Source organism: Lissotriton helveticus, chromosome 2_1 (genome assembly GCF_964261635.1).
Source record: "Lissotriton helveticus chromosome 2_1, aLisHel1.1, whole genome shotgun sequence".
Classification (NCBI taxonomy): domain Eukaryota; kingdom Metazoa; phylum Chordata; class Amphibia; order Caudata; family Salamandridae; genus Lissotriton; species Lissotriton helveticus.
The window spans coordinates 1,839,072,970-1,839,217,148 of NC_136059.1; positions in this window are offsets into that span (position 1 = coordinate 1,839,072,970).

Below are 144,179 nucleotides of genomic sequence, written 5' to 3' on the forward strand. Positions count from 1 at the left end.
TAGGCTAGTAACTGCTGTCATTTGCCCCATCAAGATTACCATGGGACATCTAATGATGCCCTTATGAGGCATTTCCTTCTGGAATTTCTTTTTTTTCCCAGGCAGCATAGAAACTGACGCACTACCACAAGGAGCCAAGAGGGATATGGAAAGGTATATCAGGGATCGCCCTCCACTCTGAACAGTCAAAACAACAACAAGATCCCGATACCTGGGGCGATTGTTACATTACCGAGACATGAGTACATATCACTCAGGTTGTATTCTTTGTTTACATACCGAGGTGGACTCCTGCTATCTATCGCAGTGAGGTATCACTCCTCTAATGTCTAATTGTCCCCATCCACTTTATGGTTCCAAACAGTTAATTAAATACTACTGTCTCAATTCACATTCGGGATCTTGTTGTTGTTTTGAGCATAGAAACTGAAACAGACCATGTTGCTGGCTTACAGCTGTGAAATGCACTGTTCATGCTGGCAGGTTATTGGCCCCACCTCAGATTGGCTCTTCAACTTTCATGTTAGGAAAAATGGAGCAGCATGGGGGTCTATCCATCAGCCCTTGCCTCTTTCAATAGGGTAGCCTAAAAGAGCTGGAGTCCTACTTACACCTGTGCTGGGCAATTGGCTACGCTTTAGAGTGCTGCTTCTTTTGAAAGTGTCCTTTGCAATAATATCAGACCCACTAAATAGTGAAACCCAGGCCATTAGGAGTAGCTTTAGTGATGTTTCCTACACATATGCATGATAGCCACACTTTCTTCCATTAGTTTGCGCATTTCACTTCAACATGTCTACTTTTTGCAGAATAAACAATGTTAGAGCTATGTTGTTGTCTAATAACTTAAAATGTTCTGTTACAGGTTGAACAGCAGAAAGAAAACATGGCTCATTCAACCCCTAATTTCTTCCAGCTCCTGGTGTTCATGTTGTATCTTAAGAGTCATAAGGACAGTGTCAAGGGTCGCAAACAGGCAAACAAGGGGCAGACGCTGGTACCACTGGTAACACCTTATGACATCATGGAAAGTCTTACTGACAAAATAAGTCCTACTCAGAAGCGTCTCATTGGGGGCGTAGCTTGACACGAAAAAATATGGATGCAGACTGACAGAGCTCAGTGTCAGAGTGTCGGCCTTGGTGTATGTCCAGAGCCAAACAGCAACATACGATTGAAGCCCTTCGTGATGTGAAGGACCCCAGAGGTCTTTTCTTTGTTTTTTTCGGCACCTGTGTGCATGTACTACCATTGGTTGTGGTGGGTGCGTTTTTCCCCTCACGGGACTCGCGCCCGAGGTTTTGTTTTATGTTCATTTCCCTACGCACATTTAAAAACGCTGCAATGCTCCACATTTCGGCTCGCGGCTGCATTTTAATTTGCATTGTTAATCCAATATCTACACTTTTATGAAGGGCTGCATCTGTTTATGAAAAGACTTAGGCAGCTATAATAGCTATTCATGTTATAATACTATACAGCAGCATCAGTGGTAAATGATATATTTTTATCCGTGTGAAGGTGCCGCTAACTTGAGGAACTGGGCCTATTGAACTAAAGGTGAAGATTTGGAGCCTTGATTTCTCAAGTGAAAACATACGGCCACTGCAACCAAGGATGGAAGACTGTGCAAATGTGCTGTTTTTGATCGTTCGACCTATTTTTCTGTGTTAATCATATTCCGAATGGAGGTGGATAATAAAGACACACGTTCTGGCTTCTGATTTACACACAATATGCGTAAGCTCTGTCTCCCTTTTTTTTCAGGGAGCTTTTCCATTAAGCTGAGAGAAGGCTGAATTATGTTTTCTTGGAGAAGCTCTACATCTTTTAATAATCTCTTGCTGGTTCCCTTTTCAACATACAATATTTCTGCTTATATGTCATTTTTTACGATGGCTGCACTTTCATCATCAGAAAGTTCTTGTCTGAAAGTTTAATGGGAGAATTAAATATGCATGTCGAGTCTCCAGTAATTCTTCAGTGTCCTCATCTTTTGTGGATCATTATCCTTTCACTATCCTTCAAATAGTCATGGGAGACTGAATGCAACACAATGTCTCATTTTGTAGGTGCAACAGCAACATCATCCAATATTCCTCACTCCACCAATAAACATACTTCTGTGACCCTCATTGTACTGTTAAGCCTTTCACACTGTGTAATATTAGGTGCTCCAGGTGGATTTTAGGTCGTAACGTAATGCTAAAAGCTTGTACCCCCTGCTGAGATGTCTTTGTAATGTCAGCATTGCTGCAGTTTAGTTTCTAATAAAAATTGTTTAAAAAAAAACGTACTTCTAAACTAACCACTCCCTCTGTGCTTTCCTCTAGTAAACGTGTCAAAAAGGATCTGCCTTCACTTGTTACATCTCCTCCGCCAGGTACCATGGTGTTGATTCTCGAAGACGTTTGTGCTCTTCGACCATATATTGAAGAAACTACCAAACATCTTCAAGCCTTAGTGGACAAATGATCTACTATGGATCATAAAGTTACGGAAATTGGAAACTGGACAATGGGTGGACTCTGTTCAGGATATGATGAATCAGGTCCTCTCTATGAAACTGGAAATTGCACAACTTAAAAGGCAATTGGAGAACCATGAAAATCGCAGAAGGCACAACAACTTACTCATATATGGTTTAGCAGAAGGTTCGGGACGCTCCGATTCCATCTTATTTTTTACATCATTCCTTCTCAAATTCTTGGGATTTCTGACTCTCCTGTTTTGAATATTCAAGGAGCACATCGTCAGAGCCATGGTCCAACTTTGCCAACCTCCTTTATTAAACCCAGAGGTGTCATTTTTTAGTTTTTGCAATCTACTGACTTACTGAAAGTTTTGCAAGCATCCTATCTTAAGGGATGAATTTCTTGGCAAGGATCCTCTCTTTTCTTTGCTCAAGTAACTCTAAAGAAACAGCAGATAGAAGAAATACCTTTTTGCATATGAGACCAGCACTTCGAAATCCCAACACCATATTTGGTCTCTTTCATCCATGTCTCTTTAAAGTTGCAGTACCATAAAAATAACATAAAGGGCTATACCTGCCAATAGCCTCAATCCTATTACCAAATAATCAGTCAGTTGGCAGTGAAGAAAGTTCAATCATTTATTAAGCAACAAATACTCTATAGAGGTGCCTCTCCAACCCTCACCCATCAGGTGCGCGGAGAAGACTGTTGGCTTGCATTCAAACATGAGGTTATATACTTTTCAGTTCAACACATATTATTACTGTAATAGGAAAAACACAAGTTGACCCTTGAGCTCCTGGAAAGGACCATATATGGCACGCATGATTAGTTCAAAGCTTAACTAAATATTACTGGGAAGGTCAGGAGGGGTGACTCACTTTCGTCTTGGTGCCTGGGAGTGTAGGCACGGAGCCTCCAGGAATGCGCTTATCGCACCCAAAGCCAGATGCGACCTTGAGTCTCAGGACAGTGGAGCAGATAGCCTACGTTCAGCTGCTCCCAGTAATTCAGATGAACTGGGGCTTGACAACTGCCGGAGACTAACACGTGATCACAGCCCGTGTTCGAGCATAGGCTCGAAAAATGACGTCTGTATGGTTCTCGGCCTATTCTGCTAGCAATATATACGCAAGGAGCGATTAAATGTTTTTCCCCCTCGCAAGCGCATATAGCTATATATATATATATATTTGTAAAGAAAAGAGGGCACGTATAGATGCATCATGCTAACATAATATAGGTCAGATACTCCTAATGCATCGGAAATCTACTTTTTTATCCCTCAGAACGGCCCTTTTAGCAAGATGTAGCTAACTAAAACAGCTCAATCTTCAAATATTCCTTCATCAATCATCATTAAATCTTTGAGCTCCTGCTGAACTAACTGAGCCTTTACTGCTGCTGGGGATGGACTGTCCAGGGAGGAGGTGAGTTTAGTTGCGCAATAAGAGCAACATGCAGGTCCACATTGTAAACAAAGGCAACACATGAATATGATACCGGCTATACATGCCAGCACTATCAGAATTTTCCATCCCCAAGAAGACAAAAGACCCCAGAAGCAACCAGAGAGGGACCATGTACCTGTCTCTACATGTATTTCGGTAGCCAAACGATGTAGCTTCTGGATAGCCAAATGAATGGAGGGGGCGGAGTCAGGGATATTTTGAGTGTTCACAGTATAATGCATATACATCATTGAAAGTAATTTAAATCAAGCCTCACAACTCCCCAGATGAGACAAGGGTAGGGATATGAATAAGTCGTGCTTGTGCATAACAGATGGTAAAAGACCACAAACCTAACAATTTGTAGCATTGGTGGCGCTGTGTGTTTGATTAAGCATTTCAACAAATGCATTTTTCACATAAATCTGACAATGCCTTTCCTTATGTGGGGCTAAAGTATGAAACATATGTTCCGGAGGTGGGGCAGTTGTTCCTAAAATAGTATGCATAGGGTGGCGAAATTCTAAATTGATGAATCCTCCCATCAATGTGATTAATAATATTGCTATAATAACTATAAATGCAATTTTAACTCGTTGGGTCCAACTAGAAAAGACAGTATATATGCAGGGAAATAATGAGGTACAAAAGGACGTTCCTCTTCAGGAACGAAACAAGCAAAGGGATACATGCTAACTAAAAGTCCAAAAATAAACTTGGTCGATGCAGTGCAACCTGCCAGATGGTGCTTCTTTCCTGTGTCCGTTTAGAGCCTCACAGGCAGGCTCCTATCGTTTGTCACAAATAATATTAAAGAATGCTTCTCACGTTGGAGTTATGTTCTTACACAACCATTCAAGATAACACAACCAGGGCCTCTTTAAACAAGAAATTCAGTCTTTCTTTCTGAACAGAGCAAGCAAATGTTCAAGGCTCTCAGCGCGTTCAGTCCAGTGTCTTGCTCAGTACCCCAGAAGCTTATCTAACAGACATTCGTAGAACAGGTCTGTACCCTATCACTCAAGTCTCTCCCTACCTCCTACCATATTCACCTGGGGTACCGTGTTGTTTTCAGGGCCACGTGTTGTATCGAGCATGGCCAGGCACTTCTTGATCAGAGAACAAAACAGAGGATGATGAATCTAGTGCAATGGGTTACTGCAAACCTCTCGTTCGACTGTAGGGGCGACAAAATCTGGGGCAATCACTTGTGCTGATGACAGAGCCCCGTCCGAGCCCGAAACTCCTTCTCCTTGCCCTTCTCCAATTACCTGGGCGTCAGAAAAAGGGAAAAAATGAGGAACTCTCTCCCTTTCCTGGGTCAGAACCCCTTCCTGGATTCGCTGATCATATGGAAGCGGGAGGGGTAGTTTTTTCAGATGTGACACATGGATCCAGTGTCGCTTGCCGTTCACCTTTACCGCCGTCCACGTGGCCAACAAGATTTGAAACGGTTCAGACCAACGGGGATCTAAGCTGGATTTTTGCTGGTAATTACGGACAAGAACCCACTGTCCTGGCACCAAGCAATTTCCGGGACCCTCCGGCAGGGGCTGCAAAACTGCTGAGACCTGTTGATGAATGGAACGAAGATCTTTAGTGAAAGCATACAGATAATCTGTCAACATAGGATACTCTATATCACGAAACGTTCTGGGTCTCGGGACACCCCAAACATTACCAGGGCGCCCAAAAATGACCTCATATGGAGATAAGCCAAAACGAGAATGTGGGTTAACCCGTATTGACATTAATGCCAGTGGCAGAGCATCTGGCCACTTCACTCCTGTACTTTCTTGAATTTTTGCTAATTTGAGCTTCAGTATTCCATTATACTTCTCAACCAACCCAGCGGACTGGGGGTGTCGAGCCACATGCAATTTCTGTTTAATCTGTAGTCCATTACAAATATGACTGATAAGATCTGCATTAAAGTGCCCCCCGTTATCACTCCAGATCACCCGAGGCAATCTATAGTGTGGGGAGTATTTCTTTACCAACACTTTTGCCGTGGCTAAAGCAGTATTTTCTTTGGTCGGGTAGGCCCCCACCCATTTACTAAAAGTGCACACCATGATCAGGACATACTTCAAATTATTTATGTGCTCCAGCTGGATATAATCCATTTGGAGCACCACAAAAGGCAAAGATGATGGTGCAAAGTTTCCACTCGGAACAGGCTCCCTGCCCCCTGGATTATGTCATAAGCAAACCATGCCATATTGCACCAAATGAGCAGAGGTCCTTGGAATATTGGGATTGTACCATACAGGATCTAATAATGCACAAATACCTTTCGCTCCAATATGAGCTGAACCATGTGCCATTGTTACCACCCCATTCACTAATGCATTGGGCAACAACCACCGTTGTTTTTCTGTCAAATCAATCCAACAGTCATCTGCATCTAATTTCCCCACTTTCTCATTCCAGTGAGCCAGCTCAATAGGGGTAGCTTCTTTCAGTATTTCTCGGACACTCTCCATGGTGTTATTAAACATCTCTGTTTCAGCCACCCACCTAGCAGAGGTAGTTACAAACATTGAGGTCATTTTGGATTTCGCAGTTTCCTTAGCTACTTGATCAGCAAAGGCATTACCTTCACCCACTGCATCAACCCCTGCCTATTGTGCACTGCATTTACCTACAGCCACCATCTCTGGTAATGGCAATGCTGTCAGCAATCGCAAAATCAAGGGGCATGCTGTATTCACTGACCATGGGAAGTGAGAAAACCTCTTTCGGCCCAAAGTCGGCCAAAACTTTGAGCCACGCTGATGGCGTATTGGCTGTCGGTGTAAATATTTACCCTCAATCCTTCACTTAGCTCACAGGCCCGAAGCAATGCCACTAAGTCAGCCGACTGTGCTGATTGATAGGGTACTCGAGAAGCTTCAACTACAGTGTGAAGAGTAGTTATCGGCTTATCGCATATGCAGCAGTTGTAATGCCATCTGGTAATTTGAAACAAGAGCCATCGACATACAACTCCCCTTGAGGGTCAGATAGAGGATTGTCTGTCAGGTCTACCCGTCCCTTCGTCTCTTCCTCCGTCCGAAATATACAATCATGAACATCATTGTTCTTTTCGTTCGAAGGGAGGGGTAGTAGCGTGGCAGGGTTCAGAGTGGCACATCGTTTAATCGTAATGTGGGGAGCAAACAAAGCCAATTCGTAACCCGTAAGACGCGCACTCATAAGGTGCTGGGTCTTCGTTTTGTTCATTAATGTATACACAGTGTGCGGTCCCATCACTGTGAGATCAGTGTTCAGAACGAGCCCTTCCGACTGTCGGATAGCCACTGCGACTGCAGCAGTAGCTCTTAAAAAGCTAGGGAGTGCTCTGGCGACGTTATCCAACACTGCCGAGAAATAGGCACAAGGTCTCTGCTTACCACCAAATTCTTGTGTTAACACAGAAAGAGAGCAACCGTCCACATCGTGTACATAAAGCACAAAAGGTTTTCGGTAGTCAGGGGTACCAAGAACGGGTGCAGAGCAAAGCGCAGATTTCAAAGAGTCAAAAGCATTTTGGCAATCATCAGTCCAGGGTAAAGGTTCATTCACATCTCTAGTGGTTAAATACAGGAGAGGTTTAGTGAGAGGGGAAAAATTAGGGATCCATTGGCGACAGTAAAAAGTTATGCCGAGAAATGCACGAACCTCAAGCTGAGTATGAGGTATAAACATATTATAAATGGTAGTCACGCTCTCAGGGGTTAGTCTACTCCCCTCTTTTGACAGTAGATGACCTAGATAGGTCACCTCCTGTTGACCATATTGGAATTTAGAAAGAGATACTTTATTTCCATTAGCCGCCAAATGAGACAATAATTGTACAGTGGCTTCCTTACAACCTTCCTCAGTATCAGAGGCCACTAACAGATCATCAACATATTGCAAAAGCACATTACCAGGGGGTAGGACCAAATCATCGAACAATGTCTTCAAAGCTTGACTATAAATACTAGGACTCCCTGGGGAGTGCGACAAAACTGGAAGCTGCGACCAGACAATGAGAAGCCAAAAATATGATGCTATCAGGATATATAGGTATGCTAAAGAAAGCATTCTTTAAATCAATCACAGAGAAATATTTTGCAGTGGGAGGAATCATAGTAAGAATAGTACTGATGTCAGAAGCCACAGGGTATTGGGGCACCACTATTTTATTAATTTCATGCAAACAATCACAAAACGATAAGTATCAACCTAGTCAGGATCACTTACAACAGGGGCCGGTAAAATGAGGCAGTTGCATACATTAGCAGCCGTCTCCTCCACCACACCCCTTTTGATCAGATCTTGTATGATGGAGAGCAAAGCTTTCTCGCCCGCCGGAGAAATTTTGAACTGAGGTATACGTGGAAGCCAAGCATTTCGTTTCAGAGTAATAGAAACGGGTGGAATCCTTAATAATCCTACATCTGTGTCTCCAGTGGCCAGCAGCAAACTCGGGAGGGAGGGGTGGGGTTCATTTTTGGTGAAACACTGCAAAGTATGCCTGCCCAGGAGATTTATAGTCAAATAAACACCATCAGGTGAACAATGAATTTTTGCAAGTAATTTCTTCAACAAATCCAAGCCAAATATTTCACCACAATAGGAAGTCAAAAGAAACAGGGAGTCTACTGTAACTGGACCAATTGTGAACAGAATAGGTTTGGAAATGGGGCTTACCACTGGAATTCCCGAGAACACCACCGAAACATTATTGTGCCCGGACAGAGCAGCCCCTGGGGCCATAGAACGCGAAATAGAACTATTCATCGCACCCGTATCAACTAAAAACGTTTCAGATGTCCCCATCAAATGCGCCTTTACATAAGGACCTTGCCGATCAACGGGTACTGACACCTGGACCCCACTCTGTCCTTGGCTGTTCTATGTATAGGCATACCCATCGGTTGCATCCATTGCACAGTCCTGATTATAATACTGCCTACCTCTCGGATTATCGAAATAATTATTTTCTGATCCGTCGTGCGTCGCCTCCTCACTGCGATCCACACCACCTCGACTTCTTCCTCCTCCGGGCAGCTAAATTCAATCAAAACTCAGTAAAAGTTCTTTCCTGGAACATCGCTGGTGCAAAAGAAATTCTAAATGACAACAGAAAAACGGGCACTTGGGACACCTATGACATTATAGCTCCACAGGAAACATGGCTAATAGAACCAATTGATGTTCCAGGCAGATTATGCTTTCATGTCAGTGCAACCCGCACTCAGCGTCATGGGCGTGCAAAGGGGGGGTCTGTCGGTCTACATAACCACTGCATTAAACATCACGACCTCCCAATTGGTCTCACCCACGGCAGATATGCAAATCATCAAACTTGAAAGGGTAGCACAGGCAAAAACTGGAACTATTGTCTTAATCAATATATATGCTCACCCGAAAAACAAAGTAAAAAAAGACCTATTCAAATGCATTAATAATGTCGTATCTGGCTTCCGCCTTGAACAACCAGCATAGGAGATAATCCTTACAGGCGACTTCAACGCCAATCTCTTACATTGTCCCGAAGATGAGGACAATATCATCACTGCTAACGAATTCTGGGGCGTTGAAACCCAGGAGATCCCGCCCATAAAGAAGAAAGACAAAGTGGGCAAGCAGTTGATGTGGGACCTCGAGCACCTAGGGTTGCGAGTGCTAAATGGAATAACCAGTAGGTACAAAAGGGGGTGGTGATGGATGGAGCATCTGAACCAATCAAACACTCACACCCAGTCAAAAGATCTGGGTTAATCCATCACTGTTCTTTAGCCCACTCTGCCACCCCAGTTCAGACATGGCTATATGCGAATCAGTCTGACCCTGTGCCTCATGGGAACAGTCCAGCCCAAACTGCCAAGCCATGCCTTCCCTGGACCGGAAACAAGCTTCCGAGGACCGGTTTCTGGCATTACAGCCTTCTTCAGCCCGGCTTGCTTGAATCCAGTGGCAAAGTGAGCAAGGGACTTACGTCTGAGCATACCCTGCCACACTTATGGCGGCCAAAGCGGTACAAAAGGGGGTGGTGATGGACGGAGCATCTGAACCAATCAAACACTCACACCCAGTCAAAAGATCTGGGTTTGATCCATCACCGTTCTTTAGCCCACTCTGCCACCCAAGTTCAGACATGGCTATATGCAAATCAGTCTGACCCTGTGCCTCATGGGAACAGTCCAGCCTGAACTGCCAAGCCATGCCTTCCCTGGACCGGAAACAAGCTTCCGAGGACCGGTTTCTGGTATTACAGCCTTCTTCAGCCTGGCTTGCTTGAATCCAGTGGCAAAGTGAGAAAGGGACTCACGTCTGAGCATACCCTGCCACACTTATGGCGGCCAAAGCGGTACAAAAGGGGGTGTGATGGACGGAGCATCTGAACCAATCAAACACTCATACCCAGTCAAAAGATCTGGGTTTAATCCATCACCGTTCTTTAGCCCACTCTGCCACCCCGGTTCAGACATGGCTATATGCAAATCAGTCTGACCCTGTGCCTCATGGGAACAGTCCAGCCCGAACTGCCAAGCCATGCCTTCCCTGGATCGGAAACAAGCTTCCGAGGACCGGTTTCTGGCATTACAGGCTTCTTCAGCCCGGCTTGCTTGAATCCAGTGGCAAAGTGAGCAAGGGACTCACGTCTGAGCATACCCTGCCACACTTATGGTGGCCAAAGCGGTACAAAAGGGGGTGGTGATGGACGGAGCATCTGAACCAATCAAACACTCACACCCAGTCAAAAGATCTGGGTTTAATCCATCACCGTTCTTTAGCCCACTCTGCCACCCCAGTTCGGACATGGCTATATGCAAATCAGTCTGACCCTGGAAGAACCAAGCAGGACAAGCCCCCCTCTACCACTTACATAGGATACAGCACAAGCACAATCCTAGATTACACAATAGTCTCGCTTTCTCTATTAGGATTAATCACAAAGTTCCAAATAATATGCTATCTAGATAGCGATCACTCAATGCAGCACATCGAAATAAAATTGGCACCGTTCAAATACCCACAAGCCCCAACAACAGCAGAGGAAACCTCAACAATTAATCTGAGGCGCCTACGGTGGACGAGTAATTCACTACCACAAATAGCACAGGACGCTAAGAAGCTAATTCAAACGCTAACTCAGGAAAACAAACTGTGCGCAGAAACTTGTTCTGCCTTCTTGAACAACCTACCCAAGATTGGTGTTAACAATAAAAAAGCCCAGCCCAAAGAACAACATCTATTTCTCCAAGTCCACACTTTCCCTAAGAAGACGTTTGCAGAAGTTCACGAGGCGAGCCCAGGGTCACAGCGTAAATTCAAATGTCTGGCAAGTAGTGCGATCGATAAGGAAACAATACAAGAAATTAATCTGTACCGAAAATAAAAACGAGTCACTGACTTTTGGACCAAAATATTACACAATGTAAAAAAATCAGATTCCAGAGCATTCTGGTTGCAAGTAAATTCATTGAACAGACCAGCACAAACAATAAGCATGACCTGTATCACGGAAAAAGCATGGGTCCAACATCTAGATGATACCTTTTCAATAAAATCATTGACGCCTCCGACAACAACAGAACCTATAGCACATAAATCATCAAATATAGTGACCTGGAAGAGCACTGTCTGTGTTCAGCCAAACACCCCAGGTAACAAACAGCAAGGTCCAGACCAAACACCGCGGACATACGAGGAATTTGAAATATTACAAATAATAAAGAGAAGTAGGCAAGACAGTGCACCTGGACCGAATGGTGTCCCCCAGGCAATCTACAAGGAGGACCCCCACTACTGGGCCCGTAACTTCAACTTCTTGTTTAGGTCAATAAACAACACAAGTCGGCTCCCAGAAAGCTGGAGAGGGGCGATCATTAATCCCATCTATAAAGGCGGAGATCGTTAAAACCCAGCTAATTACCGCCTGATAGCACTTATTGATGCTGAAGCCAAGTTTTATGCATCTCTGGTGTTAACTGACCTTGCACAATGGTCCGAAGCCAACAATAAAATCCCGATAAACCAGACAGCGTTTCGCCGTGGCACAGGCACTATGGCCAATGCCATGGCGATAAGCTTAATAGCCGAAAAAAGTATGCAAAATCACCAAGCCCTGTACGCCTGCTTTATAGACTTTAAGGCGGCGTTCGACCGTGTCAGCAGGCAATTACTCTGGTCTAAACTAAAGAGGCAGGGCCTGCCGGACTCAATCTTAAACCCAATAATGGACCTGTACACCAACACCTGGATGCAGGTAAAGATTGAAAACAGGCAGCGGCTAACGCGGAAGATCAGTACTCATGACGGACTAAAACAAGGCTGCGTTTTGGCCCCCCATCTTTTCAATTTATTCATGGCTGACCTGACATCAAGGCTAGACAGGATCAATGCTCATCCACCGCGGCTAGGAGCACTACATCTAACACATCTCTCCTATGCGGACGATGTGGTTCTCCTGAGCCAGGCGAAAATAGGCTTGCAGCGTCTCTTGCAAGAATTGGCCGGATATACAAAACAGAACCTTCTTGAAATAAATAGCAAGAAAACAAAGATTATGATAATAACTCGATGCTGCAATGCTTCACCAACCTTTGTAATAGACAACATTAAATTGGAAGTAGTGGAAAGCTACAAGTACTTGGGGATACAACTGGACAAGCGCCTAATTTTTCCTTGCACTTCGACGCCATCGAAAAGAAGGGAACAGCCTTGTTACACGCATTTTGCAGTTTATCAAACCAACTAAAAGGCCCGCTGTTCAACCCTCTCCTAACCTTCATCAAAGTCAAGCTACTCCCAACAATAGCCTATGGTAGCGTGCTACACCACGGAAGGAGTGCATAGCTTATAGACAAAATTCAAATGAGAATCTACAACCATGTATTCGGCTTACCGCACAACGATTCACCTACGCAGTCCGACTCAAGTTCGGCCTTCAGTCTCAAGTTCTGCAAAAAAAATATGAGACGGTTAAATTCTGGTATGACGTCCGGATTAATCGGGAAATTGAGGTTAATCTTACCATGTGGGAAGCAATGCAAAATAGTCCCAATTCCCAGTACGCCAAGTTTTTAAAACTCGCCCATGAAACCACTGAACTAGTAGCACTGTGGGAAACCAAGCTACCTGTGTCAACGTTCAAGTTGGCAGTAAAGAAGGCGGCCAATAGGCACTCACCGATCAATGATAAGACAGCTCTGAGCCATCGCTCACATGCCTGGATGACAATACAATCATACAAAAAGTCCATACCGGCAGCCTATTTAGGACTTGCCTTTTCATCATCTGTCAAATTCAAATACCTCAGCTTAAGGATGGGCAACCTGCCAACAAATGCCGATCAACCTAATTGGAGGTCCCAAATCTCCAAGGAGTGTGACTTACGTGGTGCCGCAAAACAGGATTCTATCCATCTGATTTGCATTTGTCCCGTACCGGACCAGGAACGCCAGTACAGGCTAAAAGCGAAATTCAATGAACACGGAATTCGCACCTGCCGTTCTGCGATCATACAAGTCCTGTGCTCAGCGGACCCGCAACTCATCTGTAGATCAGTTAAATTAATCACCATGTTTGAGAAAAAAGAGGAACTCTTGCAAAGATCAAACACAAACCCTGATCTTGCATCTTCGTGACTGCTTCCTCTATAACTGACTTGGCTTTTCAAAGTTCAAAGGATATCATACCTTACCTTTGGTTTTAATCTTTAATTATGTATGTATCGTTCGATCAGTTTTAAATATGAATGCATTTTATTTTTTTGTAATGGTTTTTATTAAGTATACAATAAAATAATGTACTTACTTACTCTTCCTCCTCCTCTCATAGTCCCATTCTGAGCCGGCAACAATTGACACTGAAATTGCCAACGCCCTTCCTCCTTACAGTAAGCACACTGGTTTATTCCCAGAGCAACAGCTGGCAGTCCAGGTACTTTCATCGGCTTGTGGCCGCGCAGAAACTTCCGGTAAAAAATTGGTCACAAAACAATTAACAAATAATCATATACCACCTTCCAATTATAAATCCTGTCCACTAAAATTGATGAATACGCCTTCAAATCTAGTGAAGAAATCAGAAACACTTTCGTCTTTCTTCTGCTTACATGCTGTCAATTTATCCCAATCCACCTTACGAGGCGAAATTAAGGAATGCATGTAAGTAATAATAAGGCCAGGTAATGCCAATAGTTTGGGTTTTGGTTTATCACCAGGCTTACGTTCCTTATCCCAATCTTTTATCTGTTCCCATGTTCCGCCCAATTCCTGAACATGGTCCTCATCATACAGGGTCCATACATCAACAGGGACTAACAATGCAAAAAATAGCTCTATGTCAGCTAGGGTCATCATAACGGCTGAGGAAGCCGCTTCTGTGAGTTCTTTATAATAAGCCGTGGGATTCTTACGGGAGTCAGGTAGTTGTGATTTTAGCAAGAGGACTTCACTCCTCTTCCAAGGGGTGTAAATCTATTGTTCCTGCAATAGTGCCCCTACACGAGGTCTAGTCACTACATCCTGATCATTTTTTAATTCGGTATTTCAGGGTGAAAGATAGGATGGACTTCTCGCATAGGGTGCTGAGAGTCCCATGAGGAACATTTTTGGTGCATCTGCCCTCGATAACTTAATAAAACCTCAACATTTTTGTACACTTCCTCTGGTCTAAGTTCAGACTTATGAGCCCTGTTTCTAATATCATACATCACTTGGGGGGCCATCCCTCCTGCAAAACACTGTTCCCATAAAGTAATAAGACATGTGGCCATGTGTTTCAAGGCATGTTGCTGCATAGCAGTCTCAAAGTCTCGGAGTGTGCTCCATATATCAGTTATAGTATAAATAGAATGTCGCATCCACTGGGATGACTGATTTTCAACCATCTGTTTCTCATTTAGTCCTACAGTCGAGCGAGTAAACAACATTTGTGTGTCCAAATCCCCCGGAGCACGAGCTGGAGTTGAAACAGCTAGGGATGGGGTTGTGTTTGCGGACTGGGAAGCCCACGCAAGGGTAGAAGGAGACAAAACAGCTGTGGACATAACCGAAGATGGCAATGTAACAGACCATAAGGTAGCCGTCTCAGACACAGAGGGAGACAAAACAGAGGACGTTCCCGGAGAGACAGGGGAAGAGGAAACAACAGGGGCAGAGGCTGAAGGGACCTCTACTGGAGTTGGGGGAGCAACAGGATATATAAGTTGTGGGGCATAAGGTGGAGGGGGACGAGTATCCAATAAATCCTCCATCTCATCCTCCGCTTCAGTCCTTGCCACAATCTGAATTGCCTATCTGCACAATCAATTCCCTGTTCAGTTTTAGCTTTATCATAAGCAATGGCTTTCTGCGTAATCGTCGGACCTCCCTTCATTCGGCATACTTTCTCATCCCGTATACGTCTACGCTTTGCTTCTGTCTGCCATAGGTTTAGAGAATCAAACATTGACTGTCGACTACGTTTAGAAAACATTCAATCCTGCAGGAAAATTATCTTTTTCTCATCAAAAGACCCAGTTAAAGGCCATTGCAACTCTACATTATCCTTAGTATATTCATGCCATAGTGTGTTAAACAAGATAGGTGTAATACCATGCTTTACATACATATCATAACTCGGGCTGCCCTCAGACGGGGCAGGTTGACTTTCAGCCAATCGGTATCATTAGGGCGGCAACAACATCCAAAACAAATCAATTTGCTAACACGCGGCATAATGATTGTTGTCACGTATTCCTCATTCAATCATAAAAACGTACTTTCAAACATGGCCATGTTCAAACATTCACAACATATTCAATCTCACTCTTATTTGAACAACACAAAACAATAATATATGTACATACAAAGATATTCAAAACAACATGTCTCTTTCTGTCTTTCCAAACAAAGAACAGAGCCCGTCGACTCCTGTTCATGGAGAACCAATCAATTCAGATTCCAGACCAACAGATACCAAAATCAAGCAGTCCAAAGACTACCAAGAGACCGCCGGACAGTTATACCCACAGACTGTCCTAAAGACCATGCTGCAGACTTCCTGGTTCACCCTTTAGGGCTATTCTGACTAAGCCCACTTCCGATACGTCCCCAAGGCTACCCTGGTTCAACCACAGGCCTTTCCGAGACCAGTCCGGCCGGGTGTGCACCACACGAGCCACTCCAGGGCGTCCGATTGGCGTCTCTATTGTCCACAAAACAAGTCCGTGGAGCATCTACCCCGGCAGCCACAATGCTGCCCTGTCAGACTCCCAAGATTCTCCGTGGTACACCGACCACCAAATCCTACACAGTTAACTGCTTTAAAAAACACTGCTTAACAGTGCGTTCCAATAGACATCAAAAACAATCCACCCACCTGGTGCACGCAGGTAGAATGGCATACTCCACTGCCAAATCCTGAAGACCAACACGGTCAGCTCCTGGGTTACACCCGTAGGACTCCAGCGAAGGGTCACTAGCAGCTGGGGCACTCTGATCGCGAGAGTGGAGTAAGTAAAAAATGTTCGGTCCGTCCACCCACTTGACCAGAGCTCCCCTTTCTTTGTCCTTTCTACCTGGTTACGGGGAGGATGACCCTATCACGGAGTCCCACCAGAGTCGCCAACTGAAGTACCATAAAAATAACATAAAGGGCTATACCTACCAATAGCCTCAATCCCATTACCAAATAATCAGTCAGTTGGCAGTGAAGAAAGTTCAATATTTATTAAGCAACAAATACTCTATAGAGGAGCCTCTCCAACCCTCATCCATCAGGTGCGCGGAGAAGACTGTTGGCTTGCATTCAAACATGAGGTTATATACTTTTCAGTTCAACACATATAATCACTTAAAAGGAAAAACACCAGTTGGCCCTCGAGCTCCAGGAAATGACCATATATGGCACACATGATTAGTTCAAAGCTTAACTATTTATTACTGGGAAGGTCAGGAGGGGTGACTCCCTTTCGTCTTGGTGCCTGGGAGTGTAGGCACGGAGCCTCCAGGAATGCGCTTATCGCACCCAAAGCCAGATGCAACTTTGAGGTACAGGACAGTCTACGTTCAGCTGCTCCCAGTAATTGAGATGAACTGGGGCTTGACAACTGCCGGTGACTAACACGTGATCACGGCCCGTGTTCGAGCATAGGCTCAGAAAATGGCGTCTGTATGGTTCTCGGCCTACTCTGCTAGCAATATATACACAAGGAGCGATTAAACATTTTCCCCCTTGCAAGCGCATATATATATATATATATATTACCTACTGGCGATAGCCAGTAGGTATATATAGTTAGGACCTATTTTCCATAGGAAATCCACAACATTCTATTGGGAATAATTTTGGCGTCGATTGAGGAAATTGCGTGAAATTTTCCAAAATTGTGGCTAGCTCAGTACTGCTCTGAAAGTTTTGGGGCGATTCGTCAAGCGGGGGCCGAGGAAAAAGGGGGGTCCCAAAACGTGTTTTCCCCATGTTAATTTCCATAGAACGAATAGACAAGGCTACAGCCCGAACCGCTGAATGGAATTACACCAAACTTTGCAAAATTGTATGGACTGGTACGCAGAAGTGCCTTTTCTATATTTGGTGAAAATTGCTCCAGTGGTTTTTATGAAAATTTACTTCAAAAACACATATATATCTGGGCGGAGCCTAACCACACATCTCATCGTGAGATCTGATTGGCTGTCAGCACTTCATCCAAGAAGTGTTGGTAGCCATCTTGGGACCAATATACATGATAGCACCTCATTAAAAAGCATTGTAGTTAATAGAGGGTTTTAGGACTTTAGTTACATTATAAATCATTTGTTGATGGTACCATACTCATTTCTGATATTGTGCTGTGTTCTAAGGTGATTTTACAATGTGAAAAAGCCTTCTGCTGGGATATCATGAATCATGTTTGAAAGAAAACTATTATCTCATGCTTTTCCCACAGTGGTTTGGGAAATAAAGTGATGTCACTGACCATGTCATGAATTATGTAATATGTGACATCATCAGCAGTGGATTGCGGGTGCACGAAATATAGTTAGTACAACTAACTATATAGGAGCAATTTCAATGTTTTTGTATGAGTGAAATGTCCAGCTAACTATAACACCCCTAAAACTTATAGTTTTTTGAGTGAATTTTAAAGGTTTTTTAAATGCTAATTCCTAACTATATAAAGCCTGAAACCTATGGTTTTTTCAGTGAATATATATATATATATTTCCCCAGCTCCCAAACACCAGCCAGATGCACACTTGAGCGGGTGCACACAGAACGGGGGTGTGCCCGTTGTAATGTCCAAGCTCCTAAGTATCCATGGGATTTACCCCATAAAGATAGTAGCACTCGCAGGGGTTAGTTCCAACAATGATTTTATTTCGGGAACTGCACAACAACGACGCGTTTCGCCATAGGGCTTCCTCAAATTGTGCAAAGAGCCGCGGCGCCCGTCTGCCTATAAAGACGTCATACATATCATCAAAAGCAAGAGAGGACTATCATACACATCTACAAAGGGCCGCCATCTTAACGTATAATGACGAATATCGCAGTAATACGGGTGTTCAATACCCAGATGGTTGGCCCATCCATATACAATATATACATATATACATAGGTGATTTAAATAAATCCAAGGTGCATAAAGCCCACGATGGGCTAAGATAGTCCTTAACTTCGCATGTAATACAAATACGCCCATTATGGGTTAGTCTTAGGCAGAGTCGTTATATCAAAAACATTTCATCTCGCCCTGTATGGGCTAAATCAAAACACATATTTAAAAAACATTGTCTTAAAAAGATTCAAAATTTTCATCTGTTCATATCTTAATCTGTTATGACATTTATAATATCATGCGGGATGGATGTATCTAAAAGGCAGTTAGATGATTACAGGTACACTAAATAAGATACTAATCTCAGAATTATCATGTCACTGTGCATGTCAGCCTAAATGTACTGCTAGCTCTTCATGCATATTGAGACCTTTGGGATTTTTGCTCTGCATATCTATGATATACCTAGATTCAAGACGTCTAAGTCTTAAGAGTCTATCACCCCCTCTGATGTTAGCCGGTACACTGTCAAGGCAAACATAGGACAACAGGTCCCTGTTGCTCCTATGCATCCTTTCAAAATGCCTTGCTACAGGGTAAGATTCATCCTTCTTGGCGATCGCACGCATATGCTCCAAAATACGCAGCTTAACTGCATTGGTCGTGCTGCCGATATAATTCAAGCCGCATGGACAAGTAAGACAGTAGATTGCATAAGACGTGGAGCATGTTAAAAATTTCATAATCCGTTTAGGATTCGCCAATCCAGGTATTTTATAGGTGAGTGTCCGCTTGCTAAATTTGCAAGCCTTGCAACGGCCACATGGGTAAAAACCATTAAGAGCAGGCAGTTTAGAGGTTTCTCCTGTTTGAAGAAAATGACTGGAGACCAAATGGTCCCTCAGAGATCTCGCCTTCCTGAAGGTAACTAAGGGGTTGGTGGGTAGATCAGCCTTGATGATATTATCGGACAAAAGGATATTCCAGTTTTTCTTTAAGATTTTCTTAATTTGCCCCGCATTTTGAGAGAAAGTGGTGATTAAACGAAACGTCCCATTATTCGATTACGCAATCACTTTAGGTTTCAACAACTCAGATCTTCTCATTTTCTTAACGCTCTCATAGGCTCGTGTTAATACAACATCATTGTACCCCCTTATTTTGAATCGTGTCAGGCTAGCATCCGCCGCCCTCACAAAGTCTTCATCATTAGAGTTATTCCTTCTTAGCCTTAATAGTTCCCCATAAGGGATACTGTCAATTAATTGACGGGGATGACCACTTGCAGCACAGAGCGTAGAATTCCCCGCAGTTTCTTTTCTGTACAATTTTGTCTGCATTTTCCCATCATTGTCAATGAAAACTGTCAGATCTAAATAGTTGACAGAGGTACTACTGATCTGGCCAGAAAACCTTAAATTTACATTATTGTTGTTTAGAACATCAACATATGTACCGGCTAATTCTATGGTGGAATCTAGGATGATAAAAAGATCGTCTATGTAACGATGCCACCCTACGATCCGATTATTCCATTCTTGGTTGACACTGCTCCAGGCCACCTGCTCTTCCCACCAACCCACGTAGAGATTCGCGAAGCTGGGAGCAGAGCAGGCGCCCATCACCACTCCAGACACTTGCTTATACATCTGTTTACCGAATAAAAATATATTGTTATTAAGGCTAAATGTCATGAACTCCAGTAACATCTTGTTGTGTTCATAAAAACGTGCAGGTCGTTTGTCTAAAAAACTGGCCATAGCTTTCAAACCGTCACCATGTGCAATGCACGTGTACAAACTGGTGATGTCAAGTACCATCATACAATAGGTGTGTTTCCAATTAACTTCATTAATACAATTCAAAAAATGCTTAGTGTCTCTTAAATAAGACTTTAAGGACATGACCAAAGGAGAAAGAAAAGAGTCCACATAAATAGAAAGATTCTCTGTTAGGCTCCCATTGGATGCTACAATGGGACGACCAGGTGGATTGAACATATCTTTGTGAACCTTAGGGAGGTAATAAAATGTAGGGATAACAGGACTGAGGCAACGTAAAAATAAATGTTCATCAGTACTGAGCATATTCGAATGATACCATTTTAATATCATGTCATGGTATTCACTAACACTCCGATTATACACTTTTTCGTTCACAGTCATATAAGTGTTAGTATCTCCCAATAGACGTAAAGCCTCCGTTTCATATTGGGTGGTCGTGAGCAGAACAATATTTCCCCCTTTATCAGAAGGCTTACATACTATGCCTGCATCCTCGCCCAGAGTCTTTAAAGCCACCTGTTGTTGTTTGGTAAAGTTCCCCTTGGATGGCACACATTTTTTCGTGTTCCTTAGCCTCGCAAGGTCCCTCAACACAGCTTCGGGGAAGGTGTCTATGGCATCAGTTGCCATCATAGGCATAAAGGTGGAAGCTGGTTTAAAGGCACTGGCTCCACCTTTTTGTTGTACATCACATATTTCCAACATCTGGGTATTGATTAAATCACCATCACCTCCTGTGTTGATTTCCTGATGTAGACCCTCCATAGTTCTCAAGCCTCCCAAGTCACTACATCTCAATTCTGTAGTCTTGATGTCTATGGTCGACATAGTTTGTTCACAATGTGGTTTTAACTTGAAAAATTTATGTAGTTTAAGTTTTCGTGTGAACTTAAAAACATCAATCCTGGTCTGTGCGAATTCAAAGTTTCTGCGTGGACAGTAGGATAACCCCAATTTTAATACGGATTCTTCTTCTTTATTCAACACTTTATTCGTCAAGTTGATAATAGTTAGATTATCCGAATCCACTCTCAATTCTTCTTCTTGTAAAAGGTTTTCCTGCTGCGTGTGACGGGTGGGGATCCTAATGGGTTTCTTCCCGCCGCCCCCCCCGCCGCGTTTTCCTCTTGCCGCTTGATTGTCCGGAGGCTTTCCCCTGCCTCCCTCCAATTGTTGTTTGCGCATAACTTTGTACTCTACATGAAAAGGAGAAACGTCATCAATGCCATCCTCGCTAACCGCTTCTTCAGCGGTGGCGTCTGATTCCGATGTAGCGGATTCAGCAATTGCTGGTCCAGTAACCTTTGTTCTTAATTGTTTCCTGGTATTTTCATACTTTTTAGCGAAGGTCAGGACTCTTCCCGTCTGATAATCATTTTCGTCCCTCTCGAATTTTTCTTCTTTACGCTGTTTAATTTTTTGTTCATATTTTTTTAGACGTTTTTTCATCTGTTCATGTTTTTCTTCCAAATTAACTTGGTCTTCCTCCTTCGTTAATTCATTCTCGAGATCCTTGATTTGTACCAATGCCTTTTCTCTATCGCTCCAAGCAAAGCGTACTAATATTATTAAGCTCCCTTTACATGATGCAGCCGTGTGTTCAGCCCATGCATCAAGCAACTGCGGATCAGGGTTCTCGTACGCTGGAATAGTGTATATTCTAAGGCCTCTGGGGACACGATCAACATCAATATAGTTCTGTAAAGATGTTGCTTCCCACCATTTCCTGATCTCACGTTCGTATAAACGCTCCAGTGAGATCAGTTTGGTGTTCAAAGTTGTATTCGCCCCACTTGCTTGACCTGTGCCTGTTTTTTGTGCCCCCATCCACTTTTTTCTTGTTTTTAAACATGCAACGTTCGGCTTCACGCCTCTCAGCCTCGTCAAACATAATAACGGTAGCGCAGCTGCAACTACCAAAATGTAAATGCTGTTTCTCCCCCTTCGCTCTGAGTAAATGCCAAAGTTCAAAGTCTATAATATACAGTCTTTGATGCGCTCACCGCGCCTTACCCGAATATGAAAGGATGCCGATCAAAATCTGAATCCAATCCGGGTTACGGCAAAGCGGGATTTCCTCAGAAGGCAACTCGGTGCAACTGGTAAATATTTCCTCAGCTCCCAAACACCAGCCAGATGCACACGTGAGCGGGTGCACACAGAACGGGGGTGTGCCCATTGTAATGTCCAAGCTCCTAAGTATCCATGGGATTTACCCCATAAAGATAGTAGCACTCGCAGGGGTTAGTTCCAACAATGATTTTATTTCGGGAACTGCACAACAACGACGCGTTTCGCCATAGGGCTTCCTCAAATTGTGCAAAGAGCCGCGGCGCCCGTCTGCCTATAAAGACGTCATACATATCATCAAAAGCAAGAGAGGACTATCATACACATCTACAAAGGGCCGCCATCTTAACGTATAATGACGAATATCGCAGTAATACGGGTGTTCAATACCCAGATGGTTGGCCCATCCATATACAATATATACATATATACATAGGTGATTTAAATAAATCCAAGGTGCATAAAGCCCACGATGGGCTAAGATAGTCCTTAACTTCGCATGTAATACAAATACGCCCATTATGGGTTAGTCTTAGGCAGAGTCGTTATATCAAAAACATTTCATCTCGCCCTGTATGGGCTAAATCAAAACACATATTTAAAAAACATTGTCTTAAAAAGATTCAAAATTTTCATCTGTTCATATCTTAATCTGTTATGACATTTATAATATCATGCGGGATGGATGTATCTAAAAGGCAGTTAGATGATTACAGGTACACTAAATAAGATACTAATCTCAGAATTATCATGTCACTGTGCATGTCAGCCTAAATGTACTGCTAGCTCTTCATGCATATTGAGACCTTTGGGATTTTTGCTCTGCATATCTATGATATACCTAGATTCAAGACGTCTAAGTCTTAAGAGTCTATCACCCCCTCTGATGTTAGCCGGTACACTGTCAAGGCAAACATAGGACAACAGGTCCCTGTTGCTCCTATGCATCCTTTCAAAATGCCTTGCTACAGGGTAAGATTCGTCCTTCTTGGCGATCGCACGCATATGCTCCAAAATACGCAGCTTAACTGCATTGGTCGTGCTGCCGATATAATTCAAGCCGCATGGACAAGTAAGACAGTAGATTGCATAAGGCGTGGAGCATGTTAAAAATTTCATAATCCGTTTAGGATTCGCCAATCCAGGTATTTTATAGGTGAGTGTCCACTTGCTAAATTTGCAAGCCTTGCAACGGCCACATGGGTAAAAACCATTAAGAGCAGGCAGTTTAGAGGTTTCTCCTGTTTGAAGAAAATGACTGGAGACCAAATGGTCCCTCAGAGATCTCGCCTTCCTGAAGGTAACTAAGGGGTTGGTGGGTAGATCAGCCTTGATGATATTATCGGACAAAAGGATATTCCAGTTTTTCTTTAAGATTTCCTTAATTTGCCCCGCATTTTGAGAGAAAGTGGTGATTAAACGAAACGTCCCATTATTCGATTACGCAATCACTTTAGGTTTCAACAACTCAGATCTTCTCATTTTCTTAACGCTCTCATAGGCTCGTGTTAATACAACATCATTGTACCCCCTTATTTTGAATCGTGTCAGGCTAGCATCCGCCGCCCTCACAAAGTCTTCATCATTAGAGTTATTCCTTCTTAGCCTTAATAGTTCCCCATAAGGGATACTGTCAATTAATTGACGGGGATGACCACTTGCAGCACAGAGCGTAGAATTCCCCGCAGTTTCTTTTCTGTACAATTTTGTCTGCATTTTCCCATCATTGTCAATGAAAACTGTCAGATCTAAATAGTTGACAGAGGTACTACTGATCTGGCCAGAAAACCTTAAATTTACATTATTGTTGTTTAGAACATCAACATATGTACCGGCTAATTCTATGGTGGAATCTAGGATGATAAAAAGATCGTCTATGTAACGATGCCACCCTACGATCCGATTATTCCATTCTTGGTTGACACTGCTCCAGGCCACCTGCTCTTCCCACCAACCCACGAAGAGATTCGCGAAGCTGGGAGCAGAGCAGGCGCCCATCGCCACTCCAGACACTTGCTTATACATCTGTTTACCGAATAAAAATATATTGTTATTAAGGCTAAATGTCATGAACTCCAGTAACATCTTGTTGTGTTCATAAAAACGTGCAGGTCGTTTGTCTAAAAAACTGGCCATAGCTTTCAAACCGTCACCATGTGCAATGCACGTGTACAAACTGGTGATGTCAAGTACCATCATACAATAGGTGTGTTTCCAATTAACTTCATTATTACAATTCAAAAAATGCTTAGTGTCTCTTAAATAAGACTTTAAGGACATGACCAAAGGAGAAAGAAAAGAGTCCACATAAATAGAAAGATTCTCTGTTAGGCTCCCATTGGATGCTACAATGGGACGACCAGGTGGATTGAACATATCTTTGTGAACCTTAGGGAGGTAATAAAATGTAGGGATAACAGGACTGAGGCAACGTAAAAATAAATGTTCATCAGTACTGAGCATATTCGAATGATACCATTTTAATATCATGTCATGGTATTCACTAACACTCCGATTATACACTTTTTCGTTCACAGTCATATAAGTGTTAGTATCTCCCAATAGACGTAAAGCCTCCGTTTCATATTGGGTGGTCGTGAGCAGAACAATATTTCCCCCTTTATCAGAAGGCTTACATACTATGCCTGCATCCTCGCCCAGAGTCTTTAAAGCCACCTGTTGTTGTTTGGTAAAGTTCCCCTTGGATGGCACACATTTTTTCGTGTTCCTTAGCCTCGCAAGGTCCCTCAACACAGCTTCGGAGAAGGTGTCTATGGCATCAGTTGCCATCATAGGCATAAAGGTGGAAGCTGGTTTAAAGGCACTGGCTCCACCTTTTTGTTGTACATCACATATTTCCAACATCTGGGTATTGGTTACATCACCATCACCTCCTGTGTTGATTTCCTGATGTAGACCCTCCATAGTTCTCAAGCCTCCCAAGTCACTACATCTCAATTCTGTAGTCTTGATGTCTATGGTCGACATAGTTTGTTCACAATGTGGTTTTAACTTGAAAAAGTTATGTAGTTTAAGTTTTCGTGTGAACTTAAAAACATCAATCCTGGTCTGTGCGAATTCAAAGTTATGTTATGTTATGTTATGTTATAGTGGCTTTTGTAGAGCGCACGGCTACTCAAAAAGAGTGTCCCGGCGCTTTTAATTAACGAGGCTGCAGTAAAACTAACATAACACATTAAAAGAAGAGAGTTTCAGATACAAAATAACAAAACAAGACACAGGGGGCCTACTGGGAGAATAACCACGTTTTAAGGTCCTTTCTGAAGGCTAATAAACTAGAAGCTCCCCGAAGTGACAGGGGCAAAGAGTTCCACAGTTGGGGCGCCAGCAAACCAAAGGAGCGGCCTCCCAGGCGTGCTCGCTTCACTCGTGGAACGGTCGCCAGAAGTAAAGATTCTGACCTCAGGGAGCGCGCCGGTTGGTAAAAGGTGAGTCTCCTCTGGAGATACTTAGCCCCCGTCACATGAAGCGCCTTATAAGTCAGAGTCAAGGTCTTAAAGGCGATCCGCTTACGGATTGGCAACCAGTGCAAGGTCTGAAGCAGAGCCGAGGCACTGGCACGTCTATTCAATCCGTAGATTGCTCGCGCCGCAGCGTTCTGCACAACTTGCAGCCGCTGTAACAGGTACTCTGGCAGGCCCAGGTATAGAACGTTAGAATAATCCAACCTGGAGCCTATCAGGGCCTGCACAGTCAGCCTCCTGTGCTCCTCCGATAGTAGGGGAAGAAACCTCCGTAGCATCTTCAGGAGGCCGAAACACATACCCGACACTCCGAGGATCTGGGCCTTCATTGTTAACCCCGTGTCCATCTTCACACCCAAGTTCTTGGCCAGTTGGGATGAACACAAAGGGGGGGACATGTTAATGGGCCACCAGGCCTGCCACCCTGGTTCCACATCGCACCCGAAGAAGAGTACCTCAGACTTATCGGGATTGCACTTGAGGCTGTGTAGATGGAACCATTGAAACACAGCCCCAAGGCAATCCCGGATACTCTCCCCCTCAAAGTCCTCTCCTCTCTTACAGGAGAAGAGGAGCTGGGTATCGTCGGCGTACGATACGATCCGGGCCCCAAACGACTCCGCTAATGCCGCCAGAGGGGTCATAAAGATATTAAAGAGGGTCGGGCTCAAAATAGAGCCCTGAGGGACCCCGACTCCCAAAGGCGGCATCACGGCGGAATCTGGAGCGGCCCAGACCGTTTGCCGGCGGCCAGCTAGAAAAGAAGAAAACCAGCTGAACACCGTTCCCCGTAGTCCTATCTCATAGAGTCTTGCGAGAAGACCATCATGGGGAACGGTGTCAAAAGCCGCCGACAAGTCCAACATCACCAGCATGGCTTTGCCCCCTGAATCCAAGGTCCCCTTGATTGTTTCGGAGACCTCGAGGAGCGCAGTCTCCGTACTAAGACCCGGGCGAAAACCTGACTGGGTGGCATGCAGAATCTCATTCGACTCTAGAAAGTTGGAGAGCACCGTCTGCACGTGCTTCTCAACAACCTTCGTCAGAGCCGGCAGCAGAGAGATAGGCCGATAGTTAACAGGGGCCTTAGGGTCCAGGCCAGGCTTCTTAAGCAGCGGGATGACCATCGCCTGCTTCCAAGCCTGCGGAACCACTCCCTGGCTCAACGAGAGATTCAGCAGCGGATTAACCAGAGGATTAATAACCTCAGCTAGTTTCGCCAGAAGTTTCTGCGTGGACAGTAGGATAACCCCAATTTTAATACGGATTCTTCTTCTTTATTCAACACTTTATTCATCAAGTTGATAATAGTTAGATTATCCGAATCCACTCTCAATTCTTCTTCTTGTAAAAGGTTTTCCTGCTGCGTGTGACGGGTGGGGATCCTAGTGGGTTTCTTCCCGCCGCCCCCCCGCCGCGTTTTCCTCTTGCCGCTTGATTGTCCGGAGGCTTTCCCCTGCCTCCCTCCAATTGTTGTTTGCGCATAACTTTGTACTCTACATGAAAAGGAGAAACGTCATCAATGCCATCCTCGCTAACCGCTTCTTCAGCGGTGGCGTCTGATTCCGATGTAGCGGATTCAGCAATTGCTGGTCCAGTAACCTTTGTTCTTAATTGTTTCCTGGTATTTTCATACTTTTTAGCGAAGGTCAGGACTCTTCCCGTCTGATAATCATTTTCGTCCCTCTCGAATTTTTCTTCTTTACGCTGTTTAATTTTTTGTTCATATTTTTTTAGACTTTTTTCATCTGTTCATGTTTTTCTTCCAAATTAACTTGGTCTTCCTCCTTCGTTAATTCATTCTCGAGATCCTTGATTTGTACCAATGCCTTTTCTCTATCGCTCCAAGCAAAGCGTACTAATATTATTAAGCTCCCTTTACATGATGCAGCCGTGTGTTCAGCCCATGCATCAAGCAACTGCGGATCAGGGTTCTCGTACGCTGGAATAGTGTATATTCTCAGGCCTCTGGGGACACGATCAACATCAATATAGTTCTGTAAAGATGTTGCTTCCCACCATTTCCTGATCTCACGTTCGTATAAACGCTCCAGTGAGATCAGTTTGGTGTTCAAAGTTGTATTCGCCCCACTTGCTTGACCTGTGCCTGTTTTTTGTGCCCCCATCCACTTTTTTCTTGTTTTTAAACATGCAACGTTCGGCTTCACGCCTCTCAGCCTCGTCAAACATAATAACGGTAGCGCAGCTGCAACTACCAAAATGTAAATGCTGTTTCTCCCCCTTCGCTCTGAGTAAATGCCAAAGTTCAAAGTCTATAATATACAGTCTTTGATGCGCTCACCGCGCCTTACCCGAATATGAAAGGATGCCGATCAAAATCTGTATCCAATCCGGGTTACGGCAAAGCGGGATTTCCTCAGAAGGCAACTCGGTGCAACTGGTAAATAATTCCTCAGCTCCCAAACACCAGCCAGATGCACACGTGAGCGGGTGCACACAGAACGGGGGTGTGCCCGTTGTAATGTCCAAGCTCCTAAGTATCCATGGGATTTACCCCATAAAGATAGTAGCACTCGCAGGGGTTAGTTCCAACAATGATTTTATTTCGGGAACTGCACAACAACGACGCGTTTCGCCATAGGGCTTCCTCAAATTGTGCAAAGAGCTGCGGCGCCCGTCTGCCTATAAAGACGTCATACATATCATCAAAAGCAAGAGAGGACTATCATACACATCTACAAAGGGCCGCCATCTTAACGTATAATGACGAATATCGCAGTAATACGGGTGTTCAATACCCAGATGGTTGGCCCATCCATATACAATATATACATATATACATAGGTGATTTAAATAAATCCAAGGTGCATAAAGCCCACGATGGGCTAAGATAGTCCTTAACTTCGCATGTAATACAAATACGCCCATTATGGGTTAGTCTTAGGCAGAGTCGTTATATCAAAAACATTTCATCTCGCCAAGAAGGACGAATCTTACCCTGTAGCAAGGCATTTTGAAAGGGTGCATAGGAGCAACAGGGACCTGTTGTCCTATGTTTGCCTTGACAGTGTACCGGCTAACATCAGAGGGGGTGATAGACTCTTAAGACTTAGACGTCTTGAATCTAGGTATATCATAGATATGCAGAGCAAAAATCCCAAAGGTCTCAATATGCATGAAGAGCTAGCAGTACATTTAGGCTGACATGTACAGTGACATGATAATTCTGAGATTAGTATCTTATTTAGTGTACCTGTAATCATCTAACTGCCTTTTAGATACATCCATCCCGCATGATATTATAAATGTCATAACAGATTAAGATATGAACAGATGAAAATGTTGAATCTTTTTAAGACAATGTTTTTTAAATATGTGTTTTGATTTAGCCCATACAGGGCGAGATGAAATGTTTTTGATATAACGACTCTGCCTAAGACTAACCCATAATGGGCGTATTTGTATTACATGCGAAGTTAAGGACTATCTTAGCCCATCGTGGGCTTTATGCACCTTGGATTTATTTAAATCACCTATGTATATATGTATATATTGTATATGGATGGGCCAACCATCTGGGTATTGAACACCCGTATTACTGCGATAGTCGTCATTATACGTTAAGATGGCGGCCCTTTGTAGATGTGTATGATAGTCCTCTCTTGCTTTTGATGATATGTATGACGTCTTTATAGGCAGACGGGCGCCGCGGCTCTTTGCACAATTTGAGGAAGCCCTATGGCGAAACGCGTCGTTGTTGTGCAGTTCCCGAAATAAAATCATTGTTGGAACTAACCCCTGCGAGTGCTACTATCTTTATGGGGTAAATCCCATGGATACTTAGGAGCTTGGATATATATATATATATATATATATATATATATATTTGTAAGCAAAAGGGGGTACGTATAGATGCATCATGCTTACATAATATAGGTCAGATGCTCCTAATGCATGGGAAATCTATTTTTTATCCCTCAAGTTACTTATAAGAATACAACCACGGCTCTTAAAAAGATCCAGTTTCAGTACAATGTTTTTGGACCATTGCAGAAAAGAAGATATGGGCATCTCCAGGCTCCCCCAACCCCCACCCCATACCTAACTTCCCCATCTCCCTATGTGAACAGTTGGCTAATTTAGCCATGAACTTCACTTATATTTTATTCATAGGCGACCTGAACTATTGGTTCAACGACATTTTAGGTGGACCCCATGCCACAGAACTTCTTGATTTGCTTTGAAACTTAAATTTTGTTCAACATATTCATTCTGCTACTCATATTAAAGGTCACGCATTGGACCAAATTTGGTCTACTAATCTCTCATTGACAGAACTGACCATTTCTCCCTGCATATGGTCGGTTCATTACTTAATACAATTCAACATTGTTTAGCCTTCTATGTCAAAGAACACCTCCTTAGGAGGCGGAGTCACTAGAAAGTGGAGGGCCTTAGATACTCAAGCCTTTTCGGACACACTGGATAGTTCAGTACCCTCTTCATCTCAGATGTGAATGCTATGGAAGCTAACATCTCTTCCTGGTTGCAGTCAGCCTGTAACATCCATGCCCCACTCACCAAGTTCACTCGTACTCGTCATTCAGACTCTCAAAAATGGTTCTCGTCTGAACTAAAAAAACAGAAACTTGAGCTCCGCCAAAAGGAAAGAAAATGGAGGTCACGCTACTCCTTGGAAGATAAACTCCAGTACTCCTCAGCTTGTAAAGAATATAAAACTGCTATTCTGGGAGCCAAAGCAACCTACTTCTCACGAAGAATATTAGACTCCCAGAATAAGTCGAAGGAAATTTTCTTGATAGTTAACGACCTTTGTAACGCTGAAAGGATCCTTCCAAAACAAAACTCCCATTCAAGATCTATGTGATTCCCTAAACAAGTTCTTCCTGGAGAAGATTTCAGTCATCAAAGCTAGTATTCCAACTACACTGCTCAGAGAATCGATGGACATTCTGGTAGTCAATGCCTCCACCCTTGACAATGTTCCTCTCCTTAGCCCTTTGACGCTCTCAGACTTATTGACTCGTGTCAAATCCCCTCCCCTAACGACTGCTGTCCCCCTCATATTATGAGAGATGTTCTTTCCCATTTATCCCTCAGCGTGTTACCTTTGCTTAACGAGTCACTGATGCCGGGCAGGGTCCCTTCTGCCCTTAAGAATGCCATAATTGTCCCCTACTTAAAAAACCTGGGGCTGACCCTACGAACCTTTCTAACTATCGGCCCATCTCTCTTCTCCACTTTTTGTCCAAGATCTTAGAGGCCCATCTGACTAAGTGCCTATCCAATTTTGCCCTTACCATTCCGGATGAGCAATAATCTCCTGGCGTTTAGAAGAATGCTTAAAACTTGGTTATACAAACAAGCTCTCGGGTGACTTCCCTTGGTGTGACTCCTGCCTGATCAGTGCCATGAAAGCTCTGGGTGAACGTGCGCTTTATGAATTCCTATTAAGATAATATAAGATAAGGATCTCTTATGTTTAATCTTAATTGTATTGATTGTTTTAACAAGCCTTGTATTCCTAGTGGTTTGCTGTTATAATATTTTGACGCCCCTATGTGTTATTTCTCCTTCATGTTTTTCTCTTATTGATTAGGTGCGGATTTTCGTACGTTATATTTTTGAACTTTTATACATGTACTTTATGGTTCGAAGTAAATGTTGAATGGTTTCCTTCCTCTCTGATCAACCTTGGTTGCCTGATTAGTTGTGTCATCTTCTTTATGTCGCATCACCACCCTCGTCTTGCCCATGTTAGTCGTAGTTCGTTCATCTGTTCTCATAAACTATGGGTTGTATTTCTCCTTTTTGTTCATATCTCTCCTTTCCTGTCTTTACTTTTTTGTCTTTTTCGGGTTTCCTTTTTCTATTTTTTCATTTCCTACTCCTTTTGTTTTCTATTTCTAACCTTATGTTCATTTGCTATATTTTCCTTGTCCATAACTACCTATTTCTTTCTCTATGCTATTCAGATGTCGCTGGTATACTTTTGCAAGCTCTTTATTAACTATTATTGCATATACACAAATATTGACTCTCAATTGTTATGTTTGATACTATTCTCTATTTATAATATTTTGATCTTCAAATTGCTTCAAAAGGTATTTCTTGGACTGTTAAAGGTTTGGTTCCACCTATACAGCGTCAAAGGGTACAAACTCATTTATCTAATTTGAATTGTGATATAGCTTTATTACAAGAAACATGTTTTAGATAAGGAAATTTATAAACTCAAAAGACAATGGTTTGGTCACGTTTTTGCCTCTCCGGGTACGAGGAAACGTAATGGAGTAGTCATTTTATGTCATATTAGAGGTCAAGTGGGAGGCTTTTTTTATGTGTACTTATTTTCATTTGTAGTATCCAAAAAAGGTTTTAAAAGAAATACATATTATTGAACTTTTTTCCATATTTTTCCTTTTTGTACATTTCATAAATAGACAAAGAAATCCTGTACCTATTTACACATGAGATATAATTCTCTTCATAGGACCCCTATTGTAGTGATTCACCACACAATCATACTAACCAATCATATCCACATTCATACTCTACCAAGCCATTCATAAAAACAACCAGCCCAAGAGCAAATATACCTCCTGGTCAGGGGGGGACTAAGATGTTTTAGGTCTCCATGACCGTGTTGTGGGTATGGCGTACATGCAATTGGGCCGACGCACTTTTCGGTGGTATTAGCCTTGTGTTGAGCACCTTCTTCGGGACCTTCCAAAATTGTGATTTTTTAACGATTGTTAGGGGTACCTTTAATATTTAAATAACATTACTCAGAAGACCCATACAATAATAATTTGCCTTGAATTGATTGAACCAAACTATGATTCAAAAAGAGGAGGTGAAAAATCAGAAGAGAGAAATAGGGTGCAAGAAACGTTTTAATTTTATTTATTTATTTATTTGTGTTTTATAGAGCACGAACTTACACCCGTTAGGGTATCAGAGCGCTTTATAGGAAAACAAAGCATTGCATAGACAGGCTTAGCATCACCAGCTAAAGGATCAGGTAAAAGGGAGGGCAGGATACTTCCAAGAGAGAGGGCACGTATTTACAGATTACATTCACGGTTATTAAAAGCGAGACAATAGATTTACAGGTTACATTTACAAATACTCTAGATAAGTTCCCAGAGTTCTTAGTGGGGAGATTAGGTAATCCGGAGAGAGGCAGTAGGCAGCCAAAGATCAGGGCCATAGTGGTAGATCAGGCTGAGGTTAAGCGAGAAATTTACCCATTAGGAAGGTTTTGGTATCCTTTTTGAAGTGAGTGAGAGGGTATTCTTCTGATGTCAGGTGGGAGAGAGTTCCATATTCTTGGAGCAGCCCCAGAGAAGGCTCGGTTGTAAGTTTGTTTCATCCAAAAGCATGCAGGTTGGAGCCAGAGGTCTCTGGCCAACCGGGAGTTTCCGATTCCTCTGGACATCATGAGTTTCTGTGCAAGGTATGCAAGGTATGCAGGGGAGTGAGAGTATAAAGCCTTCTGAGTCCTGCATGCTAGTATGAGCTGTATTCTTGCTTCAAGGGAAAGCCAGTTCAGATCTTTTAGGTGTGGAGAAATATGGTCGAAATTTCTTGTGCCGGTGCAAGGGAGATCTTGGGTAGACCCGAGAGTGTAGAACAGCCATATTCCAGGCTACAGATGACAAGTGCTGGGACTGCCGTTTTTAGGTAGGGAGCATTGAGGAAGGGTTTCAATTTCCTAAGGTAGCTCAAGTGGAATCTGGCTGATTTGACCATCAAATTGTTGTGGTCCTGCATGTTCAGGTTGCTGTCGAGGGTAATTCCCAGGAATTTAGCCGAATCTAAGATTGTCAGTGGGCAATTTAAGGCTGTGATAGCTTCAATCCATGATTGGATCTCAAAGTTGGTGTTGGGAGGGAAGATAATGAGAAATTCTGTCTTCTTTGCATTGAGTTTGAGTTGTCTGGATGGGAGCCATTGGACAGTGAGTTTTAGAGCTTCATTTAGGGAGAGAATCTCTTGAAGAGTTGAGGTTTTGATTTATTTTTGAGTGTCGTCAGCGTACATATGGCAGTAGATGTTAGCTGTGCGTAGTACTTCGGTGAGCTGTTCTAGGTAAAGGTTGAAGAGGGTGTGGGAAAAGGTTGAACCTTGAGGGACTCCAACCGTGACCGGGAATGGTGCCGATAGGTTGCCATTGATTAGGAATCTCTGTGATCGGTTTTGGAGGAAGGACCTGAACCATTCAAGTACTGTTCCCTCCAATCCCATCCTGAGTTTGAGGCGTTCAAGTAGTTTTTCATGGTTGACCGTGTCGAAGGTAGAGGAAAGGTCTAGGAGGATTAGGAGGCAGGGTTTGCCTTGGTCAAGGGCTTGGAGGGCATCATCAACAATGTGGAGCATGGTGGTTTTAGTGCTGTGCCCAGGTTGAAATCCGGATTGGAAGTCATCGAGTAGGTGGAAGTTGTTGATCTGTTGAATTAGCTGCTGCTGCAAACACTTCTCCAAGACTTTGGCTAGGAGGGGGATGTTGGATATGGGTTGGAAGTTGTTAGGGGAGGCTGGATCCAGTGACAGCTTTTTCAGAATGGGAAGGACTTGGCCGGCTTTTAGCGAGTCAGGTATCATTCCCAGCCAGAGAGAGGCATTGATTATTGCAGTCCAGCTCAGAATAAGGATTGGGCGTCTGCAGCAAGGCAGTTGGATGGGAGCGGGTAATTAAAATGATTATTCGGGTTTAGGGTAGAAAGGATTTTGGAGACTGAGTCTTCATTACAGACTTCAAAGTCAGTCCAGTGAGCATGATTTTTGGGTGAAGCATGTGAGAGTGTTGCGGTAGAAGGAGGCAGGTCTGGAAGGGGTTGCAGGTATGTGATGGAGCTGAGTTCATTTCCAAGGGCTGAGATTTTGTCAGCGAAGAAAGAGAAGAATTCCTCTGAGGATATTAGAGGGATGGGGGTTTCTTTAGATGATTTGGCCAGTTTATTGGATTGGTGTTTGACCAGTTCAAAGAGCTTGTGGGGTCTTTTCTTGGCATTCTCTAGTTCAGTTATGAAGAATTCCTTTTTTAGAATTGAGTATGTTCCTGTTGTAGACATTTCTGACCTGGCATAGGAGTTTTAGATGAACGGTAGAGGGGTGCTGCCTCCAGGTTCTTTCAGCTTGCCGAAGTCTCTCCTCTCATTGTTGAGGGTTCCTGTGAACCAGGGGTTTCTGTCTTTGTTTTTGGGTTTTTTCAGTTTTAGTGGGGCTAGATCATCTAGGATGTTCAGTATAGTCACAGAGTAGTAATCGTTTAGGCCATTGACTGTTGTGATATGTGGGATGAGGTCAGATTTCTAATGAGTCTCGAGCTCCCTGCGGTCCAGGTTCTTGATGTCTCTGACCCCACATTTGGGAATCACTGGTTGCGGTGCCCTTGTCTTTTGGGTGCCAGGTAGAAGGAAGGTGATGGCGTGGTGGTCAGACCAGTCACATGGGTCTATGGAGGGGAGTTTGACCTATGATTTTTTGGAGATGATCCAGTCAAGAATGGCCCTTTTGAATGAGTCGGGAGAGCGCAGGCTTGGGTCAGGGCTTGATCAGTCAAGAAGTCTTTGATGGGGTTGACATGTGTATCCTTGGGATCGTTCCAGTGCAGATTAAAATCGCCAAGGAAAATATCATTAGCGTTGATGGAAGTCTTAGCTGTGATGATCTCCATAAGGTGGACGGTGAAGGAGTTGATCATGCCCGGGGGGTGATATAAGATGTGCAGGTTGCACAGTTGGGTGGAGTTGCTGCAGATAGCGAGGGCGGGGTATTCGCAAGGATTCGCAGGTGTCCGCCAGGAGTTCCGTGACAAGAAGGCTAGAAGAGTAGATGCAGGCAATGCCTCCTTCTTTCTTGTTGGATTGCCTGTCCAGCCTTGCGATGTTGTATTTGGGAGGGACTAGGAGGTCCAGACATGGAGATGAGGATTCATTGAGCCAAGATTCTGTTATGATTACTACGTTGAGATTTTTGTAAAGGATGAGATCAGCAATGTCAGCGGCATGCTTAGCTGCCGATCGGCAGTTTATTAAGAGGCCAGACAGAGTAGAGATGGAGGGTGTTTCGGGAGTCTGGGCGGACATGTGAACAGACGCTAAGTTACTTTTTACCACTATTCTATTGCGGGAGGTGGCTGGTCTGTTGGGGTTGATACTGACCATTCAGAAGGCCTGTTCGGCATTCACATCAGGAGGAAAAGGGGTAGCTGGGGAAGAGTTGTAGTCCCGGAGGATGGCCAGTATTTCTGTTTCAGTGAGGTCTAGTGGACTTGGAGCGGTAAGGGTAGAGTGGTAGGAGAGGACAAGAGCAAGGGTTTCTTCCTCTGAGAAGAGAAGTGGTTGCTTGTGGGCGGAGATGTCTTAAGGACAGTGGAAGAGGCTGTTTAGGGAACTCTTTGATAATTGGGAGGGTGGAGTTTGACAGGGGCATGAGGTTGGCAAATGAGAGTTCAGCGAGGTGAAGGAGGTTCATAAGATCCAGGATGGAAATATGAATGCTCTGGGTTACTTTGGCAGCTCTGGAGTGCAGAGATTCAATGTCCATGTGAGATGGAGGCGCTATAGGGCAGGGGGCGGTGGTTCAGGAGCAATTCTATCGGCATGTATAGATGGGAGGACTAGATCGACCTGTGTAGTGGGTCATTGGAGACATATCAGTCTCACCATAGAGGTGGGGAGCTAGTGGGGGGAGCTAAGGGTCTCGAGGTGTTGCTGCTGGCAAGGTAGGGAGAAGTGGTAGAGGGGTTAGGGTGAACTATGAGGGAACCCCTTTGTAGGTTCACAAAAGGCAGGGCGGGCAAGCGCTACCTGTATCGTAGGTCTTTGGGGGCGTACCGGTGCCAAGGTCGACCTAGGGGGCTAGTAGGGAGGCGAACAAAGGTTTAGGGGTGATCCTGGTGGCGAGGCCAGGCGATATGCTGGAGTGGTTGGGATGTTCTGTTTTGGAGCATCTTAGAGGGGTTAGTGAGTGGTTGGACACGCTGGATGGGCTAGGCAAAGGCTCATCAGGGCGGGAGTTAGTTATGCTGCCATTGTTGTGCACGTGGTTGTTCCAGCATTTATCAAAAGTATATATCAGCCTTAAGCAGTGCAAGACCACCAAGATGTGAGAAAATGTCAAGAGGGCATAACTATGCCCAAAGATATCCCAACCATCATCGCGTGCCATAATTCGAAATACAACGTGAAAACATGCCAATAATAGTGCTCTAAGTGACCTGCTGACATGTTACATTATGTGTGTCCCAAAAGGAGGCACAATATGTGCTTAAGAGAACACTCTTTTAACTTACAAGTGAGTACAATAAGTGGAAATTCCTAGAGGCACCGCTACTAGCTGGTACGTAGATGTTGCATACCCTCCGGGTCAGATACGAATCTCTCGTTTCATGCAAAGTGCTAATGCATCCATATTGTAGTATAAATGGGAAAAAACACGAGGTGAGTGACATCTCTCTCCTAAAAACAGTGTGTTGTTGTCAAGTAAATGTGTTGTCCTTGATGAATTCACCTTCTATTGGTTAAACCCCACTGATCCTTTTCACAATGAGGTATTAATCAAAATATGATCAAGGACCTTCAGCACCGGTCAGGGATGGCATCAATACCTGTGGAGATGCAATTATACGTAGGTTCAATTTATGGGGTGAGTGGTCACTAACTCCAAATACTCATAAACCTCACTAGTAAGAATGTGTTAAGGCACCTTCAAACATGTATGAACATGCATACATACCTTTTTTTATGTCTTTCTCCACGGAACACTGAATGTGGGATGACACATTCTATCAATGTGTTACTGCACATGGGGGCTCTCACAAGAGTATCTTAAGGCTCCAGTCTTCACTAATTAGTTCATAGCTGGTCCAAAAAGAGGAGAAAAGAAGAATATGCGATGACAGGGGCATATAGCCGTCATATGACATGTGTTCTGCTAATTTCCAAGACCATGTTGGCTAGAGCACTCCAAAGTTTAGTGCACTCATTAATTCTAAACTTCCAAAATTCTAAGCCTATATAGATTTACTAAGGTAAGCATATACTGTACGGACCAGCATCACTCGGTTGTTTGCCTATAGTCCAAAAAAACTACAAAACCCTCAGCATAGCTGTGAGTAATTATAATTACAGGCAGTGCTTGAATTATAAAATAGATGTTAGGTAGACAGTGTCACCCAAGGCTGCAAAAATATGATGTACAAAGGTCATATTATGACATAGTATGTCAACAAGAACTCTCTTCTAACATAGCGTATTGTTTCCATTGCACCTTCATATACAACCAGGCTGTCTGAGTACATGTGCACTGATGACTAGAATGCATAGTGACAGTGGCCTCCAACTGAAGAACACAAACATGGGACCTCCAAGAACATGTGTCTACTTTTTTGCAGGAGAAACAAGGACCACAAAATAGCAATGTCCATAAGCTAATGCGTCCTCGCATGAACCACCAAAACACACACTGGTGCTTAATTTACTCACCGGCAGTTTCCTCAATCAGACCCACGAAGTTCAATGCGGCCAGAACGCCGTGCATCAACTGCTACCTAAATCGTACTGCGTTTTATATCCTAGAGTTGGGACGCGACCTGCGGTGTGTCAATGATGTTACATAGAAGAGGTATTTACTCAATCCTCAATATAACTGAAAGCGCCATATTGAAGTGTGTGTTTTCCCAGTGGTGTTCTGTAAAGGACTATTAATAGCCATTATTCACGCATATCTCATTTCGCCCATACTGCTATTTGGGGGAGTTCCATTAAGTACCCGATGTATATCTTCATTTCACCATGCAAGAAAACCTGCTATTAATATGCTGAGGGTAATAATATAAACTACAGCATTTGGGCACATTATATTGTAATAATAATTGTTCATATAAGATGGTAATTTGGTCAGCTGGCATGCGGTATACACAAACAGTTCAGATTGTACTATATCAATAGGTACAATATAATGGCATGGAGCATATGGGTCATGCAATACGAGTGCCATCTTGGAGTGGATATTGTGTGCTTAAGATTATATAACTGATACCCAATGCATAGGTTACTTGCGTCCAACATGTATTATTAGGCAAGAATATTGAGTATAATTTCCTGTTTATCAATAGGAACTCTGTTAGTTATTACAACAATGTTCTATACAGCAAGATATGCCTAATAAGGGAAAGCAGAGTAGTAAATACAACATAATTTATAGTCCAGCAAGTAGACAATCCTGAGTTTGTGCTGTGTTTGACATACTTATTAGACGTGCCTACATAGAGGTGGTTGTATACATTACCCAATCAGATGCCAACAAACCAGTTTTTAACAGCGGGTCTTGCTCATTAAAATAAGAACCCGAGTATGATGCCTGATCGCACATACTAGCAGTAGTTCTGGGTAATATTCCAGACAATTTCTTCATTGAGTCCTTCCTTAACTGTGTTTAAAGTGAAAATCCAAAAGGTTTCCCTTCAGGAAGATATTTGCCATTATTTATCTTTTATTGCTCCACCTACTTCTTCTAATTTAGATATTTCAGTATTAGATGATGATATTAGGGACCTTGCTATTCTTCTGCCATTCATAATTTGAAATGTGGTCTTACAATTGGATTTTATTCTCATTTCTCTAAATTTCTTGTTCCTATATTACTTCAACTCTTTCACTTTTTATTTCTTCCCAAAAATCCAGTGGCTATTTTCAAGATGCCTTGATATGCCTTCTCCCTAAAGAGGGCAAAGATCATATACCGTGTAAGAATTACAGACCCATTTGCAAAAATGTTGGCTCTTCGTTTAGAATCTTTTCTCCCTCATTTGATCGATACACAATGAATGAAAATGTTTTTATTATTATGAATGAAAATGTTTTTATTATGCGCATACTTTGCCCAATGGGCGTCAAGGCGCCTAACATCAGAATCACAGGAAGGAACATTCAATCAAAGGTAGGACTTCCTAAAGAACCAAGTTTTTAGTTCCTTTTTGAACAGATCAATTGATGGCAACCTCTTAAGCTCAATTGGAATAGAATTCCAAAGCTGAGGGGCCACAACTGAGAAGGCCCTAGCTCCCCATCTGGCCAGCCTAACACGTGGCACGACAAGTTGGAGTAGTTCAGCGGATCGAAGGCCTCTAACTGGAACATAGCGGGCGAGTAAGGAACTAATCCCACTCGTTGGTCCCTCCGCCAATGCTCTGTAGGTCATACAAAGAATTTTGAAAGAAATTCTATGCTGCACTGGAAGCCAATGAAGGTCTTTCCTGGCTTTAGTCTCAGATGACACCTTAGGAAGGGCCAATACAAAACGTGCAGCCGCATTCTGCACAATTTGCAGTCGGTGCACGTGGCTCTTGTTGGACTCCATATACAGGGAATTACAATAATCCAACCTGGAGCCAACAAGAGCGACTGCAATTTGTTTACGAGCTTGGGGAGAAAGATATTCGCGGATTCTATTAGGAGTCCTAATCACACCCCAGCAAGTGGCCACGGTCCTATTAACTTGAAGGGACATAGAGAGTGAGGTGTCAAATATCACACCTAGATTTCTGGCTGATTGGGAGGGAGTGGGGCAGATGCCAAGAGAAGAAGGCCACCACTCACTCGACCAAACGTCCTGGTTCTTTCCAAAGACCAGTACCTCTGTTTTTTCGCCATTGAGCCTCAGGGAATTAACAGTCATCCAGTCTGCCACCAACTGCATGCATACCCTGAAGCTCAAGGCGGATGTTGCCACAGAGGAATGAGCCAGAGACACCATGATTTGAGTGTCATCGGCGTAGGATACTACCTCCATCCCCTGCGATCTTATTAGTCTAGCAAGGGGGGCCACATAGATGTTAAACAGGGTCGGACTCAAGGCCGACCCTTGTGGCACCCCACATTGCAAAGACTTGGCAGGGGAGAGGTAGTTCCCAAGCATCACTCTCTGCTCTCTTTCTAAAAGAAAAGAGTTCAAAAGACTCAGGGCCGATCCCTCAACCCCTGACTCCCTAAGCCGAGATGTTAAAATGGCGGGAGACAGGGTATCGAATGCGGCCGAGAGATCAAGTAGGACCAAGACAGTAGTTTGGCCAGAGTCCACTTTCCGCCGGATCTTGTCGGTCACAAGGGTCAGAGCGGACTCTGTACTGTGATGTTTCCGGAAACCATGTTGTGTGTTATCTAGATATCCAGAATGATCAAGAAAGGAGGACAAATGAAAGTTTAGGTGTGCTTCCAACATTTTTGCAGGAGCAGGGAGAAGGGAGATCGGCCTAAAGTTTTTTAAAAGGCCAGGGTCAAGGGATGGTTTTTTAAGGAGAGGCTTTACAATAGCCTTCTTCCATACCGTTGGAAAAGAGCCCTGGGAAATAGATTCATTCATAACCATGAGCATGGGAGGAAGAAGACTGCTTCTACACTCTTTAAGTTTTTTAAGAGGTAGAGGATCCATAGGGGAAGAGGATTTGGTTCTATCCAGCAAGAGATTCAGTCCCTCCAGCGACAGGGGGGGAAATTCCGATAAAGATGGATTAGAAGAATCTTTACTGAAAGAATCAAGACTGGATAGCCCGGTGGAAATACTATGATCCAATGAAAGGCGTTCGACATCCAGAGAAGCATGGATATCAAAGATCTTCTTATGGAAAAAGTCAGAGATCTTGTTGCACAATTCCTGTGAATTGACTACAGGATCAGGGAGTTGATGGGAGCATAATGAGTCAGCGATTTTAAACAGCTCCCCAGGAGATGAAAGAGAACTGGTAAGATTGGAGAAGTATTCCTGCTTCTCTTTTACCACTCTCTGTTTATACTCCCGTAATGCAGACTTATGGGCCTCTCGATCCCTAGAATCCCATGATTTCCTCCACCTTCTCTCAGTGCACCTACATCCCTGCCTCAAGAGTCTCAGCTGGCTAGAGAACCAAGGTGCAGTAGGCTTCCGCCTTGCTACATATCGCAGAGAAGCAGGGGCAAGTTTATCAACTGCACTGACTATGGAATTCGTCAGATCAGAAGCTGCCTCGCCTGCATCCTTATGAGCGAGAGAATCAGTGGAAGAGACAAAGGAGACAAGAGCCTTGTCGGTAACATTCCTTAAGTTTCTCCTGAGAGTGTGTGCGGAAATAGTCTGATTAACAGAACAGGGGGCAGGAAGAATAAATTCCAGCGGAACTGCAAAGTGGTCTGTCCAAACCAGTGGAAGAGGGTGGCCAGTCGACAATCTGGGATCGTTAGAAAAAACCCCATCAAGTATATGACCAGCCGTGTGAGTAGGACTGCTCACAAGTTGATGAAGGTCACAAGCTCCAAGTGACTCAACCAGAGATGTAGTATCATTTGAATTGATGTCCTCAAGATGAAAATTCAAATCGCCCAAGATGGTAAGACAAGGCTTACCAAAATAGGGTTCAAGAATTCTCAATAGGTCCGCGGGGAAGCCAGATCTAAGGCCCGGAGGCCTATATATTAAGATCCCTGTAAAAGATGCCGACGGGGCACAAGTGATACAGAAATAAAAAGCTTCGAAGCGATCTTGAGGCGTGGATAGAAGCTTGATGTTACATGGGAGGGAGGATCTAGAAAGAATAGCAATCCCTCCACCTCTGCGGAGCAATCTATCCTGCCTGTGCAAAGAATAGCCATCAGGAATGGCCATCAGCAAATCATGGCCAGAAGTGTCAGATGCCCAGGTCTCAGTAATAAACACCCAGTCAGGTTGTCGCGCATCAACAAAGTCGTGGAAAGCCACATTGTGCTTGACAAGTGAGCGCGCGTTAATAAGGAAACCAGTTCTTGAAGACGGGACAACGAATTAATGGAGTCATTAGATACAAAATTAAAAGAAGAGAAGCATGTGCTACAACACCGGGAATGCAAAATCCCTTCAGGCGAAAAGCAATGTGAGCAAGACAACAAGCGTGGTTTAAGTGAAAGAAAGTTGACCCTAGAATATTGTCTACTTGCCTCAGGAGGAGAAAGAGGAGTAACAGCCGAGTCCGGCCCGACCTGCAGCCCGTCCTCAGCGCGGACGGGCGCAGACGGGCTGAACTCAGGCGTAACTCCGGCGGAGGTCCGGCGATCCCGCTGCGCGATTACGCTGCGCGTACGCATGGCTCCAATTTATATTGGTCGCGCCTCCTAAGTGAGGACTAGACCGCGCTGTGACTCACCCCTCATGCAATATGGCCGCCGTCGAGACACTGGCGAGGGACCCGCTAAATGCGGTGCTTTAGCGATTATAGTGCAAGTGAAAGTGGCAGCGTGCAGGTAAGCGTGGCCAACTAATTTAAAAGCAGGGGAAATGGTTTGCGCTAACACAGATAACACAAATACAAAAACGGGATTTTTAAAATTTCAGAAGAAATGCCTGTAACAGAGCGCTGCCAGGGAGTGCACTAAGCAAAATTGAGACCGCGCCTAAGATTTGCCTCCAATTTATAGTGTTCGCGCCTCCTAAGTGAGGACTAGACCGCGCTGTGACTCACCCCTCATGCAATATGGCCGCCGTCGAGACACTGGCGAGGGACCCGCTAAATGCGGTGCTTCAGCGATTATAGTGCAAGTGGAAGTGGCAGTGTGCAGGTAAGCGTGGCCAACTAATTTAAAAGCAGGGGAAATGGTTTGCGCTAACACAGATAACACAAATACAAAAACGGGATTTTTAAAATTTCAGAAGAAATGCCTGTAACAGAGCGCTGCCAGGGAGTGCACTAAGCAAAATTGTGGGTTCATTAATGGCAGACATATTTCAGAGAACCCTAGATAATTAGTCAATGTTCTTAGCAAGACTAAACCCTATAAAGAATCTTCAGCAGCCATCTCATTAGATGCTGAGAAAGCTTTTGATTAGGTTAGATGGCCTTTTATCTATGCTACCTTATCCTGTTCAGTTTTGGTAATACATTTATAGATTATGTCTCTCTTTTATCCTCATGGCATATTACAGGAATCCATTGGGTTCATCAACTTTTTAAAGGTGATTCATGTATATCTTTTATGGTTGCGCAAACACTTTTATTCACCTGTTTCTTATGCATCCAAATATGCATCTTTAAATTCATTGAGTCAATCAACTTATAATCATTTTGCCCATGTTCCTACCTCTTTTTTTTCATCTTCTACCACTCTTGCATTTTTATCTCTTTCCCCCTATGCATCTCAATTGTATAAATATTTGACTTCCTCTCCAGCTATTCGACATAAATCTTTCTTGAGAAGAGAATCTTCAAATTTCCTTCTCTACTTGTGTATGGAACAGAATCTGGAAAAATAAGGAGATTCTCTACAGCAACTAACACCACCAAAACATTATTTTTTAATTGCAATAGACTCCTGTTTACTCCTGCCTCATTACACAAACTAAATGTTAATTATTTTCCCTCTTGTTGGACTAGTCAGACAATTACGGCAGACTTAAAACACATGCTATTTGACTGTCCTTATATTTATGCCTTTAGGGTACAAGTCTGGTGGCAAATTAATGATATTTTTCATACACACATCCCTTTTAAATTCCTCAACATGGTTCTGGGTAGCATATCTGAAGACTGAGTCTCTCACTCTACTAATGTTCATATAATAGATTTGCTTCTTGCAGTTGCTTTCCAACAGATTACCAGGACATGGAAGGATGCTACTACTGTCTTCTAGCAGGTTTGGTGGAATGGAGTTTGTTACAACCACAGATTAGATAAAACATATGTTCACCCTCTGTCCCTTACTATTAAAATAGATTAACTATGGCCAACCATCACTCATTTCCTAGCTGTGTCTGCAAATTCATTATACTCACGTAATCCCTGAATTAAGGAGGTACCAAAACCGCCATGAACATGCTTATTGTTGTATTTTCATATAAATATATTTCAAGCTCTTTTGGACCTTTTTCCATATTTTTTTATATGAATGATAATTGCATGGGTGGTTATATTACAATTAGATACACAAGATGGTTATGTGTTCCTTCCATTTTTCCTCCCCTTCATCTTTTCCTTTTATTTTATCATACTCATGTTATATCTAATTCAATTTTATCTTGTACTTTATTATATTGTATCATATTATGATGTACTATATTTCCAAATAAAACATTTTTCTTTTCAACTTTAAAATAGAACCATCTCATTGGTTACTCCTGGATACCGCAAATTGTGCTTTTTAGGCAGAGATTTCCAGCTGCAGAGAAACAGTCACATCTTTTAATGTCATCATCACTTGGGCACATGCTTTACACTAGATAGATATGTTACTAACTCACACAGAAGCAATTGGCAGCTGAGGATTGCTGGCTGCCTCGGAGTCCACAAGAATGTCTCCAGCAGTTGTAGAGGTTCTATATTTCTTCCTTGTTTCATTTGTTAAAAAACGCATATCAGATTTTCAATTTATGATGCTGCCAAATTTTTAAAACCAATTTCATGAGGCTGTGGGATTCTCATCCTCTCAACTTCTCATACCTAAAAGTAATTGTGTCACTCCAAGATCCTGCTTATGAGCAGAGTGGAGCGTAATTCCTTTGTGCAATTTGCTCCACTCAATAATTAGAAAGCTGTTATTCCTGCACCCAGATTTACCACGTGCTAAAGCGATTGCCCAGACCCATATCCTGACACCAGTCTAACCTTCAGGCAAGGCATGGAGGAGAGCATGTAAGTCTCCTTGGCAGTCAATATCTACCTTTTCTCTTTCCATCCTCACCACTAGCTCACACCTCACTGTCCCGACACAGAAGCCCCTGCAGACATTTACTAGCTACTGAGAGTAGGTGTTAAATATGTGTCTGATACCCCTTTGAATAGGAAAAACTGTGCAGAATTGTATTTAGTAATTTGGGGTACACACAGATTAGATATATATACAATTAAGCAACCAAAACACTTTGCAGCTACATTGTGCTACTGGCGGAACATAAGCAGACATTGACATTGGTTTAGTTGAAAAAGTAAAATGAAAACACTTACTAGGATGGCAATGTTGTGGTGACTCTCCAGTTGCAAAAACGCTTCATCCTGGAACAGTGCAGGTCACTTACTCTCAGGGGCGGCTCTAGGGCCGTGCGATCGGGCGTTGACTTAGGGTGGGGCTGTCATTTTCACAAGTACTTTATCTTTGTAAAAGTACCTGCTACCGCGTTCCTGGCCTCGAGCAATTTTCAGGCATCAATTAAAATGTCATGATAACTCTGGTGATTAATCGTCTTCCTTGAAAGAGACCCGAGGTTTGACCCAGCCTAAGATAGCTTAGAGGGTCAAAATGCCTGCTGACCAGACCTTTTACGATGCAGAATACAAAGTGCAGATAATGTAAACAGGTCAGTAGGTTACTGCTTCTGTAAGAGAGCTCTTTTTGTAACTTGTCCTTTATAAGTCAAAATCCTAATATAGAGAGAACATTGAGGTACTAACTGTCATCAAAAAGCTGCATGCAAACTGCAAGGTCTATGCCAGAGCTATATATTTTTTGCCCAGTCTTTCATCATCCTAATCTTGCCAAAAGGGTTCATTTGGGTAGAAAACAATTCTTATTATTAAAGAGAACCACTAACAATGAAGTTATGTTTTAATTTCTGAATGTGTGATTTTCCAGAACAAGGACTCTTAAACTTTATTGCCTACCAGTTTCGATGACATGTAACTCCTACACCTTGTAGTCCTTTCTGTTGTAACACTTCCTACAAACTGATTACACAAATATGTGTGTGTGTGATGTAAAGTGCTCTGGCACCCTACACTGGTATGAGCGGAGATATAAAACAAAGTAATCTGAGAGACAGTGGTTATGGAGAGACTTCAGGGGCACTGTCAAAGGGTGGTAGTGAGGGAATCCGAGGCAGAGGTGGACATTGGGGGGGGCCAACAGACATTGTTGCACTGGGCGCCACCAGTGTTAAAGCTGCTTACTCTAAGAAAGAATGGGGGTCGAGCAGCACCGGGAATCAGGGTAGTCCAGACTAGAAACTGGCATAAATCCAGAGCCTGCATTCCAAGCATACTCGTGCTTAGTGAAAACTGGAGACTATGGGACTAGAAGGGTTTAGCTAGGCAACAGCTGTTCAAAGAAATTGAATCAGTTAAAAAAGTTGTAGTTGTGCTCTGTGTTCAATAGTGTACACTAGCTAATATTATAAAGAGTGAGAAATAAAAAATGCCCAGTTCCTCTATTCATGTTCCTTCCTTTGCAACCTTGTTGGCAAAACAGTGCCAGGAGCTAAATTGAAGGTGCTAGCCATGTGTCGCAAAATCCACCACTGTTGACCCTTAAATGATATCTATGACCCCCCCGGCCCACCCTCCGTAATCTGAGATTATGGATATCATAATGAGTTTTGCTGGGGCCATACAGGGCAGAAAGTCTGTTTTATGTGGAAACAGTGTATAAAGTGAATTCATTTAAAGCAATATTTCAGAGTTACTGCTTTATTTTGAGACAGCATAACCTAGAAACAGAAAAAGGCAAAACTTGCTCATTCCAAGCTGCACAGCCTGATCATAAAGCACTAAGTCATACACATCGAATTGAGTGAATTCCATCTACACACTGCGGGCGGACACAAAAGGCCACTCTGAACAGTCCCAGATTAGTGCAAAATATCTTGTATGGAAACAAAGGGGCATATTAGCAAGGGCGTTATCGCTGCTTTAGCTGCACTTTTTGCCGCTAAAGTGGCGATTTTTGTATCGCCCAATTACCAAGCTGTCGCTAACAGCAGTTAGCGACAGCTTCCAGGCTATAGTGACCGGTTTGGTACCGCTTTGCAAGTCAGCGATATTTATTGGTAATGACATGCAAAGGGGGAGTACCCAAACTGGTAGCGACTGAAAGGAGTCGCTAACACAGCTATTGCCTATTAGCAATACCCACGACACGACAAAAAAAGCACGCTAACCGCGATTAGTGCCAGGATTTTACACCTGGTAAAAACCTGACTTAGCCATAACAGACAATGGGAAATGGATTCTATGGCTAAGTCCCCACCTGCCTATTAGCGAGATTTTCCTTAGCGATAGGATTTTTATCGCTGGAAATCTCAAGTTCTAGATGGGATTCGCCGTTATCGTTGAATTTTATATCGCTGTGGAGATAAACATTTGTAATACTGCGTTATCTCCGTGATAAAATCCGGCGATAAAAAAACGCGCTAAGCTTGGTTTGCGATAATTATCGCAAGTTGTTGCTAATATGCCTGTTAGTATTTGCATGTATAACGCAAAATTCTCTTTAAGTAAAAGTGATTTTAGACTGCTGGGAAGCAAAGCTACTTCGCAATGCGTCCATGGACTAAAGTAAGTATTCAGCTGCTGTAGCTTGTATAAAAAGGAAAAATCTGCAGAATTAAGTTATGATGTTTTTAGCTGTTCAAGCCACCAAAAATCAAGAGTGGGATGCATTTTTTCGCACTAAAAACGTGAACCAACCTCATGTCTCTGGCAGTACCATAATGAAATTTAAATTTTTTGTGAACCAAAATATGTTTCTACAGCATAGTCACAGAAATGATCCCGAGTTCAAAACTCTTACGTTTAAACAATAATAATTGAGTTAGCACACCGAGAGACAGATATTGGAGGTTTGCAACTTTCCCTGTTTTGATAATATGGTCACGTTGGCAAAGTATCGTGAAAATATTAAACCCAGTGCTAATATTTTTTAACACATTTTATTTTGGAAAAGTAATTGTATATCTTCATGCCACACCGACATTTAAGTTGAATATAAGAGAAATAAAAAGTTATTCGATCAGAGAAGCGGTTAGCTTTTTCCTTCTTCTGAAATAGAATTGTTAAATTTAATTTGTTGCTCTTCAGATGGGCGGAGATTTGTGGAAATTTCGAATGGTATTCTTATGTAGACTGTTTTTATTAATTTAGCACAGTTACTTAAAACCATTGCTATAAAAAGGCAACATTAGCACTTTTATAAAATCAGCATTAACACTTTTGTCATGTTAAAAGACAGAGCTGAGAAAAGGCTCTCAAGGCTTAGTGTCCATTATGCTTATAAAAACACAGTCTTATAGTTGCCGATGTGAACATTTTTCTGCGTTAGACCAAAGATAAGAGATGAATAAAACAAAGGATACTAAACCACGGAGAGAAAAAATCTGTAATGAGTTTTTGAGAGGGAAGGGGTAGGAGAGCAGGGACCGAAGAAGGTGACAGAAGATTGTCCAAGAGTCTCACACATTTTCCAGACCTTGCAAGCACTTGAGTGTCAGTAGACGCAAAACAGAGGGTCGAAGCCTCCCAGCATGACCTAATGCCCCATCTTAAATACAAGGGTTTCAAGAGAGACTTTCTAGGGCCAGCTAAGGCCGGACAACAACATAGAAGATGCAGCCATGATTCAGAGTGGTAATTGCACAATCTGCAGGCCCCCCTCTCGCTTATCTATTGAAAGCCGTCGAACGCAGGCCAAGAAGACGCATGAACATTATATTCTTCCGTGCCACTGCATTTAAATTTTCCTGGAAATAAGCTTGCGGTTTCCCGGGAAGATACGAAGAGTTCAAGGGGAGCAAAATGGTAGATGTTTTTACAGAGTGCAGATCCATACGATGGGAGATTAATTTGGCCTGCCTGTTGATGGCATTTTTCCAGGCTGAGTATGGAATAGTGTCCGAAAAAAGAGATGCGTTGTCCATCTCTAGCACTCTTATGGCCTTTGCAATCTGAGTGTTCCAAGGGTTGCCAGGACTGGAAAAAATTCCTATTAGCTGGTATTTTAAAGTGTTGTCGCCTGCTTTTAGGGTCCTTATAAAATATTTCAAGGTATCGGCCTCGCAATAAATTGATTGTATTTGTAGGCCAAGCTCCAAGCGTAGTCTTGCCCGCTGAATAAAACTTGGAAGATGGAAGATTTTTTTATAGGTGGAAATTTGGGCGAGATCAAGGCTAGTAGAGCATGCGCCGGGAAAGGCCTGATGCCCATAGGTTAAGGCAGGAAGAAGAGTGGCTTTGATCACCTTCAGGATGGCTTCTGAAGAGGGACTGCTCATGTACAGATTCAACCGGGTCAGGGAGTATGTGATTGCTCCTGCTCTCTTTTGCAAGGCAGCTAGGTTAGCTGCAGGTCTAGACATCTCGTTGAACCAAACTCCCAAATAATTATATTTTGCGGTTGTATTGATCCTGGCAGGCCCAATGTTCCACCTTAAACTTTTCTTGTTCTTACATCTGCCGAATATCAGTACCTTGGTCTTTGCCTGGTTGATTTTCAGGGCGTTAGCGATGTTATATATATAAAGCGTACTTAAAAGCACGTTGGAGGCCTGATTTTGCTTGGTCCATAATTACAATATCATCCGCGTATTGTAATATATGCAAAGACCTTTTGGCAGGGCCCAGTTTTGGCGGGAGATGTAGACTGGATTGCATTTGTAATTCTACGCACTTAAAATAGTAATATCACGGAAAATTGGTTGTTCTGATGTTAGTTACATAAGCTGCTTTCTATGATTTATGAGCTACAGCATATAACAAACTTCTCATCAGGAAATATATGAAAAGCAAAGTGGTCTGAATTATGCCATCATAAACTGAGCTTAAGTGACACACATACTGCATTTCCACCCACACATTCCTTATAACTTTGAAGTTGAACCTGCCATATGTGAAATTATCCTTATATTGTTTCCTTTCATTTATCAAGAAAGTTTTGAAATATTTTTGTCACATGTCGTTTGTGATGCTGGTGTCTTTGGGATGCAATTATGTTTGAGATGAAAATGAAATCTGGACGTATACTAATATGGAAATCAAGCTGTAAGTACTGTATGTTCAAATTGGCAAAGAGTGATTTATAGTGAGTGTATTTTGAAAAGTAGTGTTTGTCGCATCACAAGTTTTAAGTGTAGGATTACAAGTTTACATGGTGGGGTTATTACATGGGTGTACTTTAGCTTTTTCAGTCCGTGCTGATGGTATGGTTACCATTTTCAATTTATATGTTTGTCTTGTTATCTTCCTTTAAGCAATTCTTGCCACCTGTAGTTCCATGACATTAGAATACACGCAATGTCACTTTCAGTGAATAAATACAACAAGCTAATCTTTTTGATACCAAGAAACAGTGATGCAAGCTACGCTAAAAAAGACAAAAAGGGACAGTAACCATTTTAAAAAACATAAAAACAAGGTAATATAGGGGAAAAAGACAATGCCTTGCTCCTAGTTGTAAATATCGAAGCATAACGCAATTTTACCCTACCCAATACGTTTAGCAGGAAAAAGCGCAAGACTCTTTCATGTGAAATAATCAGTGTTTGGTTAAGACTAGAGTGAGTTCTGAAGATAATGACACTGATTCAGAATTAGTTATAAATCTTGATTTTGTGGAACAGGAGTTTCGGTCTGAATCTGGAATTTTGACTAATGTGCTTGAGGCATTACAGTATGGCGATTTAAATCGTGTGGTTCTGGCAACAATAGGCCCTTATTTAGTGGGATTGTGGCATAGGGCAGTGCAGCAACTCACCTTGCTTCGCTGGTCTACGCCAAAGTGAAAGGGCAGCAATGAACTGTATTGATGCAATGTGATGGTGCATTCCTGTACTTTCTCCCTAGGCTGGCGCGGAATCAGTAGCCTAGTTTGTTTCCAGTATCAAAATTCACCTGCACAGCTGAATTAGCTGATGAGATATTCATAAGGCACACTGGGCCTTATTTATGGCCACGTCATGCAATGTAGTTCAGCTTGCTGCACCCCAGTGCGTGGCAGGGAAAGGGCAGGAATGCTCCGTATTTAACTCAATGTGGCACATTCTTGCCTTTTCCCCTATTCTGGTGCCCTTTGGCTGCCAAGCACCAATGCAGGCACCCAACCATGGTGAAAGGGTGCCTGTGTTACCAGCAGGATTGTTTTTGTGCATGAAGGGACACCAAGAGCACAAAAACAATCCTAATTCTATGCAAAATGTCTCCTTGGTATGCCTCACCTCAGGAAGTGTTAGAATTTGGGGGCATATTCATGAGAGCCCTGCACCACTTTAGCACCACATACATTTGTGACGCAGGGCTCAGTATCATATCTATAAAGCCACTTAAAGCAACCCTGCACAGCATTGAGTAGCCTTATAAATCTTGAGTAAGACAATGCAGTGATAGTTTATGTTACGCCTTACTCGGCGCCTGCCCCATTGCAGTGGGTTTTCCCACACAACACCCATGGATTTTGACACTGCCCCAGTTTTACAAAATCATGTAGACATGGGGAAGAGCCAAATCCTTACGCCTCCCCAGTTGAGGCATCACAAGGAGAATTATCTTTTTTTGTCTTGGTTTATTTTTTCCTCTTTCTATGTGTGCTGCATTTTAAAGTACACATAGAAAGAGGAAATTGCCTCGTGCCCTGCACTATGACAAAATCCTGCAAATGAAGGCCATGGCTCTGTCCCAGGTTTGCATGATCTTGCAAATCTGGGGCAGCATCAAAATACATGGGTGTTGCAGGGAAAAACCCACTGTAACACCCATGGAATACCTCCTGAGCTCAGTGTAAGGCATGGCAGCGCTTTGCCACCATCATCTAGGGATATAATTGTTCAATCCCTAGTCCTCCCTATTTTTAGATTGTCCTTGAGACCATCCGATAAAGAGTTAGTGAACCTCAAGAGGCATTTTTAAATCACTACCTCCCTTGCACTCAGCCACTCATTCGCCTCTCATCTATATGCTCATCTTGAGAGGAAAAACAACTGAGCTACACCCCTTAGTGAGATGTAGCCCACACCTCAGTGTTAGGAGGCAACCCATATGACGAAGCATGTCACCTAACGGTGAGTGAGGGTTCTTGTGTTGAAAGGATTTTTTCTCCCTCTCGCTCGTCTTCTTTCTTCTCCCACTCTCCCACTGACACTACACTCTTCCCTCTCGTGTACACTGATAATTAGCAAGGCGACTGCCCACCTCAATGAATAATCACAACACTTAATCCTTAAAGCCACTAAAATAGCATAATCTGAACCTCCTGGTAGCTTTGGCACAGAGTTGACAGGCTTACCTTAGGGCAATGTGTAAAGTTTTCATGCAGAGCCTAAACAGTAATAAAGTCAAGACACCAAAATAAAAATCCTAAATAGAATAAAAAAATTGAAAAATAATACATCACAAAATTAAATCCAAAACATCAAAAGTCCAAAAAGGGTAATCAAAGATATACATTTTTAAAGATTTAAGCAAAAATTGTGCCAAAAAGCCCAAAGTGTCACTGGACACTGTAGGCCAGCACCTAGGCACTATTTAAGGCTAACCGCAATTGGGCTCTGGTCGGATGCTTCAGGTGAATTGGTCCTGGTGAAACTGTGGAATTCAAAAAGTGTGAAAAAGTTCTGAAGTCCTCATTTAAAAAGGGACTTAGTATCTTTAAAAAAGAAAAAGCTATCTCCCCATGCATCAGATCTGAAATTGAAGTTGACGCTCAGGAACTGCCAGGTGGATACCTGCTGCAAGTTGGTCCCACTAAGGCTGTGGGGCTTGTAAGGTTTTGCTTGAAAAAGTTTCTAAGTCCAAAAACAGAAAGAAACTTTAGATATGCTGGATCCTATTAGGGAAGTAAATCTGAAATATAATCCTACACCATCAAACTACCAGTCATCGATTTTTAGTGGTGGGTCCTTTTCGCTCTTGATTAAAAAACCTTTTCCTGGAGCCAAAGCAACCACAGGAGTACATTTCTCAGCCGCCCTGGGACCTAGGGTGGAGGGGCTACCTAGAGACTCTCAGTGTGAAAGGCAGAGGCTAAAACCAAAGTCCAGCTCATGTTCAAGTTGCCACTACTCAGCTGAGAATTCAAGGGAAAAGGCCTCTTGCAGATTGCTATGTCCCTGCTGGCACATAAGAGGTCAGCCAATTGACCATTGGAGCCCCCTTCCTTGTTTTGGGTAGGAAGGGAAGGCAGTCCTGTCCTTCAAAGCTCCTCATAGGTCACACACAGCAGATGAAGACCTTTTCTTTTCCTCTGCAGTTTCAGAAAGTGTTCTTTCATGGTTTCCTGGGGTGGCACATTTATGCCTGCCACTAGTTAGTGGGTGAAGGTGACTCCTGGGTAGTCCCTAACCAATGGGGTAAAAATGTACAGAGGCAGTGCTATCCACTATCCACTTCTTTGTATTACATTGGCTGCTATACTGCAAATAGGCCCAAAATGCCATGTGCTAGGGGACTTCCAAGATGGCGAAACTTCAGATTAAATTTGGGCTCTGAGAGCTGGACATGTTTTTGAGAGTATCATATGGAAATCGCTAGTGTCACCCCAGGCCTAACACTATCCATTTTGAAGCAGGTACTGTGACCACAAAAAACTCAGAGACAGAAGGCTTGTGTAAAGCCACCAGATGGGAGATACACTAAAATTGTCCGTTCATTTGGTTCTGCAGACCAAGCCCTATGGCCAACTCCACACCTTGCACTGCCAAAGTGCATGATGATGGGAATTGGCTCCCCTACCAGTGCCAGCTTCTCCACTAAGGCAGAGCAGTGCTGCCCCCTGCTTCTAAGCAGTGTAACAAAAGTGAAAATAAAATTATAATAACTATAAGTTATTATCTTTTTTTCCTTGATGCAGCAGCTTTGTGGGAGAGGTGAGGTTGCTCTGCTGACAGAGCAGGGGAGGGGAGGAGTGGTTTGTACTCACTAAAGTGTGTATAAATGTTTGGCCAGCCCTCTCTGGCCGGCCAAACATTCATGCACACTTTGCATGTTCTCCACCAGGCTGCATTACAGCCTGTGTGGAGAACATGCCCAGGCCCCCAGTACCCATCTGAGCACTGAACCACGGCCCTCAGATGAATCACAACTCTGTTTGCCGCATTGTGATTGGCTCAGGGGATCCTGTGTGCTTCCTGGTGGCTCGGGTCCTGTTCTGGAGACGATGGTGGAGAGTGCCGAGACACTGCGAGACGTGGCAAGGAGGTACCCTCTATCCCGGACCCCATACTCCGCCCTCCCCCGATCTGTGCCAATTGCCATTGTCCCCTATTGTACAACATGCCAGACTGGGGATCCCCGGGCTACTCCAATCTCTGGTTATTATTAGTTGAGGCACTATTGCAGGCCAAAATGCTAGCCAGTGCCTACATAATGATCATTGACAATCGTATGGTTCAAGGCTGGGGACCATGGCATACGTTTCCTGTACACCAATTTTTTTTCACATCACGGCATGCACTTAGTCAATCATCTATTTGTGACAATTTATTGATTGTTTCCAAGGTATGTAAAAGTTAAAAAAATCTTGATTCGACATTTATGCAATACATGCTTTAATGAATGTACTTAGTAACTCAGGATCCGTGATACTCAATATATTGTTGACAGTTCTCTATATAATTTCCTTTATGATGGATGGATTTAATGAATTCCAGGCCTGAAAAATAAATTTCAGTTCTTTCAATATTAAAAAAATTCCTGTTGTGGATTATCAAATGTTCCTGAACCTTCAAAGACAATTTGAATAAACATTGTTGAACCGCTCATATACGAACTGTATGTGGCTTTTCCACAACAATCTGTTCCTTATAACCTCAAATATTGGCGGCAGCACTTCCAGTGACTGTGCTAGCACTTGTCAGATTGTGACAGACATGTATATAGTCTTATGCAAAAATGGCAGTAGTGCCATCTGTAGTTTCACAGTAGCAGGAAAGATATTGTGTTATGGGGAGAGAAAAATCATACATGCAAGTCTTGGTTATGTGTCTGCACCTATTTATACATGCCAGTCTTCGTCCCAAGGATGCCTGGGAGTAGCATTGGTAATTGGTTAAAGAGGGCAAAGATCATATACCGTGTAAGAATTACAGACCCATTTGCAAAAATGTTGGCTCTTCGTTTAGAATCTTTTCTCCCTCATTTGATCGATACACAATGAATGAAAATGTTTTTATTATTATGAATGAAAATGTTTTTATTATGCGCATACTTTGCCCAATGGGCGTCAAGGCGCCTAACATCAGAATCACAGGAAGGAACATTCAATCAAAGGTAGGACTTCCTAAAGAACCAAGTTTTTAGTTCCTTTTTGAACAGATCAATTGATGGCAACCTCTTAAACTCAATTGGAATAGAATTCCAAAGCTGAGGGGCCACAACTGAGAAGGCCCTAGCTCCCCATCTGGCCAGCCTAACACGTGGCACGACAAGTTGGAGTAGTTCAGCGGATCGAAGGCCTCTAACTGGAACATAGCGGGCGAGTAAGGAACTAATCCCACTCGTTGGTCCCTCCGCCAATGCTCTGTAGGTCATACAAAGAATTTTGAAAGAAATTCTATGCTGCACTGGAAGCCAATGAAGGTCTTTCCTGGCTTTAGTCTCAGATGACACCTTAGGAAGGGCCAATACAAAACGTGCAGCCGCATTCTGCACAATTTGCAGTCGGTGCACGTGGCTCTTGTTGGACTCCATATACAGGGAATTACAATAATCCAACCTGGAGCCAACAAGAGCGACTGCAATTTGTTTACGAGCTTGGGGAGAAAGATATTTGCGGATTCTATTAAGAGTCCTAATCACACCCCAGCAAGTGGCCACGGTCCTATTAACTTGAAGGGACATAGAGAGTGAGGTGTCAAATATCACACCTAGATTTCTGGCTGATTGGGAGGGAGTGGGGCAGATGCCAAGAGAAGAAGGCCACCACTCACTCGACCAAACGTCCTGGTTCTTTCCAAAGACCAGTACCTCTGTTTTTTCGCCATTGAGCCTCAGGGAATTAACAGTCATCCAGTCTGCCACCAACTGCATGCATACCCTGAAGCTCAAGGCGGATGTTGCCACAGAGGAATGAGCCAGAGACACCATGATTTGAGTGTCATCGGCGTAGGATACTACCTCCATCCCCTGCGATCTTATTAGTCTAGCAAGGGGGGCCACATAGATGTTAAACAGGGTCGGACTCAAGGCCGACCCTTGTGGCACCCCACATTGCAAAGACTTGGCAGGGGAGAGGTAGTTCCCAAGCATCACTCTCTGCTCTCTTTCTAAAAGAAAAGAGTTCAAAAGACTCAGGGCCGATCCCTCAACCCCTGCCTCCCTAAGCCGAGATGTTAAAATGGCGGGAGACAGGGTATCGAATGCGGCCGAGAGATCAAGTAGGACCAAGACAGTAGTTTGGCCAGAGTCCACTTTCCGCCGGATCTTGTCGGTCACAAGGGTCAGAGCGGACTCTGTACTGTGATGTTTCCGGAAACCATGTTGTGTGTTATCTAGATATCCAGAATGATCAAGAAAGGAGGACAAATGAAAGTTTAGGTGTGCTTCCAACATTTTTGCAGGAGCAGGGAGAAGGGAGATCGGCCTAAAGTTTTTTAAAAGGCCAGGGTCAAGGGATGGTTTTTTAAGGAGAGGCTTTACAATAGCCTTCTTCCATACCGTTGGAAAAGAGCCCTGGGAAATAGATTTATTCATAACCATGAGCATGGGAGGAAGAAGACTGCTTCTACACTCTTTAAGTTTTTTAAGAGGTAGACGATCCATAGGGGAAGAGGATTTGGTTCTATCCAGCAAGAGATTCAGTCCCTCCAGCGACAGGGGGGGAAATTCCGATAAAGATGGATTAGAAGAATCTTTACTGAAAGAATCAAGACTGGATAGCCCGGTGGAAATACTATGATCCAATGAAAGGCGTTCGACATCCAGAGAAGCATGGATATCAAAGATCTTCTTATGGAAAAAGTCAGAGATCTTGTTGCACAATTCCTGTGAATTGACTACAGGATCAGGGAGTTGATGGGAGCATAATGAGTCAGCGATTTTAAACAGCTCCCCAGGAGATGAAAGAGAACTGGTAAGATTGGAGAAGTATTCCTGCTTCTCTTTTACCACTCTCTGTTTATACTCCCGTAATGCAGACTTATGGGCCTCTCGATCCCTAGAATCCCATGATTTCCTCCACCTTCTCTCAGTGCACCTACATCCCTGCCTCAAGAGTCTCAGCTGGCTAGAGAACCAAGGTGCAGTAGGCTTCCGCCTTGCTACATATCGCAGAGAAGCAGGGGCAAGTTTATCAACAGCACTGACTATGGAATTCGTCAGATCAGAAGCTGCCTCGCCTGCATCCTTATGAGCGAGAGAATCAGTGGAAGAGACAAAGGAGACAAGAGCATTGTCCATAACATTCCTTAAGTTTCTCCTGAGAGTGTGTGCGGAAATAGTCTGATTAACAGAACAGGGGGCAGGAAGAATAAATTCCAGCGGAACTGCAAAGTGGTCTGTCCAAACCAGTGGAAGAGGGTGGCCAGTCGACAATCTGGGATCGTTAGAAAAAACCCCATCAAGTATATGACCAGCCGTGTGAGTAGGACTGCTCACAAGTTGATGAAGGTCACAAGCTCCAAGTGACTCAACCAGAGATGTAGTATCATTTGAATTGATGTCCTCAAGATGAAAATTCCAATCGCCCAAAATGGTAAGACAAGGCTTACCAAAATAGGGTTCAAGAATTCTCAATAGGTCCGCGGGGAAGCCAGATCTAAGGCCCGGAGGCCTATATATTAAGATCCCTGTAAAAGATGCCGACGGGGCACAAGTGATACAGAAATAAAAAGCTTCGAAGCGATCTTGAGGCGTGGATAGAAGCTTGATGTTACATGGGAGGGAGGATCTAGAAAGAATAGCAATCCCTCCACCTCTGCGGAGCAATCTATCCTGCCTGTGCAAAGAATAGCCATCAGGAATGGCCATCAGCAAATCATGGCCAGAAGTGTCAGATGCCCAGGTCTAAGTAATAAACACCCAGTCAGGTTGTCGCGCATCAACAAAGTCGTGGAAAGCCACATTGTGCTTGACAAGTGAGCGCGCGTTAATAAGGAAACCAGTTCTTGAAGAGGTGGATGGTCGAGTTAGACGGGACAACGAATTAATGGAGTCATTAGATACAAAATTAAAAGAAGAGAAGCATGTGCTACAACACCGGGAATGCAAAATCCCTTCAGGCGAAAAGCAATGTGAGCAAGACAACAAGCGTGGTTTAAGTGAAAGAAAGTTGACCCTAGAATATTGTCTACTTGCCTCAGGAGGAGAAAGAGGAGTAACAGCCGAGTCCGGCCCGACCTGCAGCCCGTCCTCAGCGCGGACGGGCGCAGACGGGCTGAACTCAGGCGTAACTCCGGCGGAGGTCCGGCGATCCCGCTGCGCGATTACGCTGCGCGTACGCATGGCTCCAATTTATATTGGTCGCGCCTCCTAAGTGAGGACAAGACCGCGCTGTGACTCACCCCTCATGCAATATGGCCGCCGTCGAGACACTGGCGAGGGACCCGCTAAATGCGGTGCTTCAGCGATTATAGTGCAAGTGGAAGTGGCAGCGTGCAGGTAAGCGTGGCCAACTAATTTAAAAGCAGGGGAAATGGTTTGCGCTAACACAGATAACACAAATACAAAAACGGGATTTTTTAAATTTCAGAAGAAATGCCTGTAACAGAGCGCTGCCAGGGAGTGCACTAAGCAAAATTGAGACCGCGCCTAGGATTTGCCTCCAATTTATAGTGGTCGCGCCTCCTAAGTGAGGACTAGACCGCGCTGTGACTCACCCCTCATGCAATATGGCCGCCGTCGAGACACTGGCGAGGGACCCGCTAAATGCGGTGCTTCAGCGATTATAGTGCAAGTGGAAGTGGCAGCGTGCAGGTAAGCGTGGCCAACTAATTTAAAAGCAGGGGAAATGGTTTGCGCTAACACAGATAACACAAATACAAAAACGGAATTTTTAAAATTTCAGAAGAAATGCCTGTAACAGAGCGCTGCCAGGGAGTGCACTAAGCAAAATTGAGACCGCGCCTAAGATTTGCCTCCAATTTATAGTGGTCGCGCCTCCTAAGTGAGGACTAGACCGCGCTGTGACTCACCCCTCATGCAATATGGCCGCCGTCGAGACACTGGCGAGGGACCCGCTAAATGCGGTGCTTCAGCGATTATAGTGCAAGTGAAAGTGGCAGCGTGCAGGTAAGCGTGGCCAACTAATTTAAAAGCAGGGGAAATGGTTTGCGCTAACACAGATAACACAAATACAAAAACGGGATTTTTTAAATTTCAGAAGAAATGCCTGTAACAGAGCGCTGCCAGGGAGTGCACTAAGCAAAATTGAGACCGCGCCTAAGATTTGCCTCCAATTTATAGTGGTCGCGCCTCCTAAGTGAGGACTAGACCGCGCTGTGACTCACCCCTCATGCAATATGGCCGCCGTCGAGACACTGGCGAGGGACCCGCTAAATGCGGTGCTTCAGCAATTATAGTGCAAGTGGAAGTGGCAGCGTGCAGGTAAGCGTGGCCAACTAATTTAAAAGCAGGGGAAATGGTTTGCGCTAACACAGATAACACAAATACAAAAACGGGATTTTTAAAATTTCAGAAGAAATGCCTGTAACAGAGCGCTGCCAGGGAGTGCACTAAGCAAAATTGTGGGTTCATTAATGGCAGACATATTTCAGAGAACCCTAGATAATTAGTCAATGTTCTTAGCAAGACTAAACCCTATAAAGAATCTTCAGCAGCCATCTCATTAGATGCTGAGAAAGCTTTTGATTAGGTTAGATGGCCTTTTATCTATGCTACCTTATCCTGTTCAGTTTTGGTAATACATTTATAGATTATGTCTCTCTTTTATCCTCATGGCATATTACAGGAATCCATTGGGTTCATCAACTTTTTAAAGGTGATTCATGTATATCTTTTATGGTTGCGCAAACACTTTTATTCACCTGTTTCTTATGCATCCAAATATGCATCTTTAAATTCATTGAGTCAATCAACTTATAATCATTTTGCCCATGTTCCTACCTCTTTTTCTTCATCTTCTACCACTCTTGCATTTTTATCTCTTTCCCCCTATGCATCTCAATTGTATAAATATTTGACTTCCTCTCCAGCTATTCGACATAAAACTTTCTTGGGAAGAGAATCTTCAAATTTCCTTCTCTACTTGTGTATGGAACAGAATCTGGAAAAATAAGGAGATTCTCTACAGCAACTAACACCACCAAAACATTATTTTTTAATTGCAATAGACTCCTGTTTACTCCTGCCTCATTACACAAACTAAATGTTAATTCTTTTCCCTCTTGTTGGACTAGTCAGACAATTACGGCAGACTTAAAACACATGCTATTTGACTGTCCTTATATTTATGCCTTTAGGGTACAAGTCTGGTGGCAAATTAATGATATTTTTCATACACACATCCCTTTTAAATTCCTCAACATGGTTCTGGGTAGCATATCTGAAGGCTGAGTCTCTCACTCTACTAATGTTCATATAATAGATTTGCTTCTTGCAGTTGCTTTCCAACAGATTACCAGGACATGGAAGGATGCTACTACTGTCTTCTAGCAGGTTTGGTGGAATGGAGTTTGTTACAACCACAGATTAGATAAAACATATGTTCACCCTCTGTCCCTTACTATTAAAATAAATTAACTATGGCCAACCATCACTCATTTCCTAGCTGTGTCTGCAAATTCATTATACTCACGTAATCCCTGAATTAAGGAGGTACCAAAACCGCCATGAACATGCTTATTGTTGTATTTTCATATAAATATATTTCAAGCTCTTTTGGACCTTTTTCCATATTTTTTTATATGAATGATAATTGCATGGGTGGTTATATTACAATTAGATACACAAGATGGTTATGTGTTCCTTCCATTTTTCCTCCCCTTCATCTTTTCCTTTTATTTTATCATACTCATGTTATATCTAATTCAATTTTATCTTGTACTTTATTATATTGTATCATATTATGATGTACTATATTTCCAAATAAAACATTTTTCTTTTCAACTTTAAAATAGAACCATCTCATTGGTTACTCCTGGATACCGCAAATTGTGCTTTTTAGGCAGAGATTTCCAGCTGCAGAGAAACAGTCACATCTTTTAATGTCATCATCACTTGGGCACATGCTTTACACTAGATAGATATGTTACTGACTCACACAGAAGCAATTGGCAGCTGAGGATTGCTGGCTGCCTCGGAGTCCACAAGAATGTCTCCAGCAGTTGTAGAGGTTCTATATTTCTTCCTTGTTTCATTTGTTAAAAAACGCATATCAGATTTTCAATTTATGATGCTGCCAAATTTTTAAAACCAATTTCATGAGGCTGTGGGATTCTCATCCTCTCAACTTCTCATACCTAAAAGTAATTGTGTCACTCCAAGATCCTGCTTATGAGCAGAGTGGAGCGTAATTCCTTTGTGCAATTTGCTCCACTCAATAATTAGAAAGCTGTTATTCCTGCACCCAGATTTACCACGTGCTAAAGCGATTGCCCAGACCCATATCCTGACACCAGTCTAACCTTCAGGCAAGGCATGGAGGAGAGCATGTAAGTCTCCTTGGCAGTCAATATCTACCTTTTCTCTTTCCATCCTCACCACTAGCTCACACCTCACTGTCCCGACACAGAAGCCCCTGCAGACATTTACTAGCTACTGAGAGTAGGTGTTAAATATGTGTCTGATACCCCTTTGAATAGGAAAAACTGTGCAGAATTGTACTTAGTAATTTGGGGTACACACAGATTAGATATATATACAATTAAGCAACCAAAACACTTTGCAGCTATATTGTGCTACTGGCGGAACATAAGCAGACATTGACATTGGTTTAGTTGAAAAAGTAAAATGAAAACACTTACTAGGATGGCAATGTTGTGGTGACTCTCCAGTTGCAAAAACGCTTCATCCTGGAACAGTGCAGGTCACTTACTCTCAGGGGCGGCTCTAGGGCCGTGCGATCGGGCGTTGACTTAGGGTGGGGCTGTCATTTTCACAAGTACTTTATCTTTGTAAAATCACCTGCTACCGCGTTCCTGGCCTCGAGCAATTTTCAGGCATCAATTAAAATGTCATGATAACTCTGGTGATTAATCGTCTTCCTTGAAAGAGACCCGAGGTTAGACCCGGCCTAAAATAGCTTAGAGGGTCAAAATGCCTGCCGACCAGACCTTTTACGATGCAGAATACAAAGTGCAGATAATGTAAACAGGTCAGTAGGTTACTGCTTCTGTAAGAGAGCTCTTTTTGTAACTTGTCCTTTATAAGTCAAAATCCTAATATAGATAGAACATTGAGGTACTAACTGTCATCAAAAAGCTGCATGCAAACTGCAAGGTCTATGCCAGAGCTATATATTTTTTGCCCAGTCTTTCATCATCCTAATCTTGCCAAAAGGGTTTATTTGGGTAGAAAACAATTCTTATTATTAAAGAGAACCACTAACAATGAAGTTATGTTTTAATTTCTGAATGTGTGATTTTCCAGAACAAGGACTCTTAAACTTTATTGCCTACCAGTTTCGATGACATGTAACTCCTACACCTTGTAGTCCTTTCTGATGTAGCACTTCCTACAAACTATATGTGTGTGTGTGATGTAAAGTGCTCTTACACCCTACACTGGTATGAGCGGTGATATAAAACAAAAGTAATCTGAGAGACAGTGGTTATGGAGAGACTTCAGGGGCACTGTCAAAGGGTGGTAGTGAGGGAATCCGAGGCAGAGGTGGACATTGGGGGGGGCCAACAGACATTGTTGCACTGGGCGCCACCAGTGTTAAAGCCGGCCTGGAGACTATGGGACTAGAAGGGTTTAGCTAGGCAACAGCTGTTCAAAGAAATTGAATCAGTTAAAAAAAGTTGTAGTTGTGCTCTATGTTCAATAGTGTCCACTAGCTAATATTATGAAGAGTGAGAAATAAAAAATGCCCAGTTCCTCTATTCAAGTTGCTTCCTTTGCAACCTTGCTGGCAAAACTAGCCATGTGTCGCAAAATCCACCACTGTTGACCCTTAAATGATATCTATGACCCCCCTAGCCCACCCTCCGTAATCTGAGATTATGGATATCATAATGAGTTTTGCCGGGGCCATGCAGAGCAGAAAGTCTGTTTTATGTGGAAACAGTGCATACATTGAATTCATTTAAAGCAATATTTCAGAGTTACTGCTTTATTTTGAGACAGCATAACCTAGAAACAGAAAAAGGCAACATTTGCTCATTCCAAGCTGCACAGCCTGATAATAAAGCACTAAGTCATACACATCAAATTGAGTGAATTCCGTCTACAAACTGCGGGCGGACACAAAAGGTCACTCTGTGAGCGGTCCCAGATTAGTGCAAAATATCTTATATGAAAACAAAGGGGCATATTAGCAAGGGCGTTATCGCTGCTTTAGCTGCACTTTTTGCCGCTAAAGCGGCGATTTTTGTATCGCCCAATTACCAAGCTGTCGCTAACAGCAGTTAGCGACAGCTTCCAGGCTATAGTGACCGGTTTGGGACCCGCTTTTCATGTCAGCGATATTTATTGCTAATGACATGCAAAGGGGGAGTACCCAAACTGGTAGCGACTGAAAGGAGTCGCTAGCACAGCTATCGCCTATTAGCAATACCCGCGACACGATAAAAAAAGCACGCTAACCGCGATTAGCGCCAGGATTTTACACCTAGTAAAAACCTGACTTAGCCATAACACACAATAGGAGGGGGATTCTATGGCTAACAGCTTGATTCATCAAAGACCCGTTTTGCGAGTCTTTAATAGCGATTCATAAGGAATCGCTATTACAGACTCGCAAAACGGGATTCATGTAGGAATCGCAATATTTATTGCAATTCCTACAGCTTCCTTATTTGCAATTAGCTAATTGCTAATCGCAAATAAGGATGCGAATTCAAGGGTGCCAGGGGTGTCCAAAGAACACCCTGTAGCACCCCTGAAATGCAAATTTACACAGGTGTTGCGCACACACATATCCGAAGGACATGTGTGTATGTAACATGCAATTGTGAAAAATGCACTAAAGTGCTTTTTTCTATTTTTTCGCTATTTACCACGAAGTCAGACTTCGTGGTAAATAGTGGCCAAAAATTGCGAATTCGCAATTTAAAATTGGTTAATGAATTGCATTTAAGGAATCTCAAATAGAGATTCCTTAAATGCAATTCCTCGCAAATATGCGATTTCGCAAATAACGATTTTTGCATTTGGGATGATGAATCCCAAATGCAAAAATTGCGCTCGCAAAGGGCCAGATTCACAGAATCTGGCCCTTTGCGAGCCGAATTTTCTTTCATGAATCTACCTGTAAGTACCCACCTGCCTATTAGCAAGATTTTTCTGAGCGATAGGATTTTTATCACTGGAAATCTCACGTTCTAGATGGGATTCGCCGCTATCGTTGGATTTTATATCGCTGTGGAGATAAACATTGGTAATACTGCGTTATCTCCGTGATAAAATCCGGCGATAAAAAAAATTGCGCTATGCACGGTTTGCGATAATTATCGCAAGTTGTTGCTAATATGACTGTTAGTATTTGCATGTATAACGCAAAATTCTCTTTAAGTAAAAGTGATTTTAGACTGCTGGGAAGCAAAGCTACTTCGCAATGCGTCCATGGACTAAAGTAAGTATTCAGCTGCTGTAGCTTGTATAAAAATGAAACATCTGCAGAATGAAGTTATGATGTTTTTAGCTGTTCAAGCCACCAAAAACCATGAGTGGGATGCATTTTTTCGCACTAAAAACGTGAAACAACCTCATGTCCCTGGCAGTACCATGATGAAATTCTAATTTTTAGTGAACCAAAATATGTTTCTACAGCAAAGTCACAGAAATGATCCTGATTTCAAAACTCTTACGTTTAAACAATAATAATTGAGTTAGCACACCGAGAGACAGATATTAGAGGTTTGCAACTTTCCCTTTTTTTGATAATACGGTCACGTTGGCAAAGTACCGTGAAAATATTAAACCTAGTGCTAATATTTTTTAACACGTTTTATTTTGGAAATGTAATTGTATATCTTCATGTCACACCGACATTTAATTTGAATATAAGAGAAATAAAAAGTTATTCGATCAGAGAAGCGGTTAGCTTTTTCCTACTTCTGAAATAGAATTGTTAAATTTAATTTGTTGCTCTTTAGATGGGCGGAGATTTGTGGAAATTTCGAAGGGTATTCTTATGTAGACTGGATTGCATTTGTTATTCTACGCACTTAAAATAGCAATATCACGGAAAATGGTTTGTTCTAATGTTAGTTACATAAGCTGCTTTCTATGATTTATGAGCTACAGCATATAACAAACTTCTCATCTCATCAGGAAATAATATGAAAAGCAAAGTGGTCTGAATTATGCCATCATAAAGTGAGCTTAAGTGACACAAATACTGCATTCCCACCCACACATTCCTTATAACTTTGAAGTTGAACCTGCCATAAGTGAAATTATCCTTATATTGTTTCCTTTCATTTATCAAGAAAGTTTTGAAATATTTTTGTCACATGTCGTTTGTGATGCTGGTGTCTTTGGGATGCAATTATCTTAGAGATGAAAATGAAATCTGGACGTATACTAATATGGAAATCAAGCTGTAAGTACTGTATGTTCAAATTGGAAAGAGCGATTTATAGTGTATTTTAAAAGTAGTGTTTGTCGCATCACAAGTTTTAAGAGTAGGATTACAAGTTTACATGGTGGGGTTATTACATCGGTGTATTTTAGCTTTTTCAGTCCGTGCTGATGGTAAGGTTACCATTTTCAATTTATATGTACGTCTTGTTAGCTTCCTTTAAGCAATTCTTGCCACCTGTATTTCCATGACATTAGAATACACGGAATGTCACTTCCAGTGAATAAATACAAGCAGCTAATCTTTTTGATACCAAGAAACAGTGATGCAAGCTACGCTAAAAAAAGACAAAAAGGGACAGTAACCATTTAAAAAAAACATAAAAACAAGGTAATATAAGGGAAAAAGACAATGCCTTGCGCCTAGTTGTAAATATCGAAGCATAACGCAATTTTACCCTACCCAATACGTTTAGCAGGAAAAAGCGCAAGACTCTTTCATATGAAATAATCACTGTTTGGTTAAGACTAGAGTGAGTTCTGAAGATAATGACACTCATTCAGAATTAGTTATAAATCTTGATTTGGGGAACAGGAGTTTCTGTCTGAATCTGGAATTTTTGACTAATGTGCTTGAGGCATTACAGTATGGAGAATTAAATCGTGTGGTTCTGGCAACAATAGGCCCTTATTTAGTGGGTTTGTGGCATTGGGCAGTGCAGCAACTCACCTTGCTTCGTTGGTCTACGCCAAAGTGAAAGGGCAGCAATGAACTGTATTGATGCATTGTGACGGTGCATTCCTGTACTTTCTCCCTAGGCTAGCCCCGAATTGGTAGCCTAGTTTATTTCCAGTATCAAAAAGCACCTGCACAGCTGAATTAGCTGATGAGCTATTCATAAGGCACATTGGGCCATATTTATGGCCAAGTCATGCAGTGTAGTTTAGCTTGCTGCACCCCAGTGCGTGGCAGGGAAAGGGCAGGAATGCTCCGTATTTAACTCAATGTGGCACATTCCTGCCTTTTCCCCTATTCTGCTGCCCTTTGGCTGCCAAGCACCAATGCAGGCACCCTTCCACCATGGTGCAAGGGTGCCTGTGTTGCCAGCAGGATTGTTTTTGTGCATGAAGGGACACCAAGAGCACAAAAACAATCCTAATTCTATGCAAAATGTCTCCTTGGTATGCCTCACCTCAGGAAGTGTTAGAATTTGGGGGCATATTCATGAGAGCCCTGCACCACTTTAGCACCACATACATTTGTGACGCAGGGCTCAGAATCATATCTATAAAGCCACTTAAAGCAACCCTGCACAGCTTTGAGTAGCCTTATAAATCTTGAGTAAGACAATGCAGTGATAGTTTATGTTTTGCCTTACTCGGCGCCTGCCCCATTGCTGTGGGTTTTTCCACACAACACCCATGGATTTTGACACTGCCCCAGTTTTACAAAATCAAGTAGACCTGGGAAAGAGCCAAATCCTTACGCCTCCCCAGTTGAGGCATGGCGAGGAGAATTATCTTTTTTGGTCTTGGTTTATTTTTTCCTCTTTCTATGTGTGCTGCATTTTAAAGCACACATAGAAAGAGGAAATTGCCTCTTGCCCTGCACTATGACAAAATCCTGCAAATGAAGGCCATGGCTCTGCCCCAGGTTTGCATGATCTTGCAAATCTGGGGCAGCATCAAAATACATGGGTGTTGCATGGAAAAACCCACTGTAACACCTATGGAATACCTCCTGAGCTCAGTGTAAGGCAAGGCAGCGTTTTGCCACCATCATCTAGGGATATATTTGTTCAATCCCTAGTCCTCTCTATTTTTAGATTGTCCTCGAGACCACCCGATAAGGAGTTAGTGAACCTCAAGAGGCATTTTTAAATCACTACCTCCCTTGCACTCAGCCCCTCATTCGCCTCTCATCTATATGCTCATCTTGAGAGGAAAAACAACTGAGCTCCACCCCTTAGTGAGATGTAGCCCACACCTCAGTGTTAGGAGGCAACCCATATGATGAAGCATGTCACCTAACGGTGAGTGAGGGTTCTTGTGTTGAAAGGATTTTTTCTCCCTCTCGCTCTTCTTCTTTCTTCTCCCACTCTCCCACTGACACTACACTCTTCCCTCTCGTGTACACTGATAATTAGCCAGGCGACTGCCCACCTCAATCAATAATCACAACACTTAATCCTTAAAGCCACTAAAATAGCATATTCTGAACCTCCTGGTAGCTTTGGCACAGAGTTGACAGGCTTACCTTAGGGCAATGTGTAAAGTTTTCATGCAGAGCCTAAACAGTAATAAAGTTAAGACACCAAAATAAAAATCCTAAATAGAATAAAAAAATTGAAAAATAATACATCACAAAATTAAACCCAAAACATCAAAAGTCCAAAAAGGGTAATCAAAGATATACATTTTTAAAGATTTAAGCAAAAATTGTGCTAAAAAGCACAAAGTGCCACTGGACACTGTAGGCCAGAACCTAGGCACTATTTAAGGATAACCGCAATTGGGCTCTGGTCGGATGCTTCAGGTGAATTGGTCCTGGTGAAACTATGGAATTCAAAAAGTGTGAAAAAGTTCTGAAGTCCTCATTTAAAAAGGGACTTAGTATCTTTCAAAAAAAAGAAAAAGCTATCTCCCCATGCATCAGATCTGAAATTGAAGTTGACACTCTGGAACTGCCAGGTGGATACCTGCTGCAAGTTGGTCCCACTAAGGCTGTGGGGTTTGTAAGGTTTTGCTTGAAAAAGTTTCTAAGTCCAAAAACAGAAAGAAACTTTAGATATGCTGGATCCTTTTAGGGAAGTGAATCTGAAAAGTAATCCTACACCATCAAACTACCAGTTATCGATTTTTAGTGGTGGGTCCCTTTCGCTCTGGAGTAAAAAACCTTTTCCTGGAGCCAAAGCAACCACAGGAGTACATTTCTAAGCCACCCTGGGACCTAGGGTGGAGGCGCTACCTAGAGACTCTCAGTGTGCCAGGCAGAGGCTAAAACCAAAGTCCAGCTCATGTTCAAGTTGCCACTACTCAGCTGAGAATTCAAGGGAAAATGCCTCTTGCAGATTTCTATGTCCCTGCTGGCACATAAGAGGTCAGAAATTGACCATTGGAGCCCACTTCCTTTTTTTGGGTAGAAAGGGAAGGCAGTCCTGTCCTTCAAAGCTCCTCATAGGTCACACACAGCAGATGAAGACCTTTTCTTTTCCTCTGCAGGTTCAGAAAGTGTTCTTTCATGGTTTCCTGGGGTGGCACATTTATGCCTGCCACTAGTTAGTGGGTGAAGGTGACTCCTGGGTAGTCCCTAACCAATGGGGTAAAAATGTCCAGAGACAGTGCTATCCACTATCCACTTCTTTGGTTTACATTGGCTGCTTTACTGCAAATAGGCCCAAAATGCCATGTGCCAGGGGATTTCCAAGATGGCGAAACTTCAGATTAAATTTGGGCTCTGAGAGCTGGACATGTTTTTGAGAGTATCATATGGAAATCACTAGTGTCACCCCAGACCTAACACTAACATCCATTTTGAAGCAGGTACTGTGACCACAACAAACTCAGAGACAGAAGGCGGTGTAAAGCCACCAGATGGGAGATATACTAAATTGTCCGGTCATTTGGATCTGCAGACCAAGTCCTATGGCCAACCCCACACCTTGCACTGCCAAAGTGCATGATGATGGGAATTGGCTCCCCTACCAGTGCCAGCTCCTCCACTAAGCGCAAAAAAGGAGATAGGTCCTTAACGGGGCTGAGGGAGGGCTGGACCCTATATAAATCTAACACACAAAAAATTGCCCCCTTCTCAGTTTACTTGTAATTGGGAACCAAATAAACAATTTCATTAAATCTGGTCCGGTATATTTATTTATACCTTTTAGTCATGTTATTTCATACAAAAAATTATTTCAAATGGCAGAAAGAGAATACACAATACAAAAGATTACTGACAGTCTTACTCAATCGACAATTAACACAAAACACATTACGAAAATATCCAAACGAATAACATCAATATTACATCCAACAAACAATACAAATTGAAATGCAACAATTTTGCAATATATCAAACTATTTCAATGATCAAAATTATTTTCCTGAAAAGAGCTAATTCATTACAAGAGCTAATTCATTACAAGAGCAAAAAAAGGAATGTATCACTTTTATCCTAAACACCCTAAATGTCACAAGTAGCTCTTGCTGGATTTGCCGACGCGTTTCAAGTTCGGGCCATAAATGTCCAAACCATCATCAGGGCTCTGTTATTTTTCTATTAGGATGCAAAAAAACAAAGTTTTAATACAACCAGTTTGCCTCTTTTCTAAAATACCACCGTTTGGATGAGGGATAAATGTACCTGTATGTTCCTATGTGATTGACCTGGAGTGACTTCTATTCATGGACACATTCCTTTCTTCAGGTCTCAAATGGGACAACTTTTTTCACAAAAACAATCTAGGAAATGAACAACAAGTTGGCCATATTTACAGGACGTAATCATGGGGCATTACGGCAGCTTATTGTTATATTTAAGGAATTCATACCTTAGTCTGAGCAATCTTGCGATGCAAGGAGGGGCGGAGGATATCTTTTTCTTTTTCTTTTAGTCCTATTTCAACGACACATAACTTGCTTTTAACAACCCAATTATTTAGTGAAACTTGAGGTGCTTGTATACATAATGTACTTCTCATACCTGTCATGCAAACCACCGTGATGATCACAGTCAAATGCTTTGTTTTTTCATTAATCGCAGCCGCGTTTACCTGTTTGGGCAATACGCTTATGAGTGCACAGTTCTTTACGGGTTTACCACAAAGCAGTTCATCCACCTTTAAAAACAAGTTTCCAAGCCTCTCGTACCTGTATTTTTGTAAAACGAGGAACCGCCTCTCGCCCCCGTCTACCGCCCCGTCCGGGGCTGTAAGTGTAACGGAATCGCCTTCCTTTTAGTGCTTGCGGGTTCCGATTATAATGTTGACCTGCTGGTTCGTTTTGCCTATATAGATCCTCAGGCATGGGCAAATGATTACGTAAATTACGTTTTTGGTTTTACAGTTCGAGAAACCAAGGTGTTTCCACTTCACTCCTTGGTGTTGGAACTCGGTGCCTTCAATAGTGCACTCATAAGCGTATTGCCCAAACAGGTAAACGCGGCTGCGATTAATGAAAAAACGAAGCATTTGACTGTGATCATCACGGTGGTTTGCATGACAGGTATTAGAAGTACATTATGTATACAAGCACCTTAAGTTTCACTAAAGAATTGGGTTGTTAAAAGCAGGTTATGTGTCATTGAAATAGGACTAAAAGAAAAAGAAAAAGATATCCTCCGCCCCTCCTTGCATCGCAAGATTGTGCAGACTAAGGTATGAATTCCTTAAATATAACAATAAGCTGCCGTAATGCCCCATGATTACGTCCTGTAAATATGGCCAACTTGTTGTTCATTTCCTAGATTGTTTTTGTGAAAAAAGTTGTCCCATTTGAGACCTGAAGAAAGGATTGGGTCCATGAATAGAAGTCACTCCAGGTCAATCACATAGGAACATACAGGTACATTTATCCCTCATCCAAACGGTGGTATTTCAGAAAAGAGGCAAACTGGTTGTATTAAAACTTTGTTTTTTTGCATCCTAATAGAAAGATAACAGAGCCCTGATGATGGTTTGGACATTTATGGCCCGAACTTGAAACGCATCGGCAAATCCAGCAAGAGCTACTTGTGACATTTAGTGTGTTTAGGATAAAAGTGATACATTCCTTTTTTTGCTCTTGTAATGAATTAGCTCTTGTAATGAATTAGCTCTTTTCAGGAAAATAATTTTGATCATTGAAATAGTTTGATATATTGCAAAATTGTTGCATTGCACTTTGTATTGTTTGTTGGATGTATATTGATGTTATTCGTTTGGATATTTTCGTAATGTGTTGTGTTAATTGTCGATTGAGTAAGACTGTCAGTAATTTTTTGTATTGTGTATTCTCTTTCTGCCATTTGAAATAATTTTTTTTATGAAATAACATGACTAAAAGGTATAAATAAAAATACCGGACCAGATTTAATGAAATTGTTTATTTGGTTCCCAATTACAAGTAAACTGCGAAGGGGGTAATTTTTTGTGTGTTAGATTTATATAGGGTCCAGCCCTCCCTCAGCCCCGTTAAGGACCTATCTCCTTTTTTGCGCAATTTAGAGCGGATACCACATCCGCAAGAAGTGTAGGGGCACAACGTAGACTTAAAGAGTGGAAGGATCTTAGATCCTTCGAATAATATGGCAGAGAAAGATACACTCTCTTTTAGTGAGAGTCATATCCAGTCTCTCATAGCCTCTTCACCGTTTGGTTCTATCTCCTTAAGTATCACTGCAAAGCAACAGAACGAGTCCGAAAAACTAACAAGACTTTGTAAAAAACACGTGAGAACTGAACTTCACGGATACTTCTTATTAAAACATCTGCAGGGTGGGACTATCCCCTGGGGTCTTCAGGTAAAGAATATACCTGTGATCTTCGTGGACGACGCTGAATACAAAAAGGGATTCAGCTACATCAATACTAAATGTAGCCGAGACTTGATGGTTCACACCATTGAGACGGCGCAAAGGTTATGCACAAAGGAATTGGAGGAAATAGAGGAGTTGACAAAAGCTATAGCTGACAACCCGGCAGTCACTGACGCTAAGACTCTTCTTGACAAAATTCAAAAAGACATACAGGTTTTCAAGGATATCACTATCAACATCAAAAGTTTGAAATACGAGAAGGATATTAAATCCTTTAAAATAGAACAAGTGTATCCTTTTCTAAAAGAGGATTACTATACCCAGGCCGAGTCACGCAGGGCACTGTACGACTATCAAGGTAGATCTCGAAATCGCTTTACCACCTTCTCTGAGACTTCGTCTTCAGATTCATCAGATCCAGATTCACGAGGCAATAATTCACGCAAACAGGCCTCTTTTTTAGAGAGGGGCCAACAAGGAAGAACCAAGTCCAAAGCCCCTTGGCAAATGCGAACCCGCAAGCGGTTTTACCAATCATAAGTAAACCCAATGTGGTGGTGAATTTATCCTATCGGGCATTAACACGACAGGAAGAATCCTTATTGAATTTAGGCTTAAAATTTGTTCCCTGCAAACGCACAGACTTTACTAAATTGAAGATAGAAACCTTGGAATTTTGCAGGAAATTGAGGCTTAAAGCCTTCTTTTTCAATCAACCAGCATCCCATAATATAGAGACAACAGGATTGAGAAACAAATCTAAATTTGTTCCGTATCAAAATATTCCGAAGCAGATACAAGCGTTTGAGCAAATCATGCTCTCTTCTATTAATAAAATGGAAAGAACCAAGAAATACGTGCCTCCAAACATCAGTAAGGGAGAGCTACATGCAATACAAAGCCTTAAGGAAGACCCCTCCCTTGTCATAAAACAGGCTGACAAGGGTGGAACGGTCGTTATCTGGCCCCGCGACAAATATGTCGCTGAGGGACTTAAACAGGTCAACAATACCACATGGTATCGAGCTTTAAACGAGGATCCCACAAAGCAGATCCAAGGACTGATCACTGAAGTGTTAATAAAAGGAAAAGAGGAAGGCTTTTTGGGCAGTAAAGAATTTGAATTTTTGAATAAAAAATTTCCGCGAATACCAGTATTATATCTACTCCCAAAAATACATAAAAACCTAGCCGAACCACCAGGGCGCCCGATTGTGTCGGGCTGTGACTCCTGTTTGGAGCCAATATCCAAATACGTGGATTTCTTCTTAAAGCCCTTTCTGACGGAGGTAAAATCGTATCTCAGAGATACTACAGATTTCCTAACAAAGGTGGAAGGAACCAGTTTTGACCCATCCAAACACATAATGGCGACCATGGACGTCACTTCCCTTTACACACAAATTCCTCAAGAGGAAGCACTAGAGGTAATTGAGTTGTGTTTAGATAAAAGGGAGAACCCACACAGGGTGCCTACTGCATTTATTCTAAAACTTGCAGCGATAGCATTAAAAAAAGAACTATTTTACATTTAACGATCGGTTCTACATGCAAATCAAGGGCACTGCCATGGGGTGTCCTTATGCCCCAGAAATGGCAGTGCTCTATATGGCACAGTATGAGTCCTTGTTTGTAGAGAATAACAACCCATACAAGGACAATATCATACAATGGTGGCGATACATAGACGACGTCTGGCTCCTGTGGCAGGGGAGCCAGACCGAGCTCTTGGCGTTCCACGACTGGATTAACAATAGACATAGTGACATCAAATTCTCTATTGAGACAAGCACTATGAGAATGACGTTTTTGGACGTTGAGGTCACCTGCGAGGATGGTAAATTGAAAACATCCCTATATAAGAAACCAACTGATAAGAACACCATCCTACATCACAGAAGCTACCACCCCAGAAGCCTGAAGGCCAATTTGCCGTATGGGCAAATGTTAAGGATCCGGAAAAATTGCTCCGAGATAGGGGATTATGACCATCATGCCCAGGTATTGTGTAATGAGATGATCCATAGAGGGTACCCACGGAAGCTTTTGAAGAATTCTTGCAAAAGGGCTAGGTTTATCCCTCGGGAATCCTTACTACAAATCAAGGAGAAGAAGGAATTAGATCGACTAGTATGCGTTACCACTTTTGGGCCCGACACGCACAAGCTGAGACAAGCGGTCCTTAAAAACTGGCACCTGTTGGAAGACCTGGAATGTCCTTTCCCGCGCCCATTTTCGCATACAGAAAGAATCAGAGTTTAGGACAACAAATTGTGAGAGCGGATCTTCCGAAGTCCCAACCGAAACATGATCTTCTTGCGTTATGGGACATGAAACCAATAGAAGGGCACCATAGGTGTGGTAATTGTGTTTCATGTGGCAGCACTATTGAAGGCACCGAGTTCCAACACCAAGGAGTGAAGTGGAAACACCTTGGTTTCTCGAACTGTAAAACCAAAAACGTAATTTACGTAATCATTTGCCCATGCCTGAGGATCTATATAGGCAAAACGAACCAGCAGGTCAACCTCCGAATAGGACAACACAGGTCAAGGATAAAAAAGAAAATACTTACAGCCCCTATGGTTGAACATTTTGTTGAAATGTCCCATAATGAGAATGAATTCAGGTGGTCGGTTCTCCACACAATGAGTAACGTACAGCGCCCTGCTGATATTGATAGGATGCTACTTGAGAAGGAAGCATACCTTATTTTGAAATTTAACTGCATAATGACTGGCTTAAACAATATGTCAGAATTGTCAAGAATATGAGACTTTGCATCATACTGCCGGTTTGTAATTGCTAAGATGGCAGTAAGCCGTAAGCAACTACGTAACATTAACTTTTAGACCTAAGAATGCGCGAATCATTACCTAATTGCTCTAATACTTTTCCCAAAGACACATCCCTGCACTCCCCACTTTGAAATACTGGGGAAGATTGGATAACCCCTATTTGCCACCCACGTATACATCATTAAGGCACTTCTAAATTCAAATACACTTCAATTCCCATAATGCATTAAGCTCAATAGCGGTCGCTTTATACTTTTGCAAAATGGCCGCAGGGTTCACAAACGAGCAGTGAGCAGTGAGCGAGTGAGAAGCACCGTGTGGATGCGGCAAAAGCAGATCGGAGAAATAGGTAATGTGACACACACGGCCGCGTAGGCCGTACTTGTGTTCATCACCATCCCGAAAACCGCGAGGTATCTGACAATGCGTTTCTCTTTCTTAGAGAACGACTGATTTTTTGTTATAATCGGAACCCGCAAGCACTAAAAGGAAGGCGATTCCGTTACACTTACAGCCCCGGACGGGGCGGTAGACGGGGGCGAGAGGCGGTTCCTCGTTTTACAAAATAACAAGTACGAGAGGCTTGGAAACTTGTTTTTAAAGGTGGATGAACTGCTTTGTGGTAAACCCGTAAAGAACTGTGCACTCATAAGCGTATTGCCCAAACAGGTAAACGCGGCTGCGATTAATGAAAAAACAAAGCATTTGACTGTGATCATCACGGTGGTTTGCATGACAGGTATGAGAAGTACATTATGTATACAAGCACCTCAAATTTCACTAAAGAATTGGGTTGTTAAAAGCAGGTTATGTGTCGTTGAAATAGGACTAAAAGAAAAAGAAAAAGATATCCTCCGCCCCTCCTTGCATCGCAAGATTGCTCAGACTAAGGTATGAATTCCTTAAATATAACAATAAGCTGCCGTAATGCCCCATGATTACGTCCTGTTAATATATTAATTCTGAATCGTTTTTGGCCACTATAGGTGTGGCAGGGTATACTCAGACATGAGTCCCTTGCTCACTGCTCCATCAGGATTCAAGCAAGCCGGGCCGACGAGGCTGAAATGCCAGAAACCGGTCCCCGGTAGCTTGTCTCCTTTCTGGTGAAGAATTGGCTTGGTAGTTTGGTCTGCCCTGTTCCCATGATGCACTGGGCCAGGGACAGACTAATTTGCATATAGCCATGTTCTGAGCTGGGATGGGGCAGTGAGCTAAATAACAGTGATGGATCAAGCCCTGATCTTTGGACTGGGTAAGAGTGGTCTGCTTAATTCAGACACTCTGTTCATCACCACCCCCTTTTCTGAATCGTTTTTGGCCACTATAGGTGTGGCAGGGTATACTGAGACATGAGTCCCTTGCTCACTGCTCCATCAGGATTCAAGCAAGCCGGGCCGACGAGGCTGAAATGCCAGAAACCGGTCCCCGGTAGCTTGTCTCCTTTCTGGTGAAGAATTGGCTTGGTAGTTTGGTCTGCCCTGTTCCCATGATGCACTGGGCCAGGGACAGACTAATTTGCATATAGCCATGTTCTGAGCTGGGATGGGGCAGTGAGCTAAATAACGGTGATGGATCAAGCCCTGATCTTTGGACTGGGTAAGAGTGGTCTGCTTAATTCAGACACTCTGTTCATCACCACCCCCTTTTCTGAATCGTTTTTGGCCACTATAGGTGTGGCAGGGTATACTCAGACATGAGTCCCTTGCTCACTGCTCCATCAGGATTCAAGCAAGCCGGGCCGACGAGGCTGAAATGCCAGAAACCGGTCCCCGGTAGCTTGTCTCCTTTCTGGTGAAGAATTGGCTTGGTAGTTTGATCTGCCCTGTTCCCATGATGCACTGGGCCAGGGACAGACTAATTTGCATATAGCCATGTTCTGAGCTGGGATGGGGCAGTGAGCTAAATAACGGTGATGGATCAAGCCCTGATCTTTGGACTGGGTAAGAGTGGTCTGCTTAATTCAGACACTCTGTTCATCACCACCCCCTTTTCTGAATCGTTTTTGGCCACTATAGGTGTGGCAGGGTATACTCAGACATGAGTCCCTTGCTCACTGCTCCATCAGGATTCAAGCAAGCCGGGCCGACGAGGCTGAAATGCCAGAAACCGGTCCCCGGTAGCTTGTCTCCTTTCTGGTGAAGAATTGGCTTGGTAGTTTGGTCTGCCCTGTTCCCATGATGCACTGGGCCAGGGACAGACTAATTTGCATATAGCCATGTTCTGAGCTGGGATGGGGCAGTGAGCTAAATAACGGTGATGGATCAAGCCCTGATCTTTGGACTGGGTAAGAGTGGTCTGCTTAATTCAGGCACTGTTCATCACCACCCCCTTTTCTGAATCGTCTGTTAATATGGCCAACTTGTTGTTCATTTCCTAGATTGTTTTTGTGAAAAAAGTTGTCCCATTTGAGACCTGAAGAAAGGATTGTGTCCATGAATAGAAGTCACTCCAGGTCAATCACATAGGAACACACAGGTACATTTATCCCTCATCCAAACGGTGGTATTTCAGAAAAGAGGCAAACTGGTTGTATTAAAACATTGTTTTTTTGCATCCTAATAGAAAAATAACAGAGCCCTGATGATGGTTTGGACATTTATGGCCCGAACTTGAAACGCGTCGGCAAATCCAGCAAGAGCTACTTGTGACATTTAGTGTGTTTAGGATAAAAGTGATACATTCCTTTTTTTGCTCTTGTAATGAATTAGCTCTTGTAATGAATTAGCTCTTTTCAGGAAAATAATTTTGATCATTGTGACCCGCACTGATCCCCTCAGAAGCGGTCGCTCCTCACGCTACTCCCTGACCTGCCTGCCGCCTGTGGTATCGTAGCGCTAGAGTCCCTGATTGCTCTCTGCTCCCTCGCATTGCTCCCACAAGCATCAGTGCCTGAGTGCAGTTTATATTTATATCGTAGCGCTTCTAATCGTACCTGATTGCATATTACTTTGGTATTGTAGCGCTATTGCGAAAGTGAGCTTTGAAAAGATTTAAATTGTGCTGCGCTGCCTTTTGACTGTATATTTGAGCTGTGCTTGCCTGTGCCGGTGCATTTGCCATTATCATCGCGTTCATTTTGATTGTGCCCCAATCCTGTTTGGCTTTTGGCTTGCTGCCATTTTGTTGATTGTTGTTTTGCATCCCTGGCCGGCCCTCCACCCCGCTCCCTCCTCCCAGCTGACCTCCCTCGCCCCCGCCCCCTCCACTATCTACATATGACAGATGCTTTTGCGCGCAGAGGTCACGCGCAGCGGACGCGCCCCATGCGCGCCGAAGGTGTGCCAAAGGTAAGCCCGTCTGCGCCTGGACCGCGCCCAGCGCCAGACCCCCTGGATCCCGCAAAATGTACACCACCCGCACAACTTACGACGCCGCATCCCTCTCAGCACTGAACCCCGGCCGACTCCCAACCTGCTACCAAGCCGCCCCTGGACACACCCATGGACCCTTCACCTGCCACTCTTGCAAGTTCGACAGCTTTAGGACCCACACCAAATCCACAAACTCCAAACAGAGCACCAACTACAACCACCTAAAGTGCATCCTGCTCAACACACGCTCGGTCCACAGACACTCCATCGAACTCTGGAACCTACTCAACACCACATCACCGGACATCGCCTTCCTTACAGAAACCTGGATGAACGCCTCATCAGCGCCCGACATCGCCATAGCTATCCCGGACAGCTACAAGATCATTCGAAAGGACCGCATCAACCAAACCGCAGGAGGCATAACCATCGTCCACAAGAACACCATTCGCATCACGACCAGCTCCGACGATAACCTCGCTACCGCCGAACACCTTCACTTCCAGATCCACACCGACCCCAAGACCACACTCAGAGGCACCCTCATCTACAGACCTCCAGGACCCCGCACACAATTCAGCGAAGACATCACTGACTTCATCAGCCCACATGCCCTCCCCTCCGAGAACTACCTCCTACTGGGAGACCTCAACTTCCACCTGGAAAAGATAAATGACAACAACACCACCACCCTTCTGGACAACCTGGCCAATCTCGGACTCAAACAACTTGTTGACACCCCCACCCACCTTGCCGGGCACACGCTCGACCCAATCTTCACCTCCAGCAAACATCTCCTTCGACTACACCACAGCTCTCCATTGGACGGACCACAGCTGCGTTCACTTCAACTACAAAAAGACCACGACCCACGACCCACCACAACCTATTCCCCGAAGAAATTGGAACAAAATCACCACCGCCCAACTCTTCACTTCGCTCCACCAAAACCCCCCTGCCATATCATCGGACCCAAACCAAGCAGCCACCAACCTCATACAATGGATCACCCTCAGCGCCAACGAACTAGTACCCTTGAAACACCATCAAATCAAGCGGAGCACCAAAAAAGCCCCCTGGTATAACGATGACCTTAAGAAATCCAAGAAGTTATGCCGCACCCTCGAGAAAACCTGGAGAAAAAACCCAACCACTGACAACCTGGCCACCCTCAAGAACGCCACCCGCAAACACCACCAACTGATCCGATCCACCAAGAAATCAGCATTCAAAGATCGACTAGACAACAATGCCCAAAACAGCAAGGAACTTTTCAACATCGTAAAAGAATTTACCAACCCCACTGCCGGCACCAACGACATCACCCCCTCCCAAGACCTCTGCGACTCCGTATCCTCAGTCTTCCACAAAAAAATCGCCGACATACATAACAGCTTTGAAAACCATTCCGAAGACCAGTCCACTCCACCCACCTCCGAACAAAAAAAGCACTCTAACAACCTTTGCGCCTGGAACCCAATCACTACCGAGGACACCATCCGCCTGATGAACTCCATCCACTCTGGATCGCCAACCGACCCATGCCCCCACCAAATTTTCAACAAAGCAGACTCCATCATCGCACCCCATCTCCGTGATGTCATCAACTGTTCCTTCAACTCCGCTACCTTCCCGGAAAACTGGAAACATGCCGAACTCAGCGCCCTTCTGAAGTAAACCCACAGCAGACCCCTCTGAACTAAAGAACTACCGCCCCATCTCGCTCCTCCCATTCCCTGCCAAAGTCATTGAGAAAGCCGTCAACAATCAGCTCGCCGCCTTCCTCGACTCCAACAAATCCCTCGACCCCTCACAGTCCGGCTTCCGAGCCAAACACAGCACCGAAACCACCCTTATCGCAGCTACAGACGACATCCGAACGCTACTGGACAATGGTGAAACAACTGCCCTCATCTTACTTGACCTCTCCGCCGCCTTCGACACAGTCTGTCATAGCACCCTCATACAACGCCTCAGCAATGTCAGAATACATGGAAAAGCTCTGGACTGGATCATCTCGTTCCTCACCGGAAGAACACAGAGAGTCCGCCTCCCCCCATTCAAATCAGAGGCCACCGAAGTCATCTGTGGCGCACCACAAGGATCATCACTCAGTCCCACCCTCTTCAACGTTTACATGAGTCCCCTCGCATCCATCGCTCGACAACACAACCTCAACATCATCTCCTACGCAGACGACACCCAGCTGATCCTCTCCCTCACCAAAGACCCAAACACCGCCAAAACCAACCTACACGAAGGAATAAAGAAGTAGCTGAATGGATGAAGAACAGCCGTTTAAAAATAAACTCAGACAAAACGGAAGTCCTCATCTTAGGATCATCCCCCTCTGCCTGGGAAGACTCATGGTAGCCACCAGCCCTGGGTACAGCACCCATACCTACAGATCACGCACGTAACCTGGGCTTCATCCTAGACTCTACTCTCTCGATGACCAGACAAGCCAACACCGTCTCATCATCATGCTTCAACATCCTACGCATGCTCAAAAAAATATTCCGCTGGATCCCCACCGAAACAAGAAAGACAGTCACCCACGCACTGGTCACAAGCCGACTAGACTACGGAAACACTCTATACGCCGGAACCACAGCCAAACTACAGAAAAAACTCCAACGCATCTAAAACGCCTCAGCCAGACTCATACTGGACATCCCCCGTCAAGCCCATATTTCCGGTCACCTGAAAGACTTCCACTGGCTCTCCATCAACAAGAGAATAACGTTCCGTCTCCTCACCCACGCCCACAAGGCCCTCCACGACCTAGGACCCGAATGCCTTAACACACGACTGTCCTTCTACACACCCACCCGCCAACTACGATCGTCCAATCAAGCGCTTGCCGCAATTCCGCGCATCCACAGATCCACCATGGGGGGAAGATCCTTCTCCTACTTAGCGGCCAAAACCTGGAATTCTCTCCCCACCCACCTCCGCCTCACACAGAACCACCTCTCCTTCAGAAAGCAGCTAAAAACCTGTCTATTCGATAAGTAAATCACCCATCCACCCTCAAGCGCCTTGAGACCATCTGGGTGAGTAGTGCGCTATACAAATTTCTGAACTTGAACTTGAACTATCATTGAAATAGTTTGATATATTGCAAAATTGTTGCATTGCAATTTGTATTGTTTGTTGGATGTAATATTGATGTTATTCGTTTCGATATTTTCGTAATGTGTTTTGTGTTAATTGTCGATTGAGTAAGACTGTCAGTAATCTTTTGTATTGCGTATTCTCTTTCTGCCATTTAAAATAATTTTCTGTATGAAATAACATGACTAAAAGGTATAAATAAATATACCGGACCAGATTTAATGAAATTGTTTATTTGGTTCCCAATTACAAGTAAACTGAGAAGGGGGCAATTTTTTGTGTGTTAGCTCCTCCACTAAGGCAGAGCAGTGCTGCCCCCTGCTTCTAAGCAGTGTAACAAAAGTGAAAATAAAATTATAATAACTATAAGTTATTATCTTTTTTCCTTGATGCAGCAGCTTTGTGGGAGGGGTGAGGTTGCTCTGCTGACAGAGCAGGGGAGGGGAGGAGTGGTTTGTACTCACTAAAGTGTGTATAAATGTTTGGCCAGCCCTCTCTGGCCGGCTAAACATTCATGCACACTTTGCATGTTCTCCACCAGGCTGCATTACAGCCTCTGTGGAGAACATGCCCAGGCCCCCAGTCCCCATCTGAGCACTGAACCATGGCCCTCAGATGAATCACAACTCTGTTTGCCGCATTGTGATTAGCTCAGGGGATCCTGTGTGCTTCCTGGTGTCTCGGGTCCTGTTCTGGAGACGACGGTGGAGAGTGGCGAGACACTGCGAGATGTGACAAGGAGGTACCCCGTACAACATGCCAGACTGGGGATCCCCGGGCTACTCCAATCTCTGGTTATTATTAGTTGAGGCACTATTGCAGGCCAAAATGCAAGCCAGTGCCTACATAATGATCATAGACAATCGTATGGTACAAGGCTGGGGACCATGGCATACGTTTCCTGTACACCAATTTTTTTTCACATCACGGCATGCACTTAGTCAATCATCTATTTGTGACAATTTATTGATTGTTTCCAAGGTATGTTAAATTTAAAAAAAATCTTGATTCGACATTTATGCAATACATGCTTTAATAAATGTACTTAGTAACTCAGGATCCGTGATACTCAATATATTTTTGACAGTTCTCTATATAATTTCCTTTATGATGGATGGATTTAATGAATTCCAGGCCTGAAAAATACATTTCAGTTCTTTCAATATTAAAAAAAAGTTCCTGCTGTTACTTGGATTAAGTAAGATTGCAGAGTGGATGTGTAAAAACGTTCTTAAACTCAACGGTGAGAAGACCGAGTTAATTGTTCTGGGGAAGAACAAAGAGCATTGGGGTTCCCAACATTGGCCAGCTGAAATGGGTACTCCCCCGGTTCCAGTCAAATTTGCTCGTAATCTGGGTGTCATCATTGATGATTCGCTCAATCTTAACCAGCAAGCTGTGAAGACTTCGGCCACATGCTTTGCAATATTAAAGTGGTTAAAAAAAATCTGCTGGATGCTGCCCAAACATACTCAGAAAACAGTTATCAATGCCTTAATAACCTCTAGGATTGATTATGGTAACGTGTTATACTTAGGGGCTAACAAGTCTACAATCCGAAGACTGCAGACAGTGCAAAATGCAGCAGCAAAACTACTGTGGAAAATTCCCATCTCCACATCTACCTCCAAGTACATCCGGGAGCTGCACTGGCTGAAAATTGAGAACCGGATCAAGTTTAAATCTCTATGCTTTATGCATAAGATCTCCACTAAAAATGCCCCAAAGTATCTACAAAAGCTTGTATGTCCCTATCGTCCATCTCGAACCCTTCGATCAGCCACGGCGAACCATTTTGTGATTCCTAAAATTAGGCTGTCACGCATGGGCGGCAAATCCTTTTCGTTTCTTGGACCTTCACTTTGGAACACTCTACCACAGACACTACGGTATGAGACAAGTTACACAAAATTCAGAAAAGCCTTAAAAACCTGGCTGTTTAACATCTAAAAGGCCTGACTTAAATCAAACTACTGGATCCTTAGCGCCGGGAAACCCTTTGCTGGGTAGCTGTTGCGCTATATAAATGAACTAAATAAATAAATAAATAAATAAATAAAATAAATATCAAATGTTCCTGAACCTTCAGAAACAATTTGAATAAACATTGTTGAACCGCTCATATACGAACTGTATGTGGCTTTTCCACAACAATCTGTTCCTTATAACCTCAAATATTGGCGGCAGCACTTCCTGTGACTGTGCTAGCACTTGTCAGATTGTGACAGACATGTATATAGTCCTATGCCAAAACGGCAGTAGTGCCATCTGAAGTTTCACAGTAGCAGGAAAGATATTGTGTTATGGGGAGAGAAAAATCATACATGCAAGTCTTGGTTATGTGTCTGCACCTATTTATACATGCCAGTCTTCGTCCCCAGGATGCCTGGGAGTAGCATTGGTAATGTGGTAAACTCCACAACTTTTGCTTAACTGGCAATTGGAGGAATCATAGGGCCTGTTTAGGCCTTTCAGGAATCCAGAAACTTGCTGTGATATCAGAGTTATCTACCAGAGAGATATATAGGTCAGTTGCGGCTCCTCGAGGGAGTGCTGCAGGGCGGTGAGGTGGGGCGGGGGAGGGGCAGGGTGGGTGTTAGTAAACACTGACATACGCCTGAACAGAGTTAAGTACATAAATGAATAAATAAAACAAATTACATTGTGCGCTGCAACGCCAAATAGGCGATGCAACACACGCTATGTAATTAATTTTATTTATTTATATACTTAAATCCGTTCAGCTGAATGCTGGAGTTTTCTACCCCCTACCCAGCCCCCTTAGTCGACCAACACATCCACACTTTATTGATTTTGGTTTGTCAATACCCCTCCGAATTATTTTGCATGGCAAGTAAGCCTGTAAACTTTATAGCCCAGTTAATTTATGGTGATAATGTAGCTTTTATCTGCCATAAGCTTATATCCTGATACTGTGCTAAATTACATAGCAGCTTCTCTTACTGTTGCAATTGAATGTATGGGACTGTTTGCACAGACCAATGGTGTGCCCCTTGAATATCAACACAATAATATTGAGGGTAGAATATCAAAAATAAAATATCCACAGGTAAGTAAGTTTAGATTTTCTATACCTAACCCCACATATATGTACCTATGCCATACATATATCTTCAAGATATGTAGATGTGCCTTTAGTAACAGTAAATCCATACTTCCATACATACACTTACCTTTTGATATTCTGTCCCTTGATATTCTGTCCTTGATATTCTTGCACCACAAGATTGTTGGTGTTGATACATTTTTAGTAGTACAACCCAGACCAATACATCATCTGTGTAGCCATTAGACATCTTGTGTCACCATTTGTAATGACAGGTGAAATAAATCATTGTCTGTCGCAGATATTTCAAGAATGGTCACCTATATTGTTGCTAATGTCTATCTGCAAAAATATTGTTTCAATATGGAAATTCAATAAAAGAATTGTCACTCCTCGGTGCACCTTTGTTTAGGCATTTTACTGTACTCAAGCCCATCAGGCGATAAATTCTAAGGAGATGCTTGTGTACAACATATATCTGAATGTATTATCTTTTTTTTTTTTTTTTTTTTTTTTGAAAACCTTTATTTTGAAACAAGGCAGATACAATCACCAGCCTGCAAGAACACAGCCGGCTATTATCAAAAGACGGGCAGTGCAAATCAATAATTCAAACCACATACATCCCGCCTCGAAAAGTCCGGATCAACAATCAGGATACTGTCGCACCATAACGGCACTAGGATAAGAGAGGTTTCATTTTTTCTTTGAAAGGAATCAAAAATAAAACAGGATCCGATGACATACAATATAATAACACCAGGGGTAGGGGACGTCACAAATCAGGATATGCACATTCGGGACCACTGCAGGCGGGGCGCATGCAAGAACGCGCATTAAAACAGGATAAACAATAGACAGTACAGCACGTTCCCCCATGCAGCACCCGCCCGCCGGGTCTAAAAAGAAAGTTATTAGAACATCCCCCACACTGGTTGAAGACATAAGAGTAAACCACACGCCATGCGGAAACCCATAGAGAAAAAAGGAAGAAAGAAGAGAAGAAGGCAAGCAAAACAAGAAGAAATAGAGGCCCTAGAAACTGAAAAAGAGAAAGAAAAACGAAGAATACCCCCCACCCTGCATCCCTGCCTCCAGCTACGGCCCCCCCCTCAGCAGAGTGCCTGTCGCCCCTGTCATGAAACCCGAAATTTAGAAAAAGAGAAGAGAAACTACCACCCACCTAGACTAAAGAAGGAACCCAAGCGAGGGAAGAAAAGAAGGAAATGGAAAAGGAAAATGGAGGGGAGCCCCCTAACAGTCCCCCGGCCTCTCCCTCAGCAAGGAACGGATGTAGACAGGACATAAAACACCCCCTCGCAACAGAATAGAACAATGCACGGGGCACAGGAGCAGCCCCGCATGGTCACAAGAGTAAAGCAATACGGCACATACTCCCCCTAAAACCGGCAAGCAGGAAATATAGAAACGGAAGAAACATCATTTGTCCTTGACCCATCCTGCGCATATCACAATGGCCCAACAAATTGTCACACCCCAAATCAGCAATCAGAAGGATTAGAGATAGCAGAGGAAATCGAAACAGCAGCAAGTCTGTCGTGCCACAATGCGAGCAGACCACGTTCGCGCCCGCTTCCCTCCAGCGTGATAAACCCATGTCGCAATCGGAAAGTCAGAGCAGGGAAAAGAGCGTCACAGTGGAAAGCGAGGGTGGAGCAGAACCGACGATATCAACAGCATGGCGTGGAAACAAAGTCCCTGGTTCGGTTTCAGGCAGGTGCCCACGGATAGTCCTAGATCACAAACATCACCAACTGGAGATAGCTCGAGAGCCCGTGGCCCGGGTTACAGGATATCAGTACCGGCGCCATCCTATCGCGCCTGGGCAAGTCACGCACCATCCGGGCTAAGTAGTTCCGCCACAAAGACAATACCCTCCAGCATATTACCCAGTGAACGGGCACCCTGCGACAAAATACAGCGGAGATTAGCTAGGGCAGCAGGGCGATCGCCAAGACGTAGGTCTGCTCCATGTCCCCTATGTTGTCAAGCGCCCTTCCTCCATAGGACAGGAATCAGGCCGGGAAGCAGTCTCACGGACGTGGCACTATGCCCCCTCCACCACGTTACGAGGAAGCACCATCCGAGATCAGGGCCAAGGAATGCGCAGCAGGGCATCAGGCGTCCTGGGTTAACGATCAGGGCAGTAAAACAGCGGAGACTCGGCCAAAAACACATCCGCCGGGGGAGTCCGCGCTGTGAAATGCGACTGGGCTCAAATTCAGGATGCTCCCGCAAGTAGCGGGACAGGTCCAATCACGGACCCCGGCGGTAAGCGAACAAAGTTCCCAAAATAAGAAGGGGGGGGACAAACGACCCAGTGAAATCAGGAAGGATCGATCTCGTAGGCATGTCCCCTTTCAGATGGGCGAGCGACCCGAAAATCGGCCAACTCGAATCAATCCGGAGCCGACCGGCCCCTCACTGCAACTGGCGGCCGTTGTTGTTCGATTGGCGGCCGGTCCAGCAGCTAGGCGAGTCCCCGGGCTTCACGCTGCCCCAGGCCGCAAACGCCACCTTCCGTTTCTCCCTTTGCGGAGGTAGTACAGACCTCGGGGGCACGCCACCGAGAACCGGAGCTGCTCCCACGCCCGCTCGCGTCCACCGTTATGCAGGACAGCAGGCAGAAGGCGTCTTCAGGAGGAGATGACACACGGAGCCGGGGGACTGGGCGGCCATCTTCGATGTCGACTTGGCTCCTCCCCCCTGAATGTATTATCTTAATTTCCTAGTAACCAGATGAAAATGTTTAGCATAAAGTGCACTAATAGACATCTGGACACTTAGACTTTGTTTTCCCTACCTAGATAAGCGAGAGCTCCATTCAACATGTGCAGTGCTTATCAGATAATATAAACAGTAGAGAGGCGGAATGGTTTCTTACGATGTGGTGTTCCCCACATGCTTTTCACCTTGTGGTCACTGCCAACTGCCCACCCGCCAACCATCACAAAGAGGACAAGCTAAGAAGGCTCACCCTGGAGCACCCCTGCAGTCATGCTGGAGAAGGTACTGAGGGTCAAACTGCTCCAATCAGAGACAACAGAGGTAAAGTAAGTAACAGTGAAGAAATGAGCATAGTTTCCATATCAGCCTTGAAGGTTCAGTAAATAACACATATCGGCGTGGTTACAGCCAGGGATCAGCAGAAAGCAGCTAGTGGATCTCTAGGAGACATTAAGAAGTAGCTTAGCTATCAGAAAAAGGATCAAATGGAGCAGTCATCTACATGAAAAAAAATCAAAAGCCCTCCACAGAGGGAAATGATCAGGGACATTTGTCACATGCCGAACAACTAGAGTGGTGGGAGAAATAATGATGTATATGGATCTCTCAGACAGCACCCCAAAAATTAAGCAAAAGATACAGCAATAATAAGAATAATAGCAATCTGATGAAATCCCCTCCAGCTATATTAAATATTCACAGGATATACAGAGGGGCATTAGATGTCAGAAACTCACACCAAGAAGCCCTCAATGATCTTGGCAACTCCTGCAACTCTACCAATTCTAACATTCCTTGATTAAACTTAAGTCTAGCTTAAGAACAGCACTGCCAGCAAAGCACGGAGAAGAAAAGCTTCAGTGACTCACCCAGAAATAAGAAGTACAAAGGATGAGAAAGGGGGAAGTTGCCCGAGACCCCTCGCTGGAGTAAGCAGATGAAATAACAGAAGCACTTCTTGATGGGAAGAATCTAGGTAACCAACTGGGTCGGTCCTCCTCACACCCCGCATTTCACATGGGCACTGACAATAATAAAAATGAAAATGGAGATGGAGGACGCGGAAAGAGGGCCCAGTTGCAATTGCTATTACAGGGAGGCATCACTGTGCAAACAAAGATGCAATAAATGGATGAATCTCATGAAATCCCCATAGCACCAGGGAAGAATTTGAGATGGCAACCCCTAGGCAATACAAAGCACTCAATGACAGTGCCGCCAGTGCTTGAACACGTACTCCCTTCAGTAACAAGATGCAAAGAAAGGTAACAACCTATTTCTCAGTGAGGGTCAAACACTTAAAGGCAAACATACAGCCTGATTCATGTACGGGCCGTTTTGCGTGTCCCTAATAGCGATTAATAGCGACTCGCTATTGAGGAAACGCAAAACGGCATTCATGTACTTTTCGGAAAAAAAATAGCGACTCGCACGCGGGCGCTAAAGCCGTTAGCAACCTACAAAAAACGCAGAAAAATCGCTATTTCCGGCCACCTGCGATCGGGATTGCGACTCGCAATCCCGATCGCACGTGATTGCGACTCGCAATCCCGATCGCACGTGATTGCGACTCGCAATCCCGTGCGATCGGGATTGCGAGTCGCATTCTCGCGGGATCTGGAAAACGGGAAGACGCATTCCGAGCACCGTGATGACATCACAACCAGGAAGCAGCCAAATCCCACCCCCAAACACCACAGTGACGCTATCATTGGAGTGTTGACGACGGAAAGCTGCCGCTAAACCTCCGTTAGCGACTCCCGATTCTGCCGAATTTGCGACCGCCATGTCCGACGAACCTCTCCCTGGCCCCAGCACCAGCGCTGGCCGCAAGCGCAAACTAAAGTTCTCCGAGCAGGAGCTGGAGAACCTTATAGAAGGGGTGGTGGCCAACCACGACCAGCTGTTTGGTGCCAACTCAAGGAGGGTCCCAGAGCAGGAGAAGCGGAGGATCTGGGTGGGGATTGCCTCCAGCGTCAACTCTGTGGGCGTTGCGGACAGGTCGTTGGAGGAGCTGAAAAAGCGGTGGTACGACCTCCGGGGGCGTGCCAAGGAGAGGGTGGCGGAGCGCCTTGGTGAGGCATCAGGCACCGGAGGTGGTGGACCGACTGTCCCACCCAACACCCCCCTGGAGGACCAGGTAGAGGACACCTTGGAGAGGGAGGCGTGTGTTGGCGTGACCCCTCTGGACTCCTCCCGCCCCACCCAAGACACCCAAGGTAAGTGGCATGCGACTGCGACCCTGTCCCCTATGACCGCCCCTGACCAAATAGGCTCACTCATTGGCCCTTAGTCATGCCTATGTTGTGCATCAGGAAATGCCCTGAAGCATTGTGGGAGACGTAGTATGTCCACAATGTAGTAGTACCACAATGCGGCCAGAAAGGTTCCAAAGTGCGCAAATCCACAGCCATCAAGGGAATGACACCCAGCATGCATGTAACATCTGCACGTCTGACAGTCACATGCACCTAATGAGTATCCACTTACCCTCACAGGTGCGGATGATAGCAGTGACAGCGAGAGGCTGCTGATCGATGAGGAGGCCCAGGAGGAGGAATCCCTACCCGATACCCAGCCACCAGCCCCTGCCGCTGCGCAAACACCAGCAGCCAGGCCCCCCACCTTACCTGCTGCAACATCTGCAGGCCCACCGGCTGCCAAGACCAGGCCCCCCACCTTACCTACTGCAACATCTGCAGGCCCACCGGCTGCCAAGACCAGAGCCCCCACCTTACCTGCTGCAACATCTGCAGGCCCACCGGCTGCCAAGACCAGAGCCCCCACCTTACCTGCTGCAACATCTGCAGGCCCACCGGCTGCCAAGACCAGGCCCCCCACCTTACCTGCTGCAACATCTGCAGGCCCACCGGCTGCCAAGACCAGAGCCCCCACCTTACCTGCTGCAACATCTGCAGGCCCACCGGCTGCCAACACCAGAGCCCCCACCAATGTGCCTCCAGTGCCTGCCGCACCTGCAACACCAGCTGCTACAACACCTGCAGCACGTCCAACAAGATCTGGGCCAGCCACATCCGCTACACAGCGGCCCAACAGCAGGAGGGGCAATGGGCATCTCCAGGCCTGCATGAGCGTGGAGCGGCTCATGCTCCGAATACACCAGCGCCAGTCGCAGCAGCAAGGAGCCATCCAGCTCCAGCTGCATAAGATTGGCCGCAATGTGGCGGGAGTCGGCGAGCGGATGGACCGCATGACGGCGGCCATGGACCGCATGACGGCGGCTATGGAGGACAATACTGCAGCGCTGGTGAAGCACCGCAGTGTTGCAAGCAGGCGCCACCACCAGCTGCTGAGCCGCCTGTCCACCTATAGTCGCTCCAACTATGTGTCAGCAAATGCCACCACCCAGCTGGCGCGGCGCTCGTTGACCCAGCAGCACCAACTGGTCCAGTGCTGCGAGGACATTACCCGGGTGCTGGAGCACTTGACCACCGCCGTCACCGCACTGCATGCACCTGTGCTACCGGCCATTGTGGGGGGAGACGATGCGAGTGAGGGTGCCTCGAGTGTCAGCAGCCACTCTGCCACGCAGGCCCCCCCACCTAGGCGCAGCACCAGGGCTACGCCTGGTACAGCTGCCCAGGATGAGGAAGAGCCTCACAGACGCCTGGGAATTGTGCGCCGGAGGCGCCAATGACATTGTGTCAGGGACACAGGCGCAGGCTGAAGCTAAGCCTGCCATGAACCGTCTCATGCAGTATGCAGGAATACTGCATTTTGTAAATAGTTGTTACCATGACCCTTTTTTCTTGTGAATCTAACAAATACATTTATTTTGCTGCACACATTCGCCTTGTGTAATCATTACATTTTGCATGCAATTGTGATATGTGGGGTGGGGGAAGTGGGTGGGCTAGAAATTGTTAGCTGTGATGTGGTTGCGACGTCTGTGGCCTTCAGCTGGGTTCTCCCCGCGTGCATGGTGCGCATGAGCTGGTGGCCGGTCGTCCCCCTCAGATTCACTGCCTGATATGTCAACTGGTATCCGGCGCTTGGTTGCAATGTTATGAAGCATTGCACAGACAGCCACAATGCGGCAGCACGCTGCAGGACTGTAATACATGGCCCCACCTGTCTTGTGCAGTATACGGAACCTGCTCTTGAGCAGGCCAAATGTCCTTTCAATACAGTTCCTTGTCCGGATGTGCGCAACATTGTAGCGGCGTTGCTGAGGTGTGGCAGGGTTGAGGTAAGGGGTCAGGAGGTATTCCCGTAGGGCGTAGCCACTGTCACCTGAATGAGAGGAGCAGATGTTGATTGCCTGTGCAGCGCAGTTACTTCATAGCAATGTGACATTGTCGACAAAGTGTACTTACCAAGTAGGTGTCCTTCCCCAAACTCTCCCCTGATCAGTCGTGTGTGGAGTCCGCTGTGCCTGAAGATGAAGGAGTCATGGGTACTCCCTGGGTACTGGGCCACAATGTCAGTGATGATGGTCTTGGCATTGCAGACCATCTGTATGTTGAGGGAGTGGTAGGACTTCCTGTTGCGGTACATATACTCCGTGCCAGCTGGTGGGCAGATGGCGACGTGGGTACAGTCTATGCAGCCGAGGACATGGGGAAAATGGGCAACATTATAAAATTGTAGTTTTGTCAGGTCCAATTCCTGTTGGCTCGTGGGAAATGTGATGTGCCGGTGGAGCTGGCTGAGCATGGCGTCAACAAAAGTGTGGAGGCAGCGTGACATGGTGGGCTGGGATATCCCCCCAGCAGCGGCTACTATGCCCTGGAAACTGCCGGAGGCCAGGAGGTGCAGGCTGCACAATACCTGCACATGTGTGGGCACAGAATTGTTTCGCCTTGTTGGGTGCTGCATGATGGGGTCGAGTTCTTGTATCAGCCAGGTGATCATTTCCCCATTCAGCCTGTATTTTGCATAAATCTGTTCTCTGGTTTGGCCCAGCAAGGTGACCCGCTGCCGGTAAATCCTTGCCTGCCTCATGCGTCTCCTCCGTGCTGCTCGCTGTAGCCTTCGCCGCCTCACCACCATGTACATCCCAGGTATTGTGGAACGCCTAATGCTGCTACTGAATGTCCTTATGTGTGATTGGTCAGGCCTGGACCTGTTGGTGATTGGCTAACAGTTTTTCAAATTTTGGTTAATCATGGCTTTTATGGTTACCACCTGCTTTGAGTTGTCCTTAAATTGCGCCGCGCAAACGTGCGATTTAGCGCTTTTTCGCTAATGTATTTCTTTCATGAATGCCGATTGAGACAATATTGCGTTTCGCTATTGATTTCGCAGATTCCGTGGTTGGTCTCTATTTCCGTATCGCTATTGCTCGACTTCCCGGAGTCTGCGACTATTACAGCGTAATCGCTATTCCGATCGCTATTATTTTTTAGCGATTTCGCTATTTCGTACTTGAATGCCGATTCCGTGTTTTGCACCCGCAATTGCGTTTTCGCAGCCATTGCGGGCGCTATTTCGCTTCATGAATCAGGCTGATAGTTCTTAATCAGTGTCAGAATAGTTAAGCAGGATCAGAAATAAGCTTGAGTAATAAATGACAGTCCAATTCGGATTCTGGGGACCTTGTTGTTGTACAGTAAGCATTCAATATTGTATATTCTTTAGCATCCCAGAAGGAATCTTACAAATCCATGGATGAATCTATAGAATTAGAACAAGTAATGAACTGCAAGACAGTCATATGTCTTCTGCATTGCCGTACCAAAAAAAGAGACGGCAACAGGAAGAACCACAGAAAAAAATAGTACTAGCAAAGTTAACTTTGTTTTTTTTTAGTATTTTGTTTTCCTTTCATTTTCATTTTCAACATATGATACATTATAAAACATTGTTAGACCTGTCATGCTTCGGGTGGTCTTATCCCCAACTTTTTGACTTTTGCCTCCCGATATTTGCTGTATCTTTTTGTTGGTGTTAAGACTACGCACTTTACCACTGCTAGCCAGAGCTAAAGTACATTTGCTTCTCCCCTAAACTTGGTAACATTGATATGTACACAATTTGCATATTGAGCTGACTTGCAAGTCCCTTGTAAAGTGGTATACCATGTACCCAGGGCCTGTAAGTTGAATGCTACAAGTGGGCCTGCTGCACTTATTGTGCCACTCACACATGTGATCTTTTCAAAACTGTCTTATGCCTGCCATTGCAGGGTCTGTGCGTGCAGTTTACTGCCACTGCGATATGACATTTACAACCACTTGCCAAGCCTCAAACTCGCCTTTTTAGTAAGAATCAGTCACCCCTAAGGTAGGCCCTAAGTGACCTTAATGGCAGGTGGCTGTGTAACTAAATGGCCGGACATGCACTTTTATGCTTCGCATGTTCTGGCAGTGACAACCAGCTAAATACATTTTTCATTGTTGAGAGACCTACTCCTCTCACAGGCTAGCATTTGGACTTCCCTTATGGCTCTTTAAGTGGTAATTCCTTATAAGAGAAGAGTAGTTTTATTATGTTCAATATGGTTAGAATAGTAAAGATATATCCTCTTTAATGGTAAAGTTCGATTTAACACTACTATTTCAGAAATGCCACTTTTAGAAATTGGCGAATTCTCTGCTCTTAACTTTGGTCTGTGTGCCTGCAGCCTGCCTCCAATCAACGTCTGGCTTGGTGGCAGCTACACTTTGTGCATACTCTCTGGCCAGCCACATAACAGTAAAGGCAAGGTGTGACAGGGATACATCTGCATACCAATAGTCTTCCTCGGAAGGGAGATGGAGAGGGTGTTCACACTTGCATCTGAATAGGTTGTGTCCTGTCCTCACACAAAAGGCTGATTTACCCCCTACAGGCAGTCTGAAGCAACGGCTGGGCTGAAAGGGATCCCATGCACTTCAGAAGGTTAGCCGTCACAGCCCTGCACTCACTGACCACTTACTGATCACATCTCTACAGAAGGGAGACGTGATGATCAGAATGTAGAGGAATCTGTTGCGATTACCACTTTCCAGTTTGCGACTTCGCCACCGCACTATGAGGAACCCACCCAGCATGGCCCCTCCAGTGAGGAGAGACGCGACGAGCAGTGCTGAGAGGATTCTGTGCCAATTGGAGGATCCACTTTCCCATTTGGGACTTTGCAGCTGCCCCATAAAAAAAACCTGGGCACAGTACTATAACAGCGCTGCAGCCAGTGCCTGGTATACTTTGGCATACGTCGGAACAGCGTGTTTGGGTGCAGCCTCTATACTCAGCCGGAAGTTGGAGATCTTAGGCTACTTGCCATAACCCCATAGGCCCGTGCAAGAAGGTACGGTGTGAGAGTTACTGTGGATGACCCTGTAGGCTGTACAGCATTCCTAGTAGACCGCTGAAGCCTCCCTCAGTGCACCCATCAAGGCATAAAAACTCCTGTGCTCGTGAATTAGACCCCACATACAGGTATTCCTTTCTTGGGGAATTAAAGCCTTAAGTGAACCCCGGTAGGGCTCTGGCTTAGTCCAAACGTGATTAGCAAATCCTGAATTCTAGTGTCTGTTCAACACTTAATACTGTAAGACCCATCTATAGTTCTGAAAAGCACTGATCACACATATATTCATTAAAAAGTGATATCTTTGCACCTGTTGATTGGATTTTTGTCATTTTTGTCTTATTTCTATTAGGTAAATACTTACTCTTATTATAAATCCTGTGTGAAGTCTTTGTGGTGTTTTCATTGGGTTATTGGGTGTTTGCGCTGCACAAATACTTTACACATTGTCTGTGATGATAAGCCTGACTGCTCTGTGCCAAACTACCAGAGGGTGAGCACAGGTTATCTTTGGTGTAACTTACTTGCCATGATTAGTGTGGTGGGTTCTGCTTGGCTTAGGTGCATACCCTAGCCAACCAGAGACCCCATTTCCGGCAAGCATACATACTAAATAAGCAAGAAATGTTAACTTTAGTAGAGCAGGGGTAGAGCAGATAAGTAACATCATATACAGAGAATGCAGACACTGTGACAATATTTGAATATTTGAAATTGGTCACAAAGTTCAAATTGGAGATTTGTCAGAATGCTGGAAGTTATAGAGGACTATTAACCTAAAGATCTATGTGTACAATTTAATAAAACATGTAATAATCAAGGACTATACTGAAAATGAAGACAAGTATCTGACATTAGGTAGAATAAACCAAATACCTTTTGAGAAAACTAAACTCTGAAGACTCTTTATACAATAAAAGAATATTTCAAAATTGCCGAATCAAAGTAGAGGATTTGACGAAAGGCACGGATATCCAAAATCTTTACTGCAAAAGAGGGTTTCAACTTTCGGGTATTTCCAATTGTGGCATACAAGACTGCGCAGTGAAATAAATGGGAAACCTTATCAAGGTTGTCCAAGTAGTGAGGTACAAGTCCACACTATGTCAATCAAGACTGAAGGTGTTGAGGAAAGGGAATTTTCTAGAAGAAAAAGAAAATACTTTTGAAAGATGGTCAAAGAAGAAAAATAATGTATAATTAGCAAAAGAACTGAGGGTAAACTTTAGTTATCAATATCACCATTGTTTGAATTTGGGATAATATAAAATATGGGAATGATTCCCAAAAGCATAACTTCTGTAAACGCAATATTATGCATTTAGCAGTTTATCTGTTTCATGGATGTAAGGAAGGGGGAGTGAAACATTAGCCAAAGCGAGTTAAGACACAATAAATATTGGAACATTTGAGAAGAAGCGTACAAGACAAGGGTTGAAGATTACAGTGAAAATATAAAATGTAGAATGTAGGAAACAGTTAAATATACATAGAGGATTATCCAGGAAATCAGACAAGGGAAAAATCACTAAATGCATTCCAGTGGTAAACCAGTACAATCTATGTTCCATCTCAGACTTAGATTAGCAGGATAAAAAGGCACTTGATAATAGGTGGAGAAGTACAATAAAACTACGGTGAGCCTCTGGAACGGAAACCCTGAATACCCGAGGTTACATCAGTCTGAAGGGGGCATGGATCATTCTGATCCGCAGAAGGATAGAATTTTCACTGGGTGGGGGGGGAGCATGAAAGGGTGGTTTTGGAGTAAGTGCGACTGATGGTGTTAAGTTCGGCTGGATGGTTAGAGGGACAATGGGGTAAAAGGCTGCAAACAAGCAAGATTGTCCAAACCACAGGACGAAAAAGTGATTGGCAGGATTAGAGTAGTGACTTTGAATGCAATGAAGTAACTTCATTAGAGACTAACACACCAATCAATGTACATCAGCAGGGGCACATAAAGCACTTGCATCTCCTCATACATTCTCCAGTTACCTCACATACTTTACTGTTGGTTCCATCACTCCTTTCCTCTCTCAGAGTCATGTTCTCTGAATATTTGCACGCATCTTTTCACTATATTCTTGTATTTTTACACAGCCCTTTACACCAGTTAGTGCTTTGGTAGTGTGCACCACGTAAATGTTTTGCTTCTTACAAGTCCTCACTGCCCATTTGCCACAGATTCGATTTAAAGCTTTTATTCGGGTAAATGAATCAACCATATAAGCAAAAACAGCATACATCATAAATCACAACAATATGCAATAATGGTAAAGGAATTACCCATACATAGAATGCTAAAATATTGATCAAGTAAAATCTTAAACATGACGGGAACAATGCAATAGACCCCGATACATTCCTATGCTCCCCCTAGATTGGTACAAACATGAGTAGACCATATGCATAAAGTGCAAATGCAAGAATTACTTAAAAGACCATATAAATCATACAATCAAATATCAAAGGAGCATTAATATCCTAATATGAATCTCTTACGAGAGGAATAATACAGGCTGGGTACATGATTCATGTGCTCCCCCTGAATTGGTATGGACTTAAATACTCCATATCCAGAAAGTGCAAGTGCAGAAATTATGTAAAAGCCCTATGGATCATACAATCAAAAGTCAAAGATCATTGATTTCCTAATGTGAATCACTTTCAAGAGAAATGTTGCTGTGTAAAAGCACAATCCTGAGTGCTCTAATCTTAAAAGCAAATTCATTGCGTCTTTGGTAGATCTAATATTAAGGCGTAGGAAAAACGGTTTTAAATAGATTTTTCTAAAATTAGAATACAAGTTACACAGTAATAACATATGACAACAACTTTGGCGGTAAACTCCATCACATGGACAGGGTTGGGTGGAACCTTGTTTCATAACAGGGAAATTGACAAGGTGATGTATGGTACCCAACCTTAAACGTGTTAGCACATAACGGTGTGATCCTCTTGTTACAACAGGCAAATAACTTTGGAACCCTTGTTTAAGATCCAGTTGCATATAAAAAATATAAGTTGATTGGGTCAAAAGGGAGCGGGAACGATCCGCTATTTGTGGGCTAACAGGGATGTTTTGATCTCACCTCCAGCAGTGAAATCCATACATTCAGGGTCATGTTGAATGTCACAATTAAACAGAACTTTAAACCAGTGGGAGATATAATTAAGCCAGGGGATTCTTAAACAATTCTCCATCATAAGACAGTCCCGTATTACAGATTGTGTAAACATTGTCTCTTCCTTTGAACATATAGATTTCCATAATAAAAGAGGGCATAGTGAAACCAGATCCAAGATGTATTTGATGCCCACTTCACGGTGGATAATTTCCGTGGAGGCCGATCGTGGGGCACATAATAAGTGTTTTAAAAAAGAATTTTCAGTTTGTAATAATAAGTTACCATGACAATTACCCCAGACCCCGGCACCATAAAGCGCAGCTGTAACACAATGGGTCTCATAAGTTGTCCTCATATCTTTGATACGACGACTGCCCAGTTTAATAGCAAATCTGGATATGCATTTATATTCCTCAGCATCTTTGCACGGGCGTTGTCCTGTTCCTGTACCCAAGACCCACTCCCTGCTAAAGTAATACCTAGAAGGTTTTAACCGTTTCCACCTTAGAATCTTCTATAAAGTAGTATTTAGATATAATCGGGTTTCTACCACGGACCATTACAAAAGTTATGGATTTGTTGAATAAAAGCTTCCTTTTTGCAATAAAAACTGTAAAATTATCAATAAGACACTGTAACCCAACGGGGGTGCGAGAAAGTAAAACCGCATCATCAGCATATAAAAGAATAGGGATAGGGTTACCATCCACCCTCGGGGCATTTGCCACTATTGGTTTTAGAGCTCCGTCCACCTCCTTAATAAAAAGTAGTGGGGCTAGGACGCAGCCCTGGCGGATGCTTCTTTTAACTTTAATGGGAGGGGTATATTCGCCTGATGATTTTTACCTCACCTTGCTGGATAGTTCCTCATATAATCTTGCCAGGAAATATATAATCTCTTTTGGTGCGCCCATTTCCAGCGATAGAGGCCATAGGATCGAGCGGTCTACCAGGTCGAATGCACTACTAAGGTCTGCAAAACATAGATAAAAAATTGCCCTCCTTAGCTATGGTGTATTTACCAATCAATAGATCCAGGTTGACACACTGCTCTAATGTGCCAACTTCTTTTCTAAAGCCATATTGTACATTCGTAAGGATCGACTTCTTGGTTACCCAGGCTTCCAGTCGTAAGAGCATAACCAGGCTCATAATCTTTATAGAGGAATTCAGGAGGGAAATTGGGCGATAATTACGAGCATCGGTTTCATTCCCCTTCTTAAAAATAGGTATTATGATTGACTGACACCATGATAAAGGAAGTTGGGTCTCAGCAGGAATATTAAAAACTCTGGTTAAAAGCGGGGGCAATAGGGCCATTTAATTTTTATAAAGGTCCCGGTGCCTTCCCCCCCTTACTGCTAGTTACGGCCTAAATAACCTCGTCAATCTTAATTGACAACGGCATAGTTGGCCATTCCATTAGAGGTTTGGCGACAAAAGAGTCCTCTCTGGCAATGGGATTAAAAAAGTTTGAATAATGCTCCACCCAACTGTTACAATTAACGGGGGAGTTAAGTTCTGGTATGTGTACATCTTTTAGGAAAGGGCTATTAACTGTATCCCAGAATAGTTTACTGTTTTTTGTTTCAGCAGCTTGACTTAGGTCTTCCCATGCTATTTCTTGGAGCTCCGCTTTCCTAATTTTAGTAGCTAAAACATAGGCTGCACGTAGAACCTTAATGGTGTAGGGATTACGAGGTTCCCCCCTTGGAGCTTTTTTCAAGTGGTCTAGGGCCATAGTACAATTACTATCAAACCAGCTAACCTTGTATTTTTTATACCCTCTGGCTGGTTTAGTCAATAAGCCCTCAATTGCATTGTTGATCTTAATAAAATTAGCAAGAATCAATCAGGGGTTAACCTCTTCCCTTAGACATACTTGTATTTCACTTTGACAGTATGTGATGACATGATGCTGAATTTCTATGGGATCTAGACCAGCCCATTTTATTCGAACACCATTCGGTCTAGTAGGGACTATAGGCGGGCTGATAGAAACCTTAGTTACTGGTTTAGGACCCCAACAAGATAGATAGAGAGAAACACTATTGTGATCACTAGATGGTTGGGTCATTATCCAGGATAGGGAGAACCAGGGTGAACTATTACATGAAATAATAATGTGGTCGATATTGGACGTAGCATTCTTTCCTGTAAGGGTGGGGCATTTCGCCTGTTGTTTATCCGTGACGCATGGCATCCATTCCAAGTCCCACTTCTCCATTGTTTTATTTAAAGCTACACCATATTCACAGTGAGGGAAATGCATATAACTATCATCATCAAAGTCCCGTCTCCTAGTCCGACAGACTTTAGTTAAAAAAAATGGGCATGCACGAATATTAAAATCTCCTACCCAGAGGAAAATAATCGGGTCTTTAATGGTGTTAGTCAACGTATCGAGTTCCTTTTCCAGGGCATGAACAACTTACCCTCTTGGAGTCTTAATAACAGTATTATAAAAATTAATCAGTATAACGTCCTTGCCCACACTAGATGTCAACCAGGTGATCTGAGAATGGCTACCAACATTAATGCATCTCTTAATCCTATATTTTGTCAGAGAGGTAGAAACTAGGATCAGTAGACCCCCTTTAGCTCTACCTGAGGAGGATGCCTAAGCTGGGAGCCAGTGGGAGGTGAAACCTTCGACATAGATTGAATCGATACTCCATGTTTCTTGTAGGCATATGATATCATGTTGTGCCGCTAAAAAATCAGACCAGGAAGGTGTTTTACTTTTAAGACCGGAAACATTCCAGGTAGTTACTTGATAACCATTACACATATTAATTTTGTTAACATCCAGGGGGGACACTACACGGCCCTCCCCATCACTAATAATGGGTTATTTTACTATACCGGAGGCTAGATCATTTTAAATATTGAGGGGCTGTGAGTCATTTCTTGGTAGCAAACCCCCTGCTCAATCAGACAGTATTTGGTCATATCAAATGAATTACCGTTAGGCCTTTTACCCCTTTTGAAGTTACCTAGAGCATTTCTATCCTGGGCTAACTGCCTGGACTCGGTGGACCCCTTACGTCAATCATTACGGTCAAAATTACTCAGGGCTTGATACCTATTGGCAACTGGGATAGCAAAATTGGGTAAGACAAGGGTCGGGCAGGAGCTGTCTAAGGTTCATTTCTAAACCAGTTGCCCTTTCCGTGCATCGCCATCACATGTCTATAGAAATACCCTAAAGGAAGAAGAGTAGTATTAAATTCCAGTGATGATGGTAATGGGGCATATATGAGTGAGTTGTATGCCGAAATTGGGTCCCGAAAATAGATAATAATATAATCCCCTTCAAAACATTTCTTGAAGGGCCCAATCCAACCCACTCTAGGTGTGGTCAGAATCTGGTTTACCCCTTCAATAGGAAAGCCACAATTATTTGTTAACCAATACAGTACTTTATTCAGGAGTGAATCATGGTCCTCTACCTTACCCGGTTGGAGTCTAGGTACATTGGCCAATATTGCAACATAAGCACTACATGCAGGGGGTAGATTTATGAAAGTGACAGGGTTCCCATCCTCTCAGACTATGGCTCTGAGGTTATCAGACTTAGTATGGTCAGGTCTGGTAGGGCTGGCTGGCTTAATCTCATCACTAGCCTGTTGTCTTGGGGTCGATCTGCAACTACTGTTGGAATGTTTACCTGAATTAGCATCCTTGCCCAGATTTCCACCCTCCACCATATTGTTCCCTTCCTTGGTGTTATTGGTATAATTACCATCATGTGTAATAGTCTGATTTAAAGGGCCGACAACAGCAGGTTTCTCTAGTGTTCTATTCACCTCAATTTGAAATCTGTCTTTAATGCTATCCAGGGATCCACTAATCTTATGTATTTCTCTAGCCAAATCATCGAGCTTAGCGTAAAGTGGTCTCAATAGTTCTATCACCTTTTCTAAAATATCCCCTAAGGATGGGCCACATTGGTGGGGATCTAAGGTAACACAAGGACCTACTTTCTCAATAGTAGACTTATTATTGACTTTTTTTGTCCTATGATTGGTCTTCTCGGGTTCTATGTGATTTTTCCTATGGCCCCTAGTCATTTTCTTGGGTACAGGGCTAGCCGTGATAATCAAAGTCAGGGTCAAAGATAATCGGGTATAATCCTCAGCAGTACCTTCATCTCTGTGGTCATCAGGAACTGTTTCCTTCACTAACAAGGTGTGGTTAGTTGAATTGTCGAGCAGTTTCTGGCTGGGAATAGTCCTGACCTCGGGCCCCTGATCTACCCCCAAATGACTAGACCCAATGGACAGGCGTCTTTTAGTGTGATCTATCTCTTCTGAAAGGGCGCTTACGGCTTTCACCAAGTATGTGTCAATTGTTGTGAAAGATCTATCAATGTTCAGCTTAGCGGGCTTCCTTCTTGCCATGGTGGTATATGTAGAGGGAATACAGGCCTCACTACTATCACTATATTGTCATCTAAGTTGGCTAGAATTAAAGTGACATGTGCTACACTGAAAGTGCAATATATAGTGGCCAAGGATAATGTGACACGTGCTACACTGAAAGTGCAATATATAGTAGCCAAGGTTAAAGTGACACGTGCTTTGCTGCTAGCGATAAAGTGCAATATAGGACGACCTGTAGTAAAATGACATGTGCCAAACAATTATCAAACTAGCTGGGGTGCGAAATGAAATATACGATTCACTAAAAACAGGAAGCAATACAATTAAAAGCACATGAAATATGTAAATAAAATGGTTAGGCTGTTAAAAACGACAAAAGAAATATAAACACTGCGTGATCCAAGGGTATTTTCATGACGTTAGTGTCTTTAGGGTGCAACTTCAGGGGGGAATAGTGTCACCAGTGTCTAAGATAAGTCAGAGAGAGGTTGAGGACCGCTGATTACTCACAAAGCAGGGTGGGCACCGTAATTAGTACGCTCAAAACTTACTTCTAGTCCCAGGGTTCGTTCCGGTTCTAGATGTTAGTGGGGGCCCTGCCCTGCCTCTTCCTGGCAATGACGGGCTATGACGGGCGCGCCCTTGGCCCGGGCTTTGCCCGGGTGCCGCCCGCGCACGTCCCGCGCCTCCCCCTCTCTAAACGGCAGCAGCTGGGCAACCAGGGCTTCTGGAGCTTGTGGTCCCCCTTGGACGGAGAAGCAGCCTGATGGCAGATTGCTTGAATGGAGACCTCGGGACCCCTGTCCCACCGAGGTAAGTTAGGTTGCCGTGAGTGGGGGCAAACAATCAAAGAAGGCAGAAGGCGAGACCCGCGCTGCGGGGGGAGAGGCAGCGCTAAATAGCACGGTGGTGGCGCCTCCACCTCTCAAACAGCAGCAGCTGGGCAACCGGGGCTTCTGGGGCTTGTAGTCCCCCCTGGACGGAGCAGCAGCCTGGTGGCAAAGTGCTTGAATGGAGACCTTGGGACCCCTGTTCCACCGAGGTATGTTAGGCTGCCGTGAGTGGGGGCAAACAAACAAAGAAGGCAGAAGGCGAGACCATTTGCCACAGAATAGTGCTATATAAATACAACAAAAAATAAGTTAAAAAAATATATATGATGTATTGTTGGGTCCTGGTTCGCAAAGAGGGCAGCAAACAAATTTGCTCTGCAGCGTTGCTTAAACTGGAGTGAGCAGAACTGCTCCATTTCTACAAGGAAATGACAGAGCTCTGCATTCTACCTGCCCTGACTCACTTTCAGCAGTCATGCGTCAACACAGACATCCGTGCACCAAAGTGTCAGACTACCTGCATTGTGGTCAACATAGTTCTTGTCCAGGAAGGGGTCCCTTGTTGCACAAGACTATGCTTTAAGGCAAGTTTCTCTTCGTATGTGTGATGCAGAATAACATAGAAAATCATTATGCCACCTGAGGGAGACACAGGATTTTGTTGCAAATGCATTTCTACAATTCTTTGCAGATATAGATTTGCTTCAAAATTCATGGATGGCTGCATGGGGATGCCCATGGAATGCCTCCTTGATACAAAGTAACACAAGACAATGCATTGCAGTGCATTCTGTTACGGTAGGTTACAAACCAACGTAAATCGCCATTTGGGGTGGTTTGTAAATGCCAGGCTACATTTTTCTTCAGGTCTGCATTAAAAAAAAGTACTGGAAACCTGATGCAGAATCTTGGGCCATAGTGTTTTTCTCCATTTAATTATTGGGTGTGTAAGGAAGCATGCTGCTTGACCGTGATGTGCCAGCCTTAAACACAATTTCTTTTCACGATGTGGCAACTGATGTTTCTGAGCTAGCTGATTTGAACGGTTTTAATATAATTTCCCCAAAACAAGAGGCTTTATTTTTTCCACAGCCTATATAAACTTACTATTTTCCAGGGCACATATATGTGCCCTATGATCCTCAGTCCAAAGAAAATGATCTCTTCTGGAAGAATGAAAATATATTAACAACATTGGTTTATATAGACATTATTTTGAGCAACCTATCAAAACATTAAGAAATTCTCTGAAATAAAGTCTGTTGTGTATGTCCTAATCAGGGCTGCACAGAAGACTTTATGGAGCTGAAGCTTTGCCAAGGAAAGTGATTTGACAGCTTGCAGCGCAAAATGAAAAACAAACTGTGAATGTATATAAAAGAAAATGTCAGAAAATCAATCACTGTATGCAAAGTAGAACATTTGCATGTAGAAGCATGGTTTAATTTGTCACCCACAGTCAGTCTTCATAAATGCATATTATTTTATTCCATGATTTTGCAAACGAAGCCTCGGTTTTGGTGCTGAGAAAACTGTACAGATATCTCAATATTGTTCGCCTTAACTTTGTCTTATCACATTTATCCGCCGTCTTTTGTATTTCACAGAAAAATGCGCTCTTCTAGTTATAATATTTAGAGAATTAATTACTGGGATAGTCAGAAGCGTAGTTTGGTCAGAAAGATGGGGGGGGTTGAGCTTCATATTTTCCAACAATTATAATGTTAAAATACATTTTATACCACAAGAAGAGAAGAGCGCAGGGGAGGGCCATCATGGGAAGTAAGAAAGGAGAGGAATGCTGATTGGTAGGGGTACTAAGGGACAGAAATCACATTTTGTTTGTAAAATAACTAACATTTGTGAAGACTTTCAATTCCGAGATGGCGATGTAAAAAATCCTGGTGAAATCTAGCAGATATCTAACTACAATAAACTATGGTCCTAAAACCAATGATTCCTTCATGTACTTAGCATCATGCATGATGAGTGGTCAAGCTTGTGCTTGTCACTTGGTTTGCAATTAAAGTAGTGGAGAGTCTCTTACCCAGAACAGAAAGACAGGCTACAAATGTATTTACTTTATTTGTAGAGTTTTATATAGCGCAAACCTGACCCAAAGGCATCAGTGCGCTTCACCTTGTTACAGAGCAGTAATTATGTGGTCTACATAACCCATTTTGAGGGAGACATACAGCAAAACAGTAGGAACATCAGCGAAACATATGACGGTTATTAGGATCAGTAGCTGTAACATTTTTGAGGTGACATAACTTAACAGAAATAGTTTTAGCAATGCCTAGTGCAGCACCTATTGGGGTAGGCATGAAGACATAATGGCAGTATGTAAGTGAAATTGCTAAGGCATTTTTGAGGTAGCGACAGAGTATAGACATAGATATTGGTTTAACAGCGCATAGCATTTGTACCTATTTAGGTAGGAATAAAGACATAATGGCAGTACACAAGCAAAATAAATGAAGGCATTAGGCTCGGGAGCTGACATATTATTGAAGTGGAAACATATTGAAGGCATATATCAAGTTTTTAGTAATGCATAGATACATTTGTGTAGGATTATACAAGGAGTAAGTAAAAACACAATAGGACCAAAGATTGACAGTGGTCTGCAGCGGGCATAAGCAAAATACATGAAGGCATTAGGATCAGTAGCTGATACTTTATTTATGTAGATGTACACAGTGTTTTTTACAATGCATATAAACAATTTGACAGGGTAACCTGGGGGATAAGTAAACATACTTTAGACAGCCACGGCCGGTGGTAGGTGTAACTGCAGGGCGGTGACGTAGGGAGGGGGAGGGGCAGGGTGGGGGGTTGTAATGTATGGATTACGGACTTTAACAGGTAAGTAAACATATACATTAATAAAATGAATTTCGTTGTGTGCACTGCATCACCAAATGCGATGCAGTGCGCGCAAAGAAATTCGTTTTGTTTATTTATATGTTTACTTACCTGTTAAAGTCCGTAATCCATACATTACAACCCCCAAACCTGCCCCTCCCCCTCCCTATGTCACCGCCCTGCAGTTACACCTACCACCCGCCGTGGCTGACTTTAGACAAGGGAATGACAGTGTGCTGCGGCGTGAAGTAGAATGGATGGGTCAGATAGTTCATGGGTTGCTAGGGACGGGCAGTTTGCTGGTCTGGTGGGAGTGGAAGCATAAGTGTTTTTCCTCAGATAGAGGTGCGTAGGCTTAGACTTGACTTTGTCGGGGCAGCACAGGTCTGTCAGGAGCTTTAGGAGGGTGGGTTCAGAAATTTGTTGTGGAGGAATTTTAATTTTATCTTGAAGTGGTGGAAAGATTGTTTTTCGCATAAGTCTTGACGTAGCGCATTCCAGATTCTAGGGGCATTCCTATAGAATGGAGAAGACGCAAGATTTCTCTTTCTTTAATTTAGGTGGAATCAGAAGAAGGCTGTTTGAGCTTTGTAGAGGTCTCTTTTGCCCTGCTTTTGATAATTTATTTGAGAGGTAGGCTGGTTTATCCTTGTGGAGAGTTTTGTGGGGTATGCATGTACTTTTGAATATAGACCTTGCCTCTATTGGAAGCCAATTGTGTTAACATAGTTCAGTTTTGGGAGTATTAAGGCTTGCTCCACAGTCTTTAGGCCATCGCTGGGTATAAAGGGTTTGGCTTTTTCAGGTGTTTCAGCAAGTAGAAAGGACTTTTGCAGATGTGTTAATATGCTCCTTCATGCTTAAGTGACTGTTCAGTGTGCTTCTTAGTGATTTAACAGAGTTTGAGATGGACAGTTTGAGGTTTGGTCCAGTGATGTTGTTGAGCGAGCTAGCTACCTGAAAGATTTTTTCTTTGGGTTTGATGAGGAAGAGTTCTGTTTTGTTGCGGTTGAGTTCGAGTTTGAGGTGATTGCTGGTTAAGCAAGATTGAACTGTCTGTAGAGTACTATTTAGGTGCTGGATGATTCTGACTGATTAGATTTTCATGTAAAGTTGGGTGCCATCCACATATTGGTGAGAGGTAGTTCTAGCTTGTTTCAGGATCACTGCAATTGGTTCCATATAGAGGCTGAATAGGGCAGGGGATAGGGTTGACCCTTGCGAGACACCTTTTGAGACTGGAGCTCAATTTGAGATTATTTTGTTGCTGAATTTGATTAGTTGTGTGCGTTTGTTTAGTACAGAGGAGAACCACTGAAGGACTAATTACATTACGCACGCCGCAACGCCAAATGGCAATGCAAAGCGCGCAATGTAATATGTTTTATTTACTTAACTACGTTCGGCGGTATGCCAGAGTTTTCCTACCCCCAGCCCCTCCCCCGCGCTGCACCCCCACTCCACAGCACCCATTGAGGAGGCGCCACTGGAGCTAGTCTTCGGGGAATCCTGGTTTGTCACCTAGTGGGGATAGATGAGATGAAATTTGATGAGGATAGGGCCTTTTGAGGGTAGCCACACTACCAAATGTTCAAAGAAGGGGAAGTTTTGAGCTATGGATATGTGTAAGGGACAGCTCATTTTTGTATATAATGGCTACACTGCCTTCCACAACCCTAGCACTCACTGCAAATAATTGAGAAGACCTGTGGGATGAGGATGTCGATGTAAGGGGATGAGTGCTCTGTTAGCCATGTTTCAGTGAGAAAAATATGTGTTGAGTAATCCCTCAAAATCTTACTCTCCTGACCTCCCCTTAATCAGTAGAGGACATTCATGGTTATCCCACTTCGCCTGTATGACAATGTTGCTCCACGATTTTCCAGCTTCTTCATCCACTAGATAGATTTGGTCACCATTAGTACTCAACATGAATACTTGATTCTTTGTCAGATGGTCGGGAGCAAATCAGAATCCTCAAATTTCTCTTCCAGGAATTGGTGCTCATTTGGTGTTTGGGGTACTGTTAAAACCTGCACCTATGTGCTAACTTAGTTGTTTCAGCTAGGGTGTAGGATGGTAAGCCACGACTGTTTAAAAGCGTGAGAAAAAGAAGAATGTATGTGAGAAAAAGAAGAATGTATGTGAGAAAAAGAAGAATGTATGTGAGAGTAAGAAAGAAAGAAAGAAAGAAAGAAAGAAGAGGAATAAATAGAGAAACAGACACAGAACTAGAGGAGACATTTGAGAAATTTGAAGAAAGAGAGAGATTTAAGTCAATATGGGGATCCAATGAGAGAAAACAGGGACCATACACTTTGGTCCATTTGTTTAAGACTTACTGAAGCGAGAAACAATCATTAAAGACACTAGAACATTCATGATATTCTCCTCTTCACCCTAATCATTTAATGATAATGTTGCACCCAAATATTCAATATCATTTGACATATAGGTGCTCTCTCCACTGTTGTGTTCCCGCTCTCTGAGTTAGCGGTAACATTGCAGCAATGTACATTGAATACATACCCAGTAACTCTGTCCTTGTTCAGTGGTTGGTGCCTCTGATCTTCTCTATACGTACTCTCCACAGTATTTTCCTCCTCTTATTAATAGACAGGCGCCTCTTGATATGGACTGTGCATATACAGCTCATTTGTAATGCTACTATTGTTATGAGCCCCAATGTATCCCAATATAGGCCAAGGTAGCTACATGACCTTTTACCTACATTTGTCCTAAGTTGCCCTACATAACGGTTCCGGCCCTGACCTTTTACCTAGTTACGGGTCGAACAAATGTTATGTGGTTTTCTTTGAAGACTAGCCTCATTTATTATGCATGAGGATTCTCAGTATCATATCTTAATCCCCTGCCTAGGATACTGGCAGTAAGATTACCATCTTCTGCAAAATAACTCTACAAAAGTCACTGCTATCGTCATCCTTGGATGACAGGCACACAGTACCAATACACATCTGCGTAGAACCCCTGAGGGTACCTTTCGGGTATAAACTCCAGCACGTAGTGGTCTGAAATACCTTGCAGGCGTCAAATTCGAGACCAAGATCGGGTCCTTCATTCTCTCCCATCAGGTAATGGGGTTAGCTCTTTCCTTGGGGATTTTCTAGGATATACACTCACATACATGCTAGGTTCACGTAGGTACATTCTGATAGGTTCCACATAGTAGGACTACGTATGGATACTGCCATGTATCCATATGCCTGCATATATTACTATTTTAGAACCATGGTAGGATTCTACCTTTTATTTACTCTGTCGGTGCTTGTAATTTTATACATCTGTTTCTGTTTAATGATTATCACAGCAAACATATTTTATACTAGAATGGTGCTGGTCCAATAAATGCTTATTGAAAATGTCCCCATTGTTTATTCTATGGATCTCTCTGAGACTAAGTGAGCACAAGTGACAGAGCAAAAAGTGTTGTACTGTTTCCATGATCCTTGAATGATCAAGGGTTGTCATGTTCAGTAGTTGACAGAAACTATTCACACCTTGGTAAGGTTAGGGGGCTTATAGTGGCACTGTGAGCTATCTGGTCTAACGGCTAACATATCCCTTGGGGGTGTCTGGAATCAGTCTGGACACCAATCCCTTCGTTTATGTTGTCTAACCGTGCATATTCTATATTGATTTGTAGGAACTACGGGGCAGATGCATGAAGCTCAAACGGGTTCGCAAACGACGAAATTCACAGAATTTCGGTGTTTGTGAACTCATTTTCGCTAAATGGCATGTATATAGCAAATTTGAGTGCAAAATAAGGAATCGCAAATTTGCGATTCCTTATTTTGCGATTGCATTTAAGGAATCGCAAATTTTGCGATTCCTTATATACAATGTATGAAGCACCCAAGTTGTGCGATTTCTCATTAAGAAAAATTACCACCAACTTGAAGTTGGTGGTAATTTGCGATTTCTTTCACAAAAGCACTTTTTTGCATTTGTGAAGGTGCCATGTGGCGCACATACATGCCCTTAGGGCATGTATGTGCGCCATATGCGCACACATGTGAATTTCAGGGGTACATCAAGGTGTCCTTATGACACCCTTGCACCCTTGAAATTATTCTCTATTTGTGATTCTCAATTTGCGAATCGCAAATTGAGAATAACTTCACATTGATTCCTATGGGCTTCCTGGCCCACATAAATGAATGGGAAATTATTCCTTAATTGCAATTCGCAATTTGCGAATTGCAATTAAGGAATTTTAAGAAATCGCAGAAAAAATTCGATTCTCTACATACATACAATTTGCAAATCTCAATTAGCGATACAAATTACACTCCCACCTGGCTATGTCTTTTTGGTGAACCCTTATCATCAAAGAGAATATCAAAATTGCTTAAGGGCATGAACCTAGAAACATTTGAACCCTGCCTTCTGAATTCGAATTCAATATGTTCTTCCTCAGTAATAACAAAAGTCATTATGTGCAGTAAATAAATCCATGTGCCTCTTTTGAGTATCTACTCTACATAATGACAGAAAATATAAGGAACTAGCAGTGCGTGGCCATTATGGGTCTTCATTGATATTACCCTTAATCATTGACAATCCTTCCATGAAATGAGGAACGCTATTATCTACCAAGCCTTGAATATTTTAACAAATGCATTAAGAAAACTGTCACAAAGTTGCTAGAGCTACCCCTCTTGGCATAAGACATAATCTTTCCACGCTTATCCAAAATTTCAAACGCATGCACTTCCTTTGACCTAAGTCCTCAACTAAAACATTCTTAGAAAATATCCACTTTTGCTGGGGGGGGGGGGATTTTCTTTGTTGAGATCAGTATACAAATACAAAGTCTGCCTGCCATCGCCCCGGGAAATAGGATCCCTGCACTGTGTTCGGCTGTCCTGCTTGCGCAATTAGGATGCGCCCTCCACATTGGCAGGCTCATTCCGCATTTTTTGCATTTCGGTGAGTGGTGCTGTCAGCAGCACCCGCCGCAATCCAAAGAAGGCACTTGTGCACTTGCATGCACAACGAGGCAGGCACCACGCGGTGCCTGCCACGTAGTCCATGCAAATGCAGAGGGGTACCCCCATGTCCCCCCACCCTCCCAACATCCACCTGCATGCCACCACGGAAAGGCTGATTCCCGCTGACATTGTGACATTGACGGCGGTGTCTAGCAGACACCACCACCATATTCAATCCTTTTCTACCCGGTCGACTCTGAAAAACTTCTCAAACGCCTCAAACTCAGGATGGGCTTGGATGGCTTTGATCTAGAATGGTTCAGGTCCTTCCTCCACAACCGGTCACAGAGATTCCTAATTAACGGCAACATATCAGCTCCCTCCCCGGTCACGGTTGGAGTCCCTCAAGGATCAACCCTGTCCCCACCCTCTTTAATCTCTATTTAGAGCCGCTTACCGAAGTACTACGCACCACTAACATCCCCAACCATATGTACGCCGACGACACCCAATTATACATCAAAATGTCATCACTCAAGGAGATCCTCTCACTGAATGAGGCCCTGAAATTGACTGTCCAATGGCTCGCCTCAAACTCAACGCAAAGAAAACCACATTTCTCCCAATCTCCCCTACAAAAGCCAACCCAGAGATTCAGATGTGGATCAGGGCTATTACAGCCTTAAACTGCCCATCGACTATCGTGGACTCAGCCAAATCTCTGGGTATAATCCTCAACTGCAACCTGGACATGCAGGACCACATTAACTCGATGGCTAAATCAGCCAGGTTCCACTTGAACTACCAATGGAAGCTGAAACCCTTAGTTGATGCCCCGGACCTAAAAATGGCAGTCCAAGCACTAGTCCTCTCTAGGATGGAATATGGCTGCTCTACCCTCTCGGGTTTACCCAAGATCTCCCTGCCATCTTTAAAAGCCTGCCTCAACATGGCCGCTAGATTACTTACCGGCACTAGGAAATTCAACCACATCTCTCCACATCTGAAAGCATTGAACTGGCTCCCCTTACAGGCCAGAATACAGCTGAATCTGGCTTGCATTACACACAAAGCTCTATACGCAAACTCCCCTGCTTATCTTTGTTCAGAAACTAGTGTTATCTGGAGGAAGCAGAACTCCCATTCCGCCAGTGACCTCTTGTTCCAACCTGCCCGTTTTCAAAAGAAAAAAACCTAAAATCAAGTTCTCTCAGGGGCCGCACCAAGAATTTGGAACTCTCTCCTACCCACCATCAGAAAAATACCTTCTCTGGCACGCCTCAAAAAGGAGGCCAAAACTTTCCTCATGGGAAAATTCCTCTCGTAATCTCTACCTTCAACCACCACTGACAGCCTGACTATGCTAAGACCATCGCCTGGTCCTCAGATCACCTACTCACCCCACCAAGAAGCTGTGGGGTTCTATACTGTTTAACTGCATCTGTAGCCACACATTTGTGTCCCTTTTTCCCCTATGTACCCAGCTCCCCTGCCCCTTCCTATCGTTTCGTATACTTCTGTATGTCTATGCCTTTTTGTTCACATCTGTAAACTATATTTTTGTAAACCTTCTAAAGCGCTCTGATACCCTCACGGGTCAAGATTGCTCTCTATAAAACACACAAAAAACAATAATGCACCTTAGTCCCCATACATGGGTTGTGCCAATAAGTCATTTGTCAAGGGATCTTGTGGTGGTGAGGAAAGTGGGAGTAGGGAAGCATATATGTCATTCAAAATGTCGCAATGTATCATGTCCAGTAGCCAGGCCCTAATAGTCAGTGTGTGCATTATGCCCCAGTGTAAAGAGATGTGTCGTTTTGCAATAAGCAGAGCTATTGCTACGAATCGCCTAACATGCTTCTTGAAAGGGTGAACGTACCCAAGCAGTGCCGCCATCGGTGCAGGTTGAATAGTTGTCTCTACCATAAGAGATAAATGATGAAAAATCTCTCTCCAGTATGACTGAATTAGTGTGAAGTGCCATGTCAGGTGTGAAATATCAGGATCCAAAGCCGAGCATTAAGCGCACACATGCGAGGTGTTGGGATCTTTCTTGGCCAGTAATTTCGGAGTTATGTAAGCACAGTTTATATATTTAAAATGTAACAAATTGTGGCGATAATTATTTGAAATATAGCATGTTTGCGCACAGCAATAACGTCATATGTCATCTGTCATTGGCACCCCCAGGTCTTGTTCCCAGGCAGCCCATGTTTTGATGCCAGCCACGGAGCGCAGAGATAATGAAAGATGGTACAGGTGTGAAACAAAGTGGGTTCCATCCTGTGAAGCACTAACAAGTGTGAGAGTAGGAAAGTCTGCCGATTACGACGCAGCATCCGGGATTGCCCCGATCAGAGATCTGTGCACCCTATGTAGAAAAAATCTGTCCATATACGGAGCATCTCCGGTTGCAAGAAGTTCTGCCATGGTGCACGGACAAGACTCTTTGAATAGATCACCCACAGTCCGGAGTCCATGCTTAAGTTAAGTGCTTTTAGTGAGGGCCTCAGTGATGAGGGGTAACCATGGATTGTCTGCCCACTGTATATTTGCCGAATATAAAAAGTCTACTTGTAGATATTTTCGTAGTTACATCCATGCCCAACACATCGCAGATAACGTCTGAATCTCCGAAGGGAAGTGAGGTAAGCCCTGTGGCAGTACAGCCAAAAGTGGGTTAGGATTTATCTGAGATCTTTGGGCTTAAGATACTGAAGTCTGGCATCCAGATTGTACCAATAATTTGTGAAATGGACCTGAGCGACAAGATAATATAAATAAAAATCTGGGACATCAAACCCCCCCATTCGTACGGCATAAGTAGAGTGTTCCAGCCTATACACAGCTGTTTGCCAGCCCAAACAAGCTAGATGAGTAGAGACCGAAGAGTATTGAAAACATTTGTGGTAGTGGCTATGGGGGTATTTAAAATAGATATAACATTTGCAGAAGGACCAGCATTTTCATTATGGCAATTCTGCCAGCCAGAGAGTGGAAGTGTGATTCACCTGTCCACTTGGGATGAGAGCCGATCTATGGCCGGGCCATAGTTAAGACGGATCACCTCGGATGCATTGCAATGCAGGACGATGGCGATATATTTAGGGGGATCGATATACCATTTCAGGGGGAATTCAAAATCTTCTTGAGTAGTGTGCAGGTGTCAAAGGAAAGACCTCCAACTTTATCCAGTTAAAGAACAGTCCGGAGTATATTCCGAATGGACGACCTCGCATAATAAAAGAGGTAAATTTGAAGTGGGGTTACGCACAAACAGCATAACTCACTCAGCATAAAAAGAGGCGGCAAGAGGACCCGCATGAAACTGTAACCCCTGATGGAGGTGTCTCTCTTGTATATGATATTCTAAGGGGTCCATGGCTACAATAAGTAATAAGGGTGAAAAGGGGCACCCTTGCCTGGTACCACGCGTCAGAGAAAATCTAGATATTATGACCCCATTTAATTTTAAACGAGCAGTTGGACTAGAATAAAGAATGCGTATCAAATTGAAAAAGACAATTGGGATACCAAGTTTCTGTAATACCGCATATAAAAAGGACCACTCAAGTAAATCAAAGGCCTTCTCCGCGTCGAGGAGAACGACTGCTGCTGGTAATGTAGGTACTATTTGATTAATTACTAAAAAAATAGCATGCAAACTTAGTGCAGTGGACCTGCCAGGGATAAACCCCACTTGAAATGGGCACAATATGGTGTTACCAAGCAAAGAGAGGAGAGTGGCCAATATTTTGGCCAGGATTTTATAGGCATGATTAAGTAATGATGACGGCCGGTAAGAGGTGCAGAGGCGAGGTGATTTACCGGGTTTAAGAAAAAGTATAACTATTGCCTCCCGCATAGTAGAAAGAGAGATCCATTTGTAGGGCCTTGTTATATACCTCTAAGAAATGGGGAGATTTTTCATTCTGGTAGGCTTTGTAAAACTCTCCCAATAGGCCATCAGAGCACAGGAGCATGATCAGACAAAGTGCAGGGCAGATAATCAATTGTCTGGACCCCCAACAGGAGCCACGGTGTCCGATACCAATGATCAATCCGCGACCAGGAGCCGTGAGAGGCAGAGTAAAAGGAGTCATTTTGGGCTGTTGGGTGTTTTGTGTACAAAGGGTCTGATAGCAAAGCAGACTGCAAGAGCATAGGGATGCCCAATGTTGCATGTGGCTTTGTAATGTGGCCCGGGCCGGTGGTGTCTTTGGTGGGGTCCAACATGAGATTAAAGTCATCCCCCTGGTAAATATTATCAGCATGAAAGCGATCAATCTGTGCTGCAAGTCTGGGAAGCAATTCTGTGGTGTCTATATTCGGTGCGTATACATTGACTAGTAAAAGAGGTTCACCACCTAATGTAACCAGAACTAATATGTACCAGCCCTCGTCGTCAGCCACAACCTCCAAGAGCTGGAAGGGGATAGATTGATGAATCTGTATGCACACCCCACGTGAGTATGAGCTATAGCTGGAAAAGTAACAGTGGGTGACCCAGGATGCAGCAAAACCATATACCGGGAGTGAGGCATAATGAGTCTCCTGAAGGAAAGCTATTTGAATAGTATCTCTGGCTAAATACACGAACACCTGGCAGCTTTTCTTGGGGCTCGATAGTCCTATTACATTCCTGGATAGACAGCGAAGATGCAAACAAGAGTCGCGTGCCCCTTGAGACATCATCTAATTAGCACACAACATTGCATTATATCATGCAAATATGAACAAGTCACAACAGTAAAAATATGAAGGAGTATGACATTATACCAACCAAGAGAAAAACAAGAAACAAGAAACAATCCCACCCTCATCCCCCACCTACATCGGATAAGAAGAAAAGCACCGGGTGAATCCCAAACAAAGCCAAGCAAACAAGAGATGAAAAGAAGAGAGAGCAAGACGAAAGATATGAAGAAAACAGATAGACATGTCAGGGGGGTTAGGCAACACTCCCCTGGAACTGTCACATGCATAATAAACATAGCTGGGATAGTGTGTTACTGCACTTTTCATAGTTATACCGCAGTGAGCGATGATCAGCATGTGGAAGTTCTACAAAGAGTTGCCCTTGCAAACAGAGCATGTAGCATGTCTCATACTAGCCACGACTTAGGAAAGACAAATGAGCGTACTTGGATTATAAAAGCGAAAAACAGCAGAATTCTTGCAGATCTCATGGTCTCTTACAGACACTCAGGCTTCAGGAGTTCGAGCACCATCACGTCCATGAGGCCTGTCCATATTTTGGTGCTGCTTCCAGAACTTGGCCGCATCCTCGGGAGTGTCGAAGATATGTATTTTTCGCCGGTCTGAATTCGAAGTTGGGCTGGGTACAACATGGCATATTCAACGATTGCTTTTTGGAGGGTGTGCTTGACGTCAATATACTTGTGGCGCGCTTCCTGCATGACTGGAGTGAAATGTGGGTACAATGAAAGGTCAGACCCCTGGTAAGTCTGGGAGCCAGGCTCCCGGGACAGTCGGAGCACAACATCGCGGTCATAATAATTAAGAATTGTGGCAAGAATCAGTCTCAGAGTTGAGCCTGGTGCCGTACAGGGTCCCCCAGTCCTATGCACCCACTCAACCGCAAAGGCGTCACTCCCAAAGAGTTCCAAAAGCACAGACTCAACACATTTGGCCATCGGGCCGGTAATTGTGGATTCAGCAATGCCTGCGATGCGGATATTATTTCTGCGCAAACGTGCTTCCGAATCTTCCATTTTCGCAGCAAGCTGTTTAAGGAGACTCTCCGTCCTCTCAAGACTGCAAGAGTGTAGGGAGGCCCATTGTTGCATTTGGCTTTGTGATGTGGCCCGGGCCGGTGGTGTCTTTGGTGGGGTCCAACATGAGATTAAAGTCATCCCCTGGTAAATATTATCAGCATGAAAGTGATCAATCTGTGCTGCAAGTCTAGGAAACAATTCTGTGGTGTCTATATTCGGTGCGTATACATTGACTAGTAAAAGGGGTTCACCACCTAATGTAACCAGAACCAATATGTACCGGCCCTCGTCGTCAGCCACAACCTCCAAGAGCTGGAAGGGGATAGATTGATGAATCAGTATGCACACCCCACATGAGTATGGTATGAGCTATAGCTGGAAAAGAAACAGTGGGTGTCCCAGGATGCAGCAAAACCATGTACCGGGAGTGAGGCATAATGAGTCTCCTGAAGGAAAGCTATTTGAATAGTATGTCTGGCTAAATACACGAACACCTGGCAGCTTTTCTTGGGGCTCGATAGTCCTATAACGTTCCAGGATAGACAGCGAAGACACAAACAAGAGTTGCATGCCCCTTGAGACATAATCTAATCAGCACACAACATTGCATTATATCATGCAAATATGAACAAGTCACAACAGTAAAAAATATGAAGGACTACCACATAATACCAACCCAGAGAAAAACAATAAACAAGAAACAATCCCACCCTCATCCCCCACCTACATCGGATAAGAAGAAAAGCACCTGGTGAATTCCAAACAAAGCCAAGCAAACAAGAGAAGAAGAGAAGAGGGAGCAAGACAAAAGATATGAAGAAAACAGATAGACATCTCAGCGGGGTTAGGCAACACTCCCCTGGAAATGTCCCATGCATAATAAACATAGCTGGGATAGCGTGTTACTGCACTTTCCATAGTTATACCGCAGTGAGCGATGATCATCATGTGGAGGTTCTACAAAAAGTTGCCCTGGCATACAGAGCATGTAGCATGTCTCATAATGGCCACGACTCAGGAAAGACAAATGAGTGTACTTGGATTATATAAGCGAAAAACAGCAGAATTGTTGCAGGTCTCAAGGTCTCTTACAGACACTCAGGCTTCAGGATTTCGAGCACCATCACGCCAATGAGGCCTGTCCATATTTTGGTGCTGCTTCCAGAACTTGGCCGCATCCTCGGGAGTGTCGAAGAAATGTTTTTTTTCGCCGGTCTGAATTCGAAGTTGGGCTGGGTACACGTACAACATGGCATATTCAACATTTGCTTTTTGGAGGGCGCGCTTGACGTCAATATACTTGTGGCGCGCTTCCTGCACAGTCGGAGCACAACATCGCGGTCATAATAATTAAGAATTTTGGCAAGAATCAGTCTCAGAATTGAGCCTGGTGCTGGACAGGGTCCCCCAGTCCTATGCACACACTCAACCGCAAAGGCGTCACTCCCAAAGAGTTCCAAAAGCACAGACTCAACACATTTGGCCATCGAGCCAGTAATTGTGGATTCAGCAATGCCTGCGATGCGGATATTATTCTGCGCAAACGTGCTTCCGAATCTTCGGTTTTCGCAGCAAGGTGTTTAAGGAGACTCTCCGTCCTCTCAAGACGTCTCTGTACTGATGGTTGGGCGTCTTTCAAATCGGAAATGTGCTCCTGGGCATTCACAATACGGGTATCCTGTACCTCTAGGCACCTGTGTATGTTATCAAGTTGGGCAGCGACTGTGTCTAGGCGGGTCTTGATGGCCTGGGAACCCACCCGTAGTTCAGCCATTGTTGCAGAAGCACCTTCTAGTTGGGGTGATTCCGATTCGGTGGTGCCCTCCGTTTCATCTCGTTTGGGGTTCTTCCCAGCTTCAAAATTCAGCTGGCGTTGCTTGGGGTCTAAACGCCCCATTGCGCCACCTTGGAAATAAATTTCAGTGTGGTTTCCGGGATCACTACACTGCAACAGTCACCACAGCGGTAGCCAATTTCCTACGCTGTGGTCCCCCGCACCAGAAAGACCAGATCGGGAGGCCGCTCCTTCTCCTTCCTCGCGGCCAAAGCATGGAACGCCCTTCCGCTCCACCTCAGACAGACAACATCGCTCCCCATCTTCGCAAGAAACCTCAAAACCTGGCTCTTCGACAGACCCCCTCCTTGATGGAATGGAACCTGCACCCCCCAACCCCCCCCACCCCTAGCGCCTTGAGACCCTTACGGGTGAGTAGTCGCGCTTTAACAAACTCCTGATTGATTGATTGAATCTCACAACCGGATGCTGCGCAGTGAAGTTGTCCAGGAGGGATGGTCGCATTGGGCGGCCGGCAACACTCACCTCAACTAGCATGCACGTGTGATCATATTAGGTGCTGTTTGTCCAGTGCAGAGGGCCCACACTCAGTTCCAAAATTATCCGATGCAACTCAAACATAACACCGAGTCTCCAGAGCTGGTGGAAGCTATCAGTATGGTGCACGCTCACTGGGCCCTTCCCTCAGCCCGCCAGTGACCCCTGACGTCTCGGGGCTTCTGACGGCCACGTCAGGCCCAGGAGCACGATAGTAGATGCAGCGGGTTTACGGGCATGCTCAATGGACACAAATATCTTGTTTGAATGCCCAACACCTACATCATCCAAATCAATATAGAATGGAGATTTTAAACAGCTTCTTGTGAAGCAATGGAGCAGTCGGCTGGTGAGGGCTATGGAGCTGCGAAGTCAGGCAGCCATTTGGGTCGCTGGTTCAGCCACGCCCCCGGAAAACATCCACTTTAATTAACATGTTCCTATACCCTGTTTGTCCCCTAATATAGCTTCTCAGGAAAATACTTGTGGTATATCGTAATGTGATGTAACATTTAGTGCTGTCTCTTTAAGGCCACTTGCAGCCTTGGTTCTGAAATGTGTCATGGGGATATTGGGGTTGCCTAGAACTAGAATGTGCATTCTTTGAAAGGGGCAGTTGTAAGGTGGATCTGAAGGTGGGTGGGATGTTCCTTTGTGCTTATTTGGACTTGAATTGGGAATACACTTTCATATAATTTATTCATAATTAACTGTAGTGAAGCAGATCCTTCTACTTTGGTGATGATTTGGATTACCATGCATGAATGTATCTCCTGCTTTGGACAAACTAGAAGAGTTTTTTAAAATATATTTGGAAGGAGCCAGAGAAACGTCTCAACACCTACAAAGTATTTTGATGCTGTGAACTTGTTAAGACAAGTTTATGATATATGTCTATAATTATTTGAAGATTTATTTCAACTCACAGTTTTTGCTGATTGATGACGCATGGTGCATATGAGTTGATAAGCGAGTGAAGCGAATAATGTGTTTCTTGTGCAGGGACATGTGGAGCCATCAGTGGTGATCTAGTGGGAGCTGAAATGTTTTTGTCTACTATGCGACAAAGTAGTAACCGGCGTCATGGTATTCTGATTTTATTGCCAGCAGTCTTGTTAGCGTCGTTGTAACCAGGCAATGGTTGAACCACCTTTGTCCTCTATGCGTCAACCTAGCAACCATTGTTACAGCATTCTAGTGTCTGTGGCAGCAGTCTTGGTTGCATCATGTAACCAGACAATGACTGTTAGATTATTGCTTTATTTACGCGTACACTACAACTAGTTAACCAGTGTTGCAGCGGAATGATCAAATTGCCGGTAGGCTTGTTTTAGTTAGTTAGTAATAATTTGGCAACAGCTGCTGGAGAATTCATTTTTTTTCTCTTTCATTACTTCCACAGATGATAGGAGCTCACCATCAGCTCTGTTTCTTTTTCTCTATGAGTTTATTGTTATCACTCCCAATTGAATTAGTAGTAGTCTGAGCACTTTAGTAGTTTTGGCAGCAGTCTGGTTGTGCTAATTTTGAGGCAAGCACTTGAGATGAAAATAGAAAATAATAAAAAGAAAGTGCTCTTCCTACAACACTCTGAAACAACTCTCTTGTCTGCAATCTCAGGTATTCATTCGAATACCGGTGCTACAAGTATTATTACTTTAGCTTTCTATTTTAATTTTTTTTAACAACATCGTATTTACTCTGACACTATTTTATTTTACAATAGACTTTTCATCTTAGGTGTTTTACTGCCTCGTATTCTGGGTATTTTCTGCATTCGAATAGTTGTGTTTTGCATGTGTTTTTATTTGCCTACTTGTTGTGTATTAAGATGCAGAATGTCACTCTTCCACCATTTTTCTTATCATCTCTAGGACACCCAGTGATTAAATGGGCCAAATGGAAAAAATTGTTCATACATTATGCTAGCGTATGAAGAACATCACTAAGTGTAGATTAAAACAGCATTACTTCTGAATTGTTTTGGTTAAGAAGGGCAGGAAGTTTTGAACACTTCCAAGTGTTGGTGGTAGATAAACTGATAGGTTGGATGAATTTGGTGAGTGCATCAATATACTGGATAACCATTATTTACCAATAGTAAGCACTATATTAGAACGGTATCATTTTGGCAGAAGAACACAGCGTCCACAGGAGTCTGAAGAGAGTTATGTGACAGATCTTTGCAAGTTGGGTGCTTCTTGTAATTTTTTTTTTTTTTTAAGAACACATCCGTGATCAGTTTATGCTAGGATTCAACATACATAGGGCCACATTTATGAGAAGTGACGCATCACTGCGTGAAAGCAGCGATGCATCATTTCTCAGTGCGCCCTCCTTGCATCACCAATGATGCGTCATATTTACTGTATGACGCATCATATAGCACGGAATTAGATACGTCAGTATTTCTGATGTATCTGTATGGCGCAAAAGTGACGCATTGCTGGAGTGTGTCACAAAAGTGATGGAACTCCAGCAATGTGTCCTTTCACATGGGGCAAACCCCATGTGAAAGGGCCTGCATTAGTCTTACGCCTGCTGTGAGGCAGGCGTAAGATATTGACGCATTTGCGTCCTAGAAGTGGCGCAGTGAAATCTGCATACATTATACCTGGCGCAGGTATAAAGTGGCACAGGGGTTTACAAAGTGATGCATCTACCTAGATGTGTCACTTTGTAAATATGGTGCAACAAGGCACATTTTTTACGCTGCTGGTGCGTCACAAAAAGTGACTCACCAGTGGCGTAAAAGTGACTCACAGCCTCATAAATAAGGCCCATAGAGTACGGGATGAACTTTGGTTAAAGGATGATCCTAAATTTGACGAAGGTCTTGTAGTTGTGAAAACAAATGAACACTCATTAGCCTGTGCGGATATTATTAAACAACACAGTGATAAGGTGCACAAAGAAAGTTTAAATTCTTAGTTTTAAGCTCCAACCTTTTGACAATATGATTAGAAATAAAACAATTTTAAAACAGATTTTAAATTAATCAACTAAATTGGTATCATTAATATTTGATCAGGAGCGGACTGTAAAAAAAAAAGCAAGCCTGGTCGGTTATTAATTGGTATAATTAAACTGCACCCCAATTCTAACAAACTTCTTGCTTGAAACCGGCGGTAAGTGATATATTGCGTAAGCTTAGGTTTGGACATTACCCAACAAAAGATGGTACACTAAATGGGCAAAAGTTTGGCAATCACAAAAGTGTAGATTATGTGGTTATATTAATGAAACGTTATTGTGCATTGTATGTATTTGCCCCAAATTGTGTCAAGAAAGATTAACACTTTTAAAACCAATATTAAACGAACAAGGGGTGAGAACGTGTTGCCAATCAATAACACTATTCCTCCAGGGGCCTATCATCAATTTAACAGTTAATTTTCTCAAATTTATTATTATAGCTAAGAAAAAACTGGCTCAGGACGATGTTGTGGTCATATAATAAGAATAGAAAGCGGCTATGATTCCAACTATATTTATTTTCCCTATGCTGACAATGTAACTTGATAAATTTTTATAAAGTATCTGAGGTTTGGGGTAATTTTAAGAAACATGAATGTGCTTTATATTTTAAGTACTAAGATCACAACTGGACCAAACATGTGGTACTGTACGCTCTGCTTCTTTTTAGGGGCTGTTTAAAAACCTGATAGGGGACTCAAAGATTATCTGTATGGATGGGTTTACTAATATGTATGGTGAATAATAATATTGGGTTATGTACAAAATACGTTTTTATGATATTTTATGTATTTCCAACAGTTATAACGATATGTTAACACTTCCTCATTATCTTTAGGGAATGTAGGAAATTGCCTTGTTTTATAAACTCTGTTGTTTTATTGTAATGATTTTAATTAATTGGACAATAAGGAATATATTTATACATATGATGCTCAAAGAGAAGAAATTAAAATACAAAGTGATAGCAAAGAGAAAAAAAGAATGTCACTTTTCATAAAGATAATGATCATAAAACTCCCAGTGTAAAAAAATATAATACATTTAAGCAGTAGGACTATCAGAAAAAAAACCACTGGAAACTGCTGTCATTGTGGTCTGCAAGGTCACTTTGCAAATGATACAAACAGTCATGCTTTGAATTTCAAATGTAAGATATGCAGGAAGTTAGGACATTTCGCAGAGTTCTGTAGAGCTCAAGAGAGTATGAAAAACGTTGAGTATGATGATGATGAACTGTGCTGTGGCAAGATTGTTTTACAAATTGGTGATCGGAATAAACGTGGACCCATTGATGATTTCAACATCAATGACAATATCCTTCTTTAAAAAGAAAATAGGGGTTTCCAATGGCTTCACCTATTCTAACATCATGTGTAACTTAGCTTGTTCCCAGTGTCAAAATACACATGTACAGCTGTCCTAGCTGGTGATATGGTTATAAGCCACACTGGGCAATATGTATTGCCAAGTCATGCAGTGCAGCACAGCAAGTCACCTTGCTGTGCCACACTGCATGACAAGGAAAGTGCAGAAATGCGCTGTATTTAATTCAATATGGCGTGCTCCTGCCTTTTCCCCTCTGCCGGTGCCCTTTTGGCTGCCAAGCGCCAAAGCAGGTACCCTTCCACCATAGTGCAAGGGTGGCTCCCGAATGCAGCATAATAGAAAGAGGAAACAACAATGAAAAATAAACACTTCTCCTCATTATGCCTCGTCTGAGGAAGTGTGGTACAAGTTTTGCGCTAAGAGACTCGTAAATATATCACCAGCATAGATATGTTAGACTTCACACTAGTCCCTGCTCAATTACTAATAACCACGAAACATCCATCCCATCTACTACTTTCCTCTCACAGAAGGGATTTCTGGTATATAAAAAATGTAATCACTGACAGAATATCGGCGTCAAAAATATCAACGTCAAAAATATCCGAAGCGAAATATCGATTACAAGAATATCAAAGTCCTATCTACATTATGGTAAGTCCAAAAACAAGAAAAAAATATCATTGTTAAAAATATCGTTTTTTTAATGTTTAAAAATAATGTAAAATAAAGTAAATAATACATATATTTAAAATAAACATAGTTAAAAATATGTTTGAAATGGTAAGTAATACATATAGGGGTGGATTCCGATTCAGGAAAAAAACCGGAGCCTCTCCGTACGAAACGTACCCGTCCGTCCGAGTCGCGAAGTACAAGCCGTATTCCGTGAATCCGTCCAAATCGTCGCGATCCGTACGTATTGCAAGGCTGAAACCGTGAACCGTACGACTCGTACACATACCGTACGACTCGTACACATGCCGTACGACCCGACGAGTACGATCCGGACTGGGGTATGAGGACGCGATTCGTACGGACAACGTCAGGTAAGGGCGAGTCGTACGGAAAAGCACACAAACACATACACACTGTACGGTCCGTACCCCCCATAATCGCAGGGTTATGCACCGTACCCCTGCGATCATGGGGTGTACGAGCCGTACCCCCATTGTACAATCGGTGTACGAGCCGTACCCCATGTACGATCGGTGTACGAGCCGTACCCCATGTACGATCGGTGTACGACCGTACACCCATCGTACAATGGGGGTACGGCTCGTACACCCCATGATCGCAGGGGTACGGTGCGTACCCCTGCGATCATGGGGGCACGCACCGTACCCGTAGGGCTGTTCTGTACCTGTTTCGGTGCGAACTCTGCTTTTACGGCTGTTTTCAGCTCCCGTAGAAAATGGGTCGCACGGTGTGTACCTGACACTTATCGTACTTGCTGGGTCGTAAAAACCAGCCGCGAACCGTACAGATGTCGCGTACAGCGGGTTCCGAGGGAGAATCGTACGGAGATTAGAGTCTTACGGTGTCTTGTACGACTCGTACGGAGTACGGCTCCTGGTACGAATCGTACTTTGTCATACGTACGGGACGTTTACAGGTACGATTCGTACGAGGAAAAAACGCTCCGTATGACGATTCAGAGCGCTTTTTACCGGATCGGAATCGACCCCGTAATGTAAAAAATAAACATATACTTACTTAATAATATATACAAATAATTATTGTATAACTTATAAATTGTTAAATAAAACATTTTATAAATTATAAATACATACATACGCATACAATACATATAAAAATATAAAATATAAATATATAACAAAAAAAAAGAATTACACTACATTAACTAAAACAGTGAATATTGGAAAGCATAGGGGTAAAAATGACTATTCCCACTCCAGAGAGTGCAACAGTAGGGAAAGTGTTGGATAGCATAGGGGTAAAAATTACTGCTCCAACTCCAGAGAGTGCAACAGTAGGGAAAGTGTTGGATTGTGTAGGGGTAAAAATGACTGTTCCAACTCCAGATAGTGCAACAGCAGGGAAAGTGTTGGATAGCGTAGGGGTAAAAATTACTATTCCAACTCCAGAGAGTGCAACAGTAGGGAAAGTGTTGGCTAGCTTAGGGGTAAAAATTACTATTCCAACTCCAGAGAGTGCAACAGTAGGGAAAGTGTTTGATAGCGTAGGGGTAATAATTACTATTCCAATTCCAGAGAGTGCAAAAGTAGGGAAAGTGTTGGATAGCGTAGGGGTAAAAAAAAATATTCCCACTCCAGCGAGTGCCACAGTAGGGAAAGTGTTGGATAGCATAGGGGTAAACATTACTATTTCAACTCCAGAGAGTGCAACAGTAAGGGAAAGTGTTGGATAGCGAAGAGGTGAAAATTACTATTCCAACTCCAGAGAGTGCAACAGTAGGGATAGTGTTGGCTAGCATAGGGGTAAAAATTACTATTCATACTCCACAGAGTGCAACAGTAGGTTAAGTGTTGGATAGCGTAGGAGTAAAAATAACTTAGAAATAATTAAAATACGTTTTTTAAAATAAATAATGATGAATACCAATAAATGTTAATTATTATAAATGAATTACCAAATAATAATGAAATAACAAATAATTAATGTTCAATACCAAAAAACTATAATTAACAAGTATTTAGCAGTTATTAATTAATTAATTATTAATACATTATTGATAAATACCAATACATATTAATTAATACAACATATTTACAAATTATTAATTAATTAACAATAAATTAATTTTCAAAACAAAAAAATATGAATGATTAAAAATGTATTACCAATTAATAATTAATTAACAATAAACGAATTATCAATACCTAACAATAAAATAAATAATTACTTAATTACAATTAAATTACTTCCCACCCTATTCCCCTATAAACCCACACCCCGCTACAGAACTAAGATGCAAATGTACTTAAAAATAATTACAAATTCCGAATTTTAAAAAATTAAGTTACTATAGTTAAATTACTTCCCAACCATATTTCCCCATAAACCCAAAACCGGCTACAGTACTAAAACACATAATTTACTTTAAAAGAAAATACTAACTTCTAAAAATTGTATACATATAATAAAAAACTAGCACTATAATTAACACAAAATATAAACACAAACATATAAAATACATAATTAAATACATAACACTAATATAAATGTTGATATTAGTAACATTTATATTTTTCCTATCGATATTACTAACTTAGATATTAACAAAAACAATATTTCTTACCTTCAGGTCGATATTCTGGTCGTCGATATTCTTGATTTCGATATTCTGTCCCTACGCTATTTACAACTCGATATTACTGTAGGTCGAAATAAAAAAACTCAATATCCCCTTCCAAAATCTTGCCAGCACATAACACACCTCACACACCACCACCACACACACCACCCACACCCCTGCGCCAACAAACACTTTGCACACCACACACCATGTCCACACATAAAATGCCCAAATTCACAGAGAGTGAGTTGTCAGTCATGGTAAATGAGATAGTCAGAGTGGAATCACAACTGTTTGGTAGCCTGGTCCAACAGATACCATTAGCCACAAGGAGTCAAATGTGGGAAAGGATAGTACAAAGGGTCAATGCAGTAGGGACCATCCCACGATCCAAGAAAGAGAACATGAAGCGGTGGCATGATCTAAAGAGGGTTGTCCAAGAGAAGAGGAGCAAGACTGGGAGCTGGCTTACGGGACTGGCAGTAGCCCTCCCATTCCACAAAAAACATTTACACCATGGGTGGAGAAGGTGCTTGCAATACTGCATCCAGAAAGTCTCACAGGACTAGCCGTGGAGTGGAGGCTGGGACGTACAAACAAATGGCTACCACCACACTGATATGTACTGTTTTGCACAACTAGAAAGCTACACCACCTAGGACAAATCCCATTCATCTGCACCACACACTCCCAAAACATGTCTCACAGATCCAACATCCCTGGGGTCATGTGTACAGGCAGCCAGGACCACAACTCCCACCAGGCACCCTTGTCCCACAGCATCAGCAATATGGAGCCCTCCCTCCACCCCACCCAGAAGCATTAGTCAGCCATTACACAACCCACATCAAACTACCAGGTAGGTAGCCATCTTGCAATCGAGCGCTGTTTGTGGAAGGGAGGCCTGTACTACCACTCCCACCATGCACCCTGGCCCACACCTGAGTAGGAAGGAGCACCACACCCACCCTGGAGCAGTATGCAGCCATTGTATGGATCAGCCTCACCTAACAAGTGCCATATTCCCTGGGAGGGCAATTTAGGGGTGGGAGGCTTGCACTACTACACCCACCATGACCCCTGGCCACAGCCCATCAGGATGGTGCACTCCCCCACCCCACCCAGAAGTTTGAAGCCATTGCAGTACACCAAACAAACGTACAGGTAGGTAGCCATCTTTCGTGGGAGGGTTTGTGTGTGTGGAAGGCCTGTACCACAACTCCCACCATGCCCCCTTGTCCCACAGCATCATCAGGATAGAGTCCTCCCCCCACCCCACCCAGAAACGGATGCAAGCCATTGCAGTACACCAAAAAAACATTCAGGTAGGAAGCGATCTTTCCTGGGAGGGTTTGTGTGTGTGGGAGGCCTGTACCACAACTCCCACCATGCCCCCTTGTCCCACAGCATCATCAAGATGGAGCCCTACCCCCACCCCACCCACAAACGGATGTAAGCCATTGCAGTACAGCAAACAAACTTACAGGTAGGTAGCCATCTTCCCTGGGAGGGCTGTTTGTGGGATTAAGGCCTGCATTACTACTCCCACCATGCCCACTGGCCCACAGTCCAGCAGGATCGAGCACTCTCCACCCAGGAGCAGTTGGAAGCCATTGTAGTACACCAAACAAACCTACATGTAGGTAGCCATCTTCCCTGGGAGGGCTGTTTGTGGGAGGGAGGCCTGCATTACTACTCCCACCATGCCCCCTGGCCCACACCCCAGCAGGATGGAGCACTCCCCACCCAGAAGCAGTTGGAAGCCATTGCAGTACACCAAACAAACCTACAGGTAGGTAGCCATCTTCCCTGGGAGGGCTGTTTGTGGGAGGGAGGCCTGCATTACTACTCCCACCATGCCCCCTGGCCCACACCCCAGCAGGATGGAGCACTCCCCACCCAGAAGCAGTTGGAAGCCATTGTATCACCACAAACCAACTTACAGGTAGGTAGGCATCTTCTGTGGGAGGGCTGTTTGTGGTTGGGAGGCCTGCACTACTATTCTCAGCATGCCCCCTTGCCCACACCTGAGCAGGATGGAGCACTCTCCACCTAGAAGCATTTGGCAGCCATTGCAGTACACCAAACAAACTAACAGGTACGGTAGCCATCTTCCCTGGGAGGGTTGTTTGGGGGTGGGAGGCCTGCACAAATACTCCCAGCATGCCCCTGGCCCACAGCCCAGCAGAATGGAGCACTCCCCACCCAGAAGCAGTTGAAAGCCATTGTATCGCGACAAATCAACTTACAGGTAAGTAGGCATCCTCCCTGGGAAGGCTGTTTGGGGGTCGGAGGTCTGCAATTATACTCCTTCAATGTTCCATTGTTCACCAGTACAGCAAGATGGAGCACTCCATACCACAAGATGCATGTGTCATCTAATAGATCACCTCAACCAAATCACTAGGTAGGTAGACATATTCTCTGGTCCCATTACACCACTGAGCAGAATGTAATCCTCCCCCATGCACACACAGATGTGCCACGCCACAAAGCCAAATGTGCAGACGTTACAGGTAAGTAGCCAGTATGTGCAACCACACATTTGTCACTAAAGAAATGGTGCCATATGGCAACACCAGCCCTCTCATTGCACAAATATGCACACCGACCTTGCTTGCCATGCACAGTGTGCACACAGGTAAGCAAAGGGAACTGTCACAGCTATCAAAGAGTCACACACCAATGCACATTCACTAGGAAGACTGGGCACAATCATGCACAGCACAAACTGATGAGTGTATTGCCATGGGCCAGCCACGAATGACCATTTCAAAAAATAGAAAGCATGTGTGGGGTTACAAATCTAGATATGTACATTACAAGACAAAGGTATGCAGGACAATGCAATGGCCAGTCCATGACCAGGTGTGACGTCTGCCAGGTTAGACAAATCAACAAGGAGTCAACAATGAAAAAAGGTTGCACTGGTCCCTACATGTCAAGTCAAGTCAGATAATTTATATAGCGCGCTACATACCCAGAGGGTCTCAAGGCGCTTGAAGAAGGGTGGGGATTTACTTGTCGAATATCCAGGATTTAAGTTGCTTTCTGAATGCTAGGTGGTTCTGAGTGAGGCGAAGGTGAATGGGAAGTGAGTTCCAGGTTTTAGCCGCCAGGTAGGAGAAGGATCTTCCTCCCATGGTGGTTTTGTTGATGCGAGGTACAGCGGCAAGGGCTTGGTTGGAAGAGCGTAGTTGGAGGGAGGGGGTGTAGAAGGAAAGTCGTGTGTTGAGGCATTCGGGTCCAAGTTCGTAAAGTGCTTTGTGTGCGTGGGTTAGGAGGCGGAATGTTATCCTCTTATTGACGGGGAGCCAGTGGAGGTTTTTCAGGTGATCAGAAATGTGGTCTTTACGCAGAATGTCTAGTATGAGTCTGGCTGATGCGTTCTGGATGCGTTGGAGTTTTTTCTGAAGTTTTGCGGTGGTACCGGCGTATAGGGTGTTTCCGTAGTCCAGGCGGCTTGTAACCAGTGCGTGGGTGACCGTTTTTCTAGTTTCGGTGGGGATCCAGCGAAATATTTTTTTGAGCATGCGAAGAATGTTGAAGCAAGATGATGAAACGGCGTTGACTTGTCTGGTCATTGAGAGTGAGGAATCCAGGATGACGCCCAGGTTCCGAGCGTGATTCGTCGGGATGGGTGCTTTTCCAAGGGTCTCTGGCCACCAAGAGTCGTCCCAGGCGGAGGGGGAGGTACCTAAGATAAGGACTTCTGTTTTGTCTGAATTCAGTTTCAGACGGCTGTGTTTCATTCACTCGGCCATTTCTTTCATTCCTTCATGTAGGTTGGTTTTGGCGGTGTTGGGGTCTTTGGTGAGTGAGAGGATCAGTTGAGTGTCATCAGCGTAGGAGATGATGTTGAGGTTGTGTTGTCGTGCGATGGTCGCGAGGGGGCTCATGTATACGTTGAAGAGGGTGGGGCTGAGTGAAGATCCTTGTGGCACGCCGCAAATGACTTCAGTGGCCTCTGACTTGAATGGTGGCAGGCGGACTCTCTGAGTTCTTCCGGCAAGGAACGAGGTGATCCATTCCAGTGCTTTTCCTTGGATTCCGATGTTTCTGAGGCGTTGTAACAGGGTGCTATGACAGACCGTGTCGAAGGCTGCTGAGAGGTCGAGGAGGATGAGCGCGACTGTGTCTCCATTGTCCAGTAGAGTTCGAATGTCGTCTGTTGCTGCGATGAGGGCGGTCTCGGTGCTGTGTTTGGCTCGGAAACCGGACTGTGAGGAGTCCAGGGATTTGTTTGTTTCGAGGAAGGCGGCGAGCTGGCTGTTGACGGCTTTCTCAATGACTTTGGCCGGGAATGGAAGGAGCGAGATGGGTCGGTAGTTTTTGAGTTTGGTGGGGTCAGCTGTGGGTTTTTTCAGAAGTGCGCTGAGTTCGGCGTGTTTCCAGCTTTCAGGGAAGGTGGCAGAGTTGAGGGAGCAGTTGATGACGTCTCGGAGGTGTGGTGCTATGATGGAATCTGCTTTGTGGTCACAGGTCCCTGTGAACATGATTTCTGCACGAGTTGCATGGCATGCCTTGCTACCTCACACCATGTACAAGTAATGTATGTACAAGTGCATCATGTTAGGAGCCACAGTAGTGCACATTGTAAACGATGTGAAGTTTAGTCAATTGTGTAGTGTACAGACAGTGGATGACACACAGCTAACACAATGCTTGCAGAGTGCACTACAATGACCTTTTCCCATCTAATCCACAGATGACCAAGAACTTACTGCAGAGGACAACACAAACGACCTGCAGAGCCAGTCTCCCCCCCTGTACAAGGACTCTCAGATGTAGACTCCCAGGATTTTCAGGACAATGAGCTTGAGGCAGGCCCATCTGGTGTGTCAAAGAGCAACAGGTCCCAGGACCCCATCTTCCCCACCAACACATCTGCTGCAACACCAACTGCACAGCAGACCCCTGCTGTTACGGCCTGTGCGTCCACCACCACCACCAGTGCCACCTGCAACACCCTCCCTATCCAAGAGGATGAACACCCCACTCCAACAACTGAGGATGGCAGGGAGAGTGTGTGGGGACCCACAGTGGTGTGGCGACAGGTCCATGGCAGCAGGGTAGGTGGGAGGGCCAGGGTCTCCCCCAGACACCAGGAGGGTGGGATCCCATCCCTGGAACACTTCACCAGAGTCCTTGGGGCATGTTAAGAGGCCAAGGGACAAAGTGGCCAGTCGGACGACCTGTTACGAGAGCTTATCCTGCTGATGAGGTCCATCGACAACTGCATTGGACAAATGGTGGAACTCATGGGCCAGCAAGTGGCGTTACTGAGGGACAGGCCTGCGCCACCAACAACACCTCCACCCCCGTCTGGCCACAAAGAGGGGTGAGTCCTCAGATGCCGCTGGCACCATAGCAGGGCCTACCCCTGCCAAGCGACCAAGGGGCTGTCCTAAGAAGAACCTGGGAGTCTCTGGAGGCAAAGCCCCTACCAAACGCCAGTCACAGAGCCAGCCTTGATGGCAACCCTCTTCCCCACTGCGTTGACTGTTTGGACTGTCCTTCCTCACACTGCCTTGTGAATGGCATCTGTCTGTTGGACTGGGTCACCACATCAATGTGGTATCTGCTCTTTCATCTCATTTACCATGACTGTCAACTCACTGCTCCACTCCCACCTCTTTGTAAAATTGCACCCTCCTCACATGTCATCTTTGTACATAAAATACTTTACACACTTTTTTTGTGTCAGCTTTGTCTTTAGTGCAGGATGTACAGTCTTCAACATGTCCATAATGTATCAGGAGTATGTACTGTATGTAGGCAAGGATACGTTTAAGGCATCTAGGGAAACACAACAGAACAACAATCACTGGTGTGAGTGTGGCATCACAGACATTACACAACACTGACCATCTTCATGAGCCAACATGCAGATAACACAACGGGCACCAAGTGTCAACATACACGTCCCATATACGTACACAGATGACATGTTACAGTAACATATCCACCCAGAGCTGAGTTGACAACTGGCAGTTTTCAGTATTCGCACATAGCCCTTCACGACAACAGCAAGATCACCAGACATTGGTTATGTTGTACATCGTCACCCACCTTCAAGTGAATTAGGTGATGAGCTGTTGACGCATGTCACCACCTTCCTCCTCTGCACTGTCCTCATCACTAGACTCAGGTTGGTGTGCTGGTGGGGCCTTGGGTCCTGATCCTCATCCAGGAGCAGGGGAATCTCCTTGTGAATGGCCAGGTTGTGGAGCATGCAGCATGCCACTACGATCTGACACACCTTCCTGGGCGAGTATGCCAGTGCACCTCTGGTTTTGTCCAGGCAGAGGAAACATGATTTGAGCAGACCAAAAGTACGCTCCACCACACGACGTGTCCTCCCATGGGCCTCATTGTAGCGGATACCAGCCGGGGTCCTGGGATTCCGCAGGGGGCTCAGCAGCCATGGATGGTTCAGATATGCAGAGTCACCTAGGTATGACAAATAGACATTGCAATGTTGCACAGGCAGAGGGCAGCAGGTCAAATACCCAGCACGTCATACAACTAGGCATACTCACCCACAATCCATGCAAGCTTGGGAAGCAGATTAGACATCAGCCGGGGCAAAATCTGTTCCGCAGGATGTACGAGTCATGGGGAATCTGGCATACACATGCAAGATGATCATAACTGCCATGCACACCACTTGCACATTAATGGAGTGGTAATGTTTGCGATTGCAGAATATGTGCTCACCTGCCTGTGGTGGCACAAGAGGGACATGTGTGCAATCAATGGTACCAACAACATGGGAGATTTGCCCAAGGGGATAGAAGTCCCCCTTCACAGCTGGCAATTCAGCACCCCTGGGGTAATGGATATTTCTGTCCTTGTACATCATCATGGCGGACAGAACATCACGCAGCACCATGCTGAACATCGGTTGAGGCACCCCACCAGCACTAGCCACTGTCTCCTGGAACGATCCAGTGGCCAAAAAAATTGAGTGCTGCCATCACTTTATGAGTTGGGGTGAAAGCTGTTGGTTATGTCCGGCGAGGCTGCAGGTGGGGCTCCAACATATCACAAAGGGTTTTCAGGGTGGCTCTATCAAGACGGAATTTGTGAAACCGCCGCATCCTCCATGTCCTCCAGCATTGTTATGTTATGTTATGTTATTTGTTTTTGTACCGCGCACAGCTGCCCCAGCAAAGGGGCGTCCTGGCGCGCTGAGAAGGTAAACACAACACAACATCTAAAAAGGAGCAGGCTCAGTCAGAAATTAGGCAAACAGAAACGTTTTTATTGCCCGCCTAAACTGCAGTAAGTTGTCTATTGCCCGGATCTCAACAGGGAGGGAGTTCCATAGCTTTGCGGCCACCACTCGAAAAGAGCGGCCGCCCTTTCTGCTTAGTCTGAAACGAGGGACCGTCGACAAGTGCATTTCCAGGGATCTCAAGGGTCGCAGAGGGACATAAGGACTTAAGAGATTTACCAGGATTTGTGGAGCCATGCCTTTGAGGATTTTAAAAGCCAGGCAGAGTACTTTGGATTTAATCCTCTGGCTCATAGGGAGCCAATGTAGAGAGTGCAGTGTCTTAGAAGCCGAACACCGTTTAGGCAGTCCCACCACCACTCTGGCTGCGATATTTTGCACTCGCTGTAGTCGGGTGAGTTCTGCCTGGTTAATCCCGGCCAAGAGTGCACTGGCATAATCCAACCTGGATAGCACCGACGCCTGAACCACCAACTGTCTGGTGGAGGCGTCAAAGAACTTAAGTATTGGCCTAAGTCCTCTGATGACGCCATAACAAGAGCCTGCCACTCTCTTGGTATGGCAGGTGAAACTGAGAGCCGGATCCAGCCAGACCCCAAGGTTTTTTATCTCCATTACAGGGGAAGGGGTCAGCCCCAATTCCTGAGGCCACCAGTTATCGTTCCACAGCCCCACCTGTTTTCCCACCACCATGACCTCAGTTTTCTTAGTGTTCAATTGGAGACAGTTCTGATTCATCCAGTTAACCACAGCACATATACCCTCGCGGAACCTAAGGGCCTCCACATCAGAGTCCCCACTCAACGTGACCGCCAGCTGCGTGTCATCCGCATACGAGACCATTGTCAGGCCCCAGCGTTTAACAACCGCAGCCAGCGGTCTAACGTATAGGTTGAATAAGGTGGGGCTCAAGGATGACCCTTCTGGAACCCCTAGTGTCAGCGGGTGCGATTTAGATTTGCCGAGTGGGATAGCAACCTGGAATGATCTATCCGTAAGGAAGGACCGAAACCAGCACAGCGCGGACCCCCTAACTCCCACTTCCTCAAGTCGTTGCAGGAGGATACCGCGTGAAACCGTGTCGAACGCGGCACTCAGATCTAATAACAGGAGTGCCGCAGTTCGACCGGCATCCAACACGGAGCGCAAATGCTTGACCATAAAAAGTAGGGCCGTCTCCGTGCTGTGTCCTGCGCGGAACCCGTTTTGAGTGGGATCCAAGATGTTGGCTCTGGCAAGGTGGTCTGCCAGGATCCCATTCACATGGGCCTCGGCAACTTTAGTAACCCACGGCAACAACGAGATGGGGCGGTAGTTCTCGGGCTTTAGAGGATCCAAGGTAGCCTTTTTTAAGATGGGCGTGACTACCGCCTGTTTCCACCTAATAGGCACAGTTCCTGAGGCCAGCGACAAATTAATGAGAGCCAGCACAGGGGCACGACATACCGGCAGCATATCTCTCAACTGAACAGGTTTTAGTGGGTCCATAGGGGAACCTGACTTAATTTTCCTGCTCAGAGAGTTAAATATTTCCATAGATAGGGGGGGTAGAGTGACCAACTCCACACCACTATCCATGGAGCAGCTGCATGGTTCTGGAGTCAGCTGGTCGGTGGGGAAAGTGCGATAAATTACTTGCACTTTTTCAATAAAGAAAGATGCCAGGCTTTCACAATGGGGGTCTGAACCTATTTCTGTTGCAGTGATCCTCTTGGCCATAAGGTCTTTTAATACCTTGAATATCAATTTGGAGGGGTTAGAGCTGTTCCGAAATTCCTGTGCATAATGGGCTGCACGAGCTCTACATACCGCTCTATGATATACTTTGGTTTTGCCCGCGTAACAGATTTTAAGCGCAGGGTCGAAGGATTTTCGCCACCGCCTTTCGGCTTGCCTGCAGTCTCTCTTGAGGGACGCTAGCGTGCTGTCATACCAAGGGCTATGATCTTTAGCCCGGCGTTTCGACCAGACCAGAGGAATCAGAGAATCAAGGGCATGAGAAATCCATTCACAAAACGAGTCATAGCCAAGTGACAAAGCAGATTTAGCCTCCTCCTAGTTGAGATGAAAGTGGACACAACCCTTCCAGATATTTATTCCTTAAGCCTTTCCAACCCCATTTTGTAATTTGGTCCCGGTGCAGTCTTATTTCACGGGAGTAGCCTGCTTTCCATTGTCATGGACGGGACTCGGCTGGTGCTGTGAGCGAGGCAATTTACACCACAAGCCCCTGCTGGCTTGTGGATAGTGGTGTTGCTGCCCTCGGGCCTCCCCCTATTACTAGAGTGATGGTCCTGGGCCCCCAGGCCCCTGGGATTGAGGGGTTTAGTCAAAAGGTGGACTGTGTCCACACTGATATAGGCAGCTGATGCTGGGCAGCAACCTGGAGGCCCGTGTGGAATGGCCCTTGTGAAGTGGGGATGCTACCCCTGCCTAGGTGATGGCAAAGTGACATTCTCAGCCCTAGGGGATGGTGCTGGAGTGAGGAGTGGTTCTGGGCACTGTCCTCTGGCTGGAATTTCTTTGGTGACCTGAAGGTATGAGAGGGACTATGCTATGACTCACCGATGTTGAGTGGGCCCTCAGAGTGGATGAAGACATGGGTAGCAGGGAGGTCCCACTTGAGGGGAGGCCTACAACAACTGGTGGTAGGGCTGAAAGAGGACCTGCAGCTGTTCAGGACCGGGTGCTCGCTTTGAAGTTGCAAGAGATTTTGGGCTACTTGGCGGCCCTGGTAATCCCTGCTAGGGCCTGACATTCTTACTTGAGCGGCTGGGACCTGTGTCTGCAGGGACCCTCACCATGGCCTGTAAAGATGGTTAAACCACGGCAGTTCAAGATATCCTACCCAACCGATGGGATGACATGCTCCCAGGACGCAGAGGGCAACCTCAGGGCCACCCTAGGCAAACATTAAAGCCAGTTTGAGTGGATCCTGTAGACACTCTTGGACACAAAAACTATCTTAAGAATCCAAAATAGATGTGATATCCTTGGATGTTGGCCTGCTATGAGCAGATAATCATTGCCTGGTTGGAGGGTGGATGATACTGGTTCGGCCCTGACCACATTGCGAGCCACTTTGCAGATGAAAGGGATGAGAGCTGTGCAATAATGTTTACTTTGTGCGGTTCCGAGAGAAGTCTGAAGGCTTGAACAGGGAACAATTCCTTGATGGACACAGGGCTTGCTGAGAGGCTCCCCAAATGCCTCTTGATTGAACAGGCTCACCGACTGCCAGGTCGACCTCCCCTACCGAGGGTGTGCCCGTGGCCCATGATTATGAAGTTGCTCAACTATATAGACCGAGACTTGCTTCTCCAGCTTTTCAAGATGAAGGGCCATTGGCAGTTTGAAGGCAATGTCATCACAGCGTACCTGGAATTCACAGGTGTATCGGCACTGTTGTTCCTACGTGGCTGTGGATGCTCAGATCAGGAGCTTGGGCGATGAAGTACGCCCTATTGTTCCCTGCCAACGTAAGGGTGATTGTTGGGAACTCCATTCACTTCTAAGCATGCTTGGACCTTGTTGTTTGCCAAGGGTCCGGCAGAGTGGCCGGCACTGACCCAGGGCACTGAGGAATGTCTGAAACTGAGGACGAATCATTGGCTCTTCAGGAGATCATGGAACAAGCCGTCATCTGAACCGGCAGCTAAGAAACCTACAACCGTGGTGGTGGAGAAGGCGTTGCAACAGGCCAACTGCCTCTTTGAGGTGCTGTTTCTACGTTGCACCTCCGACTCTGTGGTCTCTGCCAGTGATGGGTCCCGTGGTCCGGAGCGGACTCCTCAACTGGTGGAGGATTTGCTTTGATGTACCTCTGCCTCTCCAGGGCCATTACCCCTGTGTTTGACTTTGAGGACAGGTGTAACCTTCTGAGATGTTTTTAAAATTACACTTTACATAAAATACTTTAAGCAGTTTAGGAAAATAACTTTGTATTAATCACCACATAGAGTAAGTTATCACACTAATATTAGATCAAGGTCAGATCGTTGTTAACTGTAATCTTGTATGTAAGGGCTGGAAAATATGACACATTTAAGATATTGTTGGAAAGAACAAACCCATTCCGTTAGTTTGTTGTTTTGTTTTGAACTCATTTTGTTTGGATTAAAAAAAGTCAATTGATCTACAGATGCTATTCATTTTGAAGTTTTAAATATTATGTTCACAAAGGGCCATATTCACAACAAAGTTTTCAGTCACAAATTAATTAGGATATGGAAATGGGAATTCCCAAACCCTATTAAAAAGAACCAACATTTTAGAAATAGTTCTTTGATCAAATTTACAACCATTGAAAATCTATTAGTGCTGAGAATGTACAGCAGTTTTAATCAGACTAGGAAGGCAGCCGAGAGAAGTGGAGAACAACGAATATTCAGAAAGTTATTTTCTATAACCCACAAGGTCCAATCCAAAGAAGTATATTTTCAATTATTTTTGAGCAAGTAAGAGAGTGACATGACTGCACTTCGATGGGGATCTTTAACCAAAATAGCAATAACAGGTAAACAGTGCACCTGCTATGTTATATATTTACAAATTATAAACCACTGCATGCACTGCTTTCATACATGTACACAGGAGACATCACAACTGTCCAGAAATAAATATCACAATGGAACACGTCATATTTTATATTGTAGCCACAGATTTCGCGGTGGATATTGCTTCTCAAACCATTTTTAGTCAGATATCACAGAATCTACAGTAAGGCTCTGTCCACGGAAATTATTGTAAATAAAACGTAAAACACAACAACATAGTTCACAAATTAGTGACTTGCATTATCCTTAGGCTGTGTAGCTGATACGAACTTCAACGTTATGCTCCACACTTGCTCTTTCCCTCACATGGGTAAGCTTTAAAGGAGGGTCCAGTAGTGCTGATGATACATAAAAAATATTTGGGCGGGGTTAGGAGCTGAAAACTGGAAGCTGTGAAAAATGGTCCAGTCTTCTCTCTCCCTCTCTTGAACTGAAGACCAATCAAATGGATATTTCTCTTTCACCCATTTCTCCTCTCCTGTTGGTTCATGTGACAGGGCCAACTCTAGCACAGTTTCCCACCGATAAGACTTACTTACTTATTCTTTCTTTATTTCGGCCGATTTGGCCATCAAAGATAGGCAAAATAACACTTTTGAAACAATATAAAACATCGCAAATATGCAGGAACACATGTTATACAGTATAAAATCATTTCACCTTGAGAAATAGATACTACTAGAGTGAAAACCGATAAAAGACCATACGTTTAAAATTTTGATCTTATAGTTATGTGAACAACTGCGACTTTAAAATACGGGTGCGAGTATGCCATACATTTGTTAGGAATTTAGCTAATGCAAACACTGTTGGACCCGAGACATCAGTTTTTAAAATTCTGTACATCGGGAGGTACTCCCTACAACCAAAGTTTCTGATGAGTGGTAAAAGCCAGTATTTCCTTGCGGCATTGTAAGTAGGGCAAAACAAGACCACATGTAAATCACTTTCCTCAGCACAAATGCACGCCGGGCATTTCTTGGTAGAGGGCGGTCTTGACCAGGAGCTAGTAACGGCCCGCAGAGGCAGTGTGCCATATCTCCATTGGAGGAATAGTTTCCTGGCCAGCACGGGTGTCATACCATCCAAAACCCTCTCCAACCTGTATAGATCCTTGCTATGCATGAATGCAGATGTTAGTGACCCCTCACCCTGGCATTCCATGAACCTAGCTAGTTTCTGCTCGTGGTAAGCGTTGGCCAGGACTCTTCGTGGAATCCCTAGTGAAGCATTAGCTGGATCGGACCATAGGTCGGGGAACCCTAATCTCACACAGGACTTTTTTATATATTTTATCCATGGGATCTGTAGAGCTTTGGGGTGGATTAGAAACTCCCTCAGTTCCGCCCTGTAGGTAGAAAGTTCTTCACTACTCCATAACCTTCGCCAGAAGGCTATGGGCCTGAGACCCAGTTCATCTGCTATTGGTCTCAGTCCCAGGTCCATCCTCAAGGGGACAATCGGTGTACTAGACGGGAGTGCAACTAACTGTCTAATAAAAATGTTCTCAGTTGTAGACAAACTGTGGGAAGATGTGTGACCCCACAATTCCGCCCCATACATGATAGCACCCCTGGCCTGTGCCTTATAGATCTGGATGACCGGCCCCAATGGACGGTATGTGGAATTTTTCATCATGCGTGCGATGCCACCTGTGGTCTGCACTAGTTTAAGGTTAGCCCTAGTCTGGTGTGTTCCCCAGGACATGTTTTCATTCAATGTTACACCCAGGTATTCAAAGGTGGAGACTCTCTCTAATCGTGATGATCCCAGTATGGGGTTCAGGCGTGATCTTTTGGTTGGGTTCAGGACCATGTACTTTGTTTTTGTAGCATTAATCTCTAGCCCCCTTTCCATGCAGAAGGACACAAAAGAATCGAGGATCCTCTGTACCCCCATGGGGGTTTTGGACAGCAGCAGGGTATCATCTGCAAACATGATTGCAGGGACCCTGCTGCCGTTCAGCTTCGGGGCATCAGTGTATTCAATGCCGTTGAGATGGGCGATTACCCCGTTGACAAAGAGGCAGAACAGGGTCGGTGCCAATACACAACCCTGCCTAACCCCCCTGTCAACGGGGAATCTGTCCGTTAATTCCCCAAGCTTCCCGCATCTGACCCGGGCGTAGTTGTTATGATGGAGTCTCTGTAAAATTGTCAGAACGTCCGGGGGGACCCCCATCTCAGCCAGAACGCTCCAAAGTTTCCCTCTGGGCACCAGGTCGAAGGCGGCCCTCAGGTCCACAAATATTGTGTACAAGCTGCCACCTTCGAATATCGCTGTCCTCCAAAAGATAATATTCCAACGGAAGACCTGGTCCACTGTAGAGACTCCCTTCCTAAAGCCCGCCTGGTATGGACTGAGGGCGCCCGTCTCCTCCACCCAGTCCTGCAGGCGATTCAACAGTATCCTACCGAACAGCTTCTGGGGCACATCAATTAAGCTGATTGGTCTGTACTTACCTTAATGAGGTCATCTGTAATGGAGTGACACATACAGTTCACAAGCATTCCGTAAGCTTGAGTTATTGGTGAGTCACTCTTATTCCCCACACAGATAAAAGCCTTGAAGGATGGTCAAAGGAAAAAGTTCAGCATATTCTGTGCAGACATTGAAGACCATGTCATGCCCCAGTCCTTCACTTAGTTCCCTCATAGACCGAGTGATTCCCACCCCTGGATGCCATTAACCACTTGGAAACACTGAGCCGGCTCTTACCTACCTCACAACAAACCCATACAACCCTTAGGTATATAATTTATGATTCAATTCAATATCATCTCTTCACTGTTCAAACCTGCCAGCTCCCAATATTACTTTGCTATATTAGCTCCCAGCTCCATTTCACAGCACCACTCTTGCTGTCTCCTAAGTACACCGCTCTGTCTTACACCTACCTACACCTGTGTTACACCTACTTACAACCCACCTAAAACCCTCCCTTACAACACTCTTGACTTGCTCTCTTTCCTCTTTCTTCTTCAGTCCTCTACACTCCTGTCTTTGTCACCCCTCTCGATCTCTCTCCTGTCCCACTCTGCCCCATTGTCCTCATCACTTCTACACCTTTCCCAATGACTAAGTACCTCTCGCCTGTCCTTCCTAGCTCTCTCCCATCCCACCAACTACTAACCTCCCCAGAGAAGAATCCTGAACCAACTAATCAGAGAATTCTTCTGAGCACCCTTCTCAAAAGGGAAACGTAGGTATAACGCTTTTGACCATAAACATGTTCACATTTTAGGGACAAAGGGGCATATTTTCAAAGAAGTGACAGAGAGAGGTGTTAGCCTTCTTGGCTTAACGCTGCGCTCCGCCACTTTTGAAACACGTAGCTGCACAGTATGTGTGCTGCTTTGTGCAGCACACATAGAAGTTGCAAATATGTCATTTTTAAAGTGATTGTTTACGTGCAGGAATGGGCACCTTTCAGCATAAACAATCATGCATGGTGATTTGCTGTTTCTATGTGTGTTGCACTATGCAGCACACATAGAAACAGCAAAAATGAGGAGAAAGAAAACATTTTTCTTCATTTTGCAATGTTAAGAACAGGTTTTTTTGGTCTTAATTTTGGCGCTGCCTCGTATTTAAGCCACCCTTGTAAATAGGGGGTAGTGTCAAAATCAATTGGTGTTGCTGCGGAATGCCCACTGCAACACCCATTGCCCACCCCTTTCACGCTAAGTATAGCGTTAAACGGGGGCTTATTTACAAGGTAGACTTATGCCACATTATGTGGCTTAATGCTGTCTTGTAAATAAGACAAAGGCTATATCGCCACATGAACATCTTTAAAAGTGACGTTCCTGTGATGATAGGGGCTTGTAAATATGCCCTATGGAGTTTGTGGATCCCATTCCATAATCTCCATTAAGAACCTGTTTCATTGAATTGTGGATTTATTTTCAATTCCTTTTAAATAGGATGAATTGTTCAGTAAAATCTAAAAGTGGCCAACTATTTTGGGACAGAAAATGTATATATTTTATAAAAGTAGCTTCACAAGTGTGATGCAAACTTGCTTTTTTAACCGAAGTTTAGAGGTGTAACGGATTTAATATAATTAAATATTGGTCCGAAATGTTTCAAGTAAATGCAAACATTAAATAAACTTGTGGTCATTTAATTTGATACACGTTTAAGTGGTGATAATAATGAATTTCACAACTGTTCTTGTAACTCATGGCAGTAGCTTTAGATTAGGAGCAAAGTGGTGGAAACAAAGCCGGGTTATTAAACTATTATGGCGAAAGAGTCAAAGTCTTAGAGGGTGAAAGAAGTTGATGGAATTAAGTTGTGGTAGGTTAAAGTGCTCTAGTGAATGTTCTACAATTTCCACTGAAGTTGTGTTACATTATAAAGTAACTCAGCATCTATCTAGGGTCTCTGTTTTATCACCCAACTTCTCTGTGAAATGCAAAAGCCTCCAAGGGCATGTTAAAGGATACTTTCTCCATGTACCATATCCTTTAATGAAAGGAATCCATGGCATTTCATCTACTTCAGCTATATGCCATCCAAACTGTTGCATGTATCAACCATCCTGCTGTTTGATATTATTTCTTATAAATTGCACAGTAAAAGGAACCTAAACCTACACCTTTTCGTTTTTTGCATCATAGATCATTTTAGCACGTTTCGCCAATGTATCTGTTAGCAAATTAGTATCCTCATTACTGTCATAATTCTTGCCTATTTTGACTGCCAGTCGCTCAGTAATAATGTTACAATGAATTAAAAAAGGAACATGTAGTATTCTCGGTTTTGTATTTATGTTCTTGTACTTCTCTGCATCTAGCTGCTCAGCCAGTGTGAGTGTTCCAGGTAAGAATGTTAGTGTGATTGACATGGATGGAATGCTTGGATGACTGGTATGTGAGTTGGCAGTTGAGAATGGGCTAAGTAGCTAAGAGGCTGCTCCTGGTGGGGCTGCTTGTTCCAGAGTTATACTTCCTACTATCCTACTAATGGCTGAATAAATCTACTACATCCCCAATTACATCTGCCTCGGCTACATCATTACATATATGTATGGACTTAAATAGTACATATTTTATGGCGACGATCTAGAGGAGACTTTCCTGCGCGTAACATGCCATTTAACAAAGTTTGGGTGTATCCTGTATTGAAAGTGGAACAAGCATCATACAACAAAAGAAGAAAAACCTCTACAAGCACGAAAAGTAGCCCCACCAGTGCCGAACACACCAGGCAGCCCTAATCCAGTTGTGCTGTCATGTTCATCTCAGCGTTTTCGTTTTCTAGCAACAGAAATTTAACATCAGAGCTGGTTTGAACCAACGTACATGGTACAAAAAGCAACGTCTTGGTCATCACTATTAATGGAGAATGTCCCTTTGAAACCAAGGTATTTGGTGACTGTCTACATTTTGGAACAAGTACGTTGTTAATGACTCTCTTTTACTCAGGATGTTGAATTTGTAACCATCTTCGTGCACTCATGCATATTAGCGCTGAACATGGTTGAGATTTTCTTGTACTACCGCCTGATTTATTTGTCAATGAGCACTGTGACAGTTGTTACGGTTGTACTTGATTCTGAACCAAGAGTATCTCTGCCTTATTGGGAGGAGGCCGACATGGTGAGTGGATTTCATC